A 121,896-nucleotide genomic window follows, 5' to 3' on the forward strand; every position below is an offset into this window, starting at 1 on the left:
TAAATCTGTCTCTGCCCAAAACACCTAACCTCATGAACCATGAGGAAACATTGTCCAAGGGGCGAAGCTTTAAGAAACGTCCACAGTCAACAAGCGGTTAGCTTTCATCTAACCTCAGGGGTAGAAGGTGCGTTCGCTCCGTGAACAAAAGGGCTAGCTCCAGACCTGTAGCTGGGCGGCTCGTTCTGTCCGTCAACCAGCTGTGCATTACCGTAAACACGGCGGTGCGGGCCGTTGTCCTTCCTTCAGACTCGGCTTGTAGAAACAGCTTCTCTACTGGGGATTTCTCTGCGACACAGTTTTGCTTCTGCGGGGGCTTCGGAGAGAAAAGGTAAGCAACTCTTACACCTTAATTTCCCTGTTCATGAATGAAATCACCGGGTACACAAACAGTGCTCCACTCATACTTATCTTGTGCATATGATCGATGATCGTATGACACTCTGATCCAGTTTGAAGAGTTTATGTCTGTTTGCCAGCAAAGAGACATCAGCGCGCTTTGTCTCCCCTATCCGGTCCTTCTGCAAGGCCATGTGGAAGAGAGCGGATGTAGCAACAGCTGTGCTTTTATTTGGGTAGTGGTGTCACAAGAAGTCCGCAGTTATCCCGTTTCCTGGCTGTGCCGGAAGAAGGTTAATGCACTTTATTTTGAAAGTTCCAGAAAGGTCCGTACCGTAGTTTAATGTTAAAATCCATGGCTGTGGGTCCCAACAACTACAAGAAAAACTGTGTAAAACACGAAGGGTTCCCAAATACGCGTTTGAACGTGATTATGTGTTGGAATAAGTCAGAGATATAACAGTAAAGTGTTATGATTTGGGGTTTTTTGGTTTCTGGTTTTTTCTTATATGTTTCTCACAGTTTTTGAATCATGTTTCTGTTTATTATTTTCCTGGTCATGCTTTAGTTTTTGTCTTCTAGTTCATGTTGTGTCAAGTTTGGTTTTTGGATCTGGTTATGCTTTAGTTTCATGTTTTTCTAGTTTCTGTTAGTTTGTATTCAACAGTCTCTGTTTTGCTCCAGTCATGTTTTGTTCTCTCCTGTCTGTTAATTAACTTTATTCAGTTCACCTGCTCCAAGCTAATCTGCCTCTTTGCTTCACCTGGTTCACGCTCCATATATACACCTCCGTTCTGTTTATTCCTTGCAGAAATATTTTCTGGATCATGCTCATGTCTTGTTTTTCGGATCATGCCTCCCTGTGTTCAGATCATGCTATGCCTGTCTCGCCTGCCTGTTTATTGTTTTGTTCCTGCCTCCTCTTTTGATTGAGTTTTTTGTTAATTAAATCCTTTCTTCACTTACCGTCATGATGCCTGCTTGTCTGCATTCCGGGGTCTTACGCTGCACTGAGCCTAACATAAAGAGAAATCAGATCAAATTGAGAGAGCCTTTACACACCAAACAATCCACCGAGTGCAACAGTGAAAACAATACACAATACGCTATACCACACACTGGATTATGTTTGTAAGTGTTATAGATACTTACAAACATATTTTGGCTAACCTGCAACAGAATAAAAGGGCTCCATTTTAACATAAAACAGACAAGCTTACTAGCCACATTTCTATTATAGATAACACTAAGGCATTATACCTACCTATACCTCACAATTACAATATTCCTAGTCAGAATTGTAACAACTTTTAATACCAATTACCTTTATGCCAGTACCAACAACCATTTAAATGATATGAAATTAAAATTGTGCTACTAAAAACTGCATTTCAGAAACCTACAAATCTTTACAAATTTTAAGTGGCCGTTATAACATATATTTTCTAGACTGGATATGTGTTTCAGATATCTTTAATAGAATTTTTCCTATCTAAAGTGGACATTTAAGATATACTCGTACTCGTCGTCTTCCGCTTATCCGGGACCGGGTCGCGGGGGCAGCAGGCTTAGCAGAGACACCCAGACGTCCCACTCCCCAGACACCAGCGTGTGTCCAGCGTGTCCTGGGCCGTCCCCTGGGCCTCCTCCCGGTGGGACGTGCCTGGAACACCTCCCAAGGAAGGCCTCCAGGAGGCATCCAGTATAGATGCCCGAGCCACCCCAACTGGCTCCTCTCGATGTGGAGGAGCAGCGGCTCTACTCCGAGCTCCTCCCGGATGGCCGAGCTCCTCAACCTATCTCTAAGGGAGTGCCCGGCCACCCTACGGAAGAAGCTAATTTCAGCCGCTTGTATCCGGGATCTCGTTCTTTCGGTCATGACCCAAAGTTCATGGCCATAGGTGAGGGTAGGAACGTAGACCGACCGGTAAATCGAGAGCTTTGCTTTTTGGCTCAGCTCTCTCTTCACCACAACGGACCGGCACAGTGCCCCCATTACTGCAGCAGCCGCATCGTTCCGTCTGTCGACCTCCTGTTCCATTCTTCCCTCAGTCGTGAACAAGACCCCGAGATACTTAAACTTCTCCACTTCAGGCAGGAACTCCCCTCCAACCTGAAGAGGACAAGCCACACTTTTCTGGGCGAGTACCATGGCCTCTGACTTGGAGGAGCTGATCCTCATCCCAGCCACTTCACACTCGGCTGTGAACTGCCCCAGTGCACGCTGTACGGGTTGGCTAGAGGGGGCCAGCAGGACCACGTCATCTGCAAAAAGAAGAGACGAAATCCACTGGTCTCCAAACCAGACCCCTCTGGCCCTTGTCTGCGTCTAGAAATCCTGTCCATAAAAGTTATGAACAGGACTGGTGACAAAGGGCAGCCCTGCCGGAGTCCAACATGCACCGGGAACAGGTCCGACTTAGTGCCGGCAATGCGGACCAAAACACTGCTCCGCTCATACAGGGACCGGATGGCCCCTAATAAAGGGCCCCCGATTCCATACTCCTGGAGCACCCCCCACAGGGCATCACGAGGGACACAGTCGAATGCTTTCTCCAGGTCCACAAAACACATGTGAACCGGTTCGGCAAACTCACATGAACCCTCGAGTACCCTGTAGAGGGTATAGAGCTGGTCCAGTGTTCCACGGCCGGGACGAAAACCACACTGCTCCTCCTGAAGCCGAGGTTCGACTATCGGCCGGACTCTCCTCTCCAATACCCTGGCGTAGGCATTACCAGGGAGGCTGAGTGTGATCCCCCTGTAGTTGGAACACACCTTCAGTCCCCCCTCTTATGAAGAGGGACCACCACCCCAGTCTGCCAGTCCAGAGGCACTGTCCCTGACCACCACGCAATGTTGAAGAGGCGTGTCAACCATGACAGCCCCACAACATCCAGAGATTTGAGGTACTCAGGGCGGATCTCATCCACCCCCGAAGCCCAGCCACCGTGGAGCTTTTTAACCACCTCGGTGACTTCAGCCTGGGTGATAAAAGAGTCCAACCCCACATCCCCAGCCTCTGTTTCCACCAGGGAATGCGTGATGGCAGGATTGAGGAGATCCTCGAAGTACTCCTTCCACCGCCGAATAATGTCCTCAGTCGAGGTCAGCAGCCTCCCACCCCCACTATAAACAGTTTTGGTGAAGCACTGCTTCCCCCTCCTGAGGCGCCGGATGGTTTGCCAGAATCGCTTTGAGGCCAACCGGTAGTCCTTCTCCATGGCCTCACCGAACTCCTCCCAGGCCCGAGTTTTTGCCTCTGCCACAGCCCGGGCCGCAGCACGTTGGCCTCACGGTACCCGTCAGCCGCCTCAAGAGTCCCACAAGCCAACCACACCCAATAGGACTCCTTCTTCAGCTTGACAGCATCCCTTAGTGCCGGTGTCCACCACTGGGTTCTGAGATTGCCACCACGACAGGCACCACAGACCTTACGGCCGCAGCTATGGGCAGCAGCATCGACAATAGATGTAGAGAACATGGTCCACTTGGACTCTATGTCTCCAACATCCCCCGGAATCTGGTCAAAGCTCTCCCGGAGGTGGGAGTTGAATACATCCCTGGCCGAGGGCTCCGCCAGGCATTCCCAGCAGACCCTCACTATGCGCTTGGGCCTGCCAAGTCTGTCCGGCTTTCTCCTCCTCCAGCGGATCCAACTCACCACCAGGTGGTGATCAGTGGACATCTCAGCCCCTCTCTTCACCCGAGAGTCCTAAACATGCAGCTGAAGGTCTGATGATATGACAACAAAGTCGATCATTGACCTCCTGCTTAGGGTGTTCTGGTGCCAAGTGCACTGATGAGGGTGCCCATCAGTGTTCCATATGCTTGAACATGGTGTTCATTATGGACAATCCGTGACTAACACAGAAGTCCAATAACGAAACACCACTCGGATTCAGATTGGGGAGGCCATTCCTCCCGATCACGCCTCTCCAGGTGTCACTGTCGTTTCCCACGTGGGCATTGATGTCCCCGAGAGGGGCACTATCCAGGACCCCCGACAGGGACACCAAGAAGGCCAGGTACTCCGCACTACTGCTCGGCCCGTAGGCCGAAACGACAGTCAGAGACCTATCCCAACCCGAAGGCGCTGGGATGCGACCCTCTCATCCACTGGGGTAAACCACTCAATAACCTATAGGCCCACAAATGATTTCATGAACACAGAGTGGAGATGGTGGAGAAGTATAAATACCTCGGTGTTCACCTGGACAACAAACTAGAGTAGTGATGCAACTGTGAAGTCGTCTACAAGAAGGGACAGAGCAGACTGTACTTCTTAAGGAAGCTTAGGACCTTAAGTGTTTGCAGCATGATGCTGCATATTTTCTATAAGTCTGTTGTGGAGAGTGTGATCTCTTCTGCCATCTTCTGCTGGGTTAGCAGCATCAGAGCCAGAGACCCAACAAGCTAATAACAAATTCTGTGTCTGTTCTGGAGACTCCTCTGGAAACTTCAAAGATCATTGTGCAATAAACAATTCTTCATAAAATCAAGAATATTATGGAGGTCCCTGAGCATCCTCTTCATTAGACTTTCATACAACAGAGTGTCTTTAGTCAGAGGCTTCAGGAGATTCTTCCTGCACACACTCATCAGCTTCTGCAATGGCTCTTTGAAGAAACCTGCATAATATGAATTACAACAACATTTAATTTCCCTTTGGGATTAATAAAAGCATTTTTGAATTTGTTTGACAGTTTGACTCTTGAATCCCACTCCACCACCTTAATTGACAATATTTTCACAAACTTCATAAATAAATGTACCATAGCAACAAGGTGGCTTTTAACAACCGGGAGCAGCTTTAAAGTTAAAATGATAGTACAAAACCAAATCCCTGATAAGTTGAAAAGGAGGTGCCGTGGATGCAGAGCAGGAGCAAAGAGAAGAGGAAGTAGGAGGCTGTTCAAATCATCTCTTCCATATAATATGATGGGTATTGTGAGATCGTGGGAAACAAGTTGGATGAACTCCAAGCCCTACACAGGACCCAAACAGAGTATCGAAAATGCAGTATTACATGTTTCACCACGACATGGCTGCAGGATCATATGCTTGACTCCAGCGTCTCTCCCAGGCTTTTTGACCATACGAGCAGACAGAGATTTTAAGAGGAGGAGCAAATGCAAAGGAGGTGGACTAGCAGTACTTATGAACAACAGATGGTGTAATCCAGGACATGTTACTGTGAAGTGTCATCTCTGCAGTCCAGCTATTGAACTGTTAGCAGTGAGTTTTTGTCCATATTATTTACCCAGACAGTTCATCAGTATTATTTTGGCGACAGTTTACGTTCCATCATCAGCTGTACGTCACTGCAAGTGATGTTATCAGCTCAGTTGTTGCTAAGCTACAGACAAAACACCCCAATTCATTTGTGACAATATCTGGTGATTTTAACCACGCTTCACTCTCTGCTACATTTACAGTGTTTTAACAGTTTGTCAGCTACTCTACCAGAGAAAACGAAACATTGGATTTGTTAATGCTAATGTCGAGGACTCATCCATCTCTAAAGCAAAACTTCCTTAAGGCAAATCAGATCACAGTCTTGCTTTTCTCTACTCAAAATATAAGCCCCTTGTTCAGAGGCAACCTTTAATAAAGAGAACTGTGAGAAGATGGTCACAGGAACTTGAGGAAGCCCTGCGTGGTTGCTTTGTGGCTAAAAACTGGGATGCATTGTGCCAGCCACATGGAGAGGACATCAATGTCATGAATGAATATGTAACCAACTATATAAGCTTCTGTGTGGATAATGGCATCCCCACCAGAACAGTGAGATGCTTCCCCATAAACGAACCCTGGATCACCAGTGACCTGAAGGACATGCTTAACAAAAAAGGAGCCTTTAGAGAGGGAGACAAGGAATTATTGAGGTGTATACAGAACCAACTTAAAGTCAAGATAAGAGATGGCAAGGAGTTGCACAGGAAGAGGCTGAAGAGCAAGTGCCATCAAAAAATATATCAGAGATGTGTGGTCAGGGATGAAGATGAAAGGCTTCAAGCAGAAGGACAATGAGACCAATGAATGTCTGGACAGAGCCAATGAACAAATCAATAGGTTCAGTTCAGAAACAAGCTCAGCATCCTTCTCTCCTGCTCACAGGCAAACAGACATCCCACCCTCCTTTGACCCACAGCTTTCCTGTCACGCCTCAAATGTTTTAGGACCTTCGGTGTTTGCAGAAAGATGCTGCATATCTCATATAAGTCCGTTCTGGAGAGTGTGATCTCTTCTGCCATCATCTCCTGGGGAAGCAGCATCAGAGTGTTGTGGAATTTTCTTATCAAAGTGGGTAGAAGTTGACTCATAACAAGAGAAAATCCGGACTTTGTCTTTATAAGTTTTATTCAAAGGCATTCAGCATTTGAAGACCCTGACACTGAGGTTAGTCAGTGAAACAGAGCCCCGATCAACATTTACACACAGTATTTATACCAGAACATGACAGTGTTATCTCAACTTCAAAGAGTCTGTGTTTTACGACCCCAGACCCTTCTCGGGTTCAGAGGTGACAAAGTTATCTGGGAACCCATCTGTCCTTCCCAACACATCATCCTAACTGTGGGTTTTAACCATTAAACTTCTGATAATGGCTTTTACAGCTTACTCCCTAACACAGATGTTCACAGAAGTGAGGTAACCCAAAGGTCACACACTTTGGAACACTTAATAAAAGAATTTCCATTACAAGAGCCAGGGACTTAGAAAAGCTCAACAAACTGATAAAGAAGGCTTGCTTTGTTCTGGGGACTCCTCTGGACCCTCTGGAGATCATTGTGCAAAGAATTATTCTTCATAAAATGAAGAACATTATGGAGAACCCTGAGCATCATCTTTATGATACTTGTACAACAACAGAGTGTCTTCAGTCAGAGGCTTCTTCAGATCTGCTGTAAGACGCAGCGCTACCGGAGATCCTTCCTGCCCACAGCCATCAGCATCTACAACAGCTCTTTGAAAAAACATGCACAATATAAGCTACAATAACATTTAATTTTCCTTTGGGATTAATAATGTATTTTTGAATTTTAATTAAATTGAAATAAGCCTGTCAGAGCACTATTTATCAATGATCAGTGATAATTTACCAGTATATGTTTTATGACACGATTACAGAACTACCAGAAATAAACACCAGAAATTATGTAGGAGAGTGAGAGCGGAGGAGGCAATGGAGGCAATGACTTATTAGCATGCAACTAGAAAACCATTTATCAACAAAATAATATTAATGAATCTTATGAAATATTTTTAGAAGTATTCATAGAACTTTACATTAAAAACTATCCAATAAGGGTATATGTTAAGCTCTTAATGTGAGGTCTCACTATTGCATCCTTTCAACATATAAAGGCCAGAACTGATGGTTAAATTACGATTTCTTAAAGCTGTCAATGTCATCAACCAACATAATGTAAATAACAATATTTACCAGAAAATCTTGACAATAAACCATTATGCACAGATCATTACATTGGTACATTTCTTTTTGTTATCATAAACAAGTTATATCCTTGCTATTAACATTTCAAGCTGCTCTCATACAGTTTTCTTTCAGATATGAACTGTGTTCCCCTATCAACTGAAGCTTAACCTTTTATGCTTTTAACCATTTTTATGGTCTTTTCTCCATTTTGCTGTTAAAACCTTTGCACTTTTTCTCTTTTCAGCCATCAAACTTTCATCCTTTTTCCATTTTTGCTGTTAAGTGGCCATACTCACAGGGAAGTTACCAAAATAAAAGCATGTAACCTTTTTTTTATTTATTAAATTATGAGTCAAACAGCATGTAATACAGAAAGAACACTTTTTTCCCTCAGTAATATAACAGTGGAGGGGACTTCCACAGCAATAGGATTCGCTTACGGGCAATAAGGGAAGAAAAAGCGATTACAATGTTATGGGTGGGTTTTGTGCAAAGACCGTTCGGAAGTTTACCAAAAATAGCTATATGTGGGTTTGGAGTTAGATTATTGCCCAATATGTCTGAGACTGCCTTGAAAAATAACTTCTAAAATTCCGCCTTCAGGGGTGCAGTGTCATTCCACCCGGGGGCCTTAGTACTTCTTGGGCAGCGACGCATGGAGTACCTTTGGAAGCCATCTGTTCTCCTGCCTCCTAGTCCTCTCCAGACCCTTTACGAGGTTTTATAGGGTGAATGTCGCCTCCCCACATCCTTTGGAGGGGATCTTGTTGCAGCCCACATTTCCATTATTGTTCATCTTTTGTAATACCTCGGGACTCTCTTGGTATTCGTCATCCAGTGCTTTAAGCACTGGTATCATCAAGAAGACTGAGGGACTGAGCTACCAGTGTCACATGATTATATAGACTCACTCGGTACCTCCAGGGGTCACACATGACTTTGATAATATTAGTACTCAACCTCCGTGAGCGCAAGAATGATTTATTTCAATTCAATTCAGTTTATTTATATAGCACCAATTCACAACATATATCGTCTCAAGGCACTTCACAGAGTTAATTAAATCGGAGTTATTCATACAGATTTCAAGTCAGGTACATACATTCCAATTAATCCTAACTATCAAACAGTGCAGTCAGTTCAGTTATTTATTCAAATTGGTTAAGTTTTTTCTATCTAAGGAGACCCAGCAGATTGCATCGAGTCAGTGACTTGTAGCAGTCACTCCTCCTGGATGAGCATGTTGCGACAGTGGACAGTCACTGGCATTGACTTTGCAGCAATCCCTCATACTGAGCATGCATGTAGCGACAGCGGAGAGGAAAAACTCCCTTTTAACAGGAAGAAACCCCCAGCAGAACCAGGCTCAGTGTGAGCGGCCATCTGCACAACCGATTGGGGGTTAGAGAGAACAGAGCAGAGACAGAAAAAGAACACAAGGAATTACAATAGTCCAGCCTTGAAGTAACAAATGCATGGACTTGTCATTGTTTTAAGGCCGACTTGACCCACATGCAGAGAACACTCAGACAAAGAAGCGTAAACTCAAAGTTTTATTACTCGATTCAGAAAAAGGGATGTCAAGAGCGAAGCGGGCCGGTCGTCAGGCTGCAAGAGAAACGACAGAGATGACCAAGAGAATCAGGCACGATAATTCGTTTCTGTGATCTATGCTCACTGTTCCAGTGGAGATCGATCCGCCGGGGGGGAGACAGTTGCAAGTCTGGAACGTGTGCCCGGTCCGCCGGGTGCCCCATCAAAACCGGCGGACCGGCCCTTTTGGCCGGATCGGACAATCAGAAAGCAAATGTTCAAAGGAACCACAATTAAAACACTGCCCGGGCCTCCCTACGACGCTGCGGCTCGTCATCGGGAAGCCGCGCACTCCCAAACTGCATGGGCTCGGGCTTGGGCTCGGGCTGGCACGGTGGCTGCACCGGCTGGGACAGAGACAGAGGAGGAGAGGCGAGATGTGCTCTAACAGTGGTCCGCTCTGAACGGGTCCACCTCCTCTCCCTCATCCGGGTGTCCAACCGGACGGCCAGGGCAATGTAATTGTCCAGTTCCTCAGGCTCATCCAAAAGGGTGAGCTCATCCTTCAAAGTCTCATCTAGAGTTTGAAAAAACTTGGATTTTAAGGCACTGGAGTTCCAACCTGATGCAACTGCCAGCGTACATAAATCAATTGTGAACTCTGTCAGTGGTCAAACACGTTGCCTTAATGCTTGCAAACGGCCACACTAGAACGTGTCCATGTCTACAGGTCCTTCTCAAAATATTAGCATATTGTGATAAAGTTCATTATTTTCCATAATGTCATGATGAAAATTTAACATTCATATATTTTAGATTCATTGCACACTAACTGAAATATTTCAGGTCTTTTATTGTCTTAATATGGATGATTGTGGCATACAGCTCATGAAAACCCCAAATTCCTATCTCACAAAATTAGCATATTTCATCCGACCAATAAAAGAAAAGTGTTTTTAATACAAACAACGTCAACCTTCAAATAATCATGTACAGTTATGCACTCAATACTTGGTCGGGAATCCTTTTGCAGAAATGACTGCTTCAATGCAGCGTGGCATGGAGGCAATCAGTCTGTGGCACTGCTGAGGTCTTATGGAGGCCCAGGATGCTTCGATAGCGGCCTTTAGCTCATCCAGAGTGTTGGGTCTTGAGTCTCTCAACGTTCTCTTCCCAATATCCCACAGATTCTGTATGGGGTTCAGATCAGGAGAGTTGGCAGGCCAATTGAGCACAGTGATACCATGGTCAGTAAACCATTTACCAGTGGTTTTGGCACTGTGAGCAGGTGCCAGGTCGTGATGAAAAATGAAATCTTCATCTCCATAAAGCTTTTCAGCAGATGGAAGCATGAAGTGCTCCAAAATCTCCTGATAGCTAGCTGCATTGACCCTGCCCTTGATAAAACACAGTGGACCAACAACAGCAGCTGACACGGCACCCCAGACCATCACTGACTGTGGGTACTTGACACTGGACTTCTGGCATTTTGGCATTTCCTTCTCCCCAGTCTTCCTCCAGACTCTGGCACCTTGATTTCCAAATGACATGCAGAATTTCCTTTCATCCGAAAAAAGTACTTTAGACCACTGAGCAACAGTCCAGTGCTGCTTCTCTATAGCCCAGGTCAGGCGCTTCTGCCGCTGTTTCTGGTTCAAAAGTGGCTTGACCTGGGGAATGCGGCACCTGTAGCCCATTTCCTGCACACGCCTGTGCACGGTGGCTCTGGATGTTTCTACTCCAGACTCAGTCCACTGCTTCCGCAGGTCCCCCAAGGTCTGGAATCGGCCCTTCTCCACAATCTTCCTCAGGGTCCGGTCACCTCTTCTCGTTGTGCAGCGTTTTCTGCCACACTTTTTCCTTCCCACAGACTTCCCACTTAGGTGCCTTGATACAGCACTGTGGGAACAGCCTATTCGTTCAGAAATTTCTTTCTGTGTCTTACCCTCTTGCTTGAGGGTGTCAATAGTGGCCTTCTGGACAGCAGTCAGGTTGGCAGTCTTACCCATGATTGGGGTTTTGAGTGATAAACCAGGCTGGGACTTTTAAAGGCCTCAGGAATCTTTTGCAGGTGTTTAGAGTCAACTCGTTGATTCAGATGATTAGGTTCATAGCTCGTTTAGAGACCCTTTTAATGATATGCTAATTTTGTGAGATAGGAATTTTGGGTTTTCATGAGCTGTATGCCACAATCATCCATATTAAGACAATAAAAGACCTGAAATATTTCGGTTAGTGTGCAATGAATCTAAAATATATGAATGTAAAATTTTCATCATGACATTATGGAAAATAATTAACTTTATCACAATATGCTAATATTTTGAAAAGGACCTGTATATTGAAAGTCAACTTAAAATCTTTAATGAATTCGTCATAGGTGCAGCCAAAACGGTTGTGGTTTGTAAACTTTGCCTCCGCCCACCGCAGTGCCCTGCCGGTGAGCAGGCCTAACACATAGGAGATTTTCACGTCGTCATGGGGAAACGACTGTGGGGACCTATTGAAAACGAGGGTGCACTGTAACAAAAACCCACGACAACTACCAACTTCCCCGGAAAACGTCTCCGGACTAGGGGAAACCACATCCCGGCTAGTTGCGGAAGTTGCTGGAATTCCGGAGGTGCCTCAGCGCCCTCCGGCGGTGAGGCGGGCATAACCCCCAGAGTATGCTGCATTAGGACTGTGAGCTGTTCCAACTGCTGACTAACCTGTCGCTGCTGGTCGAAGAGGGAGCATGGTGCCATCTAATCCTGGCACCATGTGCCAGGATTAGATGGCCGTGTTCAGACACGGTTTTCTGGAGTGCCTCTGCTGGGTCCGGCTGGCCTGAGTGCTCTGTCATTGTTTTTAAGGCCGACTTGACCCACATGCAGAGAACACTCAGACAGAGAAGCGTAAACTCAAAGTTTTATTACTCGATTCAGAAAAAGGGATGTGAAAAGCGAAGCGGGCCGGTTGTCAGGCTGCAAGAGAAACGACAGAGATGAGCAGGAGAATCAGGCAGGATAATTTGTTTCTTTGATCTATGCTCACTGTTCCAGTGGAGATCTATCCGCCCGGAAGACAGGTGCAAGTTTGGAACGTGTGCCTGTGCTGACTCGGCTGGAGCGTTCCGATGGTCCAGGTAAGCCGAAGGTGGGTGGACAGGTGGCGCTTAAACAGCCTGGAGGGCTCGCAAGGGCAGCTGCCAGCCCAAACAACAACCTGGAGTCCACATTCAACAGAAGAGTCTTCTAGAGAGGTATTCCCAACTCGAAGGCTCGGCTTGAACTGCCTAAGGCAAAGTGGAAAAAACAGGCAAAGAGAGTTCTTAGAGAAAACAAAGTACATTCTTAGAGAAAACAAAGTACATTTCCGAACACCATTCCCAGCCCAATTCTGTGTTGTTCCATGACAGTATACTATAAAAAGTAATCAGGGGTAACAAAGGTTGAATTGTCAGAGACCCTGTCAGTTAATCGGACCTGCCAGCACCCCTTAAGGGGGTCGAGTTTAGTTACTAACCTTGCAGTTCCAATATTGTCCACACAATCCTCAATCCTGGGGAGAGGATATGAGTCATGGACTGTTACATAATTTACCTTGCGAAAGTCAGTTATGAAATGCGATGAACAACCTGTCTTGGTTTCTAACAAGCACAATGAGCTGAAGGGAATCAGACTAGGTTTAACTAAACTGTGTTTCAACAAATACTCGGTTTCCTGTTTCATTAATGACATCTTTAGAGGATTAGAGCGGTAGGGGTGCTGCTTGATGGGTTTAGCATTTTTGACATCTACATCATGCTGTAGCACCGTAGTGGAGGTCGGTATGTCACCAAACAGACAAACACACTCATTTACTAGGCCACTTACATTTTCCTGTTGTTTGGGGAAGAAATGGTTAAGCTGACCATTCAAAGATTTTAACATCTCTGAATTTGCAAGACATAGACTAGTAGACTATTTACACGCACACAAAAAGTTTTCACATAATCCACTACATTTGCTTGACCCTTCTGTGGGAAGCAGGAACTTCTCCACCAGGGCTTTGAGTGGACTATGGAGTGTTGGGACCCCAGCCATGAAGTGAACATGGACTCTGAACTATATATCATCGAAGGTCTGTATGAATCTCTGCAACCTTTCAAAATAATGCTAACCAATTCCTAACAGCCCAGGAAGAGGAGGAGTCAGAGCTAGAATCTCTGACCCAAGGGCACGTTACCCCCTCCGCTTGGTCTCATTCCGGCTGCAGACAACGGCTAATAGAGGGACCAGAGCATGTGTCAGCTGGAGGGCTTGAAACTCGTGGGTGAGTAAGGCTTCTACTTTGAAGAATCCTTGAATCCAAAAGTTAAGAAAATCACGCCGATCGTATGCGACAAAGTTAAGTATTGATTTTGCCATTCTTGTACCCAGCATTTATTAATAAAAACCGTGTAATAAGGCAAGTGTGGCTTGACTTTTCTTCTGAGGCCTACAGAAACAGCCCTAATTCAAGCAGATTGTCCTCCACAGCCGGAGGACAAGGAATCGGGATCACAGCATTGCAGGCCTTCCTGCATGCATGTCCTGGTAGAGAGCGCAACCCTGCAACACCTCAGGCACTGAACGAGCCGAACGTGCCTTTGTCGTACAGTCCAAGCTGGCTAACCAGCCAACGCCCCCCACTAGCTGCAACACTGGCCCCTTTGTCAGTGCCCACACATGGATCACCGGGACAGTTTCGCTTCCCGTAACTCGTCGCCCAGGACATCTTTTCTCCAGCACGGTTGACGTAAGACAGAGATTAGTTTAGAAAGAAATAATCTAAATAATGTTTATTCCATGACGTTTAGTTTTTGTTTGAGTTGGGTTTGGGTTGAAACTCAGCTAAGTAGTAGCAGACTAGCTGCTCAGCTAATGATGTGTTCTGTGTTGTATTTGACTCGCCGCCCTTTTATGAGTCTATTAAGAATCATTTATCCAGAAAGGTTTGGTTCTTATTTAAAATAATATTTCCTTAAATATTATTGTACTAAATAAAGGCAGCTAATCAAACACCATCGAGAATTAGTCATCCAGTAGGTTGGCTTTATTCAGCAAATTATTCTTTTATCAAAATAATGTTTTAATAAAAGTATAATTTTGCACAGTGGTGCAGTTGGTAGTACTGTTGCCTTGCAGCAAGGAGGTCCTGGGTTCAATTCCCAGCCTGGGGTCTTTCTGCATGGAGTTTGTAAGTTCTCCCTGTGCATGCGTGGGTTCTCACCGGGTACTCCGGCTTCCTCCCACAGTCCAAAGACATGCCTGTTAGGTTAATTGGTCACTCTAAATTGCCCTTAGGTGTATGAATGAGTGTGTGCGTGGTTGTTTGTGTGTTGCCCTGCGATGGACTGGCGACCTGTCCAGGGTGTACCCTGCCTCTCGCCCATAGACTGCTGGAGATAGGCACCAGCTCCCCCATGACCCACTATGGAATAAGCGGTCGAAAATGACTGACTGACTAAAATAATGTTTTATCTGATCTTGCAGTGTGAATGGTTGTTTGAAGGTATACCAATTATTGTCTAAGCTCCAAGACTAACGTAACACCATTTTCAGATTCCTCAAGGTAATCCCTTGTTCTCAAACATAAATAACACAGAATGGTAATGTTGCATCATTTTATTGGTCATGTTTTTAACTATCTTTGATTCACTTGTTCATATTGTATATAGTACTTGGTCTTCCTTATTCTTTCATTTTGCATTTTTCATTTAGTTGGATTGTTCTAGTCAAGTAAAGACTTTGTTGATTGAAATATATTTGACATTGAGTTGACTTACTTTTGTTAATAAATTCTTGTATTTTAAGAAATTGTTTGAATTTATTCCATGTGTGTGCAGAGTTTTGATGTTCAGTAATGTCAGAGCTTGGCTCACCCCTTTCACTATTCACCAGATAACACTTAACAGATGGAATTATTATTTAATAAAATATTAAAATGGTATTATAAAATATTGAGTAATATATTTATAACAACAATCACAACAGGGGGTCTATGACCAAAATTCTACTCTGCTGAACTAAAGCCAAGTGATTCTTGCACAACTTCACGAGCAGCAAACAGCATAAATAGGATGCCTTCTTCCCAACTTTTTGTGGACTAGAGACAGTACTTCCGCAGCATTGACGTTAAGATCTGGTGCCACCATTCTAAGGCACCTTGGGACTCAGGATGATATGCAGAGGAGACAACATGCTTAATGTGAGAGTGTGAGCAACTTGTCTAAATATCTAATATAGGAAATTAGTAAATTGATCAGTTTGTATTACTTTTGGCAGGCCCGATGTAGAAAAAAACTGAGTGCTTTAATCACAAATTTTGCAGATATTTTGAGCAAAGAAACGGCCTCAGCGAAGCAGGTAGCTGCACACATAATAGTTAGCAGGTACTGATTTCCAGATTTTGTGCTAGGCAGAGGGCTTACACAATCTACAATGATATGGTAAAACGGCAGGTCAAATACAGGTATCAGACAGAAAGGAGCAGGGGGTATAACCTGGTTTGGTTTACCAGCAATCTGACATACATGACAAATGTGACAAAACCTGGAAAGATCCCATTTCATACCTGGCCAAAAGAAGTGTTTTAAAAAAAGCTGGTTTTGTAATACCTAAATGTCCAAACAACTGGCTTTCATGAACCAGAGAAAAAACCTTTTGTTTGTATATAGTCAGAACAAGAACCTGTTTAACTTTATTCCAGTCTAAATTTTCAGCACCAAAATTTCCTGCACCTGATGGAGACCATTGTCGCATTAAAACATGTCGTTCCACAATGTAGTCATTGTCTTAGTCATTGGCCTTTGAAGTAAAACACCATTTATCAAATAAGATCCCTTTCTCTCTAGCAAATTCTACATTTGCCCAACAGATTTCTCTTTTGCAAAAACTTCTGTCTGTAAGCTTCAGGGACCAACTAATAAGCTTGCAAGACTGCAGCTTTAACAGTCTCATAATTTAGGCTGTCCTTTAAGGGGAGAGCTGCCACCACCTCTTGAGCTTTACCACTCAATTTACATTCGAACAGAAGAGGCCAAATATCACCAGACCACAACAAAGCACCTGCAATGCGTTCAAATGCTGCAAAGTATGAATCAATCTCAGATTCTCTAAATGCAGGCATTAGAGGAATGCACTTGCTAATATCGAAGGGTGTGGTAGACATGGAGGAGGAACCTGCACAGTCAACCGAAGCAGGCAGTGTTTGTTTCTGGGACTCCAGCTCAAGCCGGCTCAACTTTACAGCTGTCTCTGCCTCTATCTCCAGTTTCCTAACTTAGGCTTTTTCCTCAGCCTTTATTTGGAGACGTGCCAAGAGCAGCTTTTACCGAGCTTCATCTCGGCCTCCCGAGCTTGCAGAAAAGAGCAGGTCATAATGAGGAAGAGTGGGTCTTCCCCTGCCCATCTCTCTCAACACCCACCCCAGCTGCTACATCGGGACCCTCAGGGAGGCCAACTTCCATTGAAGCAGCTTTGCATAGTACAGCAGGACCTGCACATGCACCAACAAAGCCTCAATCAACTTGTCCATCACCAGAGTCTTTAAGTCGCATTTGAGAACCTGCTTTAGGACTTGCCACTTAAAATGATCCACAATTTGCAGCAAATCCCGCTTGCGATAGCTATTAACAAGCTCAACAGATGGAGCAGACAAAAAGTGCTTTAAACTAAACTTGGACGCCATCATACTAAAACCAAGAAAGAAACCCTCAAGCCTTAAACATCAGGTTATTTCTTAGTATCCCTTCGATCCCATATGAGCACCCACTTATGTTATACCCACTGATGGCACGGACGAACGAGATAACATAAATGTAGTGTCCAGATGGTAAGTTCAGATTGAAAGGGGTTTATTTACATGGTTCTGAACATAAAGAGACAACACTACAAGCGCTGTTAGTCAAGAAAACGTAAGGTTCAACACAGGTAAAGTTTCTCAGGGCAGGGGCTGGACTAAACCTGCAATAGAAAAAACCAACATAAAGCCTTTTGAATAGCAAGAAACAAGCACCATATAACCAAAAACCTAATACCAGGGCCCCATTTCAGGAAGCGGGGATAACAAGCTCCAAGTAAAGACCACATACCCTGAGTAGACCCAATCCACTCTATCGAACCCAGGGTTTTCAGTTTCAGAACATGGGCTATCACTTGCATTACTCAAGTCTAAGTCAAAGTCACCCAGAGTTATGCACAAGCTCTAGTAAATAAGAAGCCCTTATCAATGGAAGGCAGATAACACAATGGCAATGAAAGGAAATAAAAAGATTCTAAGTGTGTATTTCTCGCCAATGGAATAAGAAATATTAATGTCAGCATATGGAGAATATCAGCACATATTTAAGAGGAGAAGCAATGCTGCTGCTGCTGCAAAATATCAAGAACCAGCGTGGCAGAGACCAAGTCAATGTGTGAGTGTAATTTGACTGCGAATGAAAGTTTTATCCTTAACACTACACTTATTCAACGTCCAAAAAATATGTGTGCAATAAATGTGTGTCTAGGTACAACCCAGCTGGCACAAAACTGACATGGCAGCAAATCCATTTGAAATATAAAAAGCCAGTTAAATCAGGTCAGGTCCAGATATAAGCTATTGGTATGTTTAACCTTTTCCAACTGAATTACCCACATATTCAACATATGCAATTAATGCTGTGTAAGAAGTTAAAGGTTGGCTCATGACTTAATATGAAAAAGAATAGACATGCAACTGTAAATGAGATATTTTTCTCTCCCTAAAGCTCCCTGTGAAACAGCTGTACAAAGTGTATTTACAAGAAAACATAGAAACATGTATAATCAGAAAGGAATATCTAAAAATGCAGCTGCAGAAAACACAAATTAAAATACAACTGCTGGACTATCAGTTAAATGTGGGTGAGGTGCCCACAGAGGTGGATGATATTTGTTTGAACAAATGAAGTTATTATGTTAACATACAGGGGTAAAATACAGTAAGATTTTTGACCTTTACAAAAGAGAAAAATGGCTTTTTGTTTTACGTTGTCTTTAAGATCCCTTGAGTTCAGAGAAGTGAAAGATACAGGGGTTGGACAATGAAACTGAAACACTTGTCATTTTAGTGTGGGAGGTTTCATGGCTAAATTGGACCAGCCTGGTAGCCAGTCTTCATTGATTGCACATTGCACCAGTAAGAGCAGAGTGTGAAGGTTCAATCAGCAGGATAAGAGCACAGTTTTGCTCAAAATATTGAAATGCACACAACATTATGTGTGACATACCAGAGTTCAAAAGAGGACAAATTGTTGGTGCACGTCTTGCTGACGCATCTGTGACCAAGACAGCAAGTCTTTGTGATGTATCAAGAGCCACGGTATCCAGGGTAATGTCAGCATACCACCAAGAAGGACGAACCACATCCAACAGGATTAACTGTGGACGCAAGAAGAAGCTGTCTGAAAGGGATGTTCGGGTGCTAACCCGGATTGTATCCAAAAAACATAAAACCACGGCTGCCCAAATCACGGCAGAATTAAATGTGCACCTCAACTCTCCTGTTTCTACCAGAACTGTCCGTCGGGAGCTCCACAAGGTCAATATACACGACCGGGCTGCTATAGCCAAACCTTTGGTCACTCATGCCAATGCCAAACGTCGGTTTCAATGGTGCAAGGAGCGCAAATCTTGGGCTGTGGACAATGTGAAGCATATATTATTCTCTGATGAGTCCATCTTTACTGTTTTCCCCACATCCGGGAGAGTTACGGTGTGGAGAAGCCCCAAAGAAGCGTACCACCCAGACTGTTGCATGCCCACAGTGAAGCATGGGGGTAGATCAGTGATAGTTTGGGCTGCCATATCATGGCATTCCCTTGGCCCAATACTTGTGCTAGATGGGCGCGTCACTGCCAAGGACTACTGAACCATTCTTGAGGACCATGTGCATCCAATGGTTCAAACATTGTATCCTGAAGGCGGTGCACCAATACACACAGCAAGACTGGTGAAAGATTGGTTTGATGAACATGAAAGTGAAGTTGAACATCTCCCATGGCCTGCACAGTCACCAGATCTAAAAATTATTGAGCCACTTTGGGGTGTTTTGGAGGAGCGAGTCAGGAAACGTTTTCCTCCACCAGTATCATGTAGTGACCTGGCCACTATTCTGCAAGAAGGATGGCTTAATATCCCTCTGACCAGTGTGCAGGACTTATGTCATTCCCAAGACGAATTGACGCTGTATTGGCTGCAAAAGGAGGCCCTACACCATACTAATAAATTATTGTGTTATAAAACCAGGTGTTTCATTTTCATTGTCCAACCCCTGTAGGTTCGGGAGCAGGGCCACATCCAAACCCCACCTCTTATTACCCTGCAGTGTACTCATACCAAGTTCACCCAAACTCACAGTCTGTCACGTTCTTTCAACCTCACCCACCCACCAGTCCCTTACCCTTAACCCCTTCTCACCTTATCCATCTTCATTCCCTTCATCCCTCTACCCTCATCTTTACTTCCTCATTATTTGTCTTCTTTTCATTGCAGGTCCCATCTGGGGAGGGCCCTAAATGGACCCGGGGGGAAAACAGCCAGTTCGGAAAATTGCACCCCATGCTGAGTCTTCTCCCAGGCCTTCCGCCAGTCTCCCCAGATGACCTAATCCTCACTTCCAGTTCATCCATCCACTCGACTTCTTGCTTCAAATTAACCTTTAATCTCATATCTTCGTGGCGTGGTCCTTGCTAGTGAAAATATTGATAACTGACGTACTTTCACTTGCAGGGAAATAAAGAACATTTAGTGAAATGAAAGGACTTTTGTCTATAGTTCGGGAAGTGATTGGCAAATCAGAAATTATTAAGACAAATATGCACACACACACACGTATATATAGATATCTATATAGATATACAATGCTCCAAAAAATAAAGGGAACACTCAAATAACACATCCTAGATCTGAATGAATGAAATATTCTCATTGAATACTTTGTTCTGTACAAAGTTGAATGTGGTGACAACAAAATCACACAAAAATCATCAATGGAAATCAAATGTATTAACCAATGGAGGCCTGGATTTGGAGTCACACACAAAATTAAAGTGGAAAAACACACTACAGGCTGATCCAACTTTGATATAATGTCCTTAAAACAAGTCAGAATGAGGCTCAGTATTGTGTGTGGCCTCCACGTGCTTGTATGACCTCCCTACAATGCCTGGGCAAGCTCCTGATGAGACGGCGGATGGTCTCCTGAGGGATCTCCTCCCAGACCTGGACTAAAGCATCCACCAACTCCTGGACAGTCTGTGGTGCAACGTGACGTTGGTGGATGGAGCGAGACATGATGTCCCAGATGTGCTCAATCGGATTCAGGTCTGGGGAACGGGCGGGCCAGTCCATAGCTTCAATGTCTTCATCTTGCAGGAACTGCTGACACACTCCAGCCACATGAGGCTCTGGCAGTGCTCCTCCTGTTCCTCCTTGCACAAAGGTGGAGGTAGCGGTCCTGCTGCTGGATTGTTGCACTACCTGAGCCACTTGTGTGGGTTGTAGAGTCCGTCTCATGCTACCACGAGTGTGAAAGCACCACCAACATTCAAAAGTGACCAAAACATCAGCCAGAAAGCATCGGTACTGAGAAGTGGTCTGTGGTCCCCACCTGCAGTACCACTCCTTTATTGAGTGTGTCTTGCTAATCACCAAAGATTTACCCCTGTTGTCTATTTCATTTGCACAACAGCATGTGAAACTGATTGTCAATCAGTGTTGCTTCCTAAGTGGACAGTTTGATTTCACAGAAGTTTGATTTAATTGGAGTTATATTGTGTTGTTTAAGTGTTCTCTTTATTTTTTTGAGCAGTGTTTATATATATATAGATACGTTTCACTGTGAAAAAAAATCTAGCTCATCTGCCTTTTCCCTGTGGTCCTACTGCCATTTGTAGAAGTACACTGCTCCTGGTCAGAACCAACCAATCAGAGCCAAGAGAAATGTCTTAACAGAGTCAATCACGCTCATGCTTGTATACATGCTGCTCACACACTCCCCTGCACACCATTTTTTGCATGACCTTTTAAGCGGACGCATGGTAAAAGTGCCATTTTGTGGCACTGTTGGCATGCTATATAAAGTACCCCTACAATGTGGGAGCCTTTACAACAGGTCTCATATCTGTTCTCACTGAACGGCTTCAGAATGCTGGTATAAGACGGTTTCTTTGTCCAGTCAGAAGAGATCCCGAACATGTCTAGTGCTGTACGCTGTTCTCACCTTACAAGGTTTTTAATAAAAGCTGATTATATGACGATAATCCATCTCTTTCTTTGTTAATACATTTTTTCCCAACATGTATGGTGTGTAAGGGGAGCAGAACTCATCCATATGTTAGAGGGTGCCTTGACACAGACACAAGCACCTGCACTTGAAATGTCAAATCATCTAGAGTAAAAAACTTTAAATTAGGTAGCAGAGCTGTAATTTCAGGGGCTGACAACATGGCAGCAAGACTTACTATGCAACAGGCTGTTGAACTGATCTTCCAAGATGAGGATGAGGACAGTAATTTGGAGGAGGATGTGTCGAAACAGGAAGACATCTTGGAAGAAAACTGATTACGGGCCTCTGATCAAGATGTGTCTGAAGGAGCAGGCAGCAAGGCAGACATTGATGTTGAAAAACAAGGCTTTTTCTTGGACATCTCTCCCTCATCAAGTGGCAGGCAGGAAGGCAGCATAAAATGTCATTAGGCTGTGATATCAAATGGTCAGATTCAGTTCAGATTACCTTGATCTTTGTTCCTATGCTCTTACACACATTAAAGAAAAATAGAAAACACCATCTAGGACAAAAACAGTGGTATTTGGTAAGTAAGAAGACATTTTTTCATTTTTATAGTACATGCCAAGTAAGCCTGGAAAATATAGAAATAAAATATGGGTTGCTTGTGTTGAACATTCTAGTTATGCTTGGAAAATGCAAGTATACACTGGAAAGCCAGCTAGTGGAGCCCGGGAGAGGAAACAAGGCATGCGTGTTGTGTTGGAGATGACAGAAGGGTTAAGGGGACACAATGTGACGTGTGAACACTTCACCTCTCATGAGCTTGGTCAGTAGCTCCTGAAGAAGAAAATCACAATGGTTGGCACAGGAAGAACGGTACAAACCTGAGCCGCCCCCTGCTCTTATTACAACAAGAGGGAGACGGGCCTTTTCTTCTAAGTTTGCTTTTACTCAGGACACTAGAGTTGTCTCACACATGCAAAAGGCGAACAAGAATGTCATCATTATGAGCACATTACATAAGGCTGCAGAGGTGAGTGTTTAGGCGGACAGAAAATGAGCCAACATTCTGAAAATGCCAACAAAAGAGCAATGGACAACCTTGACAATGACAGGGAATTACAGCTGCAAAGAAGCTGGCCTCTCGTAATATTCCACAATAACAATGACACATCTACGTACAACACATTTCTTATATGGAGTGACCTGAGCCCTACCTAGAGAGCAAGCAAGAGGAACTGGAGAAGGTTTCCCTCCCTAAAAATGGGAATTGGTGAAGGGGTGAAATGATCCAAAGCTCACACTAGACAGCTTTTCATTGCTGTTTATTTATCCATAGAAATGTTGGTTTTCTTGAAGAACCTAAGATGAGTGTGATGCAGAATAAAACCGTATAATTAACGTAAGTGATCAATACATAACTTTCCAATGATATTTTACTGACAGATTTACATAACAGGTGGCTTGCTCAGTTTCACTCCAGCTCATAAACTCAAAAAATGAAATCAGTTAAAACTTTACAAATACATATAATCATTGTGTTGTTTTGTATCTTTACTATCAATCCCAAATCAATCAGCCTTAAAAGATAAGCTTTCAAAGCTGTATGTCCAGAGATCATTGTGTCCTCTCATCAGCAGCCTTCTGTCTGTGCTCCACCTCAGAACGAACGCTGCCCTTCATCATTGTCTGCAGGATCCATATGCTCAGATGGATCAGAGCAAATGCTCCTCCAGCTGTCCACAGCCACTTCTTCCGGAGCCAGCTCTGAGCCTTCATTGTGACTCACTGTAAGACAGCAAGAACAGAAATTCACTCAATATTTGAAAGAGATGTTCAAATTTGTGAGAAAATATGGCTCTACCACTTCACAGCCGTGCTCTAAGTAAGAACATTACAGAAAGAAAGTTTTAGGATCTCCAGAAACGAATCTTTTTACTTGAACACATATTGGTGTTTGGTAGGCGCAGATGGACAGTGGAGGATGATACAATGTCTCCGTTCAATGTGCACCCACAGAGTGGACAGTTGCAGTCTTTGCTACGTACTGAGTAACTCTTGTTCAGGAACCCCATATCAACCCCAACACTTCATAGGGGTTACTGGTCTTGTACTATCACAAAGTCTGTTACTTATCATCTTAAAAACACTGTAAGACTTAAGGGTTCCTGATCAAAGCACTGCTCAAAAAACTGATTCATGTTTATATTTTCAGATCAATCAAGCAGCTGCAGCTCACCCAAAATGCCACTGTCATAGTCCTTACAAACACCAAGAAAGTGGATCATATCTTGGTGTGGACTGGGGAGAAAAAGTGGCCTGGGATTCCTGCGAGACTGGCCCACTTTCAACTGCTGGGTTGAAATTTTAATGAAACATACGCCTTTAAACATATATACACACATAATTACAGTGAATGTGATGACTTTTATTCTCATATGGCCAATATAATTTACAGCAACAATATATGTATACATATTTAGCCTATAAGGCACACTAGAACAAAGATGCAGTTTCTTGACAACAAATGACTTCCTAACCTAACAACTTTAACCTGACAAAGTAGAGGGGAAGAAAAACTGGAAAGCTGCTGTATTTGTAAACCTACATTGTTGACTGTATAAGTAACCTCTCCAGCAAAAGGATGTTCTGCTACACAATCTATAATCTTATCAATCTCCAGCATCCTTAGCACATCTGGCTTTCAGAGCAGGGCTGGTTCTAGGCATGTATAAGAGGGGGCAGGCAGAAATGTGAAGGGGACATCGTGAGGCCTACATATTATGTTCTGGCATGTTTATTGTTGTTGTTGATTACTGGTTCCCCCCAATTGGGCTTCTTTTGAACACGTTGGGCTGGAAAAAGCTGTGGATGGGTTGTTAAAATTTGGGCTGCTTTTCACAACATTTGGAGGGTTTTAGAAATTATTCATGGAAAAATTCTATCAAAATAGTTGTCATTGTGTAGCAGATAAGCAAAAACCTAGGCATCTCAAAATGTTGTCTTTTTACTCATATCAATAGTTCATTTATTTTGAAAAAGAGAATCTGTTGAACTTGACATCATAAATCAGTGGTCACTGGTTAATCAACTGTCACTGTTAAATTATATTGGTCAATTGTAAACGCCCAAAATGCTGTTAAGAGTTCATCAAATATACACTGAGGTGCAGCCTTTACTTTGTTAAGCTTAGACTTGAGAGACAGCATCATGCTGAAGGGGGAAAAATAAATAATATTCAGAAAGCTATAATGGTGGATTGCCCCTGTCCCAAAGGATGGCTCCAAAGCTTGCTGTTATAAAACAAATATCGATGCTACTTCATGATTTTAAAGAACATGGTGCCACCATGGCCCAAACTAAACAAGGTGAGGCAGCATTTACTTTCAAGGTCCTCGACTCTGGAACCAACCTGGGATATGCAAAAACTGGTGGCTCCTTTAAATCAGGACAAAAAACATTTTATTAACAGTAGCTTTTGATCAAACAATCTGACTAATGAACTGTTTACCTGTTTGAAGTGCAAGATTGAAAACAATATTTGGATTTAGATCTAAATTTAAATTTGCCTTTAATATCTGTATTTTAACATTTGTTTCTTTTAAGCAATACTTTTAAGTGTTTATCTTAAAGAAAGCTTAATACGTCAAATTCTTAAAGGTCTGTTATTTTCTTTTTGTCTTTCTTTTGACGTCCTGTAAATTACTTTGGGTGGCCTTGTGCCACATAAATAAACTTGCATTGCTTTATCTCTTGATGGTTTAGGAGCGTGATATAGGTGGGTTGACTTTGAACACCCATTCTTTGTTGGAACTGGTTTAGTTAATTCACAAGGCGTGATAAAAACATGCAGATCAGGGAATGAGAGGATGTTCTGAAAGAAGCTAATGTAAACTGAATAGTACTGAATTTAGATTATACATCTGCTGTGTTCTTGGAACACCATCTAGTGGACAAACAAGGAACTGCATTTGCCATTACATCTTGGACACCATGAAAAAAAGATGCAGCTGTACTCTGGAACCACATACCTTAGTTTGTTACTTGCTTTTAGCTGGAGGAGGAGCAGCAGGAGGTGAAACAAAAGCAACAATTCCAGGCTCAGGAATGTAACCCCCTCTGTTCTTGTGCAGCACTGGGTTTGACTTCAAGTTGTACCAGCCCCAGTGAATCAGTCCCAGGGTTGTGCCCATCACAATCAGGACTTTGTAGTTCCTCCAGAACTCCCGCAGACCCATGACTGATATAGAAGGAGCTGATCAAAGCAAACAAAGCTCCCTTTAGCTAATCAAGGCCGGATTTTGCACCATCACTGGTGCGTTAATGCTTTCAGAAAGCATCATACATTAAAGAGTAAAACCTTTATTAGGGAAGAGGTAATATGGTGGTTTGTCCCGAATTCTAGCTGACTGATCCCTGGAGCCAATTACCATAATATCACAATATATAGGGGCAGTTATTGCAAAGATGATAAAACAATTTTAAACTTTAGAGTTTTGAGCGATAAATCTACAAATACTGATCAAAAAACAAATTTTCCCATTATCAAATGGCTATTCCACTACAACAGTTACATTAATGCAACTGCGCAGCATAACAGTACAAAATAATTGCAATCTATCATATTTTAAAAGGCATATGCAGTTTTTTCTGTCATTTTTTGTAATTTTTTTATTTATTTAGGCCTTCACATTTTTTTCTTGTTGTTTTTAACTAAATCGATGAGCATTTATGAAATATTCTGTTACTTTCCTACCCTTTTCAACAGATATAATACCATATTATTTATTTTATCCAATGGGAATATTTCTTTTATTAGTTATTAAGTGTACAATGGCCCAAATTTCTTTGTCGAACTATGTTTACATATATATAAACTTTGTTTTTTCTAGAAAAACACGATTTTTCCATGAAATAACGTCGTAAGCTAAAAAGCGTTTTCCAAAAAAGCCAAACTTGCAGCCAGATTGCAGGGAATTGCTCATTTTTAGGTTTCAGTCACATCTAAACAACAACATCATGCCTCGCAGTTAATAAATACAAGTGATGGTAGGGGAAACGATATTTAATTCTTATTTTTCAAGGACTGCAACCATTTTTCATAATACTTGTGGTTGCCCTGTTCGGTGTAAATTTTAATCGTGTCTTTTTCTCTGGATTTATTATTGTTTGTTGCTTGATTTGTACAGTGTCCTTGTGTGCTCTGAAAGACGCTTTAAATCAAATGTATTATTATTATAGCAGATTAGAGATGGTTATATACGCAGTCTCACCTTCAGGAATCAGCTGCTTCCTCTCGCAGGGCCGCCATTATCTCCGCCCCTGGCCACAGAAAATGTGCCTAAACATTGCGTAAACAAAGTGTTGTCAGTACATGAAAAGACTTGCCAAAGTATGAAAGCTATCATTCACGCGTCTCCTATTTTAGGTAAAGACATATCAACAAATTTAAAGGGACAAACGTCAAAACAAGTCAACGGACCGATAAACTAATAAAACCAGGCGACAACCTAGACAACCATATTCAAGTCACATGATAACCGCTAACAAGTGACGTCACTGGGAGGGGGGCTATGGAGAGAACATGGCCCTTTCTCAATACCCAAGTGCGCAAGTACGTTATTGTGTGTTTGGCATGTACGTACTTGATAAGTGGAGTTGACAGTATTCTTATCGAGAACGCAAGGACGCAGTACAGTGGTTCGGCAATAGGGCTTGGGAATGGACGTCATGCCGCATTGCACAGTGGGAATGCGGTGGTAACGACTCGAACGCTGAATGGCGTTCCGACCTCGCCGCCATATTGGTGGAGTCTAGTGACTCAAAAAGAGGATTTTTGAAGCATAAAATAATTTTGAACCATTGTGTCATAAAGTGGTTCACTACCAGAAGCTTAATTCCCTTGGGTGACATCTACTGGCAGTAGCAATTGTTGCACCAAATGAACATATGTGTTTTTAGTAACCCACTAAAGATTCTGAATAATTAACCCATGAAAAAAAATAATAATTTAAAAACAACGTGAACTGTAGGGGATTACAGATGAAAAATAGCCATTAAGCTAATTCTGGCTTATTTAACTTGTATTGTCATATGTTTAATGAAATTCCACTGTCCCATTTTAATAAATAAAAACAAAAAATAAAGAAAATAATAAAGAAAAGTAACTTCAATTTAACTTACAAACATTTAACTGTCATTCTTTCTAATTCTGCATGTATATCTATTATATGCTGACCTTCATTGGTGACACGAGGCTGAGTGTTCTCGTGTTTGGCTCTATAATGCCTCAGCATTGATGACGTATTATTATTATTATATGTCAGCAGCTGTGGGCAAAGCAAACACTGCACCTGTAAAACCAAGATAACAACCCGTTACTGCACCTCTTGCATTACATGATACCATGACTATAACACTACTGCATAGTATAGGCTATAGGCTTTCTAATGAACACTTTGAATGTACATTATTAGGTGGCACCAAATCGAAATATTCCCACACTTGGGAACGCTTCCTAGATGGTTGCTCCATGACACAATAATCCACCAAAACTACCAAAAACGAGAGCTGTTCGTAACGTATAATACATGTAGAACGGGGATGTGAACCGGGGTTTGAGCCATCTGAAATACACTGAATCGCGCCAAATGCTTGAAACTCCGCCAGTCAACTCGAAGCAGTCAGCTGACTCTGTGTGAATGAAGCAGTGAAGTGGTTCACACGTAATCGGTGACGTCACATGAAGCAAGCTCCGAAGCCAAAAGCAAGCTTTTGGCTTCTGATTTACTTAAATGTACTGTAAAATTGATATGATTTTGCATTGCCTTCTTAGCCATCTTATCTGCCATCTCATTTCCTTTAACCCCAATATGTGCTGGAACCCATGAGAATACTATTGATAAACCCATAATTTGTAGTCTGAATAAAGTATGCTGTATTTCTAGTAGAATATCTGGCCTGCTGTCTGAATGGTTATATTTTAAACTCAATAATACTGAACTTGAATCTGAACAAATTATTGTTTTTAAAGGCTTTATGTCTTCCTCCCACTGTACTGCTAAAAGTATTGCTAATATTTCTCCTGTGTATACTGATACACCATTTGTGATTATTTGAAATTCCAGTACTATGAATGCTATTCATATTTTGTCATTTATTTTCGATGCATCTGTATAAATCTGAAGATATTGATAATAATTATTAACATATTCCTGTACTATATATAAATCTAATATACATGTTATTTTCTTTTTTTCCATTAAAGACATATCTACCTGTGCTTCTGGTAAGATCCAAGGTGGTACAACAGCTATTGGGAGTATCGGACTTATTACTATATTTTGTATATGAAACTCTTCTGATATTTTTTTAATGATCAATCCAAAACTTCTTGTCTCTTTTTTAATTTTTTCCCAGCATGGCTTCAATATCTCTCGTGTTGGATGATCCAGGTTATTGCCTTGTAAATTTATCCAGTAATTTATTGTTAATTGTGTTCTCCTCAAATCTAACGGCATTTCTCCCATTTCTACTTCGAGTGTTGCTGTTGGGGTTATTTTAAAAAGCTCCTGTGCAAAGTCTTAATGCTTGATGTTGTATAAATTTTTCCATCTGTGTCTTTGCTGCTGAACCATATATAATACTTCCATAATCTATATTTGATTGGATCAATCCTGTATAAATTTGTTTTAATGCTTCCCTGTCTGCTCCCCAGTCACTGCCAGCCAAACATCTCATAATATTTAATACTTTATTACATTTATCTATTATTTTCTGAATATGTATATTCCATAGGATTTTCTCATCAAACCATATTCCTAAAAATTGTATACATTTAACTTGTTCTAATTCTTGATTATATAATTTAAATTTTATTTCCTCTCTTGTTTTTTTCCATGTAAATACCATAACTTTTGTTCTATTTCATCCCTACTGACCGCCAGAGTCGGTGCTTCAAGCACTGAATGATCATTCTTGCGCATGCGCAGGTCGAGAAATTAATAACAACATGGTCACATGTGACCTACCGGTGGCTCACGTGTGTCTATATAGTCACATGACACCGGGAGCCCAGTCCCTTCTTTCTTCTCGCGCGCAGGTTGATGAATGCAGGTGTTGACTTGTGTTTGTTTGTTCCTCTTGCTGCTTGCTGCTGGGAGCCTCGTGATTGTTTGCGGTCGGAGCTGCGGATGATTCTGCCCTCCAGAGGCTGCGCAAGCTGCCTTTTCTTCCAGGGTTTCTGGTAAGTTTATCCGGCTCGCCGGTAGCGTTTTCTGCTCATGCTGAGTCCGTTTAGTTTCGGCAGTAGTTTACTGCTCGCTTTTGTTTATTCCTGTTTGTCCGACCAGCCTGTGGCGTTTCTGCTCGTGCTGAGTCCTTTTAGTTTCGGCAGTAGTTTACTGCTCGCTTTTGTTTATTTCTGTTTATCCGACCAGCCGGTAGCGTTTTCTGCTCGTGCTGATTCCGTTCATTCATTTATAAGTTGCTATTTCTGATTGTCTGACTCACAGGTAGCATTTTCTGCTCGTGCTGAGTCTAATTACTTTCTTCGGCAGTGATTTGCTGCTCGCTTTGATTGGCTCGCCAGTGGCGTTTTCTGCTCTTGCTGAGTCCGTTTAGTTTCGGCAGTAGTTTACTGCTCGCTTTTGTTTATTTCTGTTTGTCCGACCAGCCGGTGGCGTTTCTGCTCGTGCTGAGTCCTATGGCTTGTTGCTGTAACAGGGTCTTGACGGCGTTTTTTCTGCCTGTTCGACCCCATCTGTCCACTGGGTCATGGACAATCTTTGTGCGTCCTGTTCGGCTCCCCTACAGCCGGAGGACGGTCATGACATGTGCCCTCCCTGCCTTGGTGTTGACCATCTTAGGGAGGCGGTTTCAGATCATGCCTGCTCTAATTGCAGCGTTCTGCCCCGAGCGGTGCGGTTGGCCCGGCTGTCCTCGGTGGAGCAGCCTGTTGACTGGACGGTCTCTGTCCAGCAGGATCTGTTGCCGCTTGTACAGGGTGCGGCCTCCGCGAAACAATCTGCTGAGGATGTTCCCTTGGCGTCTGGGAGGAGAGCCAAGCGGCGAGGGCCTCCGGGACTGTCCTCTAGGGTGGACCAACTTTCTACGGAGCTGGCCCAGATGAAGGCCCTTCTTCAGTCTCTCCGGGGGGATGGTGACCGCACTGGGTCTTCCCCTCCTGAACAGGATGCATTGCGAGGATGATGTTATTTCGGTTGCGGCCTCGGGCACCCTCTTTCGAGAGGCCTTTCCGGAATTGGGCTCCCGGACCTCAGGTTCGGGCTCCGGTGCCTCCCTGGGAGGTGCGGGGGAACCGGTGTCTGCAGCTATTAAAACGGCTCTGGGCCGTTGGCAGCTGGACGTTCCCCTGGCCAGCATGCTCCATCTAGCACCTTCTTTAGGCGCCGTGATGCCGCAGCTGCCTTTGTTGTTCCTCCCTCAGCAGAATACGTCCAGGAGTTGCGCTGGAGGCCTTGGAGCGTACAGCCCAGGCCTCAAGAACACGGCAGCAGCTGGCGGGTCTCCATAGACCTCCCCGCCGGCCAGCTGCTGCTGGGGCAGCTAGGGACTCGTTCTGGGGTTCCCTCCCCCCTCCTGTCCCTTTCTTGGGGTCCACAAGCACGGCTCCTAGACCAAGACCGACTAGGGCCCAAGGGGACCATGGTGGGGCCCAGGGTTTGCGCCCGGTTCGGTCTGCTCATCCCGGTCGGCGTTTCCCCAGGCCCTCCCGCTGATGTTCCGGAGCCGGCGGTGGGGTTTTTCTCCCCGGGCCAGCTCAGTTCTTGGGCTGTTCACGCCCCGGACTCGTGGGTGTTGTCCACTCTGTCCCGGGGATACCGTCTTCAGTTCCGTCGCCGGCCTCCTACCCCCAGCCGGGCCAAGATGGCGGTCATCTGCGACCCAATGAAGGTTCGGGCCCTGGACCGGGAGATCTGCACCTTGCTGGCCAAGGGTGCGATTGTTCCGGTGGACCCCCTGCGGGATCCCGGGGGTTTTTATTCAGTTTATTTTCTGGTTCCCAAGAAGACCGGCGGTCTTCGTCCAATTCTGGACCTCCGGGGTCTGAACACTTTTCTCAAGGTTCTGCCTTTCCATATGTTGACCATCGGGGAGGTCCTGCAGGCGATCTACCCGGGAGACTGGTTCACGACTAACGACCTGAAGGTCCCCATTGCTCCGGACCATTGGCGTTTTCTCCGCTTTGCCTTTCACGGGAGGCACTTCCAGTTCCGGGTTCTTCCCTTTGGTCTTTCCCTTTCTCCTCGGGTGTTCACCCGGTAGTGGCAGCGGCCCTTTCCCACCTGCAGGCACGGGGACTGCGGATCCTGCCCTATTTGGACAACTGGCTCATTTGTGCTGCGACCCGCAATCAGGCGATCTGAGACACCCAAGACGGTGCTCGCCCACATACGTCAGCTGGGTTTGAGGGTGAACCTGGAGAAGAGCAGCCTGACCCCTTCCCAGTTGACTATTTTCTTAGGCATGGTTCTAGATTCTGGTTCCATGACCGCCTGTCCTTCTCGGCGCGTCGGCGATATCCTGGCCGTGCTTCCGAGCTTCCGTCTTGGCAGGGTTCCACGGTTTGTGGAGTGGCTGCGTATTCTGGGTGCCTCCGGGGCTTCTTTCATTGCGGCCCCTGCAGATGTGGCTGAACGGGGTCAGCCTGGACCCCTCCCGGCGTACTCACCGACTCCGACGGCTTCGGGTTTTGCCTCGGTGCCTACAGTCTCTGTCCCAGTGGCAGAACGGGTCCTACATCATGGCGGGTGTCCCGCTCGGCCCCCTTCCGTGTCAGAGGGAAGTCGTCCATACGGATGCTTCCTCCAAGGGTAGGGGAGCGACCTGGCAAGACCGTGCGGCTCAGGGGGTGTGGTCCCCGCGGCAGTGCGGGGTCCATATCAATGTTCTGGAGATGATGGCTGTGTTCCTGGCGCTCCGTGCTAACCTTCCAGGGCTGCTAGGACGACATGTATTGGTCCAGTCGGACAACACCACGGTTGTCTTCCATATAAATCACAAGTGGAGTCCAGGTCTCTGAGACTACTGTCCCTGTTTGGGTTTTTATGACTTTTGTATTGTTTATCACTCATCTAAGTGCTTTTCCCTCCTTACAGGAGGGAGATGGTCACAAGAATCAGTTATGCTTTTATTCTTTTATTCTTTTATTATTTTATTAGCAGCATCTGGGGGCTATTCACCAGGTTCCCACTTCCCACTTCCTCTGTTTGTTTATAATCAAGACAGATGAACCCTAACCTTTCTGACCCCACACACACACACACCTCCACTCTGAATGATGTTTGAACTGTGTGTGACCAAGCATGTATAAATAAAGAGAGAGGGGGCTAATACTTCGTAGTTTGTATTGCACAGCTACCCTTGCCGCAAGTATAACTGACTCTGTGTCGTTCCTTACCTCTGAGTTGACTAAATAATACCTATCATTAATTTGGTCTTTCGGAGCCGGATATTATAAGAACTAAATTGATTTTATCTTTCTTTGCAGTGACTGGCGGATCTCCGGGAACAGCCTGACGTCGAGTTAAGAGCTGCCGCACAGCCGCATCTAGGCCTGGAGGCTGAAAGTCCCGGTGTGTGACATTCGCATCTGGCCGGTGGATTATTGTCTTGCTCGATGCCAGGTGACTCTGGGGGGTCCGACAGTCACCTAGAAGTCAACTCCGAGGTGAGACAGTTTTAAAATACAGTACATGAGATAAGAGTAAGCGCTATATAAATGAAAGAAGAAAAGTACTTAAAAGTCGTTTGGTAGTGTGTTGCCGCAAGGACACTGCATTGGTAAGGTTTTATTTCGCCGCAAAAAAATAGTGATAAATTTAGGTAGGATCTCCCGCAAGGAGATCAGAGACAACTAGGCGCGGTAAAGTGAACTGGATAATTTGGTTGGTAACATTCTGCCGGAAGGGAATGAAATTAAGTGTTGAATAATAAAGAGAGCTCATAAACTAAGCTAGGTCGACCATACATATTGCTGAAGTGACATAAATATGTTAAAATACTAACTGTGTGAGTGCTGTTTTGTGTGTTTGGAAGACTAAGCATTTTGGAAGAATCTTAGTAGGATTCTGCTGGTCTTGTGTTTTCTTTTGCCCGGAACAATTTGTTGTGCTCCAGAAGGCTGGAGCACAACAAATTGGAGGAGAGATAGAAGGAGCTGTAGCAGTTTCTAAAACTCCTATAAGTAAGCAAGAAAAAATAAGCAATCCTTCTAAAACAGAAGAACAGAGCTCTTCTAGTGAGCCCTGGTCTCCTAATTCCTGGGGTTGTACAGGAGTACGAATTAGGAGTAAAGATAAGAAAACAATTCCTAGCATGTACCCAGGTGAAGCCGTAATGGCTCACGAACAGAAATTTCATCCATCTGAAATAAATTTAGAGGGAGACACATTTCCTCTAGTTGAGGTAGCAAATCCAAACATAGGTGACGCTAATCACCGACAGCCGCCAACGATTCTAGTATATAGACCATGGACACAGGAAGACAGAACTGCTGCTTTAAAAGGTATCCCATCGATACAAGAAGGCGTAGAAGAATTTCTAGAAGCTATTACAGAACTCAGAGGAAGCTTTCATCTTAATGGCAGAGAAATGCTCCAGTGTTTTACCCAGCTGTTTGGTCATCGCTGGTGCAGAGTAGCAGGAGGTTTCACTGGATGCGATGATAATGGTGACATACTAGCACATAATTCACCAGATTTAAGGGACGCCTTACGCTTACTCTTTGAAAGAATTCGAAGAGTTTATATACACACAGCAGATTATGGTAAAATCTCACAATGCAAACAGAAGGAGGAAGAACACCGACAAGGTTTCTTGGATAGGATGAGACGTGTTTTTAGAGCAAACTCTGCTGTACCATATGATGAAGCAGAGGCAGGAGCCTATCAGCAACAGTTGAAGAGAGCCTTTTTGCAAGGCCTTAAAATTGAACTCAGACGGTATATAGACAAACACTGGGCTCATCTAAATACAGGAACTGTTACACAAGCTTTGGAATACACGCAGCACGCTCATAAAACACAGCGAGATAGGAAGACGGATACGTTTGGAATGCAAGACAGTTTAATGGCTTTGCATCGCTCAGGGACAAGCAGGCAAAGAGGACAGAGGGGATTTAGAGGTCACAGAGGAGGAGGAGGGCCACGACACAGTTACACACAGAGCAATGTGTGTCTGAGGTGTGGAAAAATAGGGCATTATGTTAGAGAATGTAGGACAATTTTACAAAACCCTGGTGCAAGAGATGACAATTGCTGGATTTGCAATGAGCCAGGACATTTTGCAAGAGAATGTAATAAAAAGCGAGTGTATAACCCCAACTCTACCCAGAATTGACAATTACAGCCACAGCCCCCACCTCCTCCCCCACTAGCAGAGAGAAACAGTAGTGAAATAGAGGAAGTTGACATACAAGCAGCATTGGAACTTATAGCACTGAGTAGGATGCAAGATTTGCCATATAAAAACATAATAATAAATGGCAAAGTATATAGCTGTTTGTGTGATACAGGGGCATGTAGAACTGTGCTAACTAAACCTCCACCCAGAGTAAAATATTCTAACACCGCAGTGCATGTTAGATCAGCAGCTGGCACATCAGAGGTACATTACCTAAGTGCACCAGTAACAATAACAGAACCTGAGACAAAACTTACTTGTCAGGCTCCCGTTCTGATAAGTCAAAAATGCCCAGTAAACCTGTTGGGAAGAGATCTTATGCAAATGTTGCATATAAATATAGTATCAACAGAAACAGGTATGAAAGCTGTAGTGGAAGAAGGGGCCCTAGTCCTAAATGAACTTTCATAGCCACATTATTACTGGTACCTCGATCTACGCCCCACACCAACAGCTCGAGAACTGCTGAGGAGAACCAGAGAAAAACAAACTCCCCAGGAAGCACAGTACATGCCAGATACTGAGCTCCATGTAACCATGAGATATAAAAATACTCCAGGGCCAGATTATCAGTATGATACTGTTTTTCACAGAGAAAATAATCAGACTGTTACCATACAGCACCTGTATGTAGATCCCAAAACAGGGAAATCCTCCACCTCAATCATACTGTCAGGAAGACAGCTCCAACAGTTTAAAGGCAGAACACCTCATCTGTCATTAACTAAACCCGTGGGGGGTCAGTGGAAAGAATTAGAAAACTTTATACATCGTGCTGAAAGAGGGAGATAGGAGGCATTAACAAGCTCTGACTGGAAAGTAGTTTCTAACACAGGAATCTGGAAACTCACTCTAGGGTGGACAGTCAAAGTTCATCCAAAGACACATTTGGATGAGACAAAGTGACAGATACAGGACCTAGCTGAAAGCAAAGAAAGCAACGGGCACCCTGCCCCAGGTCCCAATCATCGACCGATGTAGGACTTATAAAGGGGTTTCCACCATATAAGGTTAAATTAATATCTGAAGAACGGCCAGTAGTTCGCCAGTACCCCTTGAAGCCAGAAGCTGAAGAGGGTATTAAGCCAATAAACAAGACATGCTGAAATCAGGAATATTAAGGGAAGCACCTGATGCTACATGCAACACACCTATCTTTCCAGTGCAGAAAGCCAGCACAGGAAAGTGGAGGATGGTTCAGGATCTTAAACCGATAAATAAAATAGTCTGACATGGCATTCCTGATGTCCCGAATCTACATACATTACTGCATTCATTAACTCCAGATAAAAAATATTTCTCAGTGGTAGATCTTAGCAACGCTTTCTTTACAGTACCACTGCATGAAGAGTCACAGCATTTATTTGGCTTTCAGTTTAAAGGGAAAAAATACACCTACACCAGACTACCACAAGGCTTCAGTGAAAGTCCACATGTATATACACAAGCCTTAAGATACTCTATGAGCACCTGTGAGATGCCTGAACATAGTCAAGTCCTGTTGTATGTAGATGATATTCTCATAGCTTCAGACACTCAACAACACTGTGAGGAAGCTACCATAACAGTTTTGAAACATCTCTACCAGACGGGGCATAAAGCCTTTAGGGATAAACTGCAGTTTTGCAAGGAGAAAGTGATTTATTTGGGACATATGTTATCACAACATGGTTGTTCCCTCCTAAATAGTAGAAAAACAGCTATACAGGAAGCCCCAAAACCATGAACTAAACAACAAATTATGTCCTTTCTGGGACTGTGTAATTTTTGCAGAGAATGGCTACCAGACTATGCAGCCATTGTACAACCTTTGCAATCTATGATCTATGGCAAAGACATGACATTAAAAGACAAAATCATATGGACCAAGGAAGGAGAAGTAGCATTCACAGAGCTAAAAAATCTGCTTCAAACAACAGTCACCTTAGCTCTGCCGGATTATAGTCAGCCTTTCACACTTTGTGTAGATGCATGTAAGGGTTATATGAAAGCTGTATTAACCCAACCATTTGGCTCCAAAAACAGACCTTTAGCATTTTATTCTAAAAAATTGGATTCGGTGGCATCTGGATTTCCAAATTGTCTGCAGAGCTGCATCGCAGCAGTAGAAGCTGTGAAACAGACAGCTGAAATTGTGCTGTGCCACCCGCTCACATTGAAAGTTCCTCATTCAGTGTCACTTATACAGGTCCTTCTCAAAATATTAGCATATTGTGATAAAGTTCATTATTTTCCATAATGTCATGATGAAAATTTAACATTCATATATTTTAGATTCATTGCACACTAACTGAAATATTTCAAGTCTTTTATTGTCTTAATATGGATGATTTTGGCATACAGCTCATGAAAACCCAAAATTCCTATCTCACAAAATTAGCATATCATTAAAAGGGTCTCTAAACGAGCTATGAACCTAATCATCTGAATCAACGAGTTAACTCTAAACACCTGCAAAAGATTCCTGAGGCCTTTAAAACTCCAGCCTGGTTCATTTCTCAAAACCCCAATCATGGGTAAGACTGCCGACCTGACTGCTGTCCAGAAGGCCACTATTGACACCCTCAAGCAAGAGGGTAAGACACAGAAAGAAATTTCTGAACGAATAGGCTGTTCCCAGAGTGCTGTATCAAGGCACCTCAGTGGGCAGAAAACGCTGCACAACGAGAAGAGGTGACCAGACCCTGAGGAAGATTGTGGAGAAGGGCCGATTCCAGACCTTGGGGGACCTGCGGAAGCAGTGGACTGAGTCTGGAGTAGAAACATCCAGAGCCACCGTGCACAGGCATGTGCAGGAAATGGGCTACAGGTGCCGCATTCCCCAGGTCAAGCCACTTTTGAACCAGAAACAGCGGCAGAAGCGCCTGACCTGGGCTACAGAGAAGCAGCACTGGACTGTTGCTCAGTGGTCCAAAGTACTTTTTTCGGATTAAAGCAAATTCTGCATGTCATTCGGAAATCAAGGTGCCAGAGTCTGGAGGAAGACTGGGGAGAAGGAAATGCCAAAATGCCAGAAGTCCAGTGTCAAGTACCCACAGTCAGTGATGGTCTGGAGTGCCGTGTCAGCTGCTGGTGTTGGTCCACTGTGTTTTATCAAGGGCAGGGTCAATGCAGCTAGCTATCAGGAGATTTTGGAGCACTTCATGCTTCCATCTGCTGAAAAGCTTTATGGAGATGAAGATTTCATTTTTCAGCACGACCTGGCACCTGCTCACAGTGCCAAAACCACTGGTAAATGGTTTACTGACCATGGTATCACTGTGCTCAATTGGCCTGCCAACTCTCCTGACCTGAACCCCATAGAGAATCCGTGGGATATTGTGAAGAGAACGTTGAGAGACTCAAGACCCAACACTCTGGACGAGCTAAAGGCCGCTATTGAAGCATCCTGGGCCTCCATAAGACCTCAGCAGTGCCACAGGCTGATTGCCTCCATGCCACGTCTCATTGAAGCAGTCATTTCTGCAAAAGGATTCCCGACCAAGTATTGAGTGCATAACTGTACATGATTATTTGAAGGTTGACGTTTTTTGTATTAAAAACACTTTTCTTTTATTGGTCGGATGAAATATGCTAATTTTGTGAGATAGGAATTTTGGGTTTTCATGAGCTGTATGCCACAATCATCCGTATTAAGACAATAAAAGACCTGAAATATTTCAGTTAGTGTGCAATGAATGTAAAATATATGAATGTTAAATTTTAATCATGACATTATGGAAAATAATGAACTTTATCACAATATGCTAATATTTTGAGAAGGACCTGTATTGCTACAAACTTCACTTCCTTTCTTGACTCATGCAAGGCATATTACGTTGACCTCTTTGCTACTCTCACAACCAAATATAACTCTGCAAAGATGTGGTAGCACATTAATTCCAACAGCAGAAGATGGGAAACCACATTCTTGCAAAACAAAGATAGAGGAAGATACAAAACCTAGGCAAGATATCTCTCAGACACCTCTGGAAAACTCACAAATAATCTTTGTATATGGATCAGCATCAAAAGATGAATATGGAAAAAACAGAGTTGGTTATGCAGTAACCACTGAAACTAAAATTATAGAATCACAGGCCCTGCCCCATACATGCTCAGCACAGACTGCAGAGCTGTATGCTGTTATCAGAGCGTGTGAATTATATGAAGGAAAAATCCTAACCATTTATATAGACAGCCAAAATGTATTCAGTTCTGTTCACCATTTTGCTAAAATATGGGAAAATAGAAGGTTTAAAACATCATCTGGAACAGAATTGACACATTCTAATCTCTTAAAACAACTGCTGTTAGCTATCCAGCTACCTGCAAGGATAGCACTTTGTAAATGTAAAGCGCAACAAACAGATGAAACCATGGAAACAAAGGGGAACACCTTTGCTGATATTTCTGCTAAAATAGCTTCGAGGCTTCCCCTCACTTTGAAAATGTCAGATCTCCTATTTATAGATACAGATGTGCTGAAAGATTCACAACAATCTGCACCAGCTGCAGAAGTTAAATCTTGGCTGAATAGAGGGGCCATAAAGAAAGATGACATTTATCATTTGGGAAATAAGCCAATATTACCAAAGAATTTATACAATACGGCGGCCCATGCGACACACGGGGTTTCCCATGTGTCGAGCGGGGGGATGGTACACTTAGTAAATCTACATTTCCATACCATACCAAAAATCTTTTGTAGATCATGTATTATCTGCTGCAAACATAATCCACAGGGGAACATGAGACCCAAAAGAGGCCAGTTCCCAGCAGCTATTCATCCTTTTCACACGATACACATGGATTTCATAGAGTTATCATGGTCAGGGGGAAGAAAGATTGTTTAGTGGTCATAGATGCATTTTCGAAGTGGGTAGAAATGTACCATGCCAAACACTGTGATGCGCTCACAGTGGCGAAGAGTTTAGTGACACATTTCTTCCCTACATATGGTATCCCACAAATCATAAGATCAGATAATGGGACTCATTTTGTAAATAATGTAATAGAACTGTGCTCTAAAGCATTAGGGTTTCAGTTAAAAAAAACCATTGTTCTTACCACCCACAATCCGCTGGGCTGGTTGAACGAACAAATGGAACAATAAAAAATAGATTAAGGAAAACAATGGAAGAAACAGGGAGGCCATGGCCGGAATGTCTATCTCTGGTTAAATTATGGATGAGAATAACTCCAAATCAAACTGGTCTCACTTCGTTTGAAATAGTACATGGCAGACCTTTTCCATTGCCATCAGAAATGGATGACATAGGAAAAGCACAGCAGGAAACATCATTAGCTGAATGGATGAATAAAATGTTACAAACAAAAGAAGTACAGTTGTCCAGTAGTCTGCCAGTAAATTCTGCTCCGATTTCACAGAACAACCTGAGGCCTGGGGACCTGGTCCTGATTAAGACACTTCACAGAAAGGACTGGAGCACCCCCTGCTGGAAAGGGCCATACCGTGTTCTCCTGACCACACCGACAGCTCTGAAAATTGCAGAGAGACCATCCTGGATCCACAAGAGCCACTGTAAGCTAATATTACCGTTACAGGAGCCAAACCAACCGACGGGGTAACAGGGGAAAGACCGGGTACAAAGGGGTTGGAAACCCATATGGTCCAACATCTCAAACCGGCGAAGAAAACAACTGACCTGTGCCCAATTTAGCATGGCTTTTTGTAACGTGTGGACAGGACTGATAAGCCTGAGCTTAATCCTGGTAGCAGGGCTCTTTCTCTGTTTAAGACAGGATCCACAGGATGCAACATCACACGAGAAGAGATGGACACTGGATCCAAAAAGCAGATGATTATGATAACATGTTGTAAATGAATATATCTTCAATGCCTGAGTGTATTCATACTTGTACTTCATAAAATGACCTTATAGCAGAAAATCGAAAGAAGTTGCTGTTTAAGTGAAATGAGAAAAAGTGCAAAGATATGAACAAGGCTTGTTTTAATTCTTTTATTTTTATTTTTTATTATTACATTTTGTTTTTTGTTTTATTATATTGTTTCACTCTGCCATGATTGGTGGTTGCCTAGGGGCGGAGGAACCGTGTAAGTGTTTCTCACAAAATAATCTGTTTTTTGTCTTGTGGGTTTGTGCTTACACAGAGTGTTTCATTTTACATGTATTTACTCATGACTTATTCGTGATAAAACAGGGGGGAACTGTTAGGGTTTTTATGACTTTTGTATTGTTTATCACTCATCTAAGTGCTTTTCCCTCCTTACATGTTACAGGAAGGGAGATGGTCACAAGAATGAGTTATGCTTTTATTATTTTATTATTTTATTAGCAGCATCTGGGGGCTATTCACCAGGTCCCCACTTCCCACTTCCTCTGTTTGTTTATAATCAAGACAGATGAACCCTAACCTTTCTGGCCCCACATACACACACACATACACACACACAACCACCCTGAATGATGTTTGAACTGTGTGTGACCAAGCATGTATAAATAAAGAGAGAGGGGGCTAATACTTCGTAGTTTGTATTGCACAGCTACCCTTGCCGCAAGTATAACTGACTCTGTGTCGTTCCTTACCTCTGAGTTGACTAAATAATACCTATCAGTCCCTGGCCCGGCGGCTCCTGGTCTGGGCCTCAGGGCAGCCTATATTCCGGGTCCGCAGACTGTCTCCGCGGACTTTCTGTCTCGGCAGGTGCCACTTCCAGGGGAGTGGCGGCTTCACCCAGAGATGGTGGATTGCATTTGGGCCACCTTCGGCAGGGCGGAGGTGGACCCGTTTGCCTCCAGAGTTGCAGTTCACTGTCCCCTCTGGTTTTCCCTGATGGACAACGCCAGTCCTCTGGGCTACGACGCACTGGCACACGAGTGGCCCCGGACCCTTCTCTATGCCTTTCCCCCGTTTCGCCTGATCCCCCAGACGCTTCTGAGGGTTCTTCAGGATAGGCACGAGCTTCTGCTGGTAGCCCCCTTTTGGCCAGGGAGGACCTGGTTTCCTCTGCTGCGCAGGCATGCTCCAGCTTGCCGATGCGCCTCCCATCCAGGAGAGACCTCCTCTCCCAGATGGGAGGCCAGATTCTCCATCCCGATCCAGGCCGGCTGAAACTCTGGCTTTGGCCTCTACAGGTGCAGGCTTTGCCTTCTCCCATTATGAAGGCAGGGTTGGACAGACCATGACTGGTGCATGGGCACCGTCCACGTGGGCCGCCTATGGTGCTAAATGGCCGGTCTTTGACGGCTGGTGCCATGGTAAAGGAATGGACCCTATTCGCTGTCCTGTTTCCCATTTGCTGTCCTTCCTTCAGGAGTTGCTGGATCTAGGGCAATCCCCTTCCACCTTGAAGGTGTATGTAGCAGCCATTTCCCGTTGGCATGTTGGGTTTGGTGGTTGCTCTGTTGGCCGGCATGGGGATGTCGCGCATTTCCTGAAGGGTGCCAGGCGCTTGTGTCCACCCAGGCGCCCTGTGGCCCCTATGTGGGATTTGTCGCTAGTGCTTGCGGCTCTTCAGTCCCCCACTTTTGAGCCCATTACAAGGACGGACCTCAAGTGGCTCTCCCTGAAAACCGCCTTCCTGTTGGCCATAGTTTCTGCCAAACGGGTGGGGGAATTGCATGCTCTGTCTGTGTCTGAACCATGTTGTAGGTGGAACCCGGATGGCTCCGGTGTTACGCTGTGGACTAATGCTTCCTTTGTGCTAAAGGTGCCTGCAGTGGCTGGCAGTGTGCTGCCGCTCCGGCTTTCACGATTTAATCCTGGTGCCCCCTCCGAGCCTCTTTGCCCTGTCCGAGCGCTTGAGGCATATGTCCGCTCCACAGCACCCATTCGTCGGACTAACTGTCTCTTCGTCTGTTATGTTGGCTCTCGGAAGGGCCAGGCCCTTTCTTGACAGCGGTTGGCACGTTGGATTGTGGGGATGATCTCTGTGGCTTACTCCTTGCAGGATCAGCCCCTGCCGGGCGGTGTGCAATGTCACTCCACTAGGAGCCTCTCCACCTCGTGGGCTGCCATGACCGGGGTGCCTCTGGAGGCCATTTGTGAAGCTGCTTCCTGGACGGCGCCAAGCACCTTTGCCAGGTTTTACAGGGTGAACGTCACCACGCCGCATCCCCTGCAGGGAATACTGGAGCAACCGCCTTCTGCGTCCCGCTGAGGTTAGTGGTGTTGCTGTGTTCCTTGGGGCCTCCGTAGGATCCCTCGGGACCCTGTTGGTATGCGTCATCCAGTGCTTGAAGCACCGCCTCTGGCGGTCAGTAGGAATGAAATAGAACGAAAGTTACGTATGTAACTACGGTTCTATGAATCCCGGATGACCGCCAGAGTGCTCGGTCCCTCGGTCTCCGCGTGCGCGCGAGAAGATTGTTGGGACTGGGCTCCCGGTGTCATGTGACTATATAGACTCACGTGAGCCACCGGTAGGTCACATGTGACCATGTTGTTATCAATTTCTTGACCTGCACATGCGCAAGAATGATCATTCAGTGCTTGATGCACCGCCTCTGGCGGTCATCCGGGATTCATAGAACCATAGTTACATACGTAACTTTCGTTTTCTCTACTGAGAACTTGAATCTCCATTAGAAGCCAACTCCTCTATCCTTCTTATCTCCGCCTGTATTTTCTTTCCAGTTATCTTTACATTTTTCCCCTTTTTCCATATGACTCCATCATCTGCAAAAAGTGAACATCCTATTTCTTTTCCAATTTCTGTAAATACGTCGTTTATCATTATAGTGAACAATATTGGACTTATAATACTACCTTGAGGTGTTCCATTGTCTAAGCATATTTTCTTGATATATTTTAACGTGAAGAGTTCTATTTGTTAAAAATTTTTGAATCCAGTTAAACATTCTCCCAGTAATTTTCATTTAATTTAATTTAATCATTAATCCTTCAACCCACATCATATCATATGCCTTCTCTAACAAAAAAATACAGCTACTACACTTTCTTTATTAACTTGCGCTCTTCTGATTTAATGTTCTAAACACAACGTTGGGTCATTAATATTTCTCCCTTTTCTAAAACCACTTATGTACCTGTTGCTATTCAAATAATATGTTAATCTATTATTAATCATTTTTTCCATTATTTTGCATACATTTGATGTTAAAGCAATAGGTCTATAATTTTCTGGTTTTGTATTATCTTTTCCTGGTTTAGCTATTGGTATGAGGATTGACTCCTTCCAGCTGTGAGGCAGCTCCCCCTCCTCCCAGACTTTATTATAAAGCTCTAATATGACGTCTTTGGATGATTCACTGAGATGTTGCATCATTGTGTAACAAATCTGAACTTTACCAGGTGCCGTATTCTTAATTTTTCTAAGCACAGAGTTCAGTTCTGCTTTTCTAAACGGTTCATTCATTAAGTTATGTGTTTCTTCAGTGTTCTGTAGTAAATATTTGTATTTCAGTTGTGTGGCTTCCCTCCCTTTCCTTCCCTCACCACTAATGTTACTTGAACTATGAATTTTATTGAATGTTTTAGCTAGTATTTCAGCTTTTTCGTCATCTTTTATTATATTTGTATTTTCTACTTTTAATATTGGATATCCATATTCTTTCTTAATACCATTCATTCTTTTAATTGTTTCCCATATTTGATCAATTTTTGTTTCTCTCCCTATCGTACTACAAAAATTTCTCCAATATTCTCTTTTTGCATTCCTAATAATTTTCCTTACCATTGCTTGTTTTCTTTTATATTCAATGAGATTTTGAAATACTGGATTTCTTTTAAATGCTTTATTTCTTAATTTTATTACTTCTCTACATTCACTGGTCCACCATGGTACCATTTTCTTATCACACCGTCTTCCTCCTTTCTTTATAAAATTTTTCGCAGCTTCTATAATTATCTTACAAACACATTCATTTATATTATTTACATCCATTTTCATATCTATTTTTCCTAGATTTCTTTTCACTGAGATATTGAAATTTAATCCAGTCTGCCTTATTAAAATTCCATTTATTTATTTTTACATTCTAAATGTTTAATGTTAGTTCTGTTCTGATCTTAATGGGATAATGATCACTAACTATTGTTGTATTTTTATCTATATCCCACTCAAATATACCAGCTAACGAATATGATACCAATTGCTGACTCTGTTCCTGTTCTTACATTAATTCTTGTACCCCTTCCATCATTAAGACATACAAAATTTTTTGTTTCTATTACTTCTTCTTTAACTTGTCCGTTTTTATCATTACATTTTCCCCATATTGTGCTATTAGCATTAAAGTTCCCGCACCATATTACTTTCTCCTCCAGATATTCCAACATCTCCTCCATCCACTCCATTGATAATGTTTTACATGGATTATAAAAATTAATTATCTTACATTTTCCTTCTTTTTTCCAAATTTCAACAACTATATACTCTAAATCGTTACCTTTTCCTAATATTTGATATTGAACTCCTTTCTTTATAAATATTGCACAGCCTCCTCCATTTCCTTCTGGTCGATGCCTTCATATACTATCATATCCTTTAATAACAAAATCTAATGTAGGTTTTGTTGGACTTGTCCTTCTAAGTTCCTGTGCGTTTGTTTATTTGGTCAAAGCATCTTAATTCTGTACGAGAAACTAGACTTGAATCTCTAAGAAAGAAAAACACGACTAAGTAATAAAGTTGTTCACCCGGCCGGGGGGAGAGGTGCTGAATCTGCGTAGTCAGGAACACATCTGTTTTTCTCTCCCTTGCACCATTCTTTTATTGAACACACACATACTACAGGAAATATACATTTTAAATTTGTTGTGCAGCCCTTCTCAGTGTCTCACACATTCTTTTGCTGAAGTATACATTTTACATTTGTTGTGCAGCCCTTCTCAGTTTTCTCACACATTCTTTTGCTGAAGGTCAGTTTCTCACACATCTTCAGGAATCTTCAGGGAGAGGAGTACCATGCCTCCCTAATATACTGCCGGTTTCTCACGATACAGACAGAAAACACCTGCAGGCTTTAACCTTGAATAATAAACACTCATTGTGTGACCACACTAGAAGCTACTGTATAAGGATTTTTCTAACTCTCAAAAGCATAACTAAAAACTCCTAATAATAATCAATCTATAAGCAGGAAATCCCAAATATATCTTAGCTTTAGCTACTAATGATAAGGCATTTATATTTCCACAATTCACGTACCTTCTTTTCCAGCTTACCATATTTAGACAGTCATTGTCTACCAGCTGCACCCCGTATCTACTGATAAAAGCAGGGAGTAAGTCAGTCTCTACTTTTCACACATTCCTGCAGTTCCCAGTAATTTTCCACTTCGCCTCCCTGTGAGAAATACTTTTGCCGACCACACAATACACAATGTCTTTATACTAACACATGTTACACATTTTATTTCCCACACTGGTTATGAACATTGTAATAATAATGATGCACACACATAATATATCTCCACAGTTTTAACCATGTCTCCTGTACACAAATCACCTCTGGTTTCTCTTCAAGTTTATTAATATATCCTTTCAGTTCCTGCCCATTAGCTATCAGACTTCTAGCATTCCACTGTAGTATTCTCATATGTTATCAGCTGAGGTTCCTGGTCTCCCCTCTGTTCCCAACCTCTTATTGATGTTCTCCCAAGATCCCTCTTTGAAACCTAGAAATGTTTCTGCTCCTCTCACAATTATTAAAATTTTTTCAGTTTTATGTTTGGCCTGGTCAGTGCAATTGATGGCGTAAGCAATGAATAGTATTAATTTTTCTACCGATAACTCAATATTCTCCTCTGTCTGCAGTTTGTTTTGTTGAGGAATTTGTCTCTTATCTTTTGTCCTTTCACACCTTTGACTGCTTCTGCATAACTTGTATTTTTGCTCACCTTAACATGTTGGATTTCCTTTTTCTCACCTCACATTCTCCATATGTAACCCTATGTTGACCTCCACAGTTACAACATTTTTCTTGCACTTCTTTACAGTCTTCTATCTTGTGATCTTCTCCACACTTCTGCCTCTGCCTGCTCAGATGCTTTTCGCCTAAGCTCCCTGCTTGCCTGCATTCTTTTACTCCTAACTTTTTATCTCTTAGCCAAAATTATGGAAATATTGGACTAAAACAACTTCTTACCAGCAACTCACAAGGATTATTATTATTATTTTATTTTTTTAAAGGACTTTGATGTTTTTATAATCGAACTCGAAAGCAGGACAAGTTGACGCCAGCTAATCAGCACAAAATGCCTCCCTTCACCACAGAGGACTTCGACAAACTTTTACAGAAATTGGCTGTTTTGGAGATGAAAATCCATGGACTAGAAGTGAATGTGGAGGTGAATATGGGGTACAGCGATGATTCAACTCTGCCTGTGATCCCAAACAGTGACAGCCAGCTCAACAACTCAGCCGGCAATCAGAACACTGAGAGTAAACCTACCGGCAGACCCCCCTGGCATGTTTTAGGGGCATGCCCAAAAAATCAAGGTGGACAAGTCACTGGAAGATCTCAGCAATTAAATAAATCAGAATGGCCAGAATTACAGAGAAATGCCCCCATTTCCCCTGGGAAAAGGAGACTTCGACAGCGAGCTGCTGTCACAACAACTGATAGGAGTGAGACAGTTGGAAATAATGGAGTTCCCTCCAGAACAGATTTGCTCCACTACAGAATGAAAACCAGGAAAATGATCCATCTTCTGAGATCAATAAAAGGTTTGAGAACAACCTTCACTCTAAACAGTCTTCTCCTAAGCTGCCAGAGAAAAAGCGCCCCACCAGACCAAGAACCCTAATAGTGGGCAACACAGCTGTGGATGGGATTAAAAACTTCTGCAACAAGAAAAACACAGAAGTTCTGATTGGTACCAGTAACGTGGTGTCCGATATCTCAGAGAATATTCTTGCAATCACAGAAACGCGCCCGTCTCTAGAAAACCTTATTATACACTGTGGAGCCATGGATGACGTGGTTAAGAAAAAATCAGAAGGATTGAAGGAGGATTTCACTCGTCTTCTGAATATTGTTGGAGGTCTCAATATGAAGGTGTTTCTCAGCGGACACTTTGCACCAATTTTCTGTGGAGATGAGATTTTTTCCAGACTTCTGATGATTAATAAGTGGTTGAAAAAAACATGTGCTACTACATCTGTGAACTTCATCGACAACTTTAATCTTTTTTGGGGAAAAAAAACAAATCTTCAAGCAAGATGGTTTCTGTTTGAACAAGCCGGGAGCCAGACGTCTCACATCTAATCTCTTCTATTCAGTAAATAATCCGCCAGCAGCTTCGACCTTCAGCAGAGAACATGGAGCATCAACAACAATGATAACGCTGCCTCCAACAGCTCCAGCAGAAACAATCAGCCAGTTGGCTGAGAAAGAGAGGTCATCACAAAAGGTCTCGCCGTCGAAATCCACAAGAGAAGTGAACCCCCCCATTATACCCCCATCCCCCCAGACCGACACCCCCAGTAAACCCCCCTCACCCCAGACCCCGACCCCACAGAACTCTCCCATCTCCCCACTGAGCCCGCTTTTTGCTTTATTGGATTCTGATAACATGAAAGGAGCTCTTATGATCGGGACCCAAATGGCTCTGACATCTTCTCCATTCAACACCCCCCGTGGCCGAGGCCCTGCTACTAAACCAACATCTTCCAAATGCCACAGACCTCCACCACCTCCTAATCTATCTCCTCCTAATCAGGACCTTCAAATCACTGCTCTGTGATACAGTCTGGGCCCCAGTGGTAACTCTATCAGAAATGAGCATGTCCAGGAAAAACTTGGGCCCCTAATAGGAGATAGTTGTAAAATCTCTGTGCTTATATGTGACAGAAAGAACAAAGCCAAAAGGATAAGAGACAGTAATAAACAATCAACAAAAGCCATAAACTGTCAGGTACAACCAGACACAGAGTTAATATCAGCAACTAAGTCATATAAACTGGCTTTATTGAACATAAGATCTCTGTCAGGAAAATCATTTTTAATCAATGACTTTATTACTGACCACGATCTTGATGTTCTGTTTTTAACAGAAACATGGTTACATGAATTTAATGAAGCTCCCATTCTGATAGAGGCGACGTCTCCGAACTACAATTTTCTTTGTGAGAGCAGACAGCAAAGAAAAGGTGGAGGGGTGGCCACTTTGTTTAAAGATTTATTAGAGTGTAAAAAAGTATTTCTGGGCAAATTTGACTCTTTTGAATATTTGGCTCTCCAGGTAAAGAGCCTGCTCCGAACCATGTTCTTGAATATTTACAGGCCTCCTAAGTCCAAAGCAAACTTTATCAGTGATTTGACCAATCTTCGTGCACCGCTGACACAAATGTTGGAAATTCCAGCCAATCGTGCTTTTCTAAATGTGACCTACGTGTGACGTGATGCGTTAGCCTCAGAACAATGGCCATGATTGGCTGAATAGTCCACTGCGCCCGCCCATGATTAAGGAAAAGAAAAAAAGAAAAGAAAAAGCAGAGCCCGGCTCTGTGGGGCTGCAGATGTCGATAAATCCATTCCGTACTGACGTCACAAAGCTGCGAGTGCCTGTTAGATGCCATTGAACACATCAACAGACTTGTTATTTTGGTTATGACAGGTGTACGATAATTTCCCTCAAAATACGATAATTCTATGTCTCTAGTACGATAATCGTACATTTCTCACCTGGTAACACTGGCTCCGGCCCACTGCTTCACCATAGCTACCCTGTCGAGTTTGAAGCATGCTTTGAAGCCTCGGTGTTAGGGGTAACATCACTAGTGGAGTCAAGTCAGAGCCAAAACGTCACGTAGGAGTGCAGCATGGAAATGTTCGAACCATTTAGGTGTCCAGACCAAATCACTATGAATAACATTTCACAGGTAAGATTTAACAATTACTCTTGATCATATTTGAGCCATAGTCTGCATGATTTTCACCATTATAACATTCTTTTCAGAGTGTAACTTTATATTAGTATGAGCGTAATGGAAAATGCTATGGGTTTCCGCGCAGATCTCATTTATTCATTTAATGGTATTTACTGATAATTTACTTAATGATATTATAAATATTAATCAAAATACTGTGCTCAAAAAATAAAAGTAACACTCAAATACATCCTAGATCTGAATGAATGAAATATTCTCATTGAATACTTTGTTCTGTACAAAGTTGAATGTGCTGACAACAAAATCACACAAAAATCATGAATGGAAATCAAATTTATTAACCAATGGAGGCCTGGATTTGGAGTCACACACAAAATTAAAGTGGAAAAACACACTACAGACTGATCCAACTTTGATGTAATGTCCTTAAAACAAGTCAACATGAGGCTCAGTATTGTGTGTGGCCTCCACGTGCCTGTATGACCTCCCTACAACGCCTGGGCATGTTCCTGATGAAACGGCGGATGGTCTCCTGAGGGATCTCCTCCCAGACCTGGACTAAAGCATCCGCCAACTCCTGGACAGTCTGCGGTACAACGTGACTTTGGTGGATGGAGACATGATGTCCCAGATGTGCTCAATCGGATTCAGGTCTGGGGAACGGGCGGGCCAGTCCATAGCTTCAATGTCTTCATCTTGCAGGAACTGCTGACACACTCCAGCCACATGAGGTCTAACATTGTCCTGCATTAGGAGGAACCCAGGGCCAACCGCACCATCATATGGTCTCACAAGGGGTCTGATGATCTAATCTCGGTACCTAATGGCAGTTGGGCTACCTCTGGCGAGCACATGGAGGACCGTGTGGCCCTCAAAAGAAATGCCACCCTACACCATTACTGACCCACTGCCAAACTGGTCATGCCGAAGGATGTTGCAGGCAGCAGATCCTTCTCCACAGTGTCTCCAGACTCTGTCACGTCTGTCACATGTGCTCATTGTGAACCTGCTTTCATCTGTGAAGAGCACAGGGCACCAGTGGTGAATTTGCCAATCCTGGTGTTCTCTGGCAAATGCCAAGCGTCCTGCACGGTGTTAGGCTGTGAGCACAACCCCCATTTGTGGATGTCGGGCCCTCATACCATCCTCATGGAGTCGGTTTCTAACCGTTTGTGCAGACACATGCACATATGTGGCCTGCTGGAGGTCATTTTGCAGGGCTCTGGCAGAGCTCCTCATGTTCCTCCTTCCACAAAGGTGGAGGTAGCGGTCCTGCTGCTGGGTTGTTGCCCTCCTACGGCCTCCTCCACGTCTCCTGGTGTACTGGCCTTGCTGCCATAACTTCTGCTCTCTGTGCTGATTGGGGTCCTTCCAACCTTCTTGCTTCCACTGTTATCAGTCCTGATTCTGTCTGTGACCCCCAGTTGGGGCAGGCGCATGCCCATTGTCCAGACCGACCACATTTGTATCACACATCTCCCAGTGCCCTGCTGGCTCCACCCCTTCCTCTGGGTGCTCCGCGCCATTCACCATGACCACACTGACCACCAACATGCCATCCGCATCCACAACCGGGGCCACTGTACCTGTAAATATAAAATGGATAGGGTGGAGTGGGGGGGGCAACCCCCCTCCTTGCCACTGATCAGTCACAGGTGGTGGCATGAACATAAGGGTGTGTGCAGCAGGAAGTGCAGACGCAGCCGGAGGAACAGGTTGAGCTGCAGCTAACATATTTTCAGTTTAATCACTTTTTCTCTTACTTAATTTCTCTTTGGCCTCTTGCAGCTGCAATTTAAGGAGCTGGTTCTGTAGCTGCTCCTTTTCCTCTTTTTTCTTTTTCTCTGCCTCCTGAGCTGTATGTGAATGGTAAATTAAATGTTTTTCCCACTTTTTGACACACCTCAAAAGCAACTCCTTTTAATATGGCTTCTCTAAACAGCTCTCCCATTCCTGTCCCGTCACCCTTGGGATTAACTCCTCTGTGTCTCATCCACGTGTCCACTGCACCACTAATGTACTCTTTAGGATGCTGATTAGGGTCCCAATTGACGGGGGCGGTGGGCGGATAGTGATTTCTTATGGCCTTCCCTAGGGCTGTCATTACACGTGTCAGGGGTGTGTCATCAGGGTCCTTACTGCAATCAGCATTCTGTTCTATTTCTCTAGGAACTGAGGGACACACAGATCGTCCTAAAATTGCTCTAAAGTCACCGAGGCCAGTGTCATGCCTTTAGTCAATGTATCTAATCCCTGTAACCAGACACGTCCACGCCCTGCAATAGGTGGCAACTTCAGTTCAATTTATTTATATAGCACCAATTCACAACACATGTCGTCTCAAGGCATTTCACAAAGGGTTTGGAATGGTATAGGGTTGTTGGTGAGGTTAGATCAAACTACTGAGTGTTAGAGTTTGGCCATTTTAGAATGGGCTATGTGTAGGGGTACTAAGTAAAATAATACCCTGATAAAGTGTGTCCATGTAGAGCCCACTGGTGGCCATTGTTATACTAAAAACCACAAGGATTGGGATACCTCTCTCTGTCAGACTGATTATAACCATTGGAAAAGAGAAGGGGTCGCACAGGTAGCAGAAATGGAGGGTGTTTTTGCACCTCAACCATAACTGAGACAATTTAGGCTAAACCTGACTCCCCCTTACTCCATCCAACAGGGAGGGAGGAAGGCAGAGGTAAAAATAATTGGAGAGTGTTTCCTGTTGCATTGTGTGAAAGGCGGGTAACTTTAAAATGGGCTAAGTCAAATTAATCAAATCATATAGATTTCAAGTCAGGCACATGCATTCCAATAACTAACCATTGAACACTGCAGTCAGATTCAGTTATTTATTCAAATTGGATAAAAAGTTTTTCTAAGGAAACCCAGCAGATTGCATCGAGTCAGAGAATTGTAGCAGTCACTCCTCCTGGATGACGATGTAGTGACAGTGGACAGTCACTGGCGTTTACTTTCCAGCAATCCCTCATACTGAGCATGCATGTAGCGACAGTGGAGAGGAAAAACTCCCTTTTAACAGGAAGAAACTTCCAGCAGAACCAGGCTCAGTGTGAGCGGCCATCTGCCACGACCAACTGGGGGTTTGAGAGAACAGAGCAGAGAAGGAAAAAGAACACAGAAGCAGAACACAGAAGCACTGATCCAGGAGTACTTTCTATGGGAAGGAAAAATAAATGTTAATGGATGTAGCTCGTTCAGTCGTTTCATATAGGAAGAAAGAACAGATAAACTCTAAGCCAGTTTTCAAGGTTAGAGTCTGAAAGAGAGCACATAGAGTTAGTTACAGTAAAACCTCAGTCAGTAGGAGAGAGACAGGGTTAAACACTGAAAGACAGGGCCAAGTGTTTTATCAGTGGAAGATGAGCATTAAGTTGTTGCCAGCAGAAGCTTGGACGATGCCCCTCTCCAGAAAGGTGTCACAGGCAGACACAGAGTCAGGCCATTTGTAGCTTCGAGGAAGAGAAAAGAGAGAGAACATAAAGTTAAAAGCTGAAATAAAAGCAAATAATGGGGTGTGGTCCTGGGACGGCTCTGGTATTTTTCTATGGAGAAACCTTATATAAACAAGCGCTCTGACACTTACAGGTCCTTCTCAAAATATTAGCATATTGTGATAAAGTTCATTATTTTCCATAATGTAATGATGAAAATTTAACATTCATATATTTTAGATTCATTGCAAACTAACTGAACTATTTCAGGTCTTTTATTGTCTTAATACGGATGATTTTGGCATACAGCTCATGAAAACCCAAAATTCCTATCTCACAAAATTAGCATATCATTAAAAGGGTCTCTAAACGGGCTATGAACCTAATCATCTGAATCAACGAGTTAACTCTAAACACCTGCAAAAGATTCCTGAGGCCTTTAAAACTCCCAGCCTGGTTCATCACTCAAAACCCCAATCATGGGTAAGACTGCCGACCTGACTGCTGTCCAGAAGGCCACTATTGACACCCTCAAGCAAGAGGGTAAGACACAGAAAGAAATTTCTGAACGAATAGGCTGTTCCCAGAGTGCTGTATCAAGGCACCTCAGTGGGAAGTCTGTTTGAACCAGAAACCACGGCAGAAGCGCCTTACCTGGGCTACAGAGAAGCACCACTGGACTGTTGCTCAGTGGTCCAAAGTACTTTTTTTGGATGAAAGCAAATTCTGCATGTCATTCGGAAATCAAGGTGCCAGAGTCTGGAGGAAGACTGGGGAGAAGGAAATGCCAAAATGCCAGAAGTCCAGTGTCAAGTACCCACAGTCAGTGATGGTCTGGGGTGCCGTTTCAGCTGCTGGTGTTGGTCCACTGTGTTTTATCAAGGGCAGGGTCAATACAGCTAGCTATCAGGAGATTTTGGAGCACTTCATGCTTCCATCTGCTGAAAAGCTTTATGGAGATGAAGATTTAATTTTTCAGCACGACCTGGCACCTGCTCACAGTTCCAAAACCACTGGTAAATGGTTTACTGACCATGGTAACACTGTGCTCAATTGGCCTGCCAACTCTCCTGACCTGAACCCCATATATAATCTGTGGGATATTGTGAAGAGAACGTTGAGAGACTCAAGACCCAACACTCTGGATGAGCTAAAGGCCGCTATCGAAGCATCCTGGGCCTCCATAAGACCTCAGCAGTGCCACAGGCTGATTGTCTCCATGCCATGCCGCATTGAAGCAGTAATTTCTGCCAAAGGATTCCCGACCAAGTATTGAGTGCATAACTGTACATGATTATTTGAAGGTCGACGTTTTTTGTATTAAAAACACTTGTCTTTTATTGGTCGGATGAAATATGCTAATGTTGTGAGATAGGAATTTTGGGTTTTCAGGAGCTGTATGCCAAAATCATCCGTATTAAGACAATAAAAGACCTGAAATATTTCAGTTAGTGTGCAATGAATCTAAAATATATGAATGTTAAATTTTCATCATGACATTATGGAAAATAATGAACTTTATCACAATATGCTAATATTTTGAGAAGGACCTGTAAATTGAGCCGCAGTTACCATCAAATTCATCGTGCATTCATTAGTACCATGCACTTTTCGGTAACATTGCTGTTCTTGTATACACTCACTGGCCACGTTATTAGGTGCACCTTGCCTTTTGCCTTCAGAACTGCTTTACTCCTTCGTGGCATAGATTCAACAAGGTACTGGAAACATTCCTGAGATTTTGGTCCATATTGACATGATAACATCACACAGATGCTGCAGATTTGTCAGCTGCACATCCATGATGCGAATCTCCCGTTCCACCACATCCCAAAGGTGCTCTATTGGATTGAGATCTGGTGACTGGAGGCCATTTGAGTCCAGTGAACTCATTGTCATGTTCAAGAAAACCGTTCTGAGATGATTCGAGCTTTATGACATGGCGCGCTATCCTGCTGGAAGTAACCATCAGAAGATGGGTACACTGTGGTCATAAAGGGATGGACATGGTCAGCAACAATAGTCAGGTAGGCTGTGGCGTTGACACGATGCTCAATTGGTACTAAGGGGCCCAAAGTATGCCAAGAAAATATCCCCCACACCATTAGACCACCACCACCGGCCTAAACCTTTGATACAAGGCAGGATGGATCCATGCTTTCATGTTGGCGCCAAATTCTGACCCTACCATCCGAATGTCGCAGCAGAAGTCGAGACACATCAGACCAGGCAATGTTTTTCCAATCTTTTATTGTCCAATTTTGGTGAGTCTGTGCGAATTGTAGTCTCAGTTTCCTGTTCTTAGCTGACAGCAGTGGAACCCGGTGTGGTCTTCTGCTGCTGTAGCCTCAAGGTTAGACGTGTTGTGCATTTAGAAATTCTCTTCTGCATGCCTTGGTTGTAACAAATAGTTATTTGAGTTACTGTTGTCTTTCTATCAGCTTGAACCAGTCTGGCTATTCTCCTCTGACCTCTGGCATCAACAAGGCCTTTGCGCCCACAGAACTGCCACTCACTGGACATTTTCTCTTTTTTGGACCATTCTCTGTAAACCCTAGAGATGGTAGTGCGTGAAAATCCCAGTAGATCAGCAGTTTCTGAAATATTCAGACCAGCCAGTCTGGCACCAACAACCATGCCATGTTCAAAGTAACTTAAATCACCTTTTTTCCCCATTCTGATGCTTGGTTTGAACTGCAGCAGATCGTCTTGACCATGTCTACATGCCTAAATGCATTGAATTGCTGCCATGTGATTGGCTGATTAGAAATTTGTATTAATGGGCAGTTGTACCTAATTAAGGGCTCGGTGAGGGTACGTTTCTGTAGGTGTAGACGCAGTCTTCTAGTATCCTGTATTCTCTTCATCCTTCTTTCTATTCTTGTCTCCTCCTCTCCCTTTTTCGTTTTTGCCTGACCTCTCTCTCTTTCTTGCTTTTTTCTTTTTGTTTCCGTGTCCATTGGAACTGAAACCAAAACAGTTTCTCATAAAGTTTTTTTTATATATAGGAAGCGGAGCATTATAGCATTAGCAGTAATGCTCCACTTGTGAAAGTAAATCTGTTGGTCTTCTTCTTGGCACTCAGACAATTCAAAGTGCTACTCTGCCGGACAGGACACGTTACACATATGAAAAAACAAATTATAATTTAGAGTGGCAACCCGCCAGTTACAGGACGAACCTCTACCACCATCACCACAATTGTCTGGTTAGTTATTTTTCTCCTGGCTTAATAGGCCCTGTAACAATAAAGAGATCTCATAAGCCAGAATGTTAAATGTTTTTTATTACACAATGTCCAGGCACCACATTTTCACAGTTTGCTATTAAAGACCTTGACCTTTATCCTATTGGAAGACAGAAAGGGAGAAATCTGTCCTTTCACTCTCTGCCTTGCGATGATTTACAAAATCAAACAGTTTTTCTTTCCTTTAACTGACTCAACTCTTGACAGATCTAAAAGCAGTTTTCCTGTTATCCCTTGACCCGAACACATTATGTGGTTTGCTTGTTTAAAGTTGCTTTCACATCAGTCAAGCTTTAAAATATTATATTGGAATGCATTGTGTTTTTTTACTAAACAAATTATACCAAATGTAAATATCCATCCTTGTATTTCTCTTTCCCCATTCAACATGGGCAGATTTAGGAATAGTCAACAAAAACTGACTATTACACAAACAGCCTCCCCTCCTCTCAGTCTTACTTAGTGGAAAAAGATCCTAATCTTGACAAGCATCCCGCTTCCCTTACTGTTTGCTCCTGTCATGTCTGTCCTATGTTATCTGTAAAATAACTGCTTTCCTAAGCCAGCTTATCTGAGCTTGTCTTACATTTACCTAAACTCAGTTTACTTTAGCCAATGTACACACCAGTTCTTCTCAAAGTTTAGCTCATTATAAATGAAAATAAATTTGGCATTTTCTAGAAGTCAAATTATTAAAATTGTTCAGAAAGTTTACATCATCATGTGATGGAGTCAGCCAGTCACAAGGGCTGTTACTGCCCACTGTAACAATCTCGCGGTCTGCAGTGTGTGAAGCCAAAGTAGCTATCACAGACTCCAATAGAAGTTTCAAATTGGGGAAAAAACCCCCACATCCTTATTATCTGATCTGTATGATACAATTTGCATTAGCATATATGATTTGTCTGTCGTTAATGGGAATGAACTACTTGAATTCATCAATGAGTGTGTTTGATATTAACTGAATAACTGTATTATTAACCCTACCTCATTCTAATTGTTAAATTCAGCAGCTGTAGCTCAAGGAGAAAGTCAAGTAGCAGGAAGCTATCTGGTCTCGACACGCACCAAACATCAGGGCTGCGACAGAAACGGATACAATGGAAACTAAGCCAGCCTCCAACTACATCCAGTAAAGAACTGTTGTCAAGCTGTATCATATATATGCGCTACTGTACAAGCATAAAACTTTGTTGAAGCCAATTTAATCAGGCCTCAAATTTCAGTAGAAGTCAGACAGTTGCAATTTTTATGATGATTGAGTTTTTCAGTTTCCTTACAGCAGTGACCATAGGCTGATTTATTTGAGGAGAAACACAAACATGCTGTGCAATTAGAAGAATGATGGGGTCTTTGGGGCAATCACTTTAAATGAGGTGTCCATCTTGTTCCCTGTTGCTTCTGTCTGTGCCATCCTCAGAATTCTGCATGAACGGGAGAGTCGTCCTGCCTTGCATTGAAAGCCACAACAAATTTAACTGGTGCAAAGTTTAGAAATTAATCAGAAACATTGGGGGAGAAATTCCTGAAAAGCATGACAGCAGGGTAAGTTTAAAGTCAAGATTTAAGAGGATGAAAACAAGATGCTTGGATGTTGGGAAAACATTGCTGATGGGACTGCCAACACCCTGCGCTCATCTGGGCCGAAGCTCCTTCTTATCCTTCAACATCAGGCGGAAGTTATGCAGCTGATATATACTGGTGGATAACCTGTAACAGCAGAGAAAAATTACACTAGGAGTGCTGGGGTACGCTTTGTTTGCAGTCTCAAGTAATTATTGTCCACTGAACTTAAAGTTGGTCATTCAGGAAATTAACTGCGTAATAACATGGAATTGGTCCTGCTGATACCAGTAACATGACTGCTACCTGTAGAGCAATGCTTACTATAGGAACATACGTACCTACCAAAGGCGTTCATTAAAGCCACAATTTCCTGCCGACTGAGCTGGAAGCCCTTTGAGGGACTGTGTTCTGGCAAGTTCTGGATCTCCTTTTCAGAGAAGAGGATCTTCAGAGCTGTGCCAAGACCCTGGGTCTGCATACAACACAAAACAGCTTAACTTGGTGGACTAGGAAAGCTTTCTACACAGTCATATTTTGATACAGAAATTATGTTGAAGGTCTCTAAGCTTGTCTCACTTGATCCGGAGAAGAACGCAAAAGCTCTGATGTACTGTCAGCCAACACTTTCCTAAAAATTACCACACTGTAAAGTGTAATACATTATAATTTTTGTTATGTTTTAATTGCCAAATTTACCAGTGAAATTGTCATGCTGCTTACTACTGCTTAACCTTCATTCTAGTTTACTAATAGCCTCCACTTAGAAACCACTTTCTTTTACACTGCTATGACCCATTTTGGTCAAAGGGACAGAATGGCTGTGTTGTGGAAAGTGGCACGATGAAATTGCATTCTGAATAGTATGTAGCCAAGTAAAGTTTACACTTTTCTCCATTCCCAGCTATTTCCTTAAATGTCACAACTATTATGGTTTCTGTTTTGTGTAAGGCTATATCTTAGAAAGGATGCAATAACCAACAGTTTAACCTTTTTCATTTATTTACACATCCATCTACTCTTTTCCAAAGTCAGGTAATGGAGGCATCAGGTCCTGGAGGGCAAGCCCAGTATCCTTTTCCTCAGTGATATTACTGGAGCCATAAAAGAAATCCTGATCAATCCCCAAACCACCTCATAATCACTCATTTCGATGTCAAGGAGTAGTAGCTCTACTCTGACCTTCCCCTAAATATTAGACATCTAACCCGAGTTCACACTGACTACGTTCCGTATGCGGCATGCAGCAATTTACACTGAATGCGTTTTTGCGTAAAGGATGTGTTAATGCATCCGACACACTTGAGAACAGAACAAAGCCCAATCGCTCCTTCTGAATTTGAGGTCGGAGGCACCTTTACAACATCCTAAGCTTTACCAGAGTGGCTGAGAAGTACACTACTCACAAAATGTTAGGGATATTCGGCTTTACGTAAAATTCAAGGATGCAGTTCTTCGAGGTTGCATCATCGGGGAAAATCTGCAGGAAACCGAGGTACCTTGAATGCAGTGGCCTGCACTTTCAGACCTGAACCCTATAGAAACCCTAAAGCCTTTGTACCCGAGAACCTCAATGACCTGAAGACCACGCTTCAAGAAGAGTAGGAGGCCATGCCTCAGCAGGCAATAAGTCAACTTGTGAACAGCATGAGATGTTGTTCTCAAGCTGTAGTTGATGCTCAAGGGCACATGACACAATATTAAGACATAACCATTTTTTGTTGTGGTATACCCACCACTCTTTTTGGCTTTTGTTTCCATGAATTGTTTATAATGAGGACAACACTACTGCATGCTTCTACCTAAATGCCTTACTTGTACTTTTATGATATAACTGTAGCGTGAACCTTTTCTGTTTTCTATACATTTCACCTGAAAGGTTTTGTGAGTAGTGTATGATCCCTCAATGGGTGGAACACATTACAGTCCACTTAACTAAAAACTGGGACGACCACACCAGGCTACCACTTAGGTGTTGTCCCAGTACACCATGTGACCATGTCAAATTCAACAGCTCCACAATCATCATCATTAACTTTATTTAAAAAGCAGTGGTGAATGCTGAATATTGGGAAAGAATTACATAAGAAAAAACATCAAATAAAATAACAAAGCTAAACACAAAACAATGTAAATAACTTAAACAAATAACTAAATAACACAAAATAATACCAAACATAGTAAAAACCAAACAATAAAACTGATAAAAATCAATACCTAAAATCAAGTTTCAGTTGGGTTGAAGGCCAATGAGTAATAAGTTTTTAGATGAGTTTTAAAAATGGACATTGAAGGGGCCTGTCGAATGTGCAAAGGTAAAGCATTCCATAACCTAGGGTCCCCAACAGAGAGGACCCCTTCCCCTCTAAGCCTCTGCTTGGAACTGAGAATGACCAGCGGACCTAGATTTTTGAGAAGGAGTTTAGTGGTGGAGAAGCTTGGTTAAATAAGGCGAGATTAGAGTTAGTAAAATCTCAAAAACAAACAGAAGGACTTTAAAGTGGACTCTAAAATACACAGGCAGCCAGTAGAGGGAAGCCAGAACAGGGGTAATTTTATGTGTTCCTGTTAAAAGGTGTGCAGCAGCGTTTTGAACTAGCTGCAGGCATTTAAGTGAGGACTGGCTGAATCCGAATTAGTGAATTACAGTAATCTAACCGCGATGAAATGAAGGTATGGATTACTGTTTCAAACTGTTGCCTTGAAAGAATAGATTTCACCTTTGCTACTTTTCTTAAATGGTAAAAACTAGACTTCAGTTCAATTGAGTTTTATGTATATAGTGCCAATTCACAACGCATGTCCTCTCAAGGCACTTTGACTTAACTGTGCAGGGTTGCGCTACATGTAAAATCGTGGCGCAACCCCACGGCAAAAAAACAAAACAACAAACAAACAAAAAAATAAAAAATAACATATACATGCATACATATACAGGTCCTTCTCAAAATATTAGCATATTGTGATAAAGTTCATTATTTTCCATAATGTCATGATGAAAATTTAACATTCATATATTTTAGATTCATTGCACACTAACTGAAATATTTCAGGTCTTTTATTGTCTTAATATGGATGATTTTGGCATACAGCTCATGAAAACCCAAAATTCCTATCTCACAAAATTAGCATATTTCATCCGACCAATAAAAGAAAAGTGTTTTTAATACAAAAAACGTCAACCTTCAAATAATCATGTACAGTTATGCACTCAATACTTGGTCGGGAATCCTTTTGCAGAAATGACTGCTTCAATGCGGCGTGGCATGGAGGCAATCAGCCTGTGGCACTGCTGAGGTCTTATGGAGGCCCAGGATGCTTCGATAGCTGCCTTTAGCTCATCCAGAGTGTTGGGTCTTGAGTCTCTCAACGTTCTCTTCACAATATCCCACAGATTCTCTATGGGGTTCAGGTCAGGAGAGTTGGCAGGCCAATTGAGCACAGTGATACCATGGTCAGTAAACCATTTACCAGTGGTTTTGGCACTGTGAGCAGGTGCCAGGTCGTGCTGAAAAATGAAATCTTCATTTCCATAAAGCTTTTCAGCAGATGGAAGCATGAAGTGCTCCAAAATCTCCTGATAGCTAGCTGCATTGACCCTGCCCTTGATAAAACACAGTGGACCAACACCAGCAGCTGACACGGCACCCCAGACCATCACTGACTGTGGGTACTTGACACTGGACTTCTGGCATTTTGGCATTTCCTTCTCCCCAGTCTTCCTCCAGACTCTGGCACCTTAATTCCCAAATGACATGCAGAATTTGCTTTCATCCGAAAAAAGTACTTTGGACCACTGAGCAACAGTCCAGTGCTGCTTCTCTGTAGCCCAGGTCAGGCGCTTCTGCCGCTGTTTCTGGTTCAAAAGTGGCTTGACCTGGGGAATGCGGCACCTGTAGCCCATTTCCTGCACACGCCTGTGCACGGTGGCTCTGGATGTTTCTACTCCAGACTCAGTCCACTGCTTCCGCAGGTCCCCTAAGGTCTGGAATCGGCCCTTCTCCACAATCTTCCTCAGGGTCCGGTCACCTCTTCTCGTTGTGCAGCGTTTTCTGCCACACTTTTTCCTTCCCACAGACTTCCCACTGAGGTGCCTTGATACAGCACTCTGGGAACAGCCTATTCGTTCAGAAATTTCTTTCTGTGTCTTACCCTCTTGCTTGAGGGTGTCAATAGTGGCCTTCTGGACAGCAGTCAGGTCGGCAGTCTTACTGGGGTTTTGAGTGATGAACCAGGCTGGGAGTTTTAAAGGCCTCAGGAATCTTTTGCAGGTGTTTAGAGTTAACTCGTTGATTCAGATGATTAGGTTCATAGCTCGTTTAGAGACCCTTTTAATGATATGCTAATTTTGTGAGATAGGAATTTTGGGTTTTCATGAGCTGTATGCCAAAATCATCCGTATTAAGACAATAAAAGACCTGAAATATTTCAGTTAGTGTGCAATGAATCTAAAATATGTGAATGTTAAATTTTCATCATGACATTATGGAAAATAATTAACTTTATCACAATATGCTAATATTTTGAGAAGGACCTGTAAATATTGTGGGAAACCTAGTTATAAGTCAGCTTGCTGATGACACCACCTTATTCCTCAAAAACCAGGAACAAATACCAAAAGCTTTAAATGCTATTTCCCTGTTCTCAAAGGCTTCCGGGCTTCATCTAAATTTAGACAAATGTGAACTTATGGCTCTACGTGATCAGCCTCTAACATCTATTCATGGAATACCTCTAAAAATTGAGGTCAAATATCTAAGGATCACTGTTTCCTAAGATGTAATTTTTAGATCCACTGCAAACTTAGACAATATTTTATTAAAAATAAAACTATTTTAAATACATGGTTACAAAGACATCTTTCAATATTTGGAAGAATATCACTCTAAAAAATGGAAAGTCTTTCATGACTCATCTATCAGACTTATTCCCATCACATTACCACTCATGGAGGGCCTTGGGGTGCGGGTGCGCCATTGGAGTGCCGCAAGGGTTTTCCATCTCTGCGGTCCCCCAATTTTATTGTACAACTTAGATACTCTCACTTATAAGATTTTCATGACATTCACATGTAGGGCCTTGGGGGTGGGCGCACCCAATGGCATTCCTCTTCCCCACCATTTTGTCTTTTTAAATGCACACTACAACAACACGCATCAACACCACATTTGAGCTGGCGGAGGCAGGCTTGGGGTCTTTTCACACCCCCGTTTGCTATTTCCTATCTGTGGTCGGAGGCCGGCAGAGGGAGTGGGCCCTCTAGTCGGGTCTGGGGTTGGGGGTCGGGTCTTGGGGATTTTCTGGTGCTGGCGTTTCGGCTCTCTCGGGATCGCTTGGGTTCCCTTGAATCTCGGCCCCTGGCTTTGGGGGTGGAGTTGGCGGGGTCACCCGGGTCCTGGCGGTGCCGGCGCTGTCTGCCTGTCTCTGCCCCAGGAGGGAAGGGGACCACCTCCTGGGTCCGGATGCTGGTTGCCCCTAGGGGGTACCGGCGCCTGGACCTGGGAGTATAGAGTAATGCATGGGGAGTGTGAGTGAGTGTATGACGTCCATTGTTGTTTGTATGCATGAGGGTATGCAGCTGCAGGTGTGTAAGCAAGCAGGGTGTAATCTTTTATTCTCTTCATCCTTCTTTCTTTCCTCCACCCTTTCCTCCCCTTCTTCCCTTTTGCCCCATCTCTCTTTTTTCTTTTTTTCAGTGTTTCTTTTTTCCTTTTCATTTCAGTCTCCGTGTCCGTAACAATTGAAATATTCCCAAAGAAGTTTATATAAGTTTCTTTTATAAATATCAAGCAGAGCTTTAAAGCATTAGCTGTGATCCTCCGGACAGGACACAATAAAAAAAAAAAAAAAAAACAATACTCGGGTAGGCTGTGCCGTTGACACGATGCTCAATTGGTACTAAGGCACCTAATAAAGTGGGCGGTGAGTGTATATATATATATATATATATATACACTGATCAAAAAAAATAACACTCAAATAACACATCCTAGATCTCGTACTCGTACTCATAATAGCTAATTAAACGCCATTAAGACTTATTTATCCAGAAAGGTTTGGTTCTTATTCAAAATAATATTTCCTTAAATATTATTTCAACATTTCCTTAGTAATGTTTCCTTAAATATCATCCAGAAGGTTGGCTTTATTCAGCAAATCGCTCGTCGCCTTCCGCTTTATCCGGGACCGGGTCTCGGGGGCAGAAGACTCAGCAGAGACGCCCAGACGTCCCTTTCCCCAGACACCTCCCCCAGCTCCTCCGGGTGGAGCGTAAGGCGTTCCCAGGCCAGCCGAGAGACATAGTCCCTCCAGCGTGTCCTGGGCCATCCCCTGGGCCTCCTCCCGGTGGGACGTGCCTGGAACACCTCCCGAGGAGGTCCAGGAGGCATCCGGTAAAGATGCCCGAGCCACCTCAACTGGCTCCTCTCGATGTGGAGGAGCAGCGGCTATACTCCGAGCCCCTCCCGGATGGCCGAACTCCTCACCCTATCTCTAAGGGAGTGCCCGGCCACCCTACGGACGAAGCTCATTTCAGCCGCTTGTATCCGGGATCTTGTTCTTTCGGTCATGACCCAAAGTTCATGAGGGTAGGAACGTAGACCAACCGGTAAATTGAGAGCTTTGCTTTTCGGCTCAGCTCTCTCTTCACCACAACGGACCAGCACAGTGCCCCCATTACTGCGGCAGCTGCATCAATCCGTCTGTCGATGTCCCGCTCCATTCTTCCATCACCCGTGAACAAGACCCCGAGATACTTAAACTCTTCCACTTGAGGCAGGAACTCCCCTCCAACCTGAAGAGGACAAGCCATCCTTTTCCGGTCGAGTACCATGGCCTCGGACTCGGACGAGCTGATCTTCATTCCAGCCGCTTCACACTCGCTGCGAACCGCCACAGCGCATGCTGTAGGTCTTGGCTAGAGGGGGCCAGCAGGACCACGTCAGCTGCAAAAAGAAGAGACGAAATCCACTGGTCCCCAAACCAGACCCCTCCGGCCCTTGGCTGCATCTAGAAATCCTGTCCATAAAAGTTATGAACAGGACCGGTGACAAAGGGCAGCCCTGCCGGAGTCCAACATGCACTGGGAACAGGTCCGACTTAGTGCCGGCAATGTGGGCCAAACTCCTGCTCTGCTCGTACAGGGACCGGATGGCCCCTAATAAAGGGCCCCCGATTCCATACTCCTGGAGCACCACCCACAGGGCATCACGAGGGACACAGTTGAATGCCTTCTCCAGGTCCACAAAACACATGTGAACCGGTTGGGCAAACTCCCATGAATCCTCGAGCACCCTGTAGAGGGTATAGAGCTGGTCCAGTGTTCTTATGAAGTGGGACCACCACCCCAGTCTGCCAGTCCAGAGGCACTGTCCCCGACCGCCACGCAATGTTGAAGAGGCGTGTCAACCATGACAGCCCAACAACATACAGAGATTTGAGGTACTCAGGGCGGATCTCATCCACCCCCAAGCCTTGCCACCGCGGAGCCTTTTAACCACCTCGGTAACTTCAGCCTGGGTGATGAAAGAGTCCAACCCCGAGTCCCCGGCCTCTGTTTCCACCAGGGAATGCGTGATGGCAGGATTGAGGAGATCCTTGAAGTACTCATTCCACCGCCCGATAATGTCCTCAGTCGAGGTCAGCAGCCTCCCACCCCCACTATAAACAGTGTTGGCGAAGCAATGCTTCCCCCTCCTGAGGCGCCGGACGGTTTGCCAGAATCGCTTCGAGGCCAACCGGTAGTCCTTCTCCATGGCCTCACCGAACTCCTCCCAGGCCCGGGTTTTTGCCTCTGCCACAGCCCGGGCCGCAGCACGCTTGGCCTCACGGTACCCGTCAGCACCCTCAGGAGTCCCACAAGCCAACCACAGCCGATAGGACTCCTTCTTCAGCTTGACAGCATCCCTTACTGCCGGTGTCCACCACCGGGTTCTGGGATTGCCGCCGCGACAGGCACCGCAGACCTTACGGCCGCAGCTACAGGCAGCAGCATCGACAATAGATGCAGAGAACATGGTCCACTCGGACTCTATGTCTCCAACATCCCCCGGGATCTGGTCAAAGCTCTCCCGGAGGTGGGTGTTGAATACATCCCTGGCCGAGGGCTCAGTGGACAGCTCAGCCCCTCTCTTCACCCGAGTGTCCAAAACATGCGGCCGAAGGTCTGATGATACGACAACAAAGTCGATCATCAACCTCCTGCCTAGGGTGTGCTGGTGCCAAGTGCACTGATGGACACCCTTATGTTTGGACATTATGTTCATTATGGACAATCCGTGACTAGCACAAGTCCAATAACAAAACACCACTCGGATTCAGATCGGGGAGGCCATTCCTCCCGATCACGCCTCTCCAGGTGTCACTGTCGTTTCCCACGTGGGCGTTGGGGGTCAACAGGCAAACCCACCGCCTCTCCCCATGGACCACTCCAGAGTAGAAGAGAGTCCAACCCCTCTCAAGGAGATGGGTTCCAGAGCCCACGCTGTGCATGGAGGCAAGCCCGACTATTTCTAGTCGATATCTCTCGACCTCCCGCACAAGCTCAGGCTCCTTTCCCCCCCAGCGAGGTGACGTTCCACGTCCCTAGTGCCAGCCTAAGCATCCGGGGATCGGGCCACTGAGGTCTCCACCTTCGTCCACCACCCAATCCTCTTTGCACCGGTCACTCACGGTTCCCCCTGCAGGTCTCCAGACTCTGTCACGTCTGTCACATGTGCTCAGTGTGAACCTGCTTTCATCTGTGAAGAGCACAAGACGCCAGTGGCAAATTTGCCAATCCTGGTGTTCTCTGGCAAATGCCAAGCGTCCTGCACGGTGTTGGGCTGTGAGCACAACCCCCATTTGTGGACGTCGGGCCCTCATACCATCCTCATGGAGATGGTTTCTAACCATTTGTGCAGACACATGCACATTTGTGGCCTGCTGGAGGTCATTTTGCAGGGCTCTGGCAGAGCTCCTCCTGTTCCTCCTTGCACAAAGGCGAAGGTAGCGGTCCTGCTGCTGGGTTGTTGCCCTCCTACGGCCTCCTCCACGTCTCATGGTGTACTGGCCTGTCTCCTGGTAGCGCCTCTAGGCTCTGGACACTACGCTGACAGACACAGCAAACCTTCTTGCCACAGCTCGCATTGATGTGCCATCCTGGATGAGCTGCACTACCTGAGCCACTTGTGTGGGTTGTAGAGTCCGTCTCATGCTACCACGAGTGTGAAAGCACCACCAACATTCAAAAGTGACCAAATCATCAGCCAGAAAGCATAGGTACTGAGAAGTGGTCTGTGGTCCCCACCTGCAGAACCACTCCTTTATTGAGTGTGTCTTGCTAATCACCAAAGATTTCTCCCTGTTGTCTATTCCATTTGCACAACAGCAGGTGAAATTGATTGTCAATCAGTGTTGCTTCCTAAGTGGACAGTTTGATTTCACAGACGTTTGATTTAACTGGAGTTATATTGTGTTGTTTAAGTGTTCCCTTTATTTTTTTGAGCAGTGTGTATGTATATATATAAATATATATATATATACACACATGGAACAATAGTTTGACAGTATTAAATAAGCAATTTGATTCACATTTAATACTTACTTTCCATTCGCCATCCATGTTGACTCGGACAAGGAAATAGATGGCGCTGTCGCGGAAGAGATCTAAAACTGCAGGTCAGAAACTGCGGTCTTCAAGCCTGCAGACACATGCTTCTCACAAAATCAGCCACAAACACAAGGATTGTGCGATGGTATGAGGGAGCGGCATGTTGCGTGCAGGCTTCGCCTCCTAACGTACAAGATGCATAATGGTGCAGTCTGGGGCAGGAGAAGAAGAGTTGCCACTGACGTCACTCTCCTGCGCTGTTTGGAATTGCGAAGTCAAATTGATTTATGGAACACTTTTTGAGGGCGCGGGTATGAAAACGTAAAAGCATTTCCCTTTTAGTTATTTCTTTAGTTGTGTCACACAATGAGCAGTCTTGAAGAAAATTAAAATGCAGTTTGGATTATCTATTAGCAATTTCATTTATGAGTCAAACAATGCAGCTATGACTTTAAAAAGGAAAAAGCATTTCTGTTAATACATTTTAATTTTCAAATTTGACATTTCAAAATAAATTAATAACTTTTTGCTGAGACACCTTTTGAAAGTGAAATGTTAAACGTTATTTTATTTATCATTTTAATTAATTTACAAATTGAGCAGTCTTGGAGAACAAAACATGCAGTCTGAATAATTTATTTTTAATTTTATTTATGACTTAAAAAATGCAGCTTCATTTTGAAAATGAAAAAGCATTTTATTAATACATTTTAATTTGAATATTGGGACACATTTGCTTCCATACCACATTCTCCGTGACTACTCCGAACGTCACCGTCGACGGACCCGCTCTTCGACGTTCTCCGTCAAATTGCGGAACAACTCCTATTTGCTGTTCCATTCCAGTGTTACACCATATTCTGTGATCACCATATGTTGTGGCCATAGAAGGCACTGTTGTGTTTTTACACCTTATCTTGGATACAAACAAGAGTATTCTACGCCAATTGCGTAAGCTTGGGCGAAGACGTTGGGGCAAACAAACGCAACGAAAAGTCCGAGCAAGCCCTGTCGTTTTTTGAAAAGGTGACTTGCATAGAAAATTCTAAACTGAACTTTCACGCGATAAGAGAGTGGCCCTTTTTGGACTATCAAGTTGAAAAATCACTGTCCATCTGTGTACTTAGAATACATTGCCAGGGGGTCTAAAATAACAGGAGGGGTCAGGAAGGATACTTCTTGTACTCCGTCTCCTCCACAGATATAATAATGACCAGATTTAGGAGATCCTATAACTACTTAATACTACTTCTTCCACCAACTAAGAATTTCCTCTGAAAATTCCCTGTTCAGGTCCAGGTTCAGACCTAGCGGGTCTGATGCTATGATCACAAAATTGACCATCAATCTTTGACCCAAGATAGTCCTGTACTAAGTACACTAATGGACCACCCTGCACTACAGAATGGTGTTATGGACATCTCATGTCTACCACAGAATAACAATGAAAATCAACAGTTTTCATTCTTTTAGGTATTTATTAAAACACTCAACAATCAACATCAACTGAACTTAAACCACAAGGGGAACATTCATCTGTTAAGCCAACCTTTAAAATTGTAATTATGTTTACCAAGTTTCAGTATTCATTACTTTCATTTGTAACTTCACTGGTTAGAATGACTACTCTATGGAGTCAGAAGGCTCACAGATAAGCGAAGCAGAGTAATAAGAGACTGACCTGCAGCTTTCCCCAGAGTCGACACTTACTGCAGCCCACGCAGTCCATAATCCGGGAGATGTTTTTAAAATGGAGCCGGAATTCTTCCTGAATGACAGAAAAGGAGACACAGATGTTCAGAGTTATTTTTTAGCAAATTGGATTTATTGGTAAATGAACTAAGCACTTTTATAGTCATGCTGATAACTCAAAGTGCATTTACACTATTATTCATCTAGTTGCCCTCGCAATGCTCACACAGTCATACACAGAAATGAAACTTTATAAGTAAGTTGGGGTTAAGATACTTGGCCAAGGACAAAATTTAATATGGTGGGGGAAGCTGAAATCAAACTCACAACCGTCTGATTGCTAGAACGCTTCTCTTTGCAATGAGGGGCACCCGGCTAATAGCTACACCTTATACCAATGACACAAATGGACTGAAACCAGTTATAAAAGGTTAAAAAGGAGTAAACTTTGCCAGTCAAGTGACATAAAGACAGGAATAACATCATACACACTTTGTTATTGTAGCTCCAAGTCTCACCTTTAATGTCTTGGCCTCCATTTTGTGTCCAGCAAACATGGACTTTTCATCGAAATGCATTGGGAAACCTCTGGAAGACAAAACAACCACTGCACTACAAATACTGCAAAAAATGGATTTCAGGATATCTGTAGCTCCTTAAGGTCACACAGGTTGTAAACATTTGCTGTCTTGTGCCAGTAATTTCCAGGATGTCTACATGAAAATCCACATTTAATGCCAGTTGACATTTATGGTTCAATTTTCAGTGACACAATACTATAATAGCTACCTTGTCATGTTAACTGGACATACTGTACGACCATAAACAATTTGGTCTTGAAATAAAAGCAAACGTTTGAAAAAAAACTTTGATAAGCTAAAATGTTTTTCATCAGATGTTTCCAGATGTTTACTGTTACTCTTAACCTATACATCATGTAGATTTTTTGGTTTCCTTTAAAACAGGACTAAGATGATCTTTGCATTTTCTCCCGTGCTGTATTTTTCTGGAACAAGAACCTTAATTTTCCATGGTTTTCCATCTAGAAAGCATGTTACAATTTCTTACTTGATTTCATTAAAAATCTGCAGCAGCAGCTCCTTGGTTACTCCATCCTCCTGAGTGTTTCCAGTGTACAGGTTGACGATGGCTCGTTCAAAGTAAGGCGCCACCTTGTAGAGAGCACGCAACTCTATGAGGTACAGGAAATAGAGATTCTTCAGCCTTCGGATGCCCTCACCCTTCGTTTCTGCTGTGTCGAAGCGGCGACGAAACTCCAGGATATTCGGACCCCACATTGTGCGGCCCCAGCCCCCTGTAATGACAAACAAGAACACCTCCATTTGTTCCAGTGGTTTCTGCATTGATATAATGCTTAATCATGATAATCTTAATTGATGGCATTGTTCAAAATGTATTATTTCTCACCAGCTTCATAAGAACCATTTTTTGCGAGGGATTTTTTCCTAAATCCCTCGCATGAGGAGGATTTAATATTTACAAAGCAATTTGCTAAATTAGTTTTTCACAAATACTTTTGGTTTTACAGCAGTTTAAACACACAAGATGATGCTTAAGGGTCCTTCAGGCATATCTGAGTCTACAGGTAAAATGCAAGAGGACACACATTTGCTTTTTCCCCACCCCCTCTTTTTTGGTACCATTGGAAACTAGAGAATCCGACTTTTGCAGCGACGTATTGCACGTCTTGAGAAGTAGTTTTCAGGTCACATAATTCCTGTGCATATCCAAGGTTATAAAAGTGGTAGTAACTTTCGCTTTATGAACAGGTCGTTTTACGCACTGCTACGCACACAACTTGCTTGTTTCAGTGTTAAACTTCAAACATTATAATGTCGCAGAAGAGTAAAACGAACCCCTCGGAAGCCTTGGGAAAAACTTTGCAGGGCTTTACTGTTGTGTGGAGCGTCAGTATTTTTATTTGTTATTAATTCAATCGGTTATATTACCCCACCCTCCCCCTTCAACCAGTTCCAGTGGAATATATACTGTTGTATAGCTGTTATATCATTACCACTTTACTGTTATATATCACATCATTGCTTTTGTATTTTATATTTTATTATTTTTGTGTACAGTAGGAAACAATTTGTGTATTTTTACAGGAGCGTCTGGCACTAAAAGGACCCAGGCTCCCACTACTTCAGTTGTAGCTTTATCTTCAAGGTGAGAAGTCTATTCTGCAAACTATTATGGTTACAAAATAAACATAATGTGTCATTACAGTGTTCCTAAGCCTTTTATAAGTCAGATGCAACTTAATTTTTAGCATGTCATTTAGATACATTTAGTCTTCAGCATATATCTTTCTGATCTGCAGTGACGATGGTGCAGAAGACGAAGATAAGGAGTATGAGCCACATGCCCGTCGGCTACCTAGTGCCTTAAGGCCTATGAAAAGCAAGGTAGCTTCTGTCTCAAGAAAAAGGAGCAGCTCATCCAAGCCAACAAAGAAAGGTAAACAACTCTCGAGGTGGACAAGTCAGGCTACCTCTACACCTGGTGATGACAACGAGGACAAGTGGCACTCTCCAGGTGAGCCTGACATTGAGTCACAAGCTCCTACATTTACCCTGAAGCATCCCCCACAAAACCATGGGGCCTGCTGAAGGTGTTTTTTAGTGCAAGTACCATCCAGACCATGATCAATAATACCAATTCAATTGCGAAAAGGACAATTCAGCAGGCAAAAAATTTGTCCGGTCACCAAGTTTGTTTATAGTTTTTATTGCTAATTGTTCTTGCACATTTGTTTACATTGTTTTTATTGATGGTTGTTTTTTGCACATATGTTTATATAGTTTTTATTGATAATTATTTTTGCTAATTTGTTTACATTTGTTACATTGATATATAGGGTAAATGTCATGACCAAAGGCTATATAATATGCAAAAGGAGTCCTACAATGAAAATCAGCACTTTTATTTGACCAGATTCCCTTTAATGAGAGGAAAAACACATTTGGCTAAACTGTGCCAAAGTCCCAGCTCCACCTGGCACATTGCCCACTAAACATTTTGTGGAACAAATATGCTTCAACTGATTCAGTCCAGATTTGCTGCAACTTTAGTCAAGATTTTGATGAATACAACCTGTGGCTTCTCCTAGGATTTCAAAAGGGGGTTTCGATTTTTTTCTTTGTTTAATCACAAATAAATAAGACATACTAAGACTTACAATAGTGGTTCCACTTAAAAAAGATTATTTTATGTCTTACCTTTGCACATGTACAAAATGTTTGCATGTTGACCTTATAACTGTGGAGCTATATGTGATCTATTTCAGTTTTGTAATTTTAGATGGAAATTGCTCTAAAACTCCTTAGGGCTTAACAGGTTTATGTAATGAATTTTGGCTTGGCTGCAACAAGATAAAAAGTTTGTGCATGTGTTATGGTCATACCGTCCAGCAAGAACTCTGCACACAGGTGAATGTTTATGCTGCTGTGGAGGCCCGAGATAAGTCGATAGAAAACTCTTTTTTCCAAGCACAAACCTGAAAAGAGAGGGCTTGTTTAGACATGTTTCATCAAACTACAGACACCAAAACCATGTGGAGTTTTAATTCAAACCCTTCAAATTACCAGAAGATTCTTTTTAGCTTTTCTCAACGCAATACCTAATGAAAGCCATGCCTTTCTCCTCCAGAAAAAGCCCTAATTGAAGCGGATTTTCTCCCACGGCCTGGAGAACAAGGCAGCATTCCACGCCTTCCTGCGTGCATGTCAAGGTAGCGAGAGCTGAAGTAGGCGCAACGTGCCTCTGTTATACAGTTCAGTCCACACGTGGATGACCGGGACAGACAACTTCGCCAAAACTAGCGCCCTTTGGAACCCCTTCTTCAGCATGGTTCACGTAAGAGATGGTGTTTGGGCAGAGAAGATTAGTTTTGAATTAAATAATCTAAATAATGGTTGTGTAATGTTGTTTGGTTTTTGTTTGTGTTGAGAAAACTCAGCTAAGTGCTAGCAGACTAGCTGCTTAGCTAATGTGTCCTGTGTTGTGTTTTTAAAGTTAAGACTAACTTCAAAGGGTGGTTTTCAAACACACATCGGACATAACGTGCCGTCAACGCTTATGAATTTTGATCATTTTATTGATAGTATTTTAGAAAGGTCCATGTTGTAACACGCTGTAAGCTTCTTCAGTTAGCTGAAACCGCTAACGGCTAAGGTAGTACGTGACGCGCCGCCATCTTCTGAGTCCATTAAGAAACTTTCATCCAGGAAAGTTGTTAGTTTTCAATCTAAGAAAACTTCCCTAAATATTATTTTACTAAATGTAATAGCTAATTAAACACCATTAAGACTTATTTATCCAGAAAGGTATGGTTCTTATTCAAAATAATATTTCCTTAAATATTATTTAAACATTTCCTTAATAATATATCCTAAAATATTATTTTACTAAATAAAGGCAGCTAATTAAACAGCACTGAAAATCAGTCATCCAGAAGGTTGGCTTTATTCAGCAAATCGCTCGTCACCTTCCGCATTATCCGGGACCAGGTCGCAGAGGCAGAAGACTCAGCAGAGACGCCCAGACGTCCCTCTCCCAAGACACCTCCTCCAGCTCCTCCGGAGGGTGCCCACGGCGTTCCCAGGCCAACCAAGAGGCATAGTCCCTTCAGCATGCCCTGGGCCTCCTCCTGGTGGGACATGCCTGGAACACCTCCCGAGGAAGGCGTCCAGGAGGCATCCGGTATAGATGCCCGAGCCACCTCAACTGGCTCCTCTTGATGTGGAGGAGCAGCGGCTCTACTCCGAGCCCCTCCCAGATGGCCGAGCTCCTCACCCTATCTCTAAGGGAGTGCCCGGCCACCCTACGGAGGAAGCTCATTTCAGCCGCTTGTATCTGGGATCTCGTTCTTTCGGTCATGACCCAAAGTTCATGGCCATAGGTGAGGGTAGGAACGTAAACCGACCGGTAAATTGAGCGCTCCGCTTTTCGGCTCATCTCTCTCTTCACCACAACGGACCAGCACAGGCCCATTACTGCGGCAGCCGCACCAATCCGTCTGTCAATCTCCCGCTCCATTCTTCCCTCACTCGTGAACAAGACCCCGAGATACTTAAACTTCTCCACTTGAGGCAGGAACTCCCCTCCAACCTGAAGAGGACAAGCCACCCTTTTCCGGTCGAGAACCATGGCCTTGGACTTGGAGGAGCTGATTTTCATCCCTGCCGCTTCACACTCGGCTGCGAACCGCCCCAGTGCATGCTGTAGGTCTCGGCTAGAGGGGGCCAGCAGGACCACATCATCTGCAAAAAGAAGAGACGAAATCCACTGGTCCCCAAACCAGACCCCCTCCGGCCCTTGGCTGCGTCTAGAAATCCTGTCCATAAAAGTTATGAACAGGACCGGTGACAAAGGGCAGCCCTGCCGGAGTCCAACATGCACCAGGAACAGGTCCGACTTAGTGCCGGCAATGCGAACCAAACTCCTGCTCCGCTTGTACAGAGACCGGATGGCCCCTAGTAAAGGGCCCCCGATTTCATACTCCTAGAGCTCCCCCAAAAGGGCATCACGAGGGACACAGTCGAATGCTTTCTCCAGGTCCACAAAACACATGTGGACCGGTTGGGCAAACTCCCATGAACCCTCGAGTACCCTGTAGAGGGTATAGAGCTGGTCCGGCGTTCCACGGCCTGGACGAAAACCACACTGCTCTTCCTGAAGCTGGGCTTCGACTATCGGCCGGACTCTCCTCGCCAATACCCTGGCGTAGGCCTTACCAGGGAGGCTGAGGAGTGTGATCCCTTTGTAGTTGGAACACACCCTCTAGTCACTCTTCCTATGTAGGGGGACCACCACCCCAGTCTGCCAATCCAGAGGCACTGTCCCCGTCCGCCACGCAATGTTGAAGAGGCGTGTCAACCATGACAACCCCACAACATCCAAAGACTTGAGGTACTCAGGGCGGATCTCATCCAACCCCGAAGCCCTGTCACCGTGGAGCCTTTTAACCACCTCGGTGACTTCAGCCTGGGTGATGAAAGAGTCTAACCCTGAGTCCCCAGCCTCTGTTTCCACCAGGGAAAGCGTGATTGCAGGATTGAGGAGATCCTCGAAGTACTCATTCCACCGCCCGATAATGTCCCCAGTCGAGGTCAGCAGCCTCCCAACCCTCACTGTAAACAGTGTTGGCAAAGCACTGCTTCCCCCTCCTGAGGTGCAGGACAGTTTGCCAGAATCGCTTTGAGGCCAACCGGGAGTCCTTCTCCATGGCCTCACCGAACTCCTCCTAGGCCCGGGTCTTTGCCTCTGCCACAGCACGGGCCGTGGCAGGCTTGGCCTCACGGTAACCGTCAGCCCCCTCAGGAGTCCCACAAGCCAATCACAGCTGATAGGACTCCTTCTTCAGCTTGACAGCGTCCCATTCTGCCGGTGTCCACCACCAGGTTCGGGGTTGCCGCCGCAACAGGCACCACAGACTTTACGGCTGCAGCTACAGGCAGCAGCATCGACAATATAGGTGGAGAACATGGTCCACTATCTCTCCAATATCCCCTGGAATCTGGTCAAAGCTCTCCCGGAGGTGGGAGTTGAACACAACCCTGGCCGAGGGCTCCACTAGATGTTCCTAGCAGACCCTCACTATGCGCTTCGGCCTACCAAGTCTGTCCGGCTTTCTCCTCTTCCAGCGGATCCAACTCACCACCAGGTGGTGATCAGTGGACATCTCAGCCCCTCTTCACCCAAGAGTCCTAAACATGCAGCTGAAGGTCTGATGATACGACAACAAAGTCAATCATTGACCTCCTGCCTAGGGTGTCCTGGTGCCAAGTGCACTGATGAGGGTGCCCATCAGTGTTCCATATGCTTGAACATGGTGTTCATTATGGACAATCCGTGACTAACACAGAAGTCCAATAACGAAACACCACTCGGATTCAGATTGGGGAGGCCATTCCTCCCAATCACGCCTCTCCAGGTGTCACTGTTATTTCCCATGTGGGCGTTGAAGTCCCACGGCAGAATAATGGAGTCCCCGGGAGGGGCACTATCCAGCACCCCCGACAGGGGCGCCAAGAAGGCCGGGTACTCTGTGCTACCGCTCGGCCTGTAGGCCGAAACGAAATCCAGAGACCTGTCCCGGACCCGAAGGCGCAGGAATGCGACCCTCTTATCCACTGGGGTAAACCCCAAAACGCCTCTCCCTTGGTGGTTTAGTTGGATTGTTCTAGTATAGTATAGAGTCTGTTGATTGAAATATATTTGATATTGAGTTAACTTATTTTTGTTAATGAATTTTAAGAAATTGTGTGAATTTATTCCATGTGTGTGCGGAGTTTTGCTGTTCAGTAATGCCCGAGCTTGTTACACCCTTTTCACTATTGTCCTAATACCGCTGTCTATTCGGGTTGGTATTCACAGAACAACACTTAAAAGACCGAATTATTATTTAATAAAATATTAAATATTCATTAATTTATTCATCATCTATACTGCTTATTCCATAGTGGATCATGGCGGAGCTGGTGCCTATCTCCAGCAGTCTATGGGTAAGAGACAGGGTACACACTGGACGGGTCGTCAATCCATCGCAGGACCACACAGAGACATACAGGACGACAAACCACGCACATACTCATTCACACCTAAGGGCAATTTAGAGAGAACAATTAACCTAACAGTCATGTTTTTGGACTGTGGGAGGAAGCCGGGGTACCCGTAGAGAACCCACACATGCACAGGGAGAAAGAACATGCAAACTCCATGCGGAAAGTCTTTATATGAGTTGTCTACTGGGCAACTCAGTGAGAAGAGTGGTCGTCTTGCTATCCGGGGTTTGTGGGTTCGATTCCAGCTTCCTCCTGCCACATGTCGATGTGCCCCTGGACAAGGCACTTAACCTCAAATTGCTTACCGATCTGCGTATTGGTGTATGAATGTGTGCGTGTTAGTGAGTGCGTCTGGGTGAATGTGGCTCTAGTGTAAAGCGCTTTGAGTGGTCAGTATGACTGGAAAGGCGCTATATAAGTTCAGTCCATTTACCATTACTATATAATAGACCCCGTATATATGGGGTCTATTATATAATCATAGTCACAAAATGTCTTAATTTGCATTCTGCATGTTTCCTTAAACAATGTTTTACTATTCAGTAATTAATGATCAGTTAAATCATAATAAATAGTAATTTATTTGAGCACTGTAACTTCTAATCACTCTGGATCAGGAAAAAATCCTCTAAAGTCTTTGACAAATTAAAACAATAGTATATCGAAAGGAGAAAATTGCCGTTAAGAACTATATCATTGAATAGAAATCACAATAGTTTAACTGTGTAAATAACGCTTCACTATGTCCTTAAAACATAAGTCCAGGTTCTAAAATTGCCAGCTAAGAGAAAAGAACACTGTCTCACATACACACACAAATCTAGAACGTTTGTTACTTCATGTTCTTTTGTAGTACTGCAGAAACACCATACACTGGAGGTTACAATGTGCATGACCTAAAAGGGGAAAATTTCATATCCTGGGGTTCACTTATTCTATAATAGAATGAACTCACCTTCTAGCCACTTGTAAAAGCCTTCCCCTGTGACGTCAGAAACACAAAAGAAAAGATTCTTAATCTGAGTTCACAGAAAAAAAAAATGTTGTCCTGTGTAGGCCGTTGTGTTTCACTCACCATCATCATTTCCTGAAAACAGAGCAATAAAGAAAAAAAGAGAAAAGGTAAAATGTATTTTTTATAAAATCATACACAGACATAGAGTGACATGTAAATCCAAAATGGTCATTTCACAGACCCTGTAAGAAGCAGTGGCCCCCTTTGGTAAGTCATAAATTACCTGCAATTAACCACATTGTTTGGAAAGCTTAGTTTAATTTATCTAGAGAAACCCAGGCCCAATTATTGCCAACCCATAAAAAAACATCTGACAACAGTTAAATTACCTCACCATACTGCAATATGAGTAAATTCAAAAAGAGATAAGTAATTTCTAATGGAAAATATGGAACAGTGGTGAACCTTCTCAGGAGCGGCTGGCCTATTAAAATTGCTCTAAGAGTGCATCAGTGACTAATACATGAGCATACAAAAGAACCCAGAAACAAAATTTAAAGCTTTGCTGGATCAATGTTCATGATTCAACAATAAAAAAGAAACTGGATGATAATGACCTGAAAGAAAATTTCATTACAGTAGATCATTGTCAGACAATGATGTAACAACCTTTAAAGAATCTGTTCCATTTTTAATTTTCCCATTATCACAGAAAAACACAGATGATGCAATAATTTTGCTTCTTCCCCTCCTCAAATTGATTCTGTTGTTCATAGTGTTACTTCCTCACTGCGTGGTGCAATAGACAATGTAGCCCCACTGAAAAAGAAGTTAATTATTAATAGGAGACTGGCTCCCTGTTTAAATTAGGACCTTTAAGCACACTATTAGAAAATTGGAGATAAAATGGCGCTCTGCACACCTAGAGGACTCCTACTTAATCTGGAAAAATGTTCTACTGTTGTATGAAAAGACAGTTTGCAAAGCTACTAGAACAGCTTATTTCTCATCATTAATAGAAGAGAATAAGAACAGGTTACATAGAGTTATAGCTATGTTGAGCAATCCATTCCCCCAGCTCTCAGCAGTTATAACTTTATGGGATTCTTTTTAAATAAAATTGATTCTATTAAAAATAAATCACTGGCATACTCCCAAACATGACACTTCATCATAAGTAAGTGAGACAGCATTGGAGGTAATTAAAGAGTCCGATCTGTGTTTGGTCTGCGTTGATCCAGTGGAGCTTCCTGAGTTAACTTCATTCCAAACCTTCAACCTGTATGTTAGACCCAATCCAAACCAAATTATTGAAGGAAGTGTTCCCTTTGATCACCACCCCCATTCTAGAATTGATTAATCAATTCTTAGTAAATGGATATGTACCACAGGCTTTTAAAGTAGCTGTAATTAAACCTTTACTTGAGAAACCTTCGCTTTATCAAGATGATTTAATAAATTACAGACTTCTATCCAATCTTCTGCTTTTATCTAAACTGCTTGAGAAACAGCACTAGGCTGGTTTAAATCTTAGTTGACGGACAGATTCCAGTTTGTTTGTGTAAATAATAAATCGTCTTCAAACTCCAGGGGTATTTGTGCCACAGGCTTCGTTGCCTGGGCCAATTCTCTTCACTAATATATATATATACAGTACAGACCAAAAGTTTGGGCTGGCCTCGGCTGGCCCGGACGCTCAACTTCTGCATGATGATTGGATGATCTGTCTGAGGCTGAATCCCTTTTCGATTGACAGCAAAATGAGCAAATCCTGATGAGCCCAACCAGTTAGATAGACTACCAGCATGTCTTGACAACATAAGAACTGGGATGACTTTAAATTTTCTGCTTCTAAATTCAGACAAGACAGAAGTTGTCGTCTCTGGACCGGAGTCTTTGAAAAAGAAACTGCTTAGTCCATCAATTAATGTGGGCGGCGTTAAATTGACCTCTGGTAATAAAGTAGAAAATCTTGGTGTTCTTTTTGGCCAGGACGTGTCATTTAAATCCCATATCAAACAAGTTTCTAAGGTTTCCTTCTTTCACCTCCAGAACATTGCCAAAATTAGAAATATCCTATCCAGGAGTGACTCTGAAAAACTATTCCATGCATTTGTTACTTCAAGGCTGACTCTAACCTTGAAAACTGGCTCAGAGTTTATCTGTTCTTTCTTTCTAGGTGAAACGACTAAAGGAGCTACATCCATTAACATTTACTTTTCCTTCCCATAGAAAGTACTCCTGGATCAGTGCTTCTGTGTTCTTTTTGTGTCTCTGCTCTGTTCTCTCAAACCCCCAGTCGGTCGTGGCAGATGGCCGCTCATACTGAGCCTGGTTCTGCTGGAGGTTTCTTCCTGTTAAAAGGGAGTTTTTCCTCTCCACTGTCGCTACATGCATGCTCAGTATGAGGGATTGCTGCAAAGTCAACGCCAGTGACTGTCCACTGTCTCTACATGCTCATCCAGGAGGAGGGAATGCTGCAAGTCACTGACTGGATGCAATCTGCTGGGTTTCCTTAGACAGAAAAACTTTTTATCCAATTTGAATAAAAAGCTAACTCCGACTGCACTGTTCAATTGTTAGTATTAATTGGAATATATGTACCTGACTGTTGTGAAGTGCCTTGAGACAACATGTGTTGTGAATTGGCACTATATAAATAAACTGAATTGAATTGAACTATTGTAATTCTTTACTATCAGGATGTCCACAAAATGCAGTCAAAGCCTTCAGCTGATCCAAAATGCTGAAGAATTCTGATGTAAATTAAAAAGAGAGATCATACTTCTCCTACTTTATCTTCCCTTCATTGGCTCCCTGTTAAATCCAGAATAGAATTTAAAATTCCCCTTCTCACATATAAAGCCCTTGTTGATCTAGCTCCATCATACACTGCTCAAAGAAATAACGGGAACACTCAAATAACACATCCTTGATCTGAATGAATGAGATATTCTCATTGAATACTGTGTTCTGTACAAAGTTGATGGCAGTCAGGCTACCTCTGGCGTCTCATGCTACCACGAGTGTGAAAGCACCACCAACATTCAAAAGTGACCAAAACATCACCCAGATGGCAAAGTGTACCGGAGGCAAATTCCTTGTTTGTATTTACGAACTTGGCAATAGGGCTGATTCTGAGAAAGCATAGGTACTGAGAAGTGGTCTGTGGTCCCAACATGCAGAACCCTTCCTTTATTGAGTGTGTCTTGCTAATCGCCAAAGATTTCCCCCTGTTGTGTATTCCATTTGCACAACAGCAGGTAAAATTGACTGTCAATGTGTTGCTTCCTAAGTGGACAGTTTGATTTCACAGAAGTTTGATTTACTTGGAGTTATATTGAGTTGCTTAAGTGTTCCCTTTATTTTTTTGAGCAGTGTGCATCAGAGATCTGATTGTTCCATATATTCCTAACAAAGCACTTCGTTCTCAGGCTGCAGGTTTACTGGTGGTTCCTAGAATCTCTAGAAGTAAAATGGGAGGCAGATCCTTTAGTTTTCAGGCTCCTCTCCTGTGAAACCAGCTCCCAGTTTTAAGCTGAGGCAGACACCCTGTCTACTTTTCAGGCTAGGCTTAAAACTTTGCTTTTTGAAAAGGTTTATAGTTAGAGTGGCTTAGGTTATCCTGAGCTATCTCTGTAGTTATGCTGCTATAGGCGTAGGCTGCTGGAGGACATAATGACCAATTTCACTCTCTCACATCTCACACTCTTACATTCTCATACTACTCTCCAATTTTGCGTTATTTGCTGTTATTTCAGCTTTTAACTCTATGTTCTCCTTCTGTTTTCTCTCTTCCTAGAAGCTACATCTGGCCTGGCTCTGTTTAGCTGTGGCACCTTCCTGGAGGGGACATCGGCTAAGCTGCTGCTGGTAATAACTTAATGCTCACCTTATACAGATGATACACTTTGCCCAGTCTTTCAGTGTTTAACCCTGTCCCTCCTAGACATAGCTACTCTATGTACTCTCTTTCATACTCCAACACTTAAACATTGGCTGGCTCAGAGTTCATCTGCTTAGCTGTCTTTCTTTCCTAGATCAAGCCTCTAAAGGAGCTATAACCATTAATGTTTCACTTTTCTTTCCTATAGAAAGTACTACTGGATCAGTGCTTCTGTGTTTTTTGTTTCTGCTCTGTTCTCCCTAAGCCCCAGTCGGTCGTGGCAGACCGCTCACATTGAGCCTGGTTCTGCTGGAGGTTTCTTCCTGTTAAAAGGGAGTTTTTCCTCTCCACCGTCAATACATGCATGCTCAGTATGAGGGATTGCTGCAAAGTCAATGCCAGCAACTGTCCACTGTCTCTACATGCTCATCCAGGAGGAGTGAATGCCGCAAGTCTCTGACTCGATGCAATCTGCTGAGTTTCCATAGATAGAAAAACTTTTAACCAATTTGAATGATAAACTGAATCCAAGTGTTCCATCCACTGTTTGATAGTTAGGATTAATTGGAATGTATGTACCCGACTTGAAATTTGTATGATTCGATTGAATTGACTTTGTAAAGTGCCTTGAGACGACATTTGTTGTGAATTGACGCTATATCAATAAAACTGAATTGAATTGAATGGCATGCATGGGAAAGTTCCAAGGTCAAAACCACTATGGTTTCTATAGCTGCACCTGGCCAACTATACAATTCTGTTGAGAAAAAGAAAATCATATCACCAATCATTATCAGCGTACCCATTATTCCTCACAGGGGGGCAAGGAACCACAGAATGTATTTAAACCGAGTGGGGCTCATCAGCCAATTTCCAGTAAAGACCTATTTCTTCAATAGCTGCACTTCTACCCAGAGTTTTACAGTTGTTTTAACAACATGATGCATTTAAGTCATATTGAACACTATTCAATTCAATTCAGTTTATTTATATAGCGCCAATTCACAACACATGTTGTCTCAAGGCACTTCACAAGTCAGGTACATACATTCCAATTAATACTAACAATTGAACAGTGGAGTCGGAGTTAGCTTTTTATTCAAATTGGATAAAAGGTTTTTCTGTCTAAGGAAATTCAGCAGATTGCATCCAGTCAGTGACTTGCAGCATTCCCTCCTCCCAGATGAGCATGTAGAGACAGTGGACAGTCACTGGCGTTGACTTTGCAGCAATCCCTCATACTAAGCATGCATGTAGCGACCGCGGAGAGGAAAAACTCCCTTTTAACAGGAAGAAACCTCCAGCAGAACCAGGCTCAGTATGAGTGGCCATCCACGACCGACTGGGGGTTTGAGAGAACAGAGCAGAGACACAAAAAGAACACAGAAGCACTGATCCAGGAGTACTTTCTATGGGAAGGAAAAGTAAATGTTAATGGATGTAGCTCCTTTAGTCGTTTCACCTAGAAAGAAAGAACAGATAAACTCTGAGCCAGTTTTCAAGGCTAGAGTCTGAAAGAGAGCACATAGAGTTTGTTACAGTTAAGCTCAGTCAATTGCCACGTCTAGCAGAGAAAAAGGGTTAAACACTAAAAGACAGGGCTATGTGGATCATTGGTAGAGGGTGAGCATTAAGTTGTTGCAAGCAGACGATTCCCCTCTCCAGAAGATGTCACAGGTAGACACAGAGCCAGGCCAGGTGTAGCTTCTAGGAAGAGAATAGAGAGAACAAGGTTAAAAGCTGAAATAACAGCAAATAATGCAAAATTGGAGAGTAGTGTGAGAATGTAGTGAAGAGGGTGAAAGTGGTCGTTATGTCCTCCAGTAGCCTAAGCCTATAGCAGCATAACTACACAGATAGTTTCAGTTCAGATTATTTAGTTAAACGGCGCATATTTACAACAATGTCGTCTCAAGGCACCCCACAAAGGGTCCCACTGATGGTCATTGTTATACTAAAAACCACAAGGATTGGGATACCTCTCTCTGTCAGACTGATCACAACCATCGGAAAAGAGAAGGGGTCACACAGGTAACAGAAATGGAGGGTGTGTTTGCACCTCAACCATAACTGAGCCGGTTTAGGCTAAACCTGACTCCCCCTTACTCCAACCAACAGGGAGGGAAGAAGACGGAGGTAATAATAAGGGAGATAGCTCAGGATAACCTAAGCAACTCTAACTATAAGCTTTATCAAAAAGGACAGTTTTAAGCCTAGCCTTAAAAGTAGACAGGGTGCCTGCCTCACGGACTAAAGCTGGGAGCTGGTTCCACAGGAGAGGGACCCAATAACTAAAAGATCTGCCTCCCATTCTACTTCTAGAGACTCTAGGAACCACCAGTAAACCTGCAGTCTGAGAACAAAGTGCCGTTAGGAACAGATCTCTGATGTATGTATGTATGTATGTCTCTTATGTCTAATTAAGATTTTTAATAGACTGTTTTCCAACTCTTTTTGATTTTTTGAGGTAGAGCTGCTTAAGTACTTGAAGAAATCTAAAGAAGTCACTGTTATCGTGACCATGTAGTCTTTTTAACGTCTGGAAACTCTTTAGCGCTGCCTGGTTGTAAAAGGTACATTATGAGGAGAGACCCAGATCAATCCATCACCTATAATTAGAATCCATGCTATTTGGGATAAAATCTGGATCATAACTACACCAGTTCAGGATCTTCGCTTCTTCTGTCAAATCATTTTTAGTTAAAACATTACACCATATTTTTAAGGTTTAGTTGATCCATTTATTTGCAGATTCCATCAGTCTTTTGATTAGACTTATGTCTCCTATTCTAGCTTGAATTGGCACCTTACCAGAAATATTTTCTTCGATTTCCTTCCATCTCGCTCTGCACTCTGGGGCACACCAACAAAATAGAATCCTCAACTGGGCTGCCATGTAATAATCTTTTAGTCAGGGGAGTGCCAGTCCCCCCTTATCTTTTACCAATTGAAGGGTTTGAAATCTTATCCTTGGTGTTTTCCCTTGCCAGATAAAACGAGATATCAGTTTCAATTCAATTCAAATTCAATTTCAATTCAAAAATACTTTATTAATCCCAAAGGGAAATTAAATGTTGTTGTAGCTCATATTATGAAGGTTTCTTCAAAGAGCCGTTGTAGATGCTGATGGCTGTGGGCACGAAGGATTTCGTGTAGCGCTCCGTCTTACAGCAGATCTGAAGAAGCCTCTGACTGAAGACACTATGTTGTTGTAGGACAGTCTCATGAAGAGGATGCTCAGGGTTCTCCATAATGTTCTTCATTTTATGAAGAATCCGTCTTTCCACAATGATCTCTAGAGGTTCTAGAGGAGTCCCCAGAACAGAGCCAGTTTTCTTTATCCCCTATGTTGAGCTTTTTAAGTCCCTGGCTCTGATGCTGCTTCCCCAGCAGATGATGGCAGAAGAGATCACAATCTCCACAGCACACTTATAGAAGATATGCAGCATCTTGCTGCAAAGACTCAAGAAGTACAGTCTGCTCTGTCCCTTCTTGTAGATGGCTTCACAGTTGCATCTCCACTCTAGTCTGTTGTCCAGGTGAACACCGAGGTATTTATACTCCTCCACCACCTCCACCTCTTCTCCCATAATGGAAATAGTTTTTGACTTATTCCTGTTTCTCTTAAAATCTACAATCATCTCCTTTGTTTTAGTCACGTTCAAAATGAGATGATTGTTTCCACACCATGCCACAAAGCGGTCCACCACGTTCCTGTACTCAGCTTCTTGTCCATCTCTGATCCACCCCATGACTGCAGAATAATCCGAGTATTTCTGCAGATTACAGGAGTCTGTCTTATACTGGAAGTCTGAGTTGTACATAGTGAAAAGGAATGGTGAGAGTACAGTCCCCTGTGGTGCTCCTGTGCTGCTGACTACCTGGTTAGACTCACAACCCTTCAGTCTCACAAACTGAGGTCTGTTTGTCAGGTAGTCTTTGATCCAGGAGATTGTTGAGGCCTCCACCTGAGTCTTCTGGAGTTTCTGACAAAGCAAATCAGGTTGGATTGTATTAGATGCACTAGAGAAATGAAAGAACATGATCCTCACAGTGCTGCTGACTTTGTCCAGATGACAGTTGGTTTGTTGAAGCAGGTGTATGATGGCATCTTCAACTCCAACTCCACAGCAATAAGCAAACTGAAGGGGGTCCTGATAGTTTATTGTTTGCTTACTCAGGTGGGCCAACAGGAGTCTCTCAAGGACCTTCATGATGTGGGATGTCAGGGCAACAGGTCTATAGTCATTGAGGACTGATGGGTGAGTTTTCTTTGGTACCGGAAGACAGGAGGTCTTCCACAAAACCGGAATCTTCTTCTGGGCCAGGTTAAAGTTGAAGAGGTGCTGCAGAATCCCACAGAGCTGCTCTGCACAGGCCTTCGAGAGTCTAGGGCTGACACCATCTGGACCTGCAGCCTTATTCCGATTCAGTCTCTCCAGTTGCATCTTCACTTGACTTCTTGAGACACACAGGTGGAAGGGGGGAGCAAAGGAAGCATCAGCATCTTCTGATATGGTTGAAGGCAAACATGTAGAAGCAGAAGGGTCTAGTGCTGAGGTGGAAGATAACAGTCCAGTGGTGCTTCTCTGTAGCCCAGGTAAGGCGCTTCTGCCGTGGTTTCTGGTTCAAAAGTGGCTTGACCTGGGGAATGCGGCACCTGTAGCCCATTTCCTGCGCACGCCTGTGCACGGTGGCTCTGGATGTTTCTACTCCAGACTCAGTCCACTGCTTCCGCAGGTCCCCCAAGGTCTGGAATCGGCCCTTCTCCACAATCTTCCTCAGGGTCCGGTCACCTCTTCTCGTTGTGCAGCGTTTTCTGCCACACTTTTTCCTTCCCACAGACTTCCCACTGAGGTGCCTTGATACAGCACTCTGGGAACAGCCTATTCGTTCAGAAATTTCTTTCTGTGTCTTACCCTCTTGCTTGAGGGTGTCAATAGTGGCCTTCTGGACAGCAGTCAGGTTGGCAGTCTTACCCATGATTGGGGTTTTGAGTGATGAACCAGGCTGGGAGTTTTAAAGGCCTCAGGAATCTTTTGCAGGTGTTTAGAGTTAACTCGTTGATTCAGATGATTAGGTTCATAGCCCGTTTAGAGACCCTTTTAATGATATGCTAATTTTGTGAGATAGGAATTTTGGGTTTTCATGAGCTGTATGCCAAAATCATCCGTATTAAGACAATAAAAGACCTGAAATATTTTAATTAGTGTGCAATGAATCTAAAATATATGAATGTTAAATGTTAATCATTACATTATGGAAAATAATGAACTTTATCACAATATGCTAATATTTTGAGAAGCACCTGTACACTACCAGGTATTTAATGTGTCCTCGTTTCCAATTTAGTTGAGTTCTGAAGATTATGTCCTGGCTCGGTTTGTAGTTAAAGCTTAGTATTTGAGTTTTTTGGATGTGTTTAATTTATATCCTGATACTGTCCCAAAGGAGTCTAAAAATGATAGCAGTTCCAGAAGTGAATTTTAGGGTTCAATAGGGCACATTATCCACAAATAAAGAAATCTAGAGGTCTTGTTACCCTGCGTTATCCCCTGGAACTCCAGGACTGCTGGCAGGGTCTGGAATCGTATGTTTTTCACCTTTAGCGCTGCTTTTGCTTCTGCATAATCTCTTCTCTTCCTCAGCAGCTCCGGAGCATACATGTCCTTTTGAAACATTAGTCGTTTCAAAAGGACATGCTCCGGTTTATTCTCGACTAGAATAAACCGGAGCATAGTCATGATCTATTTGTATTCTCTTGCCTTGGAAATCAAACCCTTTTCTCTGCCAGGTTTTCTTGAGTATTTCTTCTTTCATTTTAAAACTCGCGAATTTGACGACTATGGATTATGGTGGAGCTTTTGGAACGGTGTGCCTTCTCAATGTGTATAGCCATGGAGGCAGGGAACTCCAGTCCTTTCGACAACAATTTCTCCACAAACGCAGTCATTGCTGACATGCCCTCTTCAACTCCCTCTTTTACTCCATATATTCTTACATTGTCCCGACGAGATCTTCCCTCTAGATCCATCAGTTTAGTTTCCATTTCCATGTGGAGCCTCACCAACTCAGCTAGGACCTCCTCCACCGACTGGATTTGAGTTTCAGGTATTCCTGCATAAGTGTTTTCTTACTCGTCACTGACCAGTCCAGGGAGGGCTTGAAAGTGGTGTATTTCCTCCAAGATCCCACTACTTGGCGGTATGTTCTTTGAAATGAGCACTTTGGAAAACCATCGTTAGATTCAAAAGAGTAAGCAGCACAAGTAAGTGCTTTGCAATCCACTATTGTTATTATTATCTCTGTCTTGTGTTGGGTTTAAACTGTTATGTTACGTGTGTGTGCAATCATTTCTAATGATTTCATTCATACTTTGCATAAGCCAGGGCTCATATCAATCAATCATTTATTTGTATAGCCTGTTCCACATCCACAATACTGGCGACCAAAATGGATACAAAAATCAACATATAAAAACACAGAGATAAAAACAAAAAAACACAAAAAAAGAACCAAATTGATTGTTTATAGGATGGGTCGAGCTAGGGGTTTATGTCATCTACTATACTATATAATGTGCAACAACAAAAAATTTGGTGAAAACACTAGTAAAGGTAGTTAGCTAATGGTTTAATTACGCAAAATGTAGCTGTGGCTTGGCAACGTTCAGTCATGTGTGCTGTGCCTCTGATGTCTTTTGGGCTCCTTCTGCCTAAATGTCTATTTGATATTACTATAATAACTTACTGAATTTTAATCAGTTTCATAGTATTTTGGATTGTCAATAGTCTCTCTTCATTTAGGGAATGCTATAATTTTAAAGCTTAATGAAAAAAAGGCACACAGATAACCACATTAGCAGACCCATCTGTAAAATTGTAAAGATTAAAACTTTTTGAGAATGAACTTTTTGCCCATGGTAGAGACAATCGATCAAACTTTAAAAAAGCCACCATGCCAAGACATGACATAACTGGAATCCTAAAAAGATAAGTTTATGCTTCTGTGCAAATATTTTAAATAATCCATCTAAAAAAAAAAAAAAACACTAAATACTGAGGACATAAGCATGGCCCACATGTTTTTGATTTTGGTAATTAGTGTAACAAAAACATGTTAACCCCTTTCATTTTTTCACAATCTTTTTTCATTTTTGTGCCTTCCACTGCAAATACTTAAACTTGTTATAACTCACCTCTACTGGGAGCCAAAGGGTTCAGAGGTCGGTACACGGATCTGGGCCTGCCACATAAAAACATACATTTATTTATACCTAAACACACACAGGAATAAACAATAAACACACATTAATCCACACACAGACGAGAAAAAATGTTTTGTGAAGTAAAACATTTAGCAGATGTGTATGCAGATGAGTTATTTGCAGTAATGACACAGCTGAAGATTTTTTCCTCCTGTGAAGAATTCAGCCTAAACACTGGAAAAAATGCAACAGTGGAGGAGTTTGTCTGTTATAGTCTCACTTGAAGCAGTTTTCCTCATAGATGCTGTTCCAGACTCTCCACGCAGAAGGACCCTTATAGCCTGTGTATCGCTCTATATTTAGCAGCAAGTCCACATACTCCGCATCTGGAGAGGTTTCATCTGAAATAATTCATAGTAATAAATAAATAAAAACTTTCATTGTATGTAGTTCTTATTTGTCCACTAATTAAAACTCATCTTCATGCAGCACAAAAGGTGATTTAATATCCAGTCTACATGCTATATTAACCCAACAGAACCCACATCTTCTGTGCCTTTCTTTCTTAGCTGAAACAATTACAGCAAATTTGTATTGTGACTGATGCATCATAGAAGCTTATTCTAGTTCTTTGAGCCCCTTTTCCATTGCCTGTAGAAATCCCCAGGCTTTGTAGAGCTCAGGTGGCATTTAGATACTAATTTACCTAAGTAATTTCACATTACTGGCGCTTTACTTTCACAGGTAAATGGTCCTACTCTGCACATGGTCTTTTCAGCTTTCCCCGGGATTTGTTAAAGGGGTGGAGCTGTGTGCAACGAGGCACGGCACCAGCAGCTTCAATAATGACAAAGTTTACTATACAAACTAATCAGTTTGGTGACCATTCATTTGTCACAGAAATTTGTTTTAAGATGTTTTAAAGCGAAAAAGTAGACCTCAAAACTTCATCTGTGCAGTTCATTAAGAATGAGCCAACATTTAAATGTTTTTTTGGTGTTTTCAGAACAGCAAAGCACCCACACAGTGCATCCTGCACTGTGTGGGGACATGGGTTGTTGGGGGCTGGGGTCGGAGCGGGGGTCAGGGTCTGGAACGGGGTCACTTGGGTTTGGGTGGTGCTGGTGTAGCCATCTCTCCTGGAAGCTAAATCGAAGGACAATCATTCATATTGGAGTTGACAACAGCAATAAAACTCCACTAAGGAAGATATTCTGACCAAGCAAAGGTGGACCGGTAAGCCAGAGAAAAGATGTGAGCAAAAATCCGCCGAAGACCTTCAAAATAAAGCATAATAAACAAACCTTACAAATGTAACCCAAAAAACAAGAGAATTACCTATGTGCTATTAATTTGTCAACCTTATCTCTATACTGGCCATTTTAGTTCACTTATCCTTATAAAAGGTTTTAATAGTAGTTTGTTACAGCCGGCACTAGTCTGGGCTGGTGCTGTTTGCCTGTCTCCACCCCAGAAGGAAGGGGACCGCCTCCTGGGTCCAGAGGCTAGTTGCCCCTCTGGGGTTGTGGAAGCTTAAAGCTTAGTTTAATTAGACAAAAAAGTAGGTCATTATTGTTTTTACCATTATAAGATGTATTCTGTGAAGAATTGTTCACTCTGAGTAAACATGCAAGCCTTATGCTAATAGATTACATTAGAGAAACGTTCTTGGCATGAGGAATGATTAATGGGCTTGTTATTGTAGGAAATCTTGTGATATGCTGGCCCTGCCAGGTCAATTTGACCTGAGAGTTTGCATCCTGATAAGTGATGAAATTGTTATTGTAAAACTGTCACATATGCCAATTTGATGTTTTCCAGATATTTGGCTAAATGTGTATTCCCAGAAAAAGTAGAGAAAAGCAATGTTGAAGGTGCCAAGAAGGTTTACATAAATGAGTATGATGATGTCAATTGGTCAGGATGCAATACAATACAGGTCCTTCTCAAAATATTAGCATTTTGTGATAAAGTTCATTATTTTCCATAATGTAATGATGAAAATTTAACATTCATATATTTTAGATTCATTGCACACTAACTGAAATATTTCAGGTCTTTTATTGTCTTAATACGGATGAATTTCGCAAACAGCTCATGAAAACCCAAAATTCCTATCTCACAAAATTAGCATATCATTAAAAGGGTCTCTAAACGAGCTAAGAACCTAATCATCTGAATCAACGAGTTAACTCTAAACACCTGCAAAAGATTCCTGAGGCCTTTAAAACTCCCAGCCTGGTTCATCACTCAAAACCCCAATCATGGGTAAGACTGCCGACCTGACTGCTGTCCAGAAGGCCACTATTGACACCCTCAAGCAAGAGGGTAAGACACAGAAAGAAATTTCTGAACGAATAGGCTGTTCCCAGAGTGCTGTATCAAGGCACCTCAGTGGGAAGTCTGTTTGAACCAGAAACCACGGCAGAAGCGCCTTACCTGGGCTACAGAGAAGCACCACTGGACTGTTGCTCAGTGGTCCAAAGTACTTTTTTTGGATGAAAGCAAATTCTGCATGTCATTCGGAAATCAAGGTGCCAGAGTCTGGAGGAAGACTGGGGAGAAGGAAATGCCAAAATGCCAGAAGTCCAGTGTCAAGTACCCACAGTCAGTGATGGTCTGGGGTGCCGTTTCAGCTGCTGGTGTTGGTCCACTGTGTTTTATCAAGGGCAGGGTCAATACAGCTAGCTATCAGGAGATTTTGGAGCACTTCATGCTTCCATCTGCTGAAAAGCTTTATGGAGATGAAGATTTCATTTTTCAGCACGACCTGGCACCTGCTCACAGTGCCAAAACCACTGGTAAATGGTTTACTGACCATGGTATCACTGTGCTCAATTGGCCTGCCAGCTCTCCTGACCTGAACCCCATAGAGAATCTGTGGGATATTGTGAAGAGAACGTTGAGAGACTCAAGACCCAACACTCTGGATGAGCTAAAGGCCGCTATCGAAGCATCCTGGGCCTCCATAAGACCTCAGCAGTGCCACAGGCTGATTGCCTCCATGCCACGCCGCATTGAAGCAGTCATTTCTGCAAAAGGATTCCCGACCAAGTATTGAGTGCATAACTGTACATGATTATTTGAAGGTTGACGTTTTTTGTATTAAAAACACTTTTCTTTTATTGGTCGGATGAAATATGCAAATTTTGTGAGATAGGAATTTTGGGTTTTCATGAGCTGTATGCCAAAATCATCCGTATTAAGACAATAAAAGACCTGAAATATTTCAGTTAGTGTGCAATGAATCTAAAATATATGAATGTTAAATTTTCATCATGACATTATGGAAAATAATGAACTTTATCACAATATGCTAATATTTTGAGAAGGACCTGTATACACTAATGCTTTGTATTTGTATAAAAACCGCCCTGTAGGAACTGAGGGCAGCGAGACTTCTGGAATTTTTGATGAAGATGATTCTGTGCGCTTTTTGAAGAATAAAGTTCCTTCCCGTGAGGATTGTTTGAGAGAGATATTTCTGAGTTCTGTTTTAATTATTTTAGCTCAGTGATAAGACCGCCTGCTCCTAAAGGGTATTAGCACCTGGACCAGGGAGCATAGAATGTGAGTGAGTGTACGACATCCATTGTTGTGTGTCTTTACGTTGGGTGCGTGGGTGCGAGTGTTTTTATGTGTACGCATGAGGGGGGGAGTGACTGTGTGTGCCTGTTTTTGTGTCATGTTGGGTCTTCGGCTGCTCCCTCTCCTGGATCAGTTTAGGCCCCCCCATCAAATGTGGGGCCTATTTCCTCTCTGCCACACTCCCTACTGGTGGCTGGTGTCTCTGCCCACTGGTGTTTTTGTGGTTCTCGTTGGCCGGGACTGGGTGCTTTGGTGTGTGCTGGCTCACTTCCTGTGGCTGCTTGCTGATATCAGGTCTCGGTTGCGAAGTGATGTGTCCCGGGGTATTGGGTTTCTGGGTCCATGGCTGGATCTGCTCTGGCGCAGACGGCTGCTGGCGGGGCCTGTGGGCTCGTTGCTGCAGCTCCCTGGGGCTTCTGCACTGTGGCGGCTGTGTGATTCCACTGGGGCTCTCCTCAGCTCTTTTCTGGGGAGGTTACGGTCATCCCAGCAGTGATTCTCTTGGGGTTGCTGTGCTCTGGGGGGCCATGGGATGTCTGTGGCTCGGATCTCATTCCATGTCTGTCTCAGGTCCAGCGGGGCAGGTGTGTGGTTCCTCACACTTACTATTGCATATTTTTATGGAGAAACCTTGTATACACAAGCGTGCTCACACTTAAACCCACAGGTGATTAGATTCAGGTGTTAACAGATACACAGATGTTCTATACTGAACCGCAGTTACCACTAAATACACCTTGCATTCATTAGTACTGTGCACTTTTTGGTAACAATGCTGTCATTATAGATGTTTCTACAGGTGTAGAAGCAATATTCTAGGGTGTTACCTTGTATTCTCTTTATCCTTCTTTCTCTCCTCCATTCTTTTCTCCTCTCCTTTTTTTCCTTTTTGCCCCACCTTTCTCTCTCTTTCTTGGTTCTCATTTTTTCCTTTTCGTTTCTGTCTCCATACCCATTCTGTGTCCATACCCATTGAAACAAAGGAGTTTCTAAGAAAATTTATTTTATAAATATTAAGCAGAGCATTATAGCATTAGCCATAATTCTCCACTTGTGAAAGTAAATCTGTTGGGCTTCTACTCTGTTGGACAGAACATGGTAAAAAAAACACCTTTCTGTAGTTATCTGATGTGAGTTAACTGAAGACAATAAAATAAAAATAAGTGTGTTAATTGGTGTTTCGTAGTTATTGTAAATGAATCATGAGTTGTAAAGCAACAACTCTGGCCAGATGCAGGTTGGTAAAAAATTTAATGTAATATAATGTTTTAAACATTTCCTGCTTATGGATCCAGTGCAACTTATAAAAATGGAAGGAATTAATCAACTGTATAACACTGCTCATTATCTATTATTTATCAGTTGACAACAAAATAATGATTTATTAGCTTTTAAACGGGGTAATGCCATCTCCTGGAATTAAGCGGTATTACAGTTTTTTTCACAGTTTCTCTATACATTGATAGGCTGATTTAAATGAATGGTCCATGACAATGGAAAATGAACCTACGAGATTCCCTGGGATTCCTATTAACCGGGTAAAACAAGTTCTGAGGCTTTCGGTGGAAAAGGGGCTATGGAGTTTCTTTATGGTCAATTCAATGTGAAACTGAACATAAACTGCTCTGGGGCAGCTTACTTCAATGTGTGTTATGTTAATTTAGTCAGAAAGCTTTTAGGTGAAAGTAGCTAATTAAGACATTTATTGCCAAACTGAGTTTTCCAGCTAAAACCTTTTTGTCTAGGGCAGAAATGTTTTTGGACATTTTTGTTATTCACCCATATTTACACTTGAATCCTACTCATATAGTCTTGAAAACTGTGATTAAACAAAGAAAAGTAAAGCCTGTCAGACACATTGTCCAGAATAAAATACTCTCCTTGGATCCAACCACTGCCATCATGTTTACATGTAGCACAGCATAAAGATATGATTATTATCCATGCGGCACAACTTTCCAGTAGTTGACAAGACGTCATTCATATTTTAAGGGATTTGGTCTAGAGATTTGCAGGGACTTGGTTTTTCTGTGTTATGGAAATTTTTAGTGCCTTGCTTGATTTGCTCTTTGATACTCTACAGGACCTGACAAAAGTATTAGAACCCCTCAGTGTTGTTCCATTCTTCTCTTATTTAGTCTTAGAGTAATGGTTTCTCAGCCTTCTGCTTGCAGCTGTGTGAGATGATATGTATGCCACACTGTTAAGATTACAGGTCCTTCTCAAAATATTAGCATATTGTGATAAAGTTCATTATTTTCCATAATGTAATGATGAAAATTTAACATTCATATATTTTAGATTCATTGCACACTAACTGAAATATTTCAGGTCTTTTATTGTCTTAATACGGATGATTTTGGCATACAGCTCATGAAAACCCAAAATTCCTATCTCACAAAATTTGCATATCATTAAAAGGGTCTCTAAACGAGCTATGAACCTAATCATCTGAATCAACGAGTTATCTCTAAACACCTGCAAAAGATTCCTGAGGCCTTTAAAACTCCCAGCCTGGTTCATCACTCAAAACCCCAATCATGGGTAAGACTGCCGACCTGACTGCTGTCCAGAAGGCCACTATTGACACCCTCAAGCAAGAGGGTAAGACAGAAAGACATTTCTGAATGAATAGGCTGTTCCCAGAGTGCTGTATCAAGGCACCTCAGTGGGAAGTCTGTGGGAAGGAAAACGTGTGGCAGAAAACACTGCACAACGAGAAGAGGTGACCGGACCCTGAGGAAGATTGTGGAGAAGGGCCGATTCCAGACCTTGGGGGACCTGCGGAAGCAGTGGACTGAGTCTGGAGTAGAAACATCCAGAGCCACCGTGCACAGGCGTGTGCAGGAAATGGGCTACAGGTGCCGCATTCCCCAGGTCCAGCCACTTTTGAACCAGAAACAGAGGCAGAAGCGCCTGACCTGGGCTACAGAGAAGCAGCACTGGACTGTTGCTCAGTGGTCTAAAGTACTTTTTTCGGATGAAAGCAAATTCTGCATGTCATTCGGAAATCAAGGTGCCAGAGTCTGGAGGAAGACTGGGGAGAAGGAAATGCCAAAATGCCAGAAGTCCAGTGTCAAGTACCCACAGTCAGTGATGGTCTGGGGTGCCGTGTCAGCTGCTGTTGTTGGTCCACTGTGTTTTATCAAGGGCAGGGTCAATGCAGCTAGCTATCAGGAGATTTTAAAGCACTTCATGCTACCATCTGCTGAAAAGCTTTATGGAGATTAAGATTTCATTTTTCAGCACGACCTGGCACCTGCTCACAGTGCCAAAACCACTGGTAAATGGTTTACTGACCATGGTATCACTGTGCTCAATTGGCCTGCCAACTCTCCTGACCTGAACCCCATAGAGAATTTGTGGGATATTGTGAAGAGAACATTGAGAGACTCAAGACCCAACACTCTGGATGAGCTAAAGGCCGCTATCGAAGCATCCTGGGCCTCCATAAGACCTCAGCAGTGCCACAGGTTGATTGCCTCCATGCCACGCCGCATTGAAGCAGTCATTTCTGCAAAAGGATTCCCGACCAAGTATTGAGTGCATAACTGTACGTGATTATTTGAAGGTTGACGTTTTTTGTATTAAAAACACTTTTCTTTTATTGTCGGATGAAATATGCTAATTTTGTGAGATAGGAATTTTGGGTTTTCATGAGCTGTATGCCACAATCATCCGTATTAAGACAATAAAAGACCTGAAATATTTCAGTTAGTGTGCAATGAATCTAAAATATATGAATGTTAAATTTTCATCATTACATTATGGAAAATAATTAACTTTATCACAATATGCTAATATTTTGAGAAGGACCTGTATGTCTAGGACAACAAGTCTCATGAGAGTCACCTTGAAAACTGTTGTAGCTTATAGGAGAACTTTTGCTTTGTGTAGGCAGAACGATATAGCAGCACTACTGAGCACATCTCCAATGCTGTAAAATCCTTCTCTCTTGCAAGATTAAAATAAAGCTGATTCTGAGTGACAATCATCGGTCTCTGTCTTGGTAAAAACAAATTTTTCTACAACAGTGTTTAACAGTAAAGTTAGTTCTGATGTTATAGCTGAATTACTTATTTGAGAATAAGAGGACCTTACCATCTAGCTCACAGAAGTGATCCTGAGCGTCATCGTGCCTTGCCCAATCAGCGAATGCCTCTTTGCTCTGGTTACTGTAACAAAGAATAATTTAAGTAGAATAGAGGAATATGTAGATGAAGACACCAAATTAATGCATCATTCATTAAGATCCCGAATACACAAAATGTCAGGCTGAAATGAATGAGGCTTGGATGAGCAGAACTTCATCGTTAAGGTCAGAGCTAAAACATCAACAGGTTAAGACAAGTCAAAGAATTTCTTAAATATCACCACTACTAAAAAAGGTGGGTAACAAATCTTGATGTTTGGCCACTGTACAATCTGAAAACTCTGAACATCAGGAAGATTTGATGAGATGTTTGTAAGAGTCAGCTAAAACACCACTTGGTATATTTTCAAGCTTGTTGAGGCCATTTACCTGACCTCCTCTGAATAGGCCCCTGTATGTGACCATTAGTTAATGATTTTACTGTGTTTTTGATGTGATGCAATTTGTTTCTTCTTCTGTTACTGGTGTGTAAAAGGTGAGGACCAGATCTGAGCACACTCAGAATGACATGGGCAGTTTGTATGCAAATTCAGACACTGGGAAAACTGTAAACGTTGAAATAGTCCCAACCCCTCCACGTTTTAAATAATTTTGAATCTTTTTTTAACCAAGTTTTTCTTTCTTTCTTATCTACTGTTATCTTAAATATATTTCACAAAATAATCTGACTGTCATGTTTTTATTGTTAACAGAATAGGAAAACAAAGCTTTCAATAAAACACTAAAAAACAACATAAATTTTGCCACTATTTAAATATTCATCGGCAGAAAGTACTTGCAGATTAAATTACTGGACAGTGTTTTTATTCCTGGCAAGAAATGGAGTTGCTCTAAATGTTTGGTAGGAACATGTCACTCTTTGTCTGTTTATTTGTGCTTTTTGTATGCAGAACAAGTTGCAGCTCCACTTTTGTTTTACATTGAGGGATGTGATTTTCTTCAGCTAGCTTAATTAAAATGAAGCAAAACTGCCTAATAATATTACTGTATATGTTAGTTGCTTTGCAACTATAAAAAGGTGTATTGAAACCTCCATTTTTATAAATTCATAATCTTAACTAAATAATTAATGTTGAACACATCAATCTGGTCTGTCTGCTGCAGCTACATATTTTTCTTGTACTGTTTAGCAATAGGTCAATCATTTACCCCTTTTACATGGGCTCTACTTTTGTTGGCTCCACTCCACTCAGCCTATTTTGTGACGGTTTCCATTACTGCCATTTTTGGCCCAGTACTGGCTTTTTCAGAAATGTGAACAGACAGCCGTTCCCTGATTGTTCACAGGCATGGCCAGCTGTTTAAGTCCTTGAGTAGAAAAACAACTGTCATTTTCCAAACTTGCTTCACTTCAGGCAAGCCATGGAATACTCACAAGCAACCATTAACTCTTGTACAGGCTTTTCTGTGCATAATAGAAGACTGCAATATTTAGCAGCAGCTTGTTGGCATATCAGAACAATGACGACACACGTTTTAGTCGCATAGTTGCGAAGCAAAGCACATGACACCTGACAGCCATCAGTGAGTCAATGGAACAACAGAAGGTTTCGTACTGAGTAGAGCAAGGTTGAGCTGAGTGGAGCTGTGTGCAGTGCTGGAACTGTAAATGGAAAGAGGCATTACTTCAATCTTTCCAACCATTTTCTGCTCTCTGTATAACTCGGGGCGGGGTTCAGCCTTGAGGAACAGACAATTTTTTTTTTTTTTTTATAAAACCTTTACTTGTTAGAATCCTATGTATTAAACAAAGATGTTCTTCTACCAGTCAGAATTTTATTGAACAGTTGATATAAGAAAGTTGTATTTGTAAGTGAATTTTTCCTTGGGATGATTTCATAACTCCTTTCTGGAGCTGACTGAACCCACTGCAGTTATATCGCAAACAATTACTCAAGCAACTGCAGTGCTACACATTTAAGCTGTCAGTCTGTCCAAGGGCAGCTGTGGCTACAATGGTAGCCACTGTCAGTGTGTGAATGTGTGTATGAAAGAGTGGATGACTGATTGTACTGTAAAGCGCTTTTGGGTCTCTGGGGACTTGATAAAGTGCTGTACAAGTGCAGGTCATTTACCACATAAAGCTGTTAAACAGTTCAGAATGTGCATAGGTCAGCAAGATTGTTTTTTAGAGCTGCTGGTATAGATTTTTTCTGTATTCTTTTGTTATATTTTGGCCTGATTCTTAAGTAGCAAAGTAGAAGGGCAATGTGTATGTGTGTGTGGTGGGGCCCATTATGTTACACTAATAATCATAATAGTAATAATTTCTACTGTAATTGTATGCGAGTCTAATCAATGTTCAAAGATTCCCCACCCCAGTTAATAGCCACTAATACATTTATCTCAATGTTTTAAACATTTTCAGTTAGAGTTGTTTTGATTTTGTAAAATAAATAATTTCTAAAATAAATAGTTTCTATATTTCTAATTTCCCCTTTCTATAAATTGACTGCCACCTATCTGTCTACTAAAGGTAAGGGAGGTGTTACTGTTAATAATTTCACAGCACTTCACTTCAAAAGGTTGTTGTGCAGTATTAGGGTGTGGCACTTGTGACAGGTCCAAGGAGATTCAGGTACATGTTTAACCGGCCTTTAACATCATTTGCATTTTGAAAATCAGCTGTTGCTGCTGAGAGGGTAAGGACTATCTACAGCCAACAGACAGAAGAGGCAGGACAAGGTCTGTGGTCTGACCTTAGGGTGCTGTTGATGGCGCCTAGCTTGTTGGCCTGCTCACACTCAGCCTCGTCCGACATCGTATTGGCTGCCTGGGAGTACTGAACACAAAGAGGAAGGTACCATATATTAGCGTCTGATGATAAAGAGTACAAAGACTTCCAGTTATCATTATCTGTTTTAACAGGTAAATAATTTTAATTACACCTTAAAATGTGTTAGGGTTTTTTCTTTAGCTGTTGTTCGAGCAAAACAGCTAAATGACAAGCCTTTAAGACTGGAAACTGAATAGCTTATGTAAAGGATTTTAATCTTCTTTTTCAGTAGATTAAAGACAGCAAAAATTTAAAGAAGGAAATGCAGGGTTTTTCAAAAATATTCTGTAGTACTAAATTGTTTTCCAAATCTTTGTTAACAAATATATCAAGGTGTACAAAGCCACTGTATGTAGAGACACAGTTTTCAATTCAATTCAAATTCAAAAATACTTTATTAATCCCAAAGGGAAATTAAATGTTGCTATAGCTCATATTATGAAGGTTTCTTCAAAGAGCTGTTGTAGATGCTGATGGCTGTGGGCAGGAAGGATCTCCTGTAGCGCTCCGTCTTACAGCAGATCTGAAGAAGCCTCTGACTGAAGACACTCTGTTGTTGTAAGACAGTCTCATGAAGAGGATGCTCAGGGTTCTCCATAATGTTCTTCATTTTATGAAGAATCCGTCTTTCCACAATGATCTCCAGAGGTTCCAGAGGAGTCCCCAGAACAGAGCGAGCCTTCTTTATCAGCTTGAGCTTTTTTAAGTCCCTGGCTCTGATGCTGCTACCCCAGCAGATGATGGCAGAAGAGATCACACTTTCCACAACAGACTTATACAAGATATGTAGCATCTTGCTGCAAACACCAAAGGACCTAAGCTTCCTCAAGAAGTACAGTGTGCTCTGTCCCTTCTTGTAGATGGCTTCACAGTTGCATCTCCACTCTAGTCTATTGTCCAGGTGAACACCGAGGTATTTATACTCCTCCACCACCTCCACTTGTTCTCCCATGATGGAAATAGTTTTTGACTTATTCCTGTTTCTCTTAAAATCTACAATCATCTCCTTTGTTTTGGTCACGTTCAAAATGAGATGATTGTTTCCACACCATGCCACAAAGCGGTCCACCACCGTCCTGTACTCAGCTTCTTGTCCATCTCTGATCCACCCCACAACTGCAGAATCATCCGAGTATTTCTGCAGATGACAGGAGTCTGTCTTGTACTGGAAGTCTGAGGTGTACAGAGTGAAAAGGAATGGTGAGAGTACAGTGCCCTGTGGTGCTCCTGTGCTGCTGACTACCTGGTTAGACTCACAACCCTTCAGTCTCACAAACTGTGGTCTGTTTGTCAGGTAGTCTTTGATCCAGGAGATTGTTGAGGCCTCCACCTGAGTCTTCTGGAGTTTCTGACAAAGCAAATCAGGTTGGATTGTATTAAATGCACTGGAGAAATCAAAGAACATGATCCTCACAGTGCTACTGGCTTTGTCCAGATGACAGTGGGTTTGTTGAAGCAGGTGTATGATGGCATCTTCAACTCCAACTCCACAGCAATAAGCAAACTGAAAGGGGTCCTGATGGTTTACTGTTTGCTTACTCAGGTGGGCCAACAGGAGTCTCTCTAGGACCTTCATGATGTGGGATGTCAGGGCAACAGGTCTATAGTCATTGAGGACTGATGGGTGAGTTTTCTTTGGTACCGGAACAAGACAGGAGGTCTTCCACAACACCGGAACCTTCTTCTGGGCCAGGCTAAGGTTGAAGAGGTGCTGCAGAATCCCACAGAGTTGCTCTGCACAGGCCTTCAGGACTCTAGGGCTGACATGATCTGGACCTGCAGCCTTATTCCGATTCAGTCTCTCCAGTTGTCTCTTCACCTGACTTCTTGAGACACACAAGTGGAATGGGGAAGCAAAGGAAGTATCAGCATTTTCTGATATGGTTGAAGGCAAACATGTAGAAGCAGAAGGGTCTAGGGCTGATGTGGAAGATAAAAAATGTGAGGTGTTACTGGACAGCTGTGGGTCTTGTGGGTCAAAGGAAGGTGGAATGTCTGTTTGGCTGTGAGCAGGAGAGGAGGATGCGAAGCTTGTTTCTGAACTGAACCTATTGAAGAATGTGTTCAGTTCATTGGCTCTGTCCAATGGAGGATTGGTCTGATCATCCTTCTGCTTGAAGCCTGTGATCTTCTTCATCCCTGTCCACACATCTCTGATATTGTTTTGCTGGAGCTTGCTCTCCAGCTTCTTTCTGTACACCTCCTTGCTGTCTCTTATCTTGACTTTAAGTTGCTTCTGTATTCTCCTCAATAATTCTCTGTCTCCCTCTCTGAAGGCTCTTTTTTTCTTGTTAAGCTGGTCCTCCAGGTCACTGGTGATCCAAGGTTTGTTATTGGGGAAGCATCTCACGGTTCTGGTGGGGATGATGTTATCCACACAGAAGTTTATATAGGCGGTTACACACTCAGTCATGGCATTGATGTCCTCTCCATGTGGCTGGCACAGTGCGTCCCAGTCTGTAGCCTCAAAGCAACCTTGCAGAGCTTCTTCAGCTTCCTGTGACCATTTTCTCACAGTCCTCTTTATTACAGGTTGCCTCTGAACAAGGGGCTTATATTTCGAGCAGAGAAGAACAAGATTGTGATCTGATTTGCCTAGAGGAGGTCTTGCTGTAGAGATATATGAGTCCTTGACATTTGCATAAAACAAATCCAATGTTTTATTTTCTCTGGTAGAGCAGCTGACAAACTGTTGAAACGTTGGAAGTGTAGCAGAGAGTGAAGCATGGTTAAAATCACCAGAAATTTCCACAAAAGCATTGGGGTTTTGTGTCTGTAGCTTAGCAACAACTGAGCTGATGGCATCACATGCAGTGTCGGCAACAGCGGAAGGTGGAACGTAAACTGTTGCCAAAATAACACTGGTGAACTCTCTGGGTAAATAATATGGACGAAAACTTACTGCCAACAGTTCAATATCTGAACTGCAGAGATGACACTTCACAGTAACATGTCCTGGATTACACCATCTGTTGTTCACAAGTATTGCCAGTCCACCTCCTTTACATTTGCCGCTCCTCTTTAAATCTCTGTCTGCTTGTATGGTTAAAAAGCCCGGCAGAGAGACACTGGAGTCGGGGATATGATCCTGCAGCCATGTCTCAGTAAAACACATGATACTGCATGCCCGGTACTCTGGCTGGGTCCTTTGTAGGGCTTGGAGTTCATCCAACTTGTTTCCCAACGATCTCACATTGCCCATCATAATCGACGGAAGAGATGGTTTGAACTTCTTCCTTCTCTCTCTCCTCTTAACTCCTGCTCTGCATCCACGGCGTCTCCTTTTCAACTCATCAGGGATTTGGGGTTGTAGCTGAAGTATTATTTGAGCTTTTGAGATATTAATCAGCTGCTCCCGGTTGTAAGAAACAACCCAATTGCCATGGCAATGCATCATAACAAATGTCCAAAAATAGAAAGTATTAAGAAAAATCCTCCAAGCTGCACAGCATCCGACACTGGAGTGGACAGTCATCCAAAAAAAATCAACTGTATCCACCACAAGAGGAATAGTTCCCAAAAAAGAATAAATCAGAATCAAAAGTAACAGAGCTACTCCAACCTGCTGCCACCTTGAGCAGCGCAATTCTAGAAAGTCATCCTCCAAATTATAAAACAAACATTTATTATAGTAAAGCTGAACTCATTGAAATATGCAATCTACAATGATTTGTGAGAGCTCTCTTCAAAGCCCATCAGTAATTGTTTTGTGGATTTCTTTCTTACCTTATTGTAATTTCCAGACTTAATGCCAACAGGGACCTTACTCTGCAAAACAAACATCAACAAAGTCAGGATCATAAATACATTTCAGAAGATTAATTTGAAACTGAATGTAATGAAAATATATAGAACAAAATATTGTTATACAATTTCCTATTAAGTAAAACGTCTGATTGAATCTGTAATGCAAGTTTGGGTGAACTCTGACCTCAGGGCAGGGCTCCACATGGCAGTCTTTGATGGAGCAGTGTCCATCATCAGGCCAGAAAGGACATGGACGTTTCAGGTTCACCTGGGAAAAAACATGTTCAAATTAATTCACTGCATCCTAGCTCTCATATTTTAAACACTAACAATTTCTTGATGGTACCAGCTTACTTATAATCACAATGGCTTTCCAGCTAGATTTCAAGACTCATTTAGATCAACAAGTACTCCATGCTTCTGAAAACATGTATAAAAAATAAAGTAAAAAACACGACTTCCAGTGATGCAAGCACCTGAGTAGTCACGCTGCGCCTGAGCTCTGGCACAGTAATCTTGTAATATAAAGATTTTTAACACTTTGCAGCACTCAGCCCTATAAAAGCGGAGTGGTTACTCCGGGTGATGTCCCTGGACCGATTCCTAAGCAAATTCGTGGGTAAAATGCCTTCTAAGCAACTTCCAAAGAAGAAAGATACGCTGTCAGCCTCCTTTCGAAAAGACAATGCTAGTACTAGCATGGCTCTGGATCCAGGTTTGACCAAGGCTTTAGAAGCAATGACAGGGAATGTTGTTTCTACGATGGATGAAAAACTAGAGAAGATGCTGCCCAATATGACTATGAATATCTCTCAGAGTTTATAAGAAGTTACTGATCGTGTTACTAAGGCTAAACAGAGAAAATTGGTGGTGGAAGATGCCTCTTCTGAGGCGGACCAACGCTTACTAGCTTTGGAAAAAAACAAAGAAGGAACTATCCGAGCGTCTTCAAGACTATGAGAAATGAGGTCGACGTAAAAACTTGAGCATTATTGGCCTCCAAGAGAAGCTGGAGGGGACAAACCCAACTAAGTTCATGGAATCCTGGATTCCCAAGCTCCTACAGCTGTATACTAAAGTGGGCTGTCTTAAGCTGGAGAGGGCACTAATGGCTCCTAGGCCCCCAGACTTTAGGGTTCCCATGCGCAATGATGGTGAAGTTCCACAACTTCAGCGACCGGCAAAGGGCGATAGAGGCGGCCAGACGACTCAAAGATGTCCGGCAGGATGAAGTGAGGATTTACTTCTTCTCGGACTTTGCGGCTGCTACACAAAAAAGGCGAAGGGAATTTAATCAGGTTCGGAAGTAGCTCGAGAGCATCGAGGGAGCTCGCTATGCCATGATCTAACCCTGCTTCTCTCAGGGTCATGGTGAATGACACAGTCAAAACTTTTCATACTTCAGAAGAGTCTGGTGCATTTGTTGACTCTCTGTAGCTATGCTTGGATGCGCAGATGAGGTGGGCTATTTTCTCTTTTGTTTACCGGGCGTCTCACCAGGAGGTTTTATTAGTTAAGTTTCGCCCTGATTGCCTACGTGTTCCCATACAATTCTTAATGTTTATGTGGCACCATCTCACCCCAGTGATTTCATCACAAAGGCTTTCAAGGACTTTGCTAAGCTTGAAACTGAATGATTCAGTTCAGTTAAATTCAATTCTAATTCAAAAATACTTTATTAATCCCAAAGGGAAATTAAATGTTGTTGTAGCTCATTATGCAGGTTTCTACAAAGAGCCGTTGTAGATGCTGATGGCTGTGGGCAGGAAGGATCTCCTGTAGCGGTCTGTCTTACAGCACATCTAAAGAAGCCTCTGACTGAAGACACTCTGTTGTTGTAGGATAGTCTCATTAAGAGGATGCTCAGGGTTCTCCATAATGTTCATTTTATGAAGAATCCTTCTTTGCACAATGATCTCCAGAGGTTCCAGAGGAGTCCCCAGAACAGAGCCAGCCTTCTTTATCAGCTTGTTGAGCTTTTTTTATCGAGTATTGATGTATTGTGGGTGGGGATTTCAACTGGCATCTGAATATGCTAACTGACAAAGTGCCTACAGATCCTCGGGCCCAAGAGCCAGGGCATTAATAGACTCTTGTAAAGAGTCTGGGTTCATTGATGTGTGGAGGACTATACATTTTTTTACACTGCATATAAGAATGCTTCGAAAATAAATGATCTTTTCATCCCTAAGTTAATACTTTCCTCTTTTGTATCTTGTGAAACAGGTACCATCTCTATCTCTGATCATAGCCCAGTATTCTTATGGTTGATTATTTCCGAGATACAGTGCTCAATTAATTCCTGGAGGTTCAGTCCACACTTACTTAGTGATCCCCAATTTGTTTGTATTTTAAATCATAATTTAACACATTTTACAAAGTAAATAAAACCCAGATATAACCACATCAATATTATGGGAAACCTGTAAGGTTTATTGTTACGGCCCCAGGCCCTGTGTTTTCTTTAGTCTCATCTAAAGTGCTTCTCCACATGAGACGTTTCCTGCTCCAGGTGCTGATTGGCTGCCTCCCTCTGCTGGTGGATTTCCTTTGAGGACTTTAAAGGATTACCTGTCCAAAGATGATTGCTGGAGCACACCTTGGACAGCACCACCCTCTCCCCTGCAGCTGCCAATGAGGGAAAGCCAGGCCACACGAGGGAGCTACTAAAAGCCACCTCAATCTTCCAATCAGGGCTGCTGTGCTTGAGGTGCAGTATGCCACTGGGTTTTTTGACTGGATTGTCTTTGTTGGGGACTGTACAGGTCCTTCTCAAAATATTAGCATATTGTGATAAAGTTCATTATTTTCCATAATGTCATGATGAAAATTTAACATTCATATATTTTAGATTCATTGCACACTAACTGAAATATTTCAGGTCTTTTATTGTCTTAATACGGATGATTTTGGCATACAGCTTATGAAAACCCAAAATTCCTATCTCACAAAATTAGCATATCATTAAAAGAGTCTCTAAACGAGCTATGAACCTAATCATCTGAATCAACGAGTTAACTCTAAACACCTGCAAAAGATTCCTGAGGACTTTAAAACTCCCAGCCTGGTTCATCACTCAAAACCCCAATCATGGGTAAGACTGGCGACCTGACTGCTGTCCAGAAGGCCACTATTGACACCCTCAAGCAAGAGGGTAAGACACAGAAAGAAATTTCTGAACGAATAGGCTGTTCCCAGAGTGCTGTATCAAGGCACCTCAGTGGGAAGTCTGTGGGAAGGAAAAAGTGTGGCAGAAAACGCTGCACAACGAGAAGAGGTGACCGGACCCTGAGGAAGATTGTGGAGAAGGGCCGATTCCAGACCTTAGGGGACCTGCGGAAGCAGTGGACTGAGTCTGGAGTAGAAACATCCAGAGCCACCATGCACAGGCGGGTGCAGGAAATGGGCTACAGGTGCTGCATTCCCCAGGTCAAGCCACTTTTGAACCAGAAACAGCGGCAGAAGCACCTGACCTGGGCTACAGAGAAGCAGCACTGGACTGTTGCTCAGTGATCCAAAGTACTTTTTTCAGATGAAAGCAAATTCTGCATGTCATTCAGAAATCAAGGTGCCAGAGTCTGGAGGAAGACTGGGGAGAAGGAAATGCCAAAATGCCAGAAGTCCAGTGTCAAGTACCCACAGTCAGTGATGGTCTGGGGTGCCGTGTCAGCTGCTGGTGTTGGTCCACTGTGTTTTATCAAGGGCAGGGTCAATGCAGCTAGCTATCAGGAGATTTTGGAGCACTTCATGCTTCCATCTGTGAAAAGCTTTATGGAGATGAAGATTTCATTTTTCAGCACGACCTGGCACCTGCTCACAGTGCCAAAACCACTGGTAAATGGTTTACTGACCATGGTATCACTGTGCTCAATTGGCCTACCAACTCTCCTGACCTGAACCCCATAGAGAATCTGTGGGATATTGTGAAGAGAACGTTGAGAGACTCAAGACCCAACACTCTGGATGAGCTAAAGGCCGCTATCGAAGCATCCTGGGCCTCCATAAGACCTCAGCCGTGCCAAAGGCTGATTGCCTCCATGCCACGCCGCATTGAAGCAGTCATTTCTGCAAAAGGATTCCCGACCAAGTATTGAGTGCATAACTGTACATGATTATTTGAATGTTGACGTTTTTTGTATTAAAAACACTTTTCTTTTATTGGTCGGATGAAATATGCTAATTTTGTGAGATAGGAATTTTGGGTTTTCATGAGCTGTATGCCAAAATCATCCATATTAAGACAATAAAAGACCTGAAATATTTCAGTTAGTGTGCAATGAATCTAAAATATATGAATGTTAAATTTTCATCATGACATTATGGAAAATAATGAACTTTATCACAATATGCTAATATTTTGAGAAGGACCTGTATTGGTTGTGGCTGTTTAGAAACCCTTGGTAGCTAAGACTACAACTTTGAAATGTCTTTGTTGGGGACTATATTGGTTATGGCTGTTTAGAAACCCTTGGTAGCTAAGACTACAACTTTGAAATGTCTTTGTTGGGGACTATATTGGTTATGGCTGTTTAGAAACCCTTGGTAGCTAAGACTACAACTTTGAAATGTCTTTGTTGGGGACTATATTGGTTATGGCTGTTTAGAAACCCTTGGTAGCTAAGACTACAACTTTAAAATATCTTTGTTGGGGACTATATTGGTTATGGCTGTTTAGAAACCCTTGGTAGCTAAGACTACAACTTTGAAATGTCTTTGTTGGGGACTGTATTGGTTATGGCTGTTTAGAAACCCTTGGTAGCTAAGACTACAACTTTGAAATGTCTTTGTTGGGGACTGTATTGGTTATGGCTGTTTAGAAACCCTTGGTAGTCAAGAATACAACTTTGAGAAACCCTATTTCTGCTTTAAGTCAGTAGGTTTGGGTTAATCAATTTAGTTATAATAGATTTAGTGTTTTATTTTATTTGGGCTTTTCTATTTGGGGTTTTGCCCTGGTGACTTTTCTTAGTCTATTTCTTTATTTTCTTTTTTTTGTGTACAACAGTTTTGCAGTGTTCAGCTCATTTGTGGAGGAAATCCTCTTACCTTTGTTGTATTTGTTTCTGGTGCTTTGCTCTGGAATTGTAAAAATAAACTGTAACTTACTTTTTTTCACAACATTTTTGGGTCTTGTAGTTTATGCTGCGTCCTTCACGAGCCAGGACGTAACATTTATGCTACAGGCCTTATCATCTCCTATGTCAGAAGTAAGAAATGTAACTCCTTGGAATCCCAAAGGAAACTAGAGGGCATACTTGTTGATTTGGAGAAGACATGCCAATGTTCCTTCTGATGATAATATGAAAGCAATGCAAGAGCTTCTCTAGGTGCTCTGCTTACTCATAAAAGTGAGTAGAGTATTAGACTTGCTAAACAGAAATTGTATGAGTATGGTAATAAATCAAAAACTACATTGTGAGACTGGTGAATAGGAGGACTGACTCTCAATATAAGCATATGCAAGAACAGGAGGGAATGTAGCAAATAAATGAATATATTAGAAAGTCATGTACATAAATAAAAGTATATAGGGCAATATGAATAGCGCAAGTATCTGTAGCAGCTGGATGAATTGTAACTGAGTTCACAGTGACCATGTAAAGTGACTAGTGTATGTATGGGATTATTGGGAATTTATCAGTCTCATGATGTGGGGAATGAAACTTATTTTTATATTTGCTGCGTTTTTTTTCTGACTTTTTAGTTCTCAGTCATACGAATTCTATGTACAGTGTATCCTTCTTCTTATGTGTATTTTGTAGGGTAAAACTAAGAATAGAATGCAAAGCAGACTAGAACATGCTTATTTTTGTTTAATGCTGAAATGTTTTTTGACATTTATTTTGACTATGTCTAATGTGAGGTTTCCAGTTGAGTTTATCATTAAGAATGACAGAAAAATTTATTTTCATCCACTCTTAACATTCACCCTTGTAGAGTGATATCCATGTTTGATGCGCAATTATTAAACATTATTTTTGTTTTGTTCAGATTTAGGGACAGCTTCTTTTCATTAAATCACATTTTTAGTTCACATACAATTTACATTTACATACAATATAAAGGATTCCTTGAGGAATCCCACAACCTAAGGCTGAGTGCCCAGCCTTCATGGGGATTGGGAGGAATGTCCTCCCCGATCTGAACCAGAGTGGTGTTTCATTATTTGACTTCTATGCCAGTCACGGATTGTTCATGAATACCATGTTCAAGCACAAGGGTGCTGACCTCAGGCACCCTTATGGTGCCTAGTGCATCAGTGTACTTGGCACCCCGACACCCTAGGTTGGAGGTCGGTGATCAACTTTGTAGTAGTGTCTTCGGACCTTAGGCCACATATCTTGGACACTTGGGTGAAGAGAGGGGCTGAGCTGTCCACCGATCACCGCCTGGTGGTGCGTTGAATCCGCTGGAAAAGGAGGAAGCCAGACAGACTTGGCAGGCCCAATCGTATAGAGATTAGGGGTGCCGGTAATGTCTACTGGAGCCCTCAGCCAGGGATGTATTCAACTACCACATTTGAGAAAGCTTTGACTTTTGAGGTTCCGGAGGAGGTTGGAGACATAGAGTCTTAGTGGACAATGTTCTCCGCCTATATTGTCGATGCTGCCGCCCCTAGCTGCGGCCATAAGGTCTGCGGCGGCAATCCGCGAACCCGGTGGTGGTCAAGCTGAAGAAGGAGTCCTATTGGCTGTGATTGGCTTGTGGGTCTCCTGAGGCGGCTGACGTGTCCAACGGCCCGGGCTGTGGGAGGCTTTGGGGGTGAATGAGATCCACCCTGAGTACCTCAAGTATCTGGATGTTGTGAGGCTGTTGTGACTGACATGCCTGGCGGTCAGGAAGAGTGCCTCTGGAATGAAAAACCAAGGGGGACCGAAGGGTGTGTTCCAACTACAGGGGGATCACGCTCCTCAGCCTCCCTGGTAAAGGCCTTTGCCAGGGTGTTGGAGAGGAAAGTTCGGCTGACAGTCAAACCTCAGCTTCAGGAGTAGCAGTGTTGTTTTCGTCCCGGCAGTGGAACACTGGACCAGCTCTACACCTTCTACAGGGTGCTTAAGGGTTCATGGGAGTTTGCCCACCCGGTCCACATGGGTTTTTTGATTTGGAAAAGGCATTTGACTGTGCCCTGTGGGGGACGCTCCAGGAGTATGGAGTCGAGGGCCCTATATTAGGTGCCATTTGGTCTATGTAAAAGCAGAACAGGAATTTGTGGACTCCAGAGCAGGGTGTGAAGCGGCTGGAATGAGGATCAGCTCCTCCTTGTCAGCCGCCATGGTTCTTAACCAAAAAAGGGTGGCCTGCCCTCTTCATGTTGGAGGGTAGCTCCTGCCTCAAGTGGAGGAGTTTCAAGTATTTCGGGGTCTTGTTCACGAGTGCGTGGAGAATGGTGAGGGAGATTGACAGTCGGGTCGTGCGGCCGCCGCAGTAATGAGGACGCTGTGCTGGACCGTTTTGGTGAAGAGAGACCTGAGCCGAAAAGCGAAGCTCTGGATTTACCGGTCGGTCTACGTTCCTACCTTCATCTATGGGCATGAACTATGGGTCATGACCGAAAGAACGAGATCCTGGATACAAGCAGCTGATATGAGCCTCCTCCACAGGGTGGCTGGGCACTCCCTAAGAGATAGGGTAAGGAACTTGGCCATCTGGGAGGAGCTCGGAGTAGGGCCGCTGCAGCTCCACATTGAGAGGAGTCAGTTGAGGTGGCTCGGGCATCTATACTGGATGCCTTCTGGACGCCTCCCCTGGAAGGTGGTCCAGGACTCCTCCCGGTGGGACTCTACCAAGTCAGCTGCCCCTGCGTCCAGGATAAAATGGACGGTATTCTAATTTACTCATACCGTTTTTATACTATTCAGAATATTCCATTTCTTTGATATTGTGCTTATTGCTATTTCTTATTTTTGCATAATATTCCTATTTACCCTACCCTAAAATATTTCATAACTTATTTCTATATCTTTTTTTATTTAGTTTCCACTTCTTTAGTTCTTGGCTTTATGTAAATTCTACAAAGTGCATTTTCTTTTTGCAGGCATTTTTTAGTCCTCTTGTCATCCACATAGAGCTATTATACGTATTCTTTTTGGTATGAACGTTTATAGAACAACGTTTATTGTATATTTCTATAAATATTTATAGAAATGATATTTCTTTTTATTATTACCAACCTACTGACTCATCCAGTTCTGTGCCATTAAATCTGTTTTTATTGCATTATTTACTCCTCAGATTTTACTCTCTTACACATTATCTGCTTTTGTGATTTACTAGTCCTGTCATTTCTGTTATATATTACAACACCTGGCAGATGGTCACTGATATCATTAATTAATATTCCAATTACAGAATTATTTTAAATATAGTAAAAACATCATCAATTAGCATCCCAAAATGGGATGTTAATCTGGTGGGTCTGGTGATTTCTGGAAGAAAGAGTGTGCATTATGTTGATCAAATTATTTGTGTTATTTGTTAACATTCCACTCAACTTTAGTGGTCTTTTGATTGCCCCTTTCTCAGCTTTTCTGGAATGTGTTGCAAGCATCAAATAAAAAATAAGTAAATATTTCCAAAAAACAATAAAGTTTATCAATTTGAACATTTAATACCTTGTCTTTGCAGTGTATTCAACTGCATCACGTTGAATGGTTGAACGGTATTTGCAAATAATTGTATTCTGTTTAATTTACATTTTTCACAATGTCACAACTTCACTGGAATTGGGTTTGTATCTCTTTTTTATTGGGTGAGTTTTATTTTTATTTACAGAATTTTGGTGCCTCCCATGTTGTTTTTAAATTGAGCCTCACAAGTGAATAAGCAAAGGCTCTGGGAACTCGACACACAACTTCATTAATGTGGCCCATTTACTCATATATATATTTATTTACACCTGATTTATAACACACTAGTGTGGCAGGTCTTACCCTGTAGTATCTGAAGTAATCTCTCTCTGCCAGTTTCTTGATGTGAGGATAAATCTTGAAGTTGTTGAAAACATCAATGCTTTCAACATCACAGAAGCAGTCATCAAGAACTCCAGTGAGCTAAAGCAGAGCACAAATACAGGGCAAATTAGTTGCACATACAAACACGTTTCTAGACTTTTTAAATGTCCACTTGTTCTTTTAGAGAAAAGTTTGTGCTAAACTTTAAATCTTGGTTTTATTACTCTAGTTTACACAATAACATCTTTTCTGTGACAGTACTGATTTAGTAATTTTTTACAACATGTTCGGTTTTCTGAAATGAAATGTATTTCTGAATCTGATCAATATTATCTAGAAGCAGGAGGTTGATCAGAGCCTTTGGAGTGCCATAATGTACAAGCATAAACTGCCCTAAACATTTATCAGAGCAATCAATTGGAACAGAGAGGCATATAAAAATATACAACTAAATAAATTGTGAGATTAACACATTTTAGGATTATTAATCTCCATAATTCATCAAAATACTGAACTACAAATACAGCACTAAACTTGACTATAATTAAGTAGAAACAAAAATAAGAAGATATGAGAATCCATAAGGATTGAGATGTGGGTGAACTTAGTTGGGGCGTGATCAAACAAACAGTAACTATGCTCAGCTTCTTTTTTTTTCCCTACTGCCTTGCAGTCACAGCAGATATGCCAGCAGACACAAAACCAGTACCAGTTTAAACCATCATGTATACAGTAAAACTTTAAGCACACAATTTGCTCCCTTAATGGAGTCCATAAAAACCAAACTAAATCACACTGCCATCTGATCAAACATGCTCACACACGACATGGCTCAACACACAAAAAAAACCTGGGCCAGGTGTAGCTTGCATATGAAAAGTGGTTAGCAACCTAAGCCTATAGCAGCCTACTACAGTTGCACCACATGCCAAGGACGCAAAAATCTTAGAGGGGAAAGGGCTTTTGACATAGCAGCTCCAAAATCCTGAAATGTTTCTAAATTAGAAAAGTTTCTTCTCTAATAATTTTTAAACCTACTTTGAAGACATGCCTCTGGTTTGGGTTTTAGCTCATTAATCCTTTTTTCTTGTCTATGCTTATTTGATTTTGTTTTCTGATGTCAAATGTTTATTCTTACTGATACTTGGATTTTACTCTATTTTTATATTACATTTTGTTTTATTTCTGTCCTTTAATTTAATTCTTTTTTTTTTTTTATGAACAATAGTTTGATCAGTGCTTGCTATTTTTAAAGTGTCCTATAAATAAAGATGATTTGTGTTGGCCAACTACAGAGATAGCTCAGGATAACATATACCACTCTAACTATAAACTTTATCAATAAGCAATTTTTTAAGCCTAGCCCTAAAAGTAGACCGGGTGTCTGCCTCACGGACTAAAACTGGGAGCTGGTTCCACAGGAGAGGAGCCTGTAATACCACCAGTTAACCTGCAGTCTGAGAACGGAGTGATCTGTTAGCAACTTTTGGATCAATCAGACTTCTAATATCTAATGGAACCTAATTAAAAATGAGATAAATATGATGTCTCATTTTATTTTTATCAGAACCCTAACTTATCAAAAATGCTGCTGTGAAAGGATTTTTACTGAAATTCCTTATTAGTAAAGAATTACAATAGTCCAGCCTTGAAGTGTCAAAATAAGTGACTACTTTTCTGTATCACACTGGTATAGAATATTTCTACTTTTGACAAGTGAATAAGGGATTCCAAGAAAATATTTTGATATTGGATTTAAAAGGACATTTTCTGGTCAAATATGGCAACAGAATTATTTACATTGAACTGTACTGTTAGTGAGAACATCATTTTCAGATGCTCTGGTCCAAGGACAACAAACTATGTCTTGGCTGAATATAAATGCAAATTTGCAAGCATAGAACAAAACCTTTACAAAATCTTTGCAAATGTGATCAGACATTTGATTTAGTTGTAAAGTTACCTACGGATTTATGACACACAAGATGTAATTGAAATGTTTAGTTTAAGGCATTTACAATGAAAAATACAGGTCCTTCTCAAAATATTAGCATATTGTGATAAAGTTCATTATTTTCCATGTCATGATGAAAATTTAACATTCATATATTTTAGATTCATTGCACACTAACTGAAATATTTCAGGTCTTTTATTGTCTTAATACGGATAATTTTGGCATACAGCTCATGAAAACCCAAAATTCCTATCTCACAAAATTAGCATATTTCATCCGACAATAAAAGAAACGTGTTTTTAATACAAAAAACGTCAACCTTCAAATAATCATGTACAGTTATGCACTCAATACTTGGTCGGGAATCCTTTTGCAGAAATGACTGCTTCAATGCGGCGTGGCATGGAGGCAATCAGCCTGTGACACTGCTGAGGTCTTATGGAGGCCCAGGATGCTTCGATAGCGGCCTTTAGCTCATCCAGAGTGTTGGGTCTTAAGTCTCTCAAAGTTCTCTTCACAATATCCCACAGATTCTCTATGGGGTTCAGGTCAGGAGAGTTGGCAGGCCAATTGAGCACAGTGATACCATGGTCAGTAAACCATTTACCAGTGGTTTTGGCACTGTGAGCAGGTGCCAGGTCGTGCTGAAAAATGAAATCTTCATCTCCATAAAGCTTTTCAGCAGATGGAAGCATGAAGTGCCCCAAAATCTCCTGATAGCTAGCTGCATTGACCCTGCCCTTGATAAAACACAGTGGACCAACACCAGCAGCTGACACGGCACCCCAGACCATCACTGACTGTGGGTACTTGACACTGGACTTCTGGCATTTTGGCATTTCCTTCTCCCCAGTCTTCCTCCAGACTCTGGCACCTTGATTTCCGAATGACATGCAAATTTTGCTTTCATCCGAAAAAAGTACTTTGGACCACTGAGCAACAGTCCAGTGCTGCTTCTCTGTAGCCCAGGTCAGGTGCTTCTGCCGCTGTTTCTGGTTCAAAAGTGGCTTGACCTGGGGAATGCGGCACCTGTAGCCCATTTCCTGCGCACGCCTGTGCACGGTGGCTCTGAATGTTTCTACTCCAGACTCAGTCCACTGCTTCCGCAGGTCCCCCAAGGTCTGGAATCGGCCCTTCTCCACAATCTTCCTCAGGGTCCGGTCACCTCTTCTCGTTGTGCAGCGTTTTCTGCCACACTTTTTCCTTCCCACAGACTTCCCACTGAGGTGCCTTGATACAGCACTCTGGGAACAGCCTATTCGTTCAGAAATTTCTTTCTGTGTCTTACCCTCTTGCTTGAGGGTGTCAATGGTGGCCTTCTGGACAGCAGTCAGGTCGGCAGTCTTACCCATGATTGGGGTTTTGAGTGATGAACCAGGCTGGGAGTTTTAAAGGCCTCAGGAATCTTTTGCAGGTCTTTAGAGTTAACTCGTTGATTCAGATGATTAGGTTCATAGCTCGTTTAGAGACCCTTTTAATGATATGCTAATTTTGTGAGATAGGAATTTTGGGTTTTCATGAGCTGTATGCCAAAATCATCTGTATTAAGACAATAAAATACCTGAAATATTTCAGTTAGTGTGCAATGAATCTAAAATATATGAATGTTAAATTTTCATCATTACATTATGGAAAATAATGAACTTTATCACAATATGCTAATATTTTGAGAAGGACCTGTAGATAAGTTACTCAAAAAAAGCTTTTATTCAAAAATTTTAACGTTATTTCCACATGCTAAATATACGCAGAAGAATCCAGGGATGTATACAGGCTGACTGGAGAACAGTTTTAATTTCTAAGCCATCAGGATACTGAATAGCTGATTGAAATCTGAGCAACTTTATTTTGCAGTTGGCTTTCTTTGAAGTAATTGTATTAATATTAAAATTGCTTCAAATATGCTATCTAGGTAAAAAAAAAAACTTTTCATTTGTAATTTAAAAAGTTTTTATACATTTTTAAATCATTCATGGTTACTTTTCCTATATTTAGATTTTGAAAACATCGATAATAAATAGAAAACCAGTGCAATCACAAACTCGCACAACAAAACAGAATTCTGAAAAAAAATTATTTTTATAATCGGAGGTATTTTGTCATTTACGGTGGCAGAAATAATACTGAAATAGTCTCATCAAAAACTGGGCTTAGCCTGAAAATTTGAACAAGCACACCATTACAGGTCCCTCCCCCTTGATCACTGCAAAGACATTCCTCCTGGCTCTGATTGGTTGTTTCTGACCAGGAGCAGTGTATTTCTGAAAATGGCAGTAGGACCACTGGGAGGAGCAAGAGGAGCTTGATTTTTTTTCCACATATCATCTGTCTAGTATTTAATGTCAGGACATCGTGACCGTTTTAACAAATATGTAAAGAAGACATTTTTACAAATGTTACCTACTGCAGCTTTAACTGTTCAACAAAAAAAGCTTTTAAAATTCAGGCCTCACTAGGTCAGGTATAGTTTGGTTACCCTACATAATGAATGGGTGGGTTTTACTACCTTTGCATCAGATGAAAATTATGCAGAGAGGGCTACATCACTGTAAATACTTCCACAGTTAACAACTACTTACTGAGGATTTAAAAAAATATTGTATAGTGCTGTGATTTCTGTTGTCTCTACGTCAGCAGTTATTATTCTTGTTCACAGAAGGTCAACTGCTGGTCCTTTTTTTTTCTTTGTATGGCTCCAAGTAATCACAGCTTATTATTTTAAATGCCATTATATATTCAATGCGCCTCCAAACTTAGTCATGGTTTCATTATGGAACAAATGGTGTTCAATTAACAAAAACGTTAACAATTAACAATGAACAAAAAGCTTGATCCATTCCTCAAGGAATTAACATATGTGACAAAAAAGGAAGCTAAAATGAAATTTTATGAAATGGCAATTTATTACTACCAAATTAAACTCTTCATGTTTACATATTGTTTTTCAATTATGAAAACAAAATATTGAAAGTACAGATAAGGCTAATTGACCACTAATGTTTGTATTTGTGCTTTAAGTATTAGGAAATAACCCTCCAAAACAATTAAAAGACTACTTACAAGAATATTTATACAATTTTAATCTATGTAAAAATTTGGCAGACTGTCAGAAATACAGATTACCAAAAAAAGAAGCATAAAACAGAACAGCTGACCTCTGAATGCAGCAGTCCACTGATTGCCAGCACCATGGTAATGTGCCCAATTATTCTCAGCATCCTTTTCTTTTGCCTATTATTACCAAAATTCCCCTTTTAGTCCCCTCTTATGAAAACTGCTTCCCATATGCTGGGGCAGAGAAGAGGGTTTCTGTGGGCTGAGTTGTCCTAACCACTACTCCAATAACTGATTGGGCTCCGCCCCCAAACAACCAAACCCCACCTAACATCGCTTGTAGTTCTGGACAGCAACTACTACCCAAAAGAGCAATGATAATCTGTCGAGTTAAAAACTACAACCCCCAGTAGCAGGCGCAGGGTAGGATCTAACCTGCAGCCAATGAGGACACACCACGATTTGGACTTGGCAGTGAGAGTGAAACCTCTACGAGCTTAAATTAAAAAGCACTACGTAGACCCCCCTACACAAAGCTTGAATGTCAATTGAATGCAGCAGTTAGAAAACGGACATTGTATATAAGTATAGTGGCCCGTGTCATGAAGAGTAGCTGCAGTACATCTGGATTTGGGTCCTGCAGGGGGTTGATACAGAGCAGCTCATTTGATGATGCAGGACCCAAGTTTGAACAAACATGAAAACTGCAGGCCATCCGAAGACCAGGGTTCCTGACCTGCATTTAAAGCTGGCCAGCAGAAACGCCTGCAGCGTCACTATTGGATATAAAGATGCTGCCCCTGAACTGCCGGGAAGTAACATAATGACAAGGCCACGATAATGGAAAATGAAACAACATTTCTAGTAAAACAACCTTGTTTTTGCATAAAGAGGCTAAAAAGCCTACTTTGCAGGGGTCCTTACATGACAGAGGCAGCTTTGATCCGGACTGTCGGAGGAGCTGCTCCGCTGTTCGTTGTGCTGCGTTTGGGGTCTTCCGCTGTTGTGCTGAAACCAACCAAAAACCAAGTTCATTAAAAAGCAGGCCGACAGTAGAACCCAACAGGCTTGTACAGTTATCCTCCACATCCCTTCACAGGGATTTGCTGACAACGGTGGGCAAAGAAAACAGACTTCCGCCTCTCTGTCCAAGTGCGATTTATGTGAGGGTTAGCAAAACGGTAACTGTGGCTAAAACTTCGGAAGGAATTACCCACACTACCCAAAAACACGCAGACACGTTGAAAGAACAGAACACGGCTTTCTAAGTCTGTGCCCACCAAATCCCCATTTACTGTCGATGAAAACATAAATACATGTCTTCCTTCCTGACAAACACTTCCTATCGTTCTTCTTCTCCGCTTTACTTACTTCTTCTTAGGGTTTGGAAGGATAGACACATCAATAGCATATTGGTGCCATCTCCTGTTCAATGTCATACACGTGGATTTTCATCTAGTCAGCTAAGTTAATGCAGTCTACTGTATCTTCAGCTGTTTTTACTGGAAAGACGATGTCACTGATTAACTGTGAAAAAAGGGGTGGGCATTTCATCAGAAACTTCTGATAAATAAGAAAATTATAGATGTTTCCTTTAAACTGTTACACAAAATTCATCCTACTTATCATGATGAAATATATTAAAATAAAAGACCCCAACTGTACATTTTGCAAAGATCATGCAGAAACAATTAGTCATTTATTTTGGAATTGTCATCTTTGCGGAAAATTGGGAAGGAATTGTAGAATATAAAATATCCATGTGTGTAATATTAACTATCTCTGTGTGTAACTGGCATGTGTACATAGAGCAAAAGGGTGGTCAAGCTTAGGGAGTGAAGCATAGAAAGTGCAAGGTCCTTGGGGAGGGAAGTAGAGAGTCCAAAGTCATAAATTAGTGAAGGACAAGGAATCACTGATGGGGGAGAAGAAGACAGGGGAGAACAGCGCACAGAGAGGGCAAGGTCATAAATTGGGGAAGGAGACAAGGCTAGAGACAAGGCAGGTTAAGTTTGTTATAAGAGAAGAACCAGAAGTACTATATGAGGTTATATGGTTGCTGGGGAGATATCCACAGATAGAATGATTGTGTACGTGTACTGCATAGCAGCGAGGGGTATATAAAGGTATTTGTGGCCCCTCCAAAACGGACAACACACAGACGTTTCTAGGTACCAGTGTGAGTGTGTGTCCCCTCTCTGAATTCAGATTGATTTTTTATAAACTTGTGGAAACGTACAACTGATCTCTGACTGAGGATAGTCCTTTGGGTGCCAAATAAAAGAGTCGGGGAGAGGTGAGGAGTAATGTAAGAGTTAACTGACGGCCAGTAAAGTTTTCCTACCTCAACAATTGGTGCCGTGACCCGGATTGGCACTAACTAAAGGATAATTAATTGACTACGAGGCAGACGTCGTTCTACAACACCGCAGGGTCGACCCAAAACCAAAATGGTAAGGAGATCTATATTTATTCTCCTTTTGCCTGCTAATAGTGTAGGTGGTGTTGTGGAATAGATATCTGTTTTCTCTTAAATTTACAGTCTTGATCAGTTTTGGGTAAAATATTTGTTGGTTGAAATAATGGCTTACGGTAAAGAAATTATATATTGCGTAAAAGTATTTGTTGATTGAGACAAGATATATTTTAGCCGAGATACTTGAATGTTGAGGCTGTAACATACTTTTCACCGAAGATACTTAAATGGTGACGGTGTTGAAGTAAATAAGTTCCGGATTTGGCAATCCAAACTCAGTCCTGACGAGGACTGGGGTATTTAGGCTGGGGTTAATAAGTGCCTCCCTGAGGGATTGGGACACCTCAAAGTGGCCAGGGATAGGACACCGAGACCCTGAACTGGCAGGTGAGGGAAGACAGTTGAGATACTTAAATGGTGAAACTGTAATAATAAGATTAAGTAAAAGGAATTCCAGGGAGTCAACGGAGGGTTGATTCCTAGGTGTCAAACTGGGTTTGGCATCACAGCGGTCGGACCAGGAGAGATTGAAAAAGTCCCGCTGAGTGGAAGGGTTCAAGGCCCTCTGCGATTGTGTTAAATATGCTTTAATTTGGGAAGATAAGTTTGGTTTTTCACAGAGTGGAAGTTTTAGGGTAATTAAGTTAAATAGTTTAGATAGTTTCAAGTAAAACAGTTGATGGATGGAGATGAGAAAAATAAAAAACATAAGAAAAAGATTAAAAAGCACAGAGTGCATCAATTAAGGTGTTAAAGAGTTAAAACTTTCCTGCAGGAAGTTTTGTTTGTCTTAAATATTGCGATCAGTCGGAAAAGAAAGGAGTATAGTGCATGTTATGGTGGACAACTGACTGACTGACTGATAATATTTCTGTGTGCAAAATCTGAACCTATACTAAACTTTTAATCTGCCTCTCTCACACACACACACACACACATACATACATGTATGGGATTTGAGTGCAACATCTGCGTTTTTGAGTCTGGACTTTAGTAATCTACCCTTCTCATGGCTACTCGACGCTTCTCCAGCACAGCCTGAAAGAGAGAGCCTGCCTGCTTGTCTGCTGTAAATCACAGTGTGAGTTTCCACAGAACGAAACTCAGAAGTAGTCTGGCCCAAACCCACTGAAATGGACAACGATCCATGCTGCTGCAGAGCCAGAAGAGCGATACACTGGATTTATATTGGAAGCACATCTTATGCGGAGAAACAGGCTGGAGCAAAGTTCTTTCTCCCTCCTGGAGAAGTTAAAAGCGGACAAAGGATTGAATGTCTCACCAACAGACCTGAAGGGCCTGGGTTGTTTTTTGGACTGATAAAGGATTGTGTGCCATGACAGTCTGACTCTGGAGCGATTAAGAAACTGATGGGGGTAACATACAAACACACACACATTTGCATAAATCTTTTCCTATTTTCTGCAATGAAGAACGCTTATTAACCGCTGCTCATGTGACGCTTGATTGACGTTGACAGATATAGTGGGTTAAAATAATATTTTAGGGTTAGAAAAGTATCTTCAAAAGGGTGATAACTTAGCTCATTTGATACTTTCCAGTTAATTCTTTTAGAGAAGCAAGTTCGCTTTCGTCGTGGAATATTCAGGGTCAAGTATTATAGTTATTAAAAGTTATTAAAAAGCAGAGAAAGTTACATCTCCAAAACTCAGCAGTAACCATGTGTTTCTATGTTATTCTCAGGACAGATCTCATGAAGGAGCATTTTTAAAACCCATTGCATGCGTAAAACCTGATGGGTTTCTCCTTCAGGTATTATTTTCTGTTGTCAGAGTTTGTATCCCATAAATCTAATGGGTAGAGAACTCATTAAAACAGGCTTAGTTTTACTGCAGATGGTCTTCATACAGTCTCTGACACAGTACTTACAGTTTGGTGCAGTTTTTGTCCGCAAGTGCTAACTGACGCTTGTGGAAAGTACAAATTCATTGTTTTTCACAGCAGCTGCTGGGAAGAGGTTATATTAATTTTTCCTTCCCTCTTCTGATTCATGCAACGTGTTGATTTACACTGTACCTTATATCAGGTCCTGACAAAAACTATGAAAGGCTTGGTTCTGCAGTTTCTTTTTTCTCCCTTTGGGGAAGGAAAGGACACCTAATCAGTTCTGTGCTGCAGAGAAATATTAAAAGACTTGTTGTTTTCTGAGATATCACCAGCTAAAACTTTTAAAACT

The 121,896-nt window shown here is 42.6% G+C and overlaps 1 protein-coding gene across 4 annotated transcripts; it reads right to left on the reverse strand.

The window, feature by feature from the left end:
- Positions 1–56,542: 56,542 nt before the first annotated feature.
- Positions 56,543–118,590, reverse strand: ero1b (endoplasmic reticulum oxidoreductase 1 beta). 4 transcript variants are annotated; one of them, XM_047366921.1, is made up of 16 exons: positions 118,148–118,590; positions 112,194–112,313; positions 103,448–103,531; positions 103,243–103,284; positions 99,440–99,522; positions 96,689–96,762; positions 89,280–89,400; positions 88,991–89,037; positions 78,027–78,038; positions 77,907–77,933; positions 72,790–72,882; positions 70,434–70,680; positions 69,884–69,953; positions 69,355–69,441; positions 58,430–58,559; positions 56,543–58,231 (listed from the first exon to the last, which is right to left on the reverse strand). In XM_047366921.1, the coding sequence occupies exons 1-16, from the start codon at positions 118,310–118,312 to the stop codon at positions 58,191–58,193; spliced, it is 1,443 nt and encodes a 480-aa protein (XP_047222877.1). In that variant the 5' UTR covers positions 118,313–118,590; the 3' UTR covers positions 56,543–58,190. The 4 variants fall into 4 exon arrangements, with proteins under 4 accessions (XP_047222877.1, XP_047222876.1, XP_047222879.1 ...); XM_047366920.1 differs by having other exon boundaries at positions 58,426–58,559; XM_047366923.1 differs by lacking the exon at positions 118,148–118,590 and adding an exon at positions 117,325–117,471 and having other exon boundaries at positions 58,426–58,559.
- Between the last annotated feature and the right edge of the window lie 3,306 nt (positions 118,591–121,896).

This window comes from Girardinichthys multiradiatus, chromosome 5, assembly GCF_021462225.1.
Source record: "Girardinichthys multiradiatus isolate DD_20200921_A chromosome 5, DD_fGirMul_XY1, whole genome shotgun sequence".
NCBI classification, from domain to species: domain Eukaryota; kingdom Metazoa; phylum Chordata; class Actinopteri; order Cyprinodontiformes; family Goodeidae; genus Girardinichthys; species Girardinichthys multiradiatus.

Coding starts and splice junctions, on each gene's coding strand:
- ero1b (XM_047366920.1), bottom strand. CDS start 118,312: ATGTGGAGGATAACTGTACAAGCCTGTTGGGTTCTACTGTCGGCCTGC. Junction 89,401..96,688: donor TCACTTCTGTGAGCTAGATG/GTAAGGTCCTCT, acceptor GAATTATTTCAG/ATGAAACCTCTCCAGATGCG. Junction 58,232..58,425: donor TTAATGAACGCCTTTGGTAG/GTACGTATGTTC, acceptor CTGCTGTTACAG/GTTATCCACCAGTATATATC.